This window comes from Nyctereutes procyonoides, unplaced genomic scaffold (genome assembly GCF_905146905.1).
Source record: "Nyctereutes procyonoides isolate TBG_1078 unplaced genomic scaffold, NYPRO_anot_genome, whole genome shotgun sequence".
Classification (NCBI taxonomy): domain Eukaryota; kingdom Metazoa; phylum Chordata; class Mammalia; order Carnivora; family Canidae; genus Nyctereutes; species Nyctereutes procyonoides.
The window spans coordinates 20003176-20136202 of NW_026575142.1; the positions used below are offsets into that span (position 1 = coordinate 20003176).

General features: G+C 35.2%; 2 protein-coding genes across 7 annotated transcripts; one reads left to right on the forward strand and one right to left on the reverse strand.

The window, feature by feature from the left end:
- Positions 1-38219: 38219 nt before the first annotated feature.
- Positions 38220-116324, forward strand: LOC129498960 (sodium channel protein type 1 subunit alpha). 6 transcript variants are annotated; one of them, XM_055308593.1, is made up of 26 exons: positions 38220-38483; positions 49501-49619; positions 51570-51659; positions 53276-53404; positions 55571-55662; positions 56557-56826; positions 58636-58699; positions 59207-59348; positions 60014-60220; positions 61925-62209; positions 63172-63552; positions 64803-64935; positions 66168-66406; positions 67912-68085; positions 69102-69458; positions 71420-71902; positions 88720-88840; positions 90537-90691; positions 92409-92582; positions 95147-95269; positions 102264-102545; positions 104981-105034; positions 106738-106875; positions 109016-109120; positions 110644-110914; positions 113080-116324. In XM_055308593.1, exons 1-26 carry the CDS (start codon positions 38220-38222, stop codon positions 114255-114257), a joined length of 6030 nt encoding a protein of 2009 aa, XP_055164568.1. In that variant the 3' UTR covers positions 114258-116324. The 6 variants fall into 6 exon arrangements, with proteins under 6 accessions (XP_055164568.1, XP_055164570.1, XP_055164572.1 ...); XM_055308595.1 differs by having other exon boundaries at positions 63172-63519; XM_055308597.1 differs by having other exon boundaries at positions 63172-63468.
- Positions 70027-70269, reverse strand: LOC129498962 (protein CEBPZOS-like). The gene has a single exon (XM_055308599.1). It carries the CDS (start codon positions 70267-70269, stop codon positions 70027-70029), a length of 243 nt encoding a protein of 80 aa, XP_055164574.1.
- Positions 116325-133027: the final 16703 nt, after the last annotated feature.

A 133027-nucleotide genomic window follows, 5' to 3' on the forward strand; every position in this document is an offset into this window, starting at 1 on the left:
TGATGTTATATATATGAAACCATCACCTAAGCCAAGGTCTTTCCAATTTCTTTCTTTCTTTCTGTTCTATTTATGGTTTTAGCATTTACATTTATGTCTGTGATTCATTCTGAGTCAATCTTTGTAAATAACGTGAAGCAGGGATCCAACTTCATTCATTTGCATGTTGATAGCCAGTTGTCCCAGCACCAGTTCCTTACCAAACTTAAACTTGTCTGAACACCTGATACATAGTAGACCAGGGTCCAAGGCATGGATTTTGAAGCAAAGAAAGCTTTACTATCAGAAGGGCAAATCAATGAAAAGACAGATCATTCCCAATGTTGCCTTGCCCCGTTGAGCCTAGGGACAGTTCTCTATGTTGGGGGAGGAAGATAAACACTCGTGGGGAGGGTGAGGCATATCTTGAAACCTTGAGGTAAGGGAAGGCTTGAAGCAATCTGGAGGTAAGCATTCTTCCAGACACTGAGGAGCCATTTGGGACCTGGTACGATCGGGTATGTCGGATTTTAAGACAACTGCTACCCTCCGGCACCCAGTGCGTTTCCACAATCAGTGGATAAACAGAGAATAGGGGTAAAAAGACAAAGTTAATGACTGATCATACAGGAGGCGAGGAGGTACACAAAACATGATTAAGTAGAGGTCAAAACAGAATGTAGAGTTAAGTTAATAATGCAACTAATATAACTGTAGTTGTCTTTATGCTTTCAAAACGGACCCAGGAACAAAGTCTTTGGCCTCAGATTGTTGGAAAGACTAATGTTTCCCCATGTCATGTTAATCCTGTTGGCCTGGTTGTATTTTCCATGCATCTGTGTTTTTAGCATCAGTTAGTACACACACACCAGGTAGTACAACCATAGTGCTATGGTTGCCTTTCTTTTTTTAAGAAGTGAGCAGTAAGACTCTCCCTTTTTGAGAATCTGTATAACTAAGATAATTGTTACACATACCTGTAACTGCTAAGCACTTTTTAAACCTAACTTCATGTCAAAATTTTTCTTATAGTTGAAAACATATATATTTGTGTCTCTCCTGGAAATATAATGAGGTAATGAGTAATGATGAGCTAATGTTTTTGCAGAAAGATGATTAGTAATTTCTAAGAAACATCCCTACTGTATTGCACATGCCCTCCCAAACTTACACAAACACTATCCATGTTCTTTATAATATGTTTCTAGTCTGCTTTTGTTTCATGAACACCACTGGGAGAAAATCATTGCATTTAAAATAGAGGAGTACCATCCAAATAGGGTTGCTTGTTGCATTGGTTTGCCAGGGCTGCCATAATAAAATGCCACAGACCAAACAAGAGAAGTTTATTTCTCTTAGTTCTAGAGGCCGGGAGTCCAAGGTCAAGGTGTTCTCAGGTTTGATTTTTCCTGAGTCTCTCTTACTGACTTGCCGATGGCAAACTTCTATGTCCCCACACAGTTTTTAATTTGTGTGTATGGTTCCCTAACATCTTTTTTTGTGTCCAAGTTTCCTCTTCTTATGAGGACACCAGTCAAATTGTAATAGAGATCCCCCTCACAACCTCATCTCAACTTAATCACCTCTTTAAAGACCCTGTCTCCAGACACAGTCACATTCTGATGTTCTAGGGGTTACTTTGACATATGAATTTTGAGGGGGACAATCCAGCCTATACCAGTTGTCGTTGGTATACTAATGACTGCTAAGATAATGAACAAAGAAGATAGAAACTGATAAGCTATTTCTTGTTATTGATAAAATTATTGTTATATTAATGGTGAGTTTTCATTATTCTTAACTTTCTCCCACTGCATAATGAGGGGTTGTCTGTATATGTGTTAATAGTCCAATAAAGGCAATTAATCTGGCTTCTATATAAAGGGGCATGATGAATAACAAAGTGGGCAGAAGCAAAAAAAGCAGTGACATTGATTACACTTGCGTGCCTGTAATGTCATGTTTGTATTCATAATCTATGAGTTTACTTAGCTAAGACTCTTACTTGTTTCAATTAGAGAAGTGACACAAAAGGATATAAAAGTTAGGAATCCATGAAGAATTTATAAATAATTAATTTCTAAGTGCTTCAATATGCAACTGAAACTGAGATTAATTTAAGTATAAAAGTAATTTCTTAGAAAATTAGTATAGTTCATGCAGTTGAAGAATAGTTGAAATCTAGACTGGAAATGACAAGAATTAGGAAGGTAATGACAGTCAGCTAGCCCTTACTTTGGACTTTCTGGTGGTTTCTGGTGGATTTTCTGGAGGTTTCTGGTGGTTTCTGGTGGACTTTCTGGTGGTTTCTACAAGTTACTGTTATCTCCTAGGATGAACTCATTCAACTACTTAAAGCTTTTTTTTTTCTTTTTCTTCTCTCTCTCTCTCTCTCTTTACTTTGGTTTGAAAATTAAAACTCCAAGAAGTGAGCATTTTTTGGGTCAAGTTTGGATTATAAATCTGATCCCTAGTTATGGTGAACTGAACCCTTCCACTGACAGTACTACCAAGCTATTCCCTGTTTAGGAAGAATAATTTCACCCAAACAAAATTTTTCAAAAATTGAAAACAATCTATATATACAATGTTAGAAAAATGATTAAATAAACCATGGTCCTTACAAATAATGAGATTTTATAGAGCCATTAAACATAATGTTTCAGGAATGTTTACTTCTCTGCACAATTACCCAGGGTATAATGGGTACATAAAAAGTACCATACAAACATATATATCTGGTATGATCTCAGTAATGAAAAACAAAAAGGGAGTATTTTTTCTTAGGAAAAGAAAAACTGGAAAGAATGTAACAGTTATTTCCAGTTTATAGAGATTATGATTTTTACTTTCTTTATAAATTTTCCTTTAAAAAATAGAATAGTATATCTTATTTTTCTTATAACAAAAGAAGTACTTGCTCATTACATAAAGCAAGAAGGAAAGTATAGAAGAATAAAGATGATAAAATGACCTCTACTCTATATAAGCAAAGTTATTACTATTAATAATTTATTTTGGGATCCCCTGGTGGCTCAGTGGTTTAGTGCCTGCCTCCAGCCCAGGGCGTGGTCCTGCAGTCCCAGGATCGAGTCCTGCATTGGGCTCCCTGCATGGAGCCTGCTTCTCCCTCTGCCTGTGTCTGCCTCACTCTCTCTCTGTCTCTCATGAATAAATAAATAAATAAAAAATCTTAAAAAAAATTATTTTATATGCCAAAGTATTTTTTGTACAAGTTCTCCAAAATAAGCATGTGTTATTTTAAAACTCAGAATAAAATTTAGCATTCAGGGGCGCCTGGCTGGTTCAGTCCATTGAGCATGAGACTCTTGATCTTGGGGTTGAGTGTGAGCCCTACATTGGGTAATGAGATTACTTAAATATAATAATATTTTTTAAAACATTAGCTAATACATTACTTTTCAAATGGATTTGGGTAAATCTATTTTGTATAAAGATCCTTATTGTATCTGTATCAAAATAGTAAATTCAATATAAAGTCATTAAAGAAGCAGTTGAATGTTTGAATATTTTATCAGCCCATGAATTCTCTATGATAAAATTAGTATTCTGTAAATTTTATAACCATAGATGAGCTTTGGAAAGGGAGCTAAAGTTAGCTTTAAATGTCATAGGAATATTGTTTAAAAATTGTGTAATTTGATCTAACCTCTCCCTTTAGAATTCAGCAGCATTTTAGGAAAGTCCTCTTATATTTGTGACACACCTATTGTTTGCAATAGATTGTTTTAGTAAAAATTGACCTCAGGCTGAGAACATTAAAAGCAGACCAAAAACCCCTATTAAATACTTTTGCAGTTTATACATGATTTTTAAAAAAGCTTTTATTATTTATTTGAGAGAGAGAAAGAACAAATGGGAAGGGGGGGGCAGGGTGAGGAGGAGGGGTAGAGGGAGATGGAGAAGCAGACTCCTCACTGAGCAGGGAACCCAAGGTAGCCACTCAACTAACTGAGCCACCCAGGTCCCCCTATACATAAATTTTTAAACTACTTTGAATAAAACCCATCAAATTGGCAAAATCAGTTTATAGGATTAACACATAGAGTAGTAAGAGTATGTTAACAACATATACTATTAAGCCAGAGGGCAGGGTGGAGCAATAAGGATCATTATTAGTATATGTGGCATTTGGAGATGTGGAATTATTTGTGTGGAGAGTATATAGTAGGACAAGTCTGTGTGGAGGAACAGATGGCTAATTGCAAGTCTTAGATGACAATATCTAGATTATTTTTAAGCAAATACTAATAATTTTAAAATTGAAGAGAAGTATCGAATACAGAAAAGAAACCAGAGTTCGGGATTTCTGATCCTATAGTCATAGAGGAGAAAAAACTAGGAGAATTATGTCACATGAAATATTTCAGCCTAAGAAATTCAGTGGATTTGAAAATCCTGGAAAGAGTTACTTTGAGACTTGACAAATGCTACCAGGCAGCAGTTTTCCTATTATCCTGGAATGTGATATGCCATTTAAAAAGGCCAGTGGTATTTTGGGCTATGTATGTCAGTGTGTTGGTACAAAACCAAAGAGGCAACAGACTGGTTTCAGGTCTAGAATGCCATAATTTCAGTGGGCCTTGGCGGTTCGGGTTTCCAGTGATTTGAGGAGTCTGAAAGATTGCACACCAATATTTAAGGCATTTAGAGGTTTATAGATCAACCTGTTTGAATGAAGGCAAGACTGACTTTTGAAGACATTCCAAGAAAGGATGTTTGAACATAATTAGGAGCTTAAATAGACATCAGTAAGCAAAGAAAAAAGAAAACACGAGGGTGGACTTCATAAAACTCCCTATGGAATAAGAAAGACTGGAATCTCAGCTCATTCTCCTCTGGGGCCAAACTCTATCTTATACTCCTTTACCCTCTCTCTCTTTTTTTTTTTTTTCTTTTTGTTTTTAGGCATTTTGCTGAGATCAAGAGTCGGACACTTAACTGATTTGGCCATGCTGGAACCTCTGTTTTTGTACTTCATTTCTAACACTCCTTCCATTCAGTGGTTATCTAAAAATATTTCCACAATCATATTCTCAATATGTTCATAGTCTTTGATGCATACAGAATGTAATACAAAGAAATTTAAAAATTACTAACATGATTTCAACAGTTATTTTCAAAATGTGTCCCACAGTCTGCTCTGAGTTCCCTTGAAGCCTTTTAGGGAGTCCATAGTTGAAAACTACTTTCATAATCATACGAAATAAGTTTTCCTTTTTTCAGTATATTGACATTTGCCCTTATGGTACAAGAATGATTAAAACTCCTAGTCTTGGGAGCCTGGGTGACTCAGTAGTTGAGCATCTATCTTTGGCTCGGGACGTGATCCTGGAGTTCCGGGATCAAGTCCCACATTAGGCTCCTGCGATGAGTCTGCTTCTCCCTCTGCCTATGTCTCTGCCTTCTCTGTGTCTCTCATGAATAAATAAATAAAATCTTTAAAAAAAAAAAAGATTCAAAAAAAAAAAAAGAACAAAAAAAAAAAAACCTCCTAACCTTAAACTTATTAAGACAGAGGCACCAAACTGGACTAGTAGTCATTTGTATTTTTCACTGCCATTCACTCCCTGTAAAAACAGGTAAATTAATTAATTAATTTAATTAAAAGCCAGTTATAATATTCTGTGTGCTGAATGGGAAATATGCATAAAGAGTATGTGCCACATTCCAAAGTATGATGATGGGGGATCCTTTGGTAGCTCAGCGGTTTAGCGCCTGCCTTCAGCCCAGGGCATGATCCTGGAGTCCTGGGATCGAGTTCCGCATCAGGCTCCCTGGATGGAGCCTGCTTCCCCCTCTGCCTATGTCTCTGTGTCTCTCATAAATAAATAAATAAAATCTTAAGGAAAAAAAAACAAAGTATGATGATGGTTGACTCAAAAGAAAGCACTGTGTGGTTGTTTGAGTTACAAACTGAACTGGCTACTTTTCCATGGAAGATCATTTTTACTTGAAAGAATGACTGACGGACAAATTGTGGTCATTCAGACTTGGCTGTTTGGCAATTTTTTGAAAATGAAACAAACCTGTCATTTCAAGAAAAATAGCTGAGAATATTTGTTACCAAGGACAGCATTGGAGCTTTCAAAAGAAAGTTAGAATTTTTTGAAAACTTTCTCTGAACTCAGCAGCTTCTCAAAACTTAAAGGATTTTCTGGTACAATTAGTAGTGCTGTTAACAGACGGCTAATGAAATGTTTCAACATCTCAGAGATCTGCATCAATCAACCGATACATTTACAAATGAACAATATATAATGGCACAAAATCATACATGGATAATGGATCCATTCAAAGTGTAAGATAGACCAATGGTAATGGTTTCAGATTCCAATTGTCTGGTTTCTGTAGACTTATCAAAGAAGACTGTTCACAATTAAGAGAAAAGGCTATTAAAACTTTCAAACTACAAATCTCGTGTGAGGCCAGATTTTCTTCATCCAAATGTGGACTATAATAGATTGAATGCAGAAGCCGATTTAAGAATCTAGACATTAAGCCAGACATTAAAGAAATTCACAAATTTATAAAATAGCACCACTCTCAGATTTTTTCTTTTAGAACTATGATTATTTTCACTTAAAATATTATTTTTAACAGGTGATTGGTTTGTTGTTATTTATAAATTAATATTTTATGATTTCTCTATTTTAACTTCTAATATCTTAAATATTAGATAAGATATCTAACATCTTAAAAAACTTCACCCATACAAACAAAAGCTTTTGGGGATCTTCAATAATATTAACAATATAGAGGGTCCTGAGACCAAAACTTTATATGACAAGGATAATTTGATAATTCATCAGATTCAATGGTACATTTATGTCTGTTACATGGTAGACATGGACTTGTTCAGATTATTATAATGCAGGTTAACTCAGTCCCTGGAAGTTATGCTGATAGAGAAAATATTTGTCACATTATACCAGTAAGTTTTCCATTACTATGATATGAGCTGCACACATCATCAGTTTAGTTCAATAAGTTCTAGTAAAAATAAACAAAAAATCTTGCAGAGTAAATCAGAGATCATAAAAGATAAATGTTCTAACACTTTTTATTTTTTATTGTTTTTTTAGGGAGAGAGGGCACAAGTGAGTGAGGGGGAGGGGCAGAGGGAGAGAGACCATCTCAGGCAGAATCCCTGCTGGGCGCAGAGCCCAACGTGGTGCTCCATCTCAGTAGCCTAAGATCATAACCTGAGCCAAAATTAAGAGTCAGTGGCTTAACTGAGGGAAACACCCAGGCACCTTACAATGTTCTTACACTCTTGTTTGGACTTTCATCATCCTTCAACTAAACCAATGGAAGAATGTTCTGTTGGTCATCTCCCCTACTTGGAGTCAGCCCTCCACACAGTCACCAGTGACCTTTATAACAAGCACAGTAATTCACTACTTTTTGAGACTCTAAGTGATGTCCTGGGGTAAAAACCAAATTTCTTTAGGACGGCTGGCTTCTGTGAGCTGTCTAGGTTTCTCTCTTCCCCATGGCCCATCTACCCTACCATTAGTCTTGCAGAACTAATTGCATTTCTGTGATTATCTACAGCTGTTTCTGTCTCCAAGTCTTTGCTACTGCTTCTTTTTCTGCCTAAAAAGCCATCAGTGCTTCCTCTGGCGAGAAGGCTTCATTTCCTTGTGCTGCGGCTATGCTGGGGTATGCTTCAATCACAGCACCAGTGGTACTTTTAGTGTGCTTATTTCTCGGCCTCCCTCTCCTGTCTTGTACCTTCTTTGCGACACTGGCCGACCCAGTGTCTACTGTGACTAAATATTACTACCCCTGGCTACTTCAGTTTGGAGCACATAGGTACCCAACAGATAAACATCTGCTTATGAAAATGAAACAAAACCAAAAAGAATTTTTGGCTAAGGTCTAATACCTGACAGTTCTATACTTTAATATGCTTCTTTACAATACCACTTTTATAAAACTATACAGAAGAATTATATAGTAATTTTAATAATTCTTTTATTTCTTACGCAAATTCCAAACTCCTATTATAGAGCCAATATATATTACAATTAACACTGTTTTTTCAAAGTAATTCTTAATGTTTTTTTCTTATTATCTTTAGCATCATGAATTGATTTAATATTTGATTACTTCCCTTATTGTCATTTTATGACATATGTTGTTTTCATACTTGAATCTAACTTATATAATTATCCAATTATGATTATCTATAGTTGTAGAATGTATAAATAGTTACTATAGATAAACTTAGAATATTTAGAAAAGTGTAATGGAGAAACTAATATTTGCAATCTTATTACCTTTTATGTAATTTTTTCCCACAATAATAATAGGATGTTTTTAATATTTTCCTCTAAATAATTTTTAGTTTTGTTTACAGTATAGGTTTCCTATACTGTTTTCAGTTTAGTGTCATGTGTTATATCTTAAACATTTTTTTCATGCCATCACAAATAATCCAATAATATAATTTTAATGGCTCCATATATTCCATCATTGAGCCTTACATTTATTTAATTATTCCTACAGTCTATTGTTCCATATTATATCTATGATTAGCATAGGTGCTGACTGCACAGTCTGATAGACAGTGAGTGGAAATATTGACCAATAACATTGATTTAGCATTATAATAATAGTCACAGTTAATAGACCCTGAAGTAGAATGGTCAGAAAGGTGGTCAGAGCAAGAAATAACTTTTTCCATCGCTCATTTTTTTTTTCATTTACTATTCATTCACTTAACAAGTATATATTGAGAACCTACTTTGTATAAGACTAGTGTTAAATGTTATGTATAAGAATGCCAAGATACCACACCTAAGTATTAGATTCTAAATAAAAAAATATAAGCTGGGTATATAAATTATTCTTAGAAAGATGGAATGCATTACTCTTTGAATCTCTGAACATATTTTATACCATCTTTAAGCTTCAATACTACAGAACTTAGGAAAATCAATGTTCTTCTTTACATGTATTAGTCTCTTCATATAAATGGAGTACTGTGCCTTGATCAATAATAATAGGATTCAAAATTCCAGGCAGCCTGGGTGGCTCAGCAGTTTAGCGCCGCCTTCATCCCATGGTGTGATCCTGGAGACCCAGGATCGAGTCCCATGTTGGGCTCCCTGCTTGGAGCCTACTTCTCCCTCTGCCTGTGTCTCTGCCTCTCTCTCTCTGTGTCTCTCATGAATAAATAAATGAAATATTTTTTTAAAAAGGATTCAAAATTCCAAATTAAATTTAGAACAAAGATTTTTTTTTGTTATAATGCCTAACATAACATCAAAGAATTAATAGATATTCTGTAAGGAGTAACAATTCTTTTTTATATAAAGATTTTATTTATTTATTCATCAGAGACGCACAGAGAGAGAGAGAAGCAGAGACACAGGCAGAGGGAGAAGCAGGCTCCATGCAGGGAGTCCAATGTGGGACTTGATCCTGGGACCCCAGGATCACACCCTGGGCTGAAGGCAGGTGCTCAACCGCTGAGCCACCCAGGTGTCCCAAGGAGTAATAATTCTTGATTTTAGGAAAAAAGAAAATTAGGTAAAGAGATACATTTATGTCCTTTACTATAAAATGTTTTCTGTATTTTAGTTTTGACTATTGTTGAATTTTGAATTATTATGCTTTTGCCTCTCTCACTCTTGGGAGACGGCATTGTTTTTCCAGTTATTTTATTGATTAATTCAGCAGCGATTTACCGTATGCCATTTATGAGAAAAGAACTTTGTACGGTTTAGTGATGAATGCCAAGGTGGTGGCTGTCCTCAGGTGCTTATGGACTAAGACAGAAAATGAGACATATTCACAAGTAGGGTTAAGGTGGGTAGAAGTCAGCAAGTAATGTAAGAGTTGCAGTTAAATGCTTATGGGAATTCAAAGATGACTTGCTCTTTGTTTTGGAGAACTGCCAGTGAATGAAGAAGTTAAGTCTATATGACAGCAAATTTGCCTCCACATTGGCTTATAAAAATAGTTAAAGGGATCAACAAAGAGTAGGCAGTAAGTATATGATGGATAAAAATAAATGAAACATGGGTAGCTAATAAGAAGTATAGCCTGTGGCAAAAATAATTATGAATAATTATATTCACTGTATAAGACATGCCAGCCACCAATTTATTGACACTCAGCTTCAGGTTCACCCTTTGGTATCTAGTTAGCCATAGTATGTGGGGCTCTATTAAGCATTTGTCCTTTACAGGAAGTTTTGTCACTGATGCTACACTTGAGCAGTAGAAGGCACTGAAGGGGCATTGCAAGAGGAGGGGGCTTCTGTTCCTGGTTCTAAATGTTACATGTTTTTTTTTTTAAGATTTTATTTATTTATTCATGAGAAACACACAGAGGCAGAGACACAGGCAGAGGGAGTGTTGGCATGGCTAACACCAAGCATGAATATAACTGAAAATGTTGGCAATAGAAGTGAAATCAAAGTTACAATGCCTAACATAATGCCTTCAGGGAGCCTGATGCGGAACTGGATCCCAGAACCCTGGGATCACTACCTGAGCAGAAAGTAGACACTCAACCACTGAGCCACCCAGGTGCCCCTAAATGTTACATGTTGATTTTACTTGCTTCTAATTCATGGTCCAGTAGAAGGTGTGTGGTGTGTGTGTGTGTGGCGACATCTGATGATATTCATCCCAACCACATACCCAGTTCAGGCAGCCCGTTGGTGACTTCATGGCCTTCCCAACAGAAACACCACAGGCTGCTGGATTGAGGCCCAGAGTGGTGTACCATTCCTCCTGAAGGCCCATTCACCAGTGCCGAAGGGCTGTTCCTGCTTGCCCCACAACTCTGGCCCAGCTCTGGCCTGGGCACCCCAGCAAACGACACGGCCCCGCAGAAACAGGGCTTCAAACACAGAACCTTCCCATGTGTATCCTCCTTTGAGTGCTCTACTTCAGCCCTGATGACACTATTTAGGCCTTTCTTAGATCTTTATAGTGAGTCTTCTGTCATGACTTAAAAACTCTTCATATTAAACTTCCTGTGCTTAGTATGTGGGTTCTGTCTCCTGATTGGATCCCATCCTGGTATCTCTTGCTACAAGTTCTCTTGCTCCATTAAAATTATTAATTTTCAAGTTCCTTACTTTGTAGTGGTAAAGGCTTAAATTTCATGTCACTTATCCCTGAAAAAAAAAAAACTGGACAGGTATGACATTATCATCTCACTTGGCTTCATGGAAGATGGCTTTTTCACTCAGGAATGCTAAATATGGTCTAGCACTCCCATTCAGAAATAAAAATTGGGCATTCACTGACAAAAATGAAATCTCATTAATCCTATTTACAATTAAAATGCTTAATTTCATATTGATTGAGTTATCCACATAACAGATGTATAGGGATTATTTTGATCAAAGTTAGCCACATGAGATAGATTTAAACTATTTTCATATAGTCATATGTATGATAATTATTTCAATGTAAAGGGTTTCCATAAAATATAAGTATGTATATGGAAGTTATAATAGGTATGATGAGGTCTGTAGTCCACAAAATCACTTGTTAATTGTAACTTTGATTTCACTTCTATTGCCAACATTTTCAGTTATATTCATGCTTGGTGTTAGCCATGCCAACAACTAAATTAAGTCCCTCATTTTAATACTTTGATAAAAGGGGAGGACCCTGGATAAAGCAGGGTTTTTTTTAAGCAGTTTTAAAACTTTTGTGATTTAAATTTTTTTAACTCATAATGGCAATTTTACCTCAAAGATTTCTAAAACAACCAAAATCGGTAACAGCCAGGCTGTAAGTTTATTGACTCAGGGATCTTTTAAAAGTGAAAATATTTACCAGGAATACCCACTGGATTGGAGCAAGGTACACTAAGCAAATGTGTACAAAATATTAAATGAAGGAAAGTTCACATTCTTTTCGCTCTAGCAAAAATCCTAAAAAAAGTAAGATCTAAGATGTAAGACATTCCCCTTAGGATGGAACTGAGGTTCTTTGAAACATATCAGAAATAAACTGAGAAATTATCTCATTTTCTTTTAGAAGTGCTCTCCCACAGATAAAGTATTTTCTGTTATTTTTATTCCCTGAGGAAGTACTTTCTCAGGACCAGATATTAATTGTTTCCTTTCTCACCAGCAGCTTTGCACTTTCTTCTAAACAGCAGGCTGGCAAGACAAAGTGGCCAATTCGCTTCAAAGATGAAGAAACTTTTCCATTAAGGGTTGTTGACCAAGAAGTATCACTTGAAGATCCCATCCAAAAAAAATACACCTTATTTTAGCTTTAAGAAGGATTATTCTAAGGGTGCCCAATGGAACCTTAGGGGTGATCTTACCTTGCCCTTCTTCTCATGAAACTCTCATGTCCTATCAAGTTCAGCACCACCTTTTATAGATGAAAACAAATTAAGAGAAGTGAAATGTTATATCTCTGCTCACTCAAGTAAGGATCTGCATTTTGAACAGTTTCTTCTTCTATATTAATCTCCCAATTCCTCTGTTCTCTCCACATCTATTTTCTCACAGATCTTGATCCTCTGCTTTGTTTTCTCCAGCACATAAGATGTTTTTCTTCTTAATCAAAATGGTCCTTCTCCCTCAAGCTTCAGTAACATCTTGTCCTTCTGTTCAGTCAAGCTTCTTGAAAGAAGACTCAATCAGTATCTCCATTCCTCATTGCCCATTTACTTTTTAAACCACTATAATTTTTCTTTTCATTTTTAGCCCTCTAGAATGTCCTTATGTTCATAAGATCATGAGGAACAATCCTGTTGGTAATGCAATGGACTCTTCTGTTCTTCCCATCCTAGACTATTCTGTAACATTAGACAGAGGTGATCATTGTCTCTTTCTTACTTTCTCTTCCTGATTTCCTCTTTGGAAAATGGGGATTATTTCTGCAAAGATTAACAGCTGAGCCGTAAGAATTAATACATTCCTTTTTGACCAATGTCAAGTTTCACCATTGTCTTAAGAAAGTTATGACAAATATGTGTCTCTGTTCTTCCTTCTCAATTCTTTTCTCTACTATCCACAAATACCACCAATAAAATTAACTGACTAAATTGAGTTTGATATCAAATCATTCACTCATTTCCTTCACTCAGCAGGTATTTATAAACAGAGTGCCAGGCACCCTGCCATGAGCAGAGAGATATTTCCAGCAAATCTGATATAGTGGAATAACATGGAGCTATAGTCAGATGACTCAGTATTCATATCCCAGCTCTTACTGAATACTCTGTGACTTTGATTAGGGTTTATTTCTTCCAATTTTTGTTTTCTTGTCTGTAAAATAGTGACAAAATACATATTTGCCATACAAATTGTAAAGTCTAAAGTTCATGTTCATCAAGTACATAGCACAATGCTTGGCACTGTGTAGATGTGTTTAAGCATTATTAGCATTCTATTTTGTACTTTTTTCTAAGTGATCAAAAGACCATATTAATTAAGTGGGTCCTACATGCCCTCAGACCCTTTCCTTTGTCTCCTGGAAAATTTCCTTTCATTTTATAAAATCCATTTCAATTATCACCTACTTAGGAAGCTTCTCTTAGCAACATTTCTACTCCTTCCCCCATCCCAAAAGAATTGATCATGGCCTCTTCTGTGCTTCTTCTGTGTCTCATTGATAATTTAGTGCTACGTATACACAGTGTAACAAATGTGTCTCTCCTAATATACTATAAGTTCCTCCTGAACAGAAGCCATGTCTTTCATATGTATATCCCAAATCTGAAATCAGGCTTAGAGCCAGTTAGGCAACCCAGGAATGATTTATTCTTAAACAGATGAAGCCATGCTTTCAGATACAAAAGTCTTTCATTATATGTAAAATAGAGAACATCAAATTTACTGAAGTTTTATTTGATAAGTGTTATTTTCTCTATACCTGGCATATCTGAATAACAATGTGGTACAATGTAATTATTACGTGATCCAAATAATCCTGCCAAATAATCCAAATAATATATTTAGCAAACAAAATTGTTTCTTTAATTCAGTGTCTTCTGAATGCTGGCATATATGTTTTGCATTATGAATAAGTGTTTTAAATACTTTCCTATCATATTAAAATGTTCGAGTTTTGGTTTTAAATTATAAAGATGGGATCCCTGGGTGGCTCAACAGTTTAGTGCCTGCCTTTGGCCCAGGGCGCGATCCTGGAGACCAGGGATCGAGTCCCACATCGGGCTCCCTGCATGGGGCCTGCTTCTCCCTCTGCCTGTGTTTCTGCCTCTCTCTCTCTCTCTCTCTCTCTCTCTTTCTCTGTGTGTGTGTCTCTCTCATGAATAAATAAATAAAATCTTAAAAAAAAAAAACACAAAGATATGCCCAAGATGTGCCTTCAGTTTTAGAGTGAGGTTATTCCTTTTTTAAATGTATTGATTCAGATAAATACAGTAAGATTATTTTATTATCTGCTGTACTTTTTAAAATTTAAGTATTTCATTATTTATGTTATTGTTTTAAATATCAGACAATAGTTTCTTAGCCTTGAATAACTATGGCAAATTAAGGATTGGCCAGCGAGATTGATGTTTCAGCACATAGTCATTCTCATTTTGGATATTAATATAATTCTTTTTTGTTATTTTATGGAATGTTGCATTATAAAGCTTTTATTTTATTTTTTTTAAACTCCATCTTTTTTTTAATTTTTTATTTATTTATGATAGTCACACAGAGAGAGAGAGGCAGAGACACAGGCAGAGGGAGAAGCAGGCTCCATGCACCGGGAGCCCGACGTGGGATTCGATCCCGGGTCTCCAGGATTGCGCCCTGGGCCAAAGGCAGGCACTAAACTGCTGCGCCACCCAGGGATCCCTATAAAGCTTTTAAAATGGCAGTATCTTACAATGTAGAAATAGAAAAGATGTTTGGCTGGCAATTAGTTTTAATATTCAAGGATATAAATTTACTTACTGGCTTTTATAATTAGTGAAGACAATAAAATAAGATTTATCTTTCATGTAACTTTAATGAGAAAGAGCCTTACAAATCACACATTCATACTGCTGATTTAAAGGGTAGAATGTTTTACTTATAAAATGTAGCTTTCATCATTAATCACCAACTTTTATATCAGAATTATGAAGGACCACCACAAGCAAGAAATTGAACTTTCAGTATCTGTTGCTGGTAAGAATGAATATTGACTGTTAAAAAGCCTTCTATGAGAGAATTTGGATTTTATTACATATTCCCATGAACATGTGTAAAATATGCATTCAACATAAATCTGAAGCTGGAGCTGGCATTACAAATTCTTAGAATCTTAAAATAACTCTGAAACTTCTTTCTTGCAATCATTGGTCTATATTATATTGTTGCTAGGGTAATTTCAAGTTATTCCAGATGGTTAACACTGATTCCATGATATCCTGGAGAAATATATTAACTACACCCTATTGAAATCAATCTCAAAACTATTACTGTTTAATGACTTTTCACTGATCTTGATGTTGAAATTGAGAATAAAAATTTAAGTGGCATGGAGTAAACAATATTAATAGCTCTGAGGGACATAGGAATAGGAACTTGAAACTTTTAGAAACTGGTTCATTAAGGCAAGAGAAACTCTAGTGTTAAGTTTAACCATATGTAATATGTTTTGAATCAAGAAAAAACTGTACAGGGGCATTTGGGTGGCTCAGTGGTTGAACCTCTACCTTTAGCTCAGGTTGTGATCACAGCATCCTGGGATCGAGTCCTGTGTCAGGCTCCCCAGGGGAAGCCTGCTTCTTCCTCTGCCTATGTCTCTGCTTCTCTCACGAAAAATAAATAAAATATCAAAAAAAAAAAATAGAGAGAGAGAGAGAGAGAGAAACTATACAAACAACAAGATGGTAGGGAAACTAATTTGTCACATGTTGGTAGAATCAACAAGGCCCTTGTGTTTGAAAGGAGGTCAATTGTGTTTGTTTCTGATTAATAACAGGAAGAATAGGAGGATCATAGGATAATTTTATAAGTAAAGATCAATTTTTAAAAAGATCAAGTTTATTGTTTCAATCCTTTTTAAAAAATATTAAATTGATTTATACAAAGAACTAGGCTAAATAGAGATATTCTATTACTGAAAAACTTTACACAGTACTTTGTACTAAGAGAAATATATGCAAAAGTCAGGCATTATCTTTATGCTATTCTTATTACCATTCTTCTATTACAGTGTCTAAGCAGATAAGTCGAAATGGGCAGAAATTGGAAAGGAGCAAATGAATAATGCAAGTAGTCATATACTGTCCATGATACGGAAGTGAAACTTTTTTCAGTTTAGTAGAGAGAAAACTAAAGGGAGACAAGATAGCTGCCTGCAAACATATGCAGGTTTGTCATAAGGGGAGTATGTGACTGAATTTTTTGTCTCTTCTAGACAAAACATTAGAAATGGGCATAAATTGAAGCAAGGGAGAGTTTTGTTTATTTTCTACTTCTGAAAATGATTTAATGACTTAGAAAATCAAATACAATATAAATCCAAATAATAAAGACCAAAAAGCTAAAAAAAAAAAAAAAGTAGTAAAGTAGATGTTAAAAGCTGAAAAGTAATAGTGATTTTTGTTTGATCTTCAGTTTAGCTTGTGCTTCTAACAGCAAAAGGGGCAGGGTAAGGGACATGGTGACTTCCATGGTTAGACCTTGTTCCTTGCTCAGGAAAGTTAATAATTAAAGGGGAGCACCTGCAAATCTCTTACAACCCTATGTCCTCTAGCATGTAACAGCATTGCTATGTGATTTAATAGTTTCTTCAGCGACTGATTGATTGAGTGATTGGTATTTAGTGATCCTTTTTTGTTGAATTCTGTTCTACCTATGCCTAGCAACGGTGTGCCTATGCCAACTGAATAGAAATTTCTGGTATTTTTATCATATCCAACTTATTTTCTGCATTTGGCCTTACTTTGAAACATCTAAAACACTAGGTATTTTTATGCGAGGATCTTTTGAATTTCGAAGTGCCACATTCTGAATGTTATTCCTTATTTCTGCCAAAAGATTATATAATAATGTATAAAACTGTGACTTTATGTGGAAAATAAATTTGGCTCAATTTAATATTCTGGGCACAAACTTAGTGTCAGCTGCACTAAAACTTGTTCTTTCTGGTAGATGTTCTATAAGATCTGAGTTGATCATTTAAGAGGACACTTTCAAACACTCACCTCATTAAGTGGCTCAGGGATTTCACTGGCAGGTAGCCCATCTGTCTGTATACAATTCTCCAAATCAGTCTTTTTCCAAGTGTCTTTTATTTTTTAATGTATAAGGTGTAATAATGATGGCTGACTTTTTTTCTGGTCATAATTTTTATCCATCTTTTACAACATACAGCTCTGACATCCCAACTAGGAACTTGTCCAAAGGCTTGAGATTATGCTAAGAACCTTTTGAGGAAGATCTTGGCCTGGAAGGATTCTTTCAGTCTACCTTTATGGGATGGCTTAATTGCTCAGGGACGTAATTAGTCAGGACAATAAATGTAATAAAATATCAGCTGCTGAATTTCTGGTTTTGAAAGAAGAACACTGAACTGTGAAACAGTAGACCCAGATCCAGATCTCAACCTTCCTACAGACTATCTGACTGAGGCTGGTCACATCATCATCTGTGACACTCAACTTTACCATCCTTCCATGTCCTTCTCTGTAAGAAAGGCAGTTAAAATAGAGGGTTAAGAATTTTTTAGGGGCACCTGGGTGGCTCAGTAGTTGAGCATCTGCCTTTGGCTCAGGTCATGATCCTGGGGTCCTGGGATAGAGTCCTGTATAAGGGTCCCCACAGGAAGCCTGCTTCTCCCTCTGCCTGTGTCTGTGTCTCTCTCTGTGTGTCTCTCATGCATAGATAAATAAAAAAATCTTTTAAAAAGTAATATTTTATGTGCAAACTCTGTATACATGTCAGGCAACATTTGTTTTCAATGATTAAAACCACATTTAAGTTAACATACGTAAAATGGATTACTTATTGAAAACCCATTGAGCAAAGCATAGCTAAGGCAATGAAGAGCCTAAACTGCAATTGAAGAGTCAGGAACCCAATCAAAATAGCCTAGTCTTTGGTTGCATACTTACATCTTCTTTCTGTTCATCTCTTTTTTTGCTGTGTCGGCTGGTATTCCCTGCTTGGTCCTGGCCAGACATTGCTTCCCAGCCTCAACTCTAGATCACTCACTTCAGGTTCCCATAACATTCTGACTCACTCAAGTCAATCTTAGTCCAATTTAAACATTCTCCAAAAAGAGAATCCTGTTGGCTCACTTACACTTATGCAGTAGCTTCCCTGGGATCAGTGTCCTCATTTAACCTCCCTGGCTTTGGCCGTGGGAAAGGGTTAGGAAAGTCAGGTGGTACAAAAATGATGGAATTGAAGCTGAGGGAGGTCAAGAAACTATCTTCATGTCACAATTCTACTAAGGATTCGAACCAAAATGTGAACCAAAATATATTCTCATTGTAAATCCAGTGATCTCAACATGAAACTTTTATGGCTAAGAATGGAAATCTCCAGGTCAGAAATGACGACCCCTTCCAACATTTAGATTGTATCATGGATTCATCTCTAACTAACAAACCAATACTTGCATGAATTAACTCAATAGCTTAGGTGCCAAAAACTTGCTTTTGATATTTGTAAAAAATGCCTTACGTAGTCTGTTTTTCTACACCAGTGTTTCTCAACACTTGCCCATCGATAAAGTATAAGCTCTACATCCTCATCACCTGGACAAGTGAGTTAAATACAGGTGCTGGGCCCAACTTCAGACCTCTGAAACAAATTCCGAGGTGAGGTCTTGAACTGTATGTTTTCTAAATGCTCCCCAGATGATTTTGTAAGTGCAATGGTTTGCATCCTCAAAGTTCAGTGTCTATTAGAACAATAAGCAATGTGCCATGCTATTTTAGTTTTCCACATACCCTCACTTAATTAAAATGTTGTATTACATTCTTGTATTTCATAGAAAGGGGAATTTTTATCTGAATAAAACTGAAAATTTTCATTGTGGTCTCTGTCGGTGTTCACTTAGTTTAGTGATAAAATGCATGTTGGCATAAGGTGGAGAGCAGTGGTGTTGCACTTCTTATGACCTGTGCACTGAGCAGAAGGCCTAGGGCAAGCCACTGATTGATTACAAGTTAATTCATGTATTCATGTATTCATTCATTCATTCATTCATTCAAAAAACTCAGTGTTGCACATATCTTGGTTCTCTAATATCTCAGAATGAATGTGCCTATATTTCTAGGGGAGTTGGAGAAAAACATAGGACCCAGGAGATTTAGTTCATTTAGTTCTTGATTATTTGCATGATTTGCTTTTTTCTTCAATGCTGAAGTTGTCTTTTCTGTCAATAGTGGAGGGGGTCCTGACTTTCCTATGCAGCCAGCAGAATTTATCAGCTTACGAAAAAGTCTAAAGTGCTGAGTAATGCCTGCCAATGTAACAGGCCGATCTGTCCCTTCCCTACAGTGCAGTGAATGCCCTTTAGCAGTGCTACATAATCCTTTATAACTCTGTTTCTAAAACTCCAGAGGAGTCTCGTACTAAATAAAGCATTCAGTAAGTTATCAGTATTTTCCTTATTCAAATCAGTAACATCTCAGTCCATCTTGTGAGGGAGGATCTTCCACTTTGGTTACAGGGTAGAAAAAAAATTTTTTTTAAGTGCTATGTCTCTAGTTTCTGAACACTGCTAAACAATTTCCTGAGGTAAATATCTTTCCTTGTAGCCAGTGTTTAAAGGAATTAAGTCAGATTAGTTGATTAGTTATGTGATTTTCTAAAAGGAGGAGGAGGAGGAGAAGAGGAAGAGGAGGAAGAGGAAAGAAAAGAAAATCTTTTTTTTCATCTCAGCTGACAGCAACCAGTGCTGCTCCAGAAAGAAGTGATTTGATTTCCAGCTTCTCTGCAGCATCTCTGTACTGCATTAGGACGCTGCTGCAAAGCTGTGCATTGTATAACTTTCCCCATCAGGCAGTCAGCTGTTTAGCTCTCTTTCCCATAAAAGTCATTGTTCAAGAGAGGGCAAAAAATAAGAATACAATGCAGGTTAGTTCATATGTTCCTGACATGTTTCATGCAGATTGTGGTACAGTCAAACGCTAGTAACCAAAAGAGAACTTGTGATTGTAGCTTAAACTAATTTTGGGAAATTGTGTTTTTTAAAACAAGGAAATCTTAGGAAAAGGAAATTTAAGCATAGATTATTTAGTTAGGAGTAACAAATAGCAATATGAATAGATATACTCTATATAATATTAGATTTATGATGATAGCTACTGTTCTTTTCTGGGCAGAGTATTATGTGGGAGAAACAATATTGTCTAGAGGCCAACTCATAATATAAAATATTAAATTTTGAAATGTAGAATATGTTTAGGGGATTTTGCTTTAAAATATGAATTTTGATTAATAATTATTCAATTAACCAAAAGTTTCAGAGGGCCTATTAAGTAGTTACTCTCCTGGGTGTTACCAGAGGTAAAGGGGTTTGTAGCTGAGGTAAATATTTAACATATTAGTTAGTTACATTTTACCAGAAAATATCTGTCTGGTGCCCAATGAGTGGTAAAGACAACAGAAGCCAGGACTGTGGTGACCTGGGAAGGTGTTAGGGCCTGTAGGTTCCAGGAGAGCTAAATATTGCCAGATTCTTACTCATCCTTTCCTTTTGCTTGGAATACACTGCATCACCTCTCAGGCTGTAGGCAGTATATAATTGCTTTATCTCTTAGAGGTTTGTGACTCACATAAATGTTTAAGAGCATTTTTTCTCCTTGTTCTTATGGCTATTCATGTTCAGTGGTTTCTTCCTTACTGATCTGAATTGCCTTCTCTTTCTTTCATTCTTGAGTTTGTACCTATATAACCTACTGAGTCAAGAGGAAAGTGAAAAAATCAACAAAAGGGAGACAAGCCACTGATATGGAAAGATGTACTAGCCAAACCTTTGAGCATACTTCAAACTCTTTATAATAGAAAAAAACCTGACCATAGAGTATGAGAGGAAGCACATATTATCTATGCCATGAGTTTGCTTTTCAGAACCTCCTATGTGAGATTTTTGTTAAAAATAGAAGCCAATATTATTCATTTAACCACCACAATTTACACTTAGGGAAGCCATAATGAAGTTAGTAAACTTGATCTGTCTTGCTGTTTTATTTTTAGTGCCATCTCTCCATTGATGAAAATCTGCTTGTCAGTATTTTAACATTTAACTGTTATCCACTTGAGAAAAATAAAGACCCCTACGGATTCCCCTCCAGTTAAGGACTGTCTTCAAGAACGATACTAGGAGTGAGATCTCACTGGGACTACTATGTTAATCTCTGCCCCCATTGTATCCTTTCTCCTTGGCAATTGATTGTTTTATCAGAAAATCCCCACTAAAATTCGTTTATCCACAAGTATCCTCCCACTGAAATTAACAGTTCCCACCTAACCCCACAGTATACCTCTTCCCACCAGAAAAGAATTCCCAGGCCCTCCATCTGATGGAATGACTCACTTTGATATGGAAAAATGAGTTAAACACTGAGAAAGAAGTAGCCTATAAAGTTAATTCATGCTGATGTATGAACAATTCATACTTACCAGAGATATTTGTCTTTCAAAAGGGAATACTTGTTAACTGAACTGAAAATGTTACCTAATTGAATTTTAGGCAATATGAAAATAATTTTTATCAGGGAAACCTTTCTTCAAATTTAGGGTTGCTAAGCTTAGCAAACAGAAATACATTATGCCCAGTTAAGTGTGAATTTCAGATAAACAATGAATAATGTTTTGTATAAGTATGCCCAAAATATTGTATGTGATATGCTTATACTAAAAAAAGAGAATCTGTTGTTTATCTGAGCTTCAAATTTAACTGGATGTCATGTATTTTTTTTTTCCTTTGGCAACCCTACTGAGATTTCTTAAATTATCATGGTGATTACTAGTATCTTCTATGGCCTAAGATGGCCCTGGCTCTCCCTACCTCCAATCAGTTTAGGAGTTGGCCTTTGAACACAATTATGTTTCCTCCATCTAGCACTCCACCCGGCAAAGAGCAGTAGGTATTGGTATAAATCCAGCACTTTTCTAGGCCAACTTCATAACATTTGGTTGGCAATAATGCCCTGTCTGCCCAGGAGCTTTGGAACTTTACTAGAGGTGGGAATGGAGTAACAGGCAAGAAATACTTGAGAATTTAAGCACAAGGAAAAACAATTTAAGTATAAGCCTTAGTGGAACATAATAATAGTGTTCAAATTATTTCTAAGGATTTATTTAACAAAACATATATTTAAATGACTTCATCTGCCACCTGCCATTGAAGATAATGAAAAGGAATTTTTTCTCAGTATTTAAGGAATGTTAGAAAACATTTTGAGATGGAGGAACAGAAATGTTTCCAAAAAGCATGCCTGTTTTTTTGTTTTTAAGAATTTTTGTTTTAACAATCTTGTTCTGGTTCTTCATCACTGACACCTGACTAAAAGGCGATGACAACTGCAAAAAATGGTTAAGTGGAAAAAATGCAGGATGGGCATTGAACTTTATGTTTTCTTGTCTCATGTGTTTATTAAATTCAGTGTGATGTACCAAAAACATCTTTAAATTATACAAGCATTAAAATGTGTACTTAGATTGGAGAAAAATCACTCTGGCCTGATAATTTCATATGAGATGGTGAATATGGATGACACAATGGTTGACTAGTTATTAAAATATGGTTTACTGATAATTCAGAAGAATTATCAGTTCACTGCACGCACTATGCACATACCCACACACAGACTTGACTTTGGGTTGAAGAAAGATGTCGTTTTCAATGCTTCAATGTTCATTTCCTTCCTCTCTGGGACTAAAAAAATGAGTCCACTCAGGTCAGAAATATCCAATTCTCCAAGTGCCCTAAAGTCTATTTCATAAGGCAGCCTGTAGAAGGAATTTGCTTACATTCCAGGATTTCCAATATTGTTTTTTTCCCTTTACCATCTTATATCCTTCACAGCCCTGCCCAGGACCTTGTACATGGTATGCATTCTGTAAATATTTGAGGTAAACAAAACTGATTGCATGTATCACATGTCACAAACCAGACAGGAATAGACCTGGCTAGGGCTCTGCTATGACAGACGTGCTGGACATCTGGTAATGTCCCTTCTCTACAAATTTGTGATAATCACCAGCTGATGGACACTCAATCTATATAAAGCTATAACAATAACTAGAGGGTCACTTTAACCTAGACCAGTGTTCCACAGATGGTATATAGTGAGAATGACTAAAGTCACACTACAGATAAAGAGCCACTAACATAAGTATTATATATAATAAGTTAAGCGATTTTCTTGGACGGATGATAAATAATGTATACAGAAAATCCAATATGGTGAGTTTTTGAATCAGGAAGTTATCTTTTTCATCTTTCAAGATCTATTTTCTGTGAGTTCTTGCAGCTTATCTTGTACCAATATGGTTCTTCTTTGAACAAGAGTTCATAGCAATAATTGCAGATAATATTATTACTTTGTAATTTTGTTCAGTGTTCAGATTTTTATCAACTGAATTCCTGCAGCTCTGATAACTTCTGGTCCTAATTTCTCCTAACTCAGGGAGATTACCTTTGTCTTCAGGACATTTTGAACAGTGTAAGTGTCCAGCACCAGGTACTCATGCATCAGGGTGGTAAATTTGTGTGCCACACTCTCCCCTGTTCCACTATATCTGTCTCTCATTCTTTCCCAGGTAGTTCTATCCTTCATCTATCCAGTTGCCCCTGGGTCTGTGCTATATCTCTCCATGCATCAACTGTGCCCTCAGCAGTTTTGGTTTGTGATGAGGTGGTCTCATGTTAATTCCCTTGAACAGGAAGAGTAACTTCAAGTTGAATTTATGGTAAAAACAACCCCCCTGAGCAGAATTCCACACTCCAGGACATTTTCTGTATGACACCATTTAAACACCCTTCTGGCTACAGCAGCTCAAGGACTGCTCGTGAACTATTTCACACCCTGAGTTGTTCAGGCAACACACATATAAGTGGAGGGGGAAAGCCATAAACACAAAACAAAAAACAAAAAGACCCTACGAGTTTTTAAGGATGCTAACACCTAGACATTCAGTGAAGGTCTTACCAACGTCTAATCCTGCATGCCATGAGACCTGAAAGGGTTTACATACTGGTTGAAAATATTGCATTATTTCCCTGAAATTGGCAAAAAGGGAGCATGACAGTCCCTCCCCCAACATCTTGTGTTAAATGCTAGTGCTGACTTCTTTTTCCCTCAACAGGAATTGTACCAAGGAAGCCTGATTTTTTTCTCTCCCATTATTGTCCCACAGCAAAGGACAAATGCTGACTCTAGCACTATTTCCCTGGCTGCTACTTACAGCTACATAACTCCCACCTTCACCACACCATGGGCACAAATGACTTGCATTGCCTGAGAGAGCGCAGCAAGAATAATGGCATTCATTCTCTCTGTATCCTTGTGAGATTTATATTAAATTACTTTTAAACAGTGGTTTTTGAAAAATGTTGAATGAACTGCTGACATTTCTAAACAGAGAGGAAGGGTGAGAAGTGTGAGGAAGATGAGCAACAGAAGTGAGATGAGCAGCTGAGGAAAAGGAAAGAAATGGAGCATCAAGGAGAGTTGGAAGAGAAAAGAAATGAGCAAGGGGCAAGGGAAGGGAAGCAGATGAACAGACTGGCCACTGCAGGTTTAAAACCTGCCCTGTATAAGCTGAGCTAAGGCAGTGCCCCCCTCATTCCTGGCTGCACAGGTATGGGAGGCTTTCAGTGCTTTCACCTCACACTCGGTGTCTCCAAATCTACAACCACAGACACAGCCCGATGAGAACTTTACTCTCTCTCTATCCTCCCAAACCTCTGGACCATTCACCCACCAACATAAGAGTACTTACTTTCAAACATAAAATACTTTTTTGCTAAGAGATTTTACATTGAATAATTGATTTATAATTAAGGCTATTACTGAATTCTTAATATAAACTAATTAGAGTTAGAGGTGTGCCAGCAAGTATCCTTAAGTTATCCTGAGTAGGGTGATCAAGAGGAGATCTTGACTTGCACAAGGTTTATAATGTGGGCTAATCCACCGTCCTACTTTTTATCTTTTAAGGGGAAAAAAAAACATTCTAAAGATATGTTCTTCGTGACCAAACTACAGGCAGAAACTCATAAACAAAAGCAGGTCTGAATCTCATTCAAAAGTTGTGTTTGAGAGATACTATGTTTCTGTATCATTTGTTAAATCAGTTTAGCAATCTGGTCATGGATTAGTGGATTTTGCTGACAGATTAGTTAGCTTTGCTCTGTTAACTCAACCCCAAAGCTTCAGTGATTTACAAACTTGTTAGTGGTTCCTGCCTGGCTCTGGCAACTCTATCTATGGGTCTTCCTCTTCTAGGACCCAGGCTGAGGGAGCAGACTCTCTTTGAGAAATGTCCTTCTCCAGAATGAGGGAAAAGAATAAGACTGGGTGGAACCACAACATTTGCCTGGTGAGCTTCTGTGTAGTTGAAAACTCTGTCTTTCCATCTTCCATTGGCCAAAGCAAGTCACCTGGTCAAAGGGACAATGGGAATTATGTTCCCTGGAAGTATGTTCCAGGAACATCACCTACCTGGAAGGGCTGCAAGTCACAAGGCAGTTGGTGATGATGTATCATCTCCTTAGGGGAAGCAAACAATTGTGCATCTCCCACAGTTGAATCCCACTGAAGCGCTCATTTCACCCCTTCAGGTTCATTGCACCTGCTGCAGTGGGCGATGTTCAACATAAAGAGGAGTTTTTTGCAGGACTAAGATTCTCCCTGTCAAGGATCTCCCCGGCCAGCTGTCCCTTCTGAGATTTTATCACCTGCCTAAGGCACTGCCAACCCCTTCCCTGTCAAGAGACTCTAACTACTCACAGAGGCAGCTCTCTCCCCCATCTCCCTGCTCTGGGATTTCTAACCTCATGTCTGCAATGCGCGTAAGGGTTTTCCCAGAGGGAAGAAAGCATGGACTTCATGCAGCTTCTGTTTATTCCTCTACTAAAATTCATGAGGTAATAAAGACTTTAGCATTCCATTTTCTTGAAATGATAAAAAAATACATATAAGCAGAGCACACACAAATTTATATTTCAGTAAATGTTGCCACCCTGTAATGAGTTATCTAAAGGCTAAGTCTCTCAGTGAAAGTCTAGGATACAAATATGCCAGCACTTACTAACATCATTACAACCTTTTATTCAGGAATACACGAAGTGATACATCCTGTACTGGGTGGTAGTTGAGTGGTTTCTGGAATTCAGGGAATGAATTAATGGTATAGTTAAAGGCATGGAAATAGCAATTGCCCATAAGACTGAACCCAGTGAACTATTTTGCCTAATAGAATTTACCACAGGACAAAGGAAAATAGAATTATAGGCAGGATGGAATCTATCAGAGCTAAATTTGAGTAGGGAAGTTCTCTGTAGAGCAAAAATACAGGTGTTTGGGGTACAACAGTATATGTATGATCAAGCACATTTTGGGAACTGATTTGAATGAGTCAATGTATTTTTTTTTCAATTCTTTAAATACTGTCTTAAACATATTGCCAAATTAGTATATATTCAAAGTTAATTCCAACTGATAGGATTGGACATTAGGTCCTATTTTGTTTTCCTAACATTTAATTCAGTAATTATACAGTGAGGCAAAAATGCCTAATAATTGCACAATTTTATTAATTGAAAAAGTAATACATTATATATTTCTTGATTCTAAACATCCCTAGAATATAGTGTTTTATTTTAGTTCAACATATATACTTTTAAAGTCCACTCTTTGTGCTAATTTTGCATTAGCATCTGAAGTAAATATAGACCATCTATTTATCAGAGTAATAAATGATGTCGGTTTGACCAAAGTAGTTTATTGATATTGGATCGACCAGGGCAATAGTGGATTGAATGATTTGTGGAGCTCGTGGTTTATTATTCAAATGCCCTGAGAAATACTCTTGAAATACACAATGTGGATGTCAATGTATGTTACATATATGACCTTATTTTAAATGTGATCTGCATATAGCATGAAAATTTAAGGATGGATTACAAATATTTTAAAGATTGTAAATTTTTTAAAGATTCCATTTATTTATTCATAAGAGACAAGAGAGGGGGGATCCCTGGGTGGTGCAGCGGTTTGGCGCCTGCCTTTGGCCCAGGGCGCGATCCTGGAGACCCGGGGTCGAATCCCACATCGGACTCCCTGCATGGAGCCTGCTTCTCCCTCTGCCTGTGTCTCTGCCTCTCTGTCTCTCTCTGTGTGACTATCATGAATAAATAAGTAAAATCTTAAAAAAAAGAGAGAGAGAGAGAGACAAAGAGAGGGAGAGAGAGAGAGAGGAAAAGACATAGGAAGAGGGAGAAGCAGGATCCATGCAGGGAGTCTGATGAGGGACTTGATCCCAGGACCCCGGATTCAAGCCCTGGCTGAAGTCAGATGCTCAACCGCTGAGCCACCCAGGTGTCCCAAGAATGTAAATGTTTTAAAGATGTGGATGAAATAGGCAATTTCATTTGTTAATCTCAATTATAATTGTAAAAATGCGTATTGTAAAAACTCATGAAGACTTTTTAATACATGTACCAAACCAAATTATTCCTAGAAAAGAAATTTGTAAAACAGTATTTCCTAGGCTTGTGAAATTCTACATAAAAAGCAGTTTCTTTCTTGGGTGTTAAAAAAAAGACTTATGTGAGATCACAACTGTAAGAATAACATTTTACCTAGTTATTTTTATTATTATTGGCAGCAACATTCTTTTATAAAATAGGTGGCAGATACACCACAAAACCAACTGAAGCACTTCATGAATTGTCATGCCCAGATGGTTTATGTGCCCAGAATAGTAATGGGACTGTACAGAAGCTGACAGTCATTTTGGCAGGAGTCCGTCTGGTTTCTCCTCAGTATGAAAATCAAATCACTTTAAAAACAGAATTGCAGATATATGAATTTTCCCCACCTCAAATTATATAGTATAAGGTGAACAAGATACATAAATGTCGTATATTTATAACTTTGTTGTAATGAACCCTTTGGAGAAATTGAAGTGGGGCAGATGAATTATAGAAAGTGATCTGCTCAGTAGACAACTAGAAATAGCCAGGTTTAGCAAAGCATTAAAAAGTTACTTAAGAGTGGAGGATGAGCTAGATGGATGATGGGGATTGAGGGGAGCATTTGTTATGATGAGCACTGGGTTTTGTATGTAAGTGATAAATCACTGAATTCTACTTTAAAACTAATATTGCACTGTATGTTAACTAAAATTTAAATTAAAAAATAAATAAAATAAAATGAAAAACATTGTTGAAGTAAAATATAAATTGACTGTGGAAATATAGTTTGTCAGGTTTTACACCTGCATGATATAGTGATATAGTTTCTAAATTTAAACATTACAATAACCATTTGCTTTGATGTCTCCTGTTTTTAAGATTTTCTAAGATAGTCTCCATAACTGCCAAAATATTTTATTTACTGGATTTGTTTCGGGTGTCTCTGAGGAATATAATTCAAGTGAATATTAGTTTAAGGTGGCTACTAATATTATATTCGCATATACTTTACTGAAGTTTAAGATCACGTAAGTACTTGAAAATTATTTTGTACTATGAGAATGGACAGGCACTGGTTTGGGAGTCAGGAAATAAAAATTCTGATTCCAATTCTGCCATTATTAAGCTGTGTGACCCTGGACATATCACATATTTATTTTGGAAGTAGAAAGCACAAAAATTCTCAAAAAAGAAATATCAATTTTGCTTTGATTCAGTTTGTTTTCTATTAAGTGAGAGGGATGAATTAGATGATCCCTAACTCTTCTTTAAATGTTTGCTATTTCTTGATTTTATGGTGACTTCTCTTTGATTCTCTTAAAATACCTTACTTAACCTTTCAGAAGTTCAGAGGTTGAGGCAAACTAAGTCATCTCTGCCTAAAAGCCTTTCTTGTAGTCTCCAGTGACTTGTTCTCATCAGCATCAAAATACTATTATAGTAAGGATTACATATATTCTTCTGTCTGTAAAGAGAAACTTAAAAGCTACACCCGAGAAAACATAAAGCTGTATGTTTGGTTCACTCATCAATTGGTCAATTGATTTTCCCCCCTGTAAATTTTTTCAGGGCCAGATAAGGCATAAAAATAGTAGTAATTAATTTAATAACTCATAATGGTAGCAGTAGAACCTTGGAGGAAAAGATAAGGATTGTCTCACCATGTTGGTGGCAGGAGGGGCAGGCAGGCAAGAGGGGGGATTGCTTTTAGGCTTTAAATACAACATGGAATTTAAGGACACCATGGAAGCAAAAATATCTCATCAGAAGTTAGCAGTTATGCTATTTCTTCACCTAAACCCACGATTAAATTAAAATGCAAAGTTGTGGGTATTAGTAGTCTCTTAAGGGGAACATTAAATAGCATCTGTCTTTCTCACTCACATTCAGAACCAAGAGAAAAATTAAACAGAGGACTAAGAAAGGAATAAAAATTTCACCTTCATACTTCGTAGAAGTTTGTTTGGAGGATGTAGCTTTGTGTGAAAGTCCCAAAAAGCCCGCAAATCAAATTCCAGAGTTAGGCAGACCTACACACCCAGGCTCAAGTTGTCATCGACAGAGGTGCTTTCGAAAAAGAAGTTACATAGTCCTTAACTTATAAAAGGCCAGACTTCTTCACAGACAAAGCATTTATAAGATTACCTTCATGCTTAAGGCTATTTGTGTGAAATGCTGCGATGAAGATGAAATGTTTCAATTTGAGCTATTGTAGACATTTCCATTTGGATGGAAAAATTCAGATGCCCAAAGAAGTCTGAGTAAGAGACCTCATGGGTAAAGGTTACTTTAAATGGAGCTTTTTTTTACAAAGATGATCAAAACCATATTGTTCACCAGTCTAGGCCACCTCAGTGTAAAAATCTTTTGGCTGTGATACACAATTGCTCAAGTCCTGTATGTAATACATACTTAATCTTCTACAGAAAAGAGAAATACAAAATGTCTAGAAGCAAAAACTTCATCCAGTAATAGAATGTTTATTGTAATAATTATGTAAGGAATTCAGGAAATCTTAGAAGTGATACAGAATATTCTCATTACTAACTTTTGGATCTTACAAAGCTCTCCAAGAATGTGTAATGTTGCTAAAATGTAATTCTAATGGCACTGATTTTGCTTCCCTTTTTTATATCAGTTTGATATCATCAGAATGTATCATTTATTATTTCTACATTCTGATAAATTTTCCCTTTTTATTAGTCTTTCATACATATTAATTAATATTGGGCTATTACTTTATTTCTTTCCAGTCACAAATTCTATATTTTTTATGACCTTTTGTCCACAGCCTCTGGCTTCCATTTCTTTTCTTTCCTTTTTTTTTTTTTTTTTTTTTTTTTTGCTTATCTTCTATAGAACTTCATATCTGATTGTTTTTTACTATTGTTTTGCTTGTCTTCCTGAAGAACAATTCTTCTTCCATTTTTTCCCCAAAGATTTTATTTATTTATTTGTTTGTGTGTGAGAGAGAGAGCTCACCTGCATGCACACACAAGGGGGTTGAGGGTCAGAGGGAGAGGGAGAGACAGACTTCCCGCTGGGATCCTGACCTGAGCTGAAAGCAGACACGTAACTGACTGAGCCACCTAGGTGCCCCTTCCATTTTTCTATTGTCCATTATACTACTTATTCCCAACATTTTAAAAAAGATTTTATTTATTTTTTTTGACACAGAGAGAGAATACAAGCAAAGGGAGCAACAGGCAGAGAGAGAGGGAGATGCAGGGCTCCATCCCTGAACCCTGAGATCATGATCCTACCCAAAGGTAGACACTTAACCAACTGAGCCACCTAGCCACCCCAACATTTTTTGTCTTTTTCACATTTGCTTTCTGTTAACATATCTTTCCTGTTATTTTTTGTTCCTAATTATGGTTACTTATTTTTTTTAGTTCTTTTTTAATTTGATCTAAATATCCCTATTCTTCTTGAAAATACATATGTGTCTTTGAAGTTTTTTCACTAAGAAAGTGAACATGTCATCTTGCCTCTTTTATAAGTTAGCAAGGGCTCCTCTGTCAACCCAAAGACATATAAATGCTGTTTCTCTTCTAAAGAAAAAGTGTAAGCCAAAACCATCGATTCTGTGAGGTTCCCTCTTCCATTATCAAATGAGCTATAGTCTCATAAACTTAGGACCATTTATTCAATTATACATTTTTGCACTGAAGAGTGAAGTTTCAAGTGTAAATGAAAATCTAATGATTCACTTTTATATTTTCTAGCAAAGTATGTACAAATTCCAAATATAATTTAGAACTTTTTTCTATAGTGTTACGGACAAAATATTTATATTGAATTGTATCTGATAGTTTCTAAATATTCCATAAATAAACTTATGGGATAGGTTATAATCTAAAAAAAAATTTTAAGATTTTATTTATTTATTCATGAGAGACACAAAGAGAGAGAGGCAGAGACACAGGCAGAGAGAGAAGCAGGTTCCCTGTGGGGAGCCCGATATGGGACTCGATCCCAGGACTCTGGGATCACACCCTGAGCCAAAGGCAGATACTCAATCACTGAGCCACCCAGGCATCCCAATTAAAATTTTTTTATTCATATAATTAATATAAGGTTTATTTTTAATAGATATTTGAATATAAGGTCTTCTAGAGTTGCAAAAACCCTTACATTAATCTCAGTGTGATGTCACTATAATATCCATGAAATTGCTCATATATAAATGTAATTCTAGTATCTGAACTAATTTATAGTTATTTGTAATACAGTTAAAGTGATCATATTTGTCAATGTAAAATGCTTTTCTTCTGTCTTCCCGGTTGTTTACTTCTCCAGTTGAAACTCACAGCCAATAATCAGGAAGATTTGCCTGGAGGACTTTTCTCAAATGGACTATTTCTGAAAAATAGGAAGACTTTTAGTAACTTTCTGTTCATTTACACAACTTCATGGGCAATGATCTCCAACATAGGACAGCAATTGGCCACAATGATTATATATATTTATAATATACCTACATACAAGATCTAAACATATACATAATAAGGAATTTCCAAAAGAAAGCAGTGAAATGAAAAGGATAAAACCAAATGGGATGGGCAAAGACATACCAGATAGCAAACAAGAAGAAAGTAGGAGTTATGTTATTATTTTGTGAAGGCTATACTTAATTTATTAACTTAGAAAAACTTCATATCTTTATTACATTGTATTTCCATCCAAGAAAAGGATATCATCTTTCCATTTATAATGTTTTAGATTTATTCAAAGATTGAAAAAATTTCTTACATTGTATTTATGAACTATTCACTAATTGCAACTTCCCCTTTTAAATAGACTATTTTTTAGGTTCACATAAACTGAGCAAGAAGTTCAAGGTTCCCCTATATGCCCAGCCCCCATTTAAGTACAGTTCAATACGACAGTATCATTTTGTTATAGCTGGTGAATCTACATCGACACATTATTATCACCCCAAGTACAAAGTTTAGATTATTGTTCACTTGATGTTGAACATCCTATGGGTTTGGACAAATATATGGTTACTTGTATCTACCATTATGGTACCATCCAGAAAAGTTTCACTGCCATAAAAATTCTCTGTGCTTCGCATATTCATTGTTTTTTCCCCACTAACCCCCGCAACCACTGATCTTTTTACTGTCTCCATAATTTTCCTTTCCCAGAATGTCATATAATTGGAATCATACAGTATAAAGCTTTTTCTGATCGACTCTTCCACTTACTATTATGCATTTAAGTTTCCTCCATGTCATTTTGTGGCTGGATAGCTCATTTCTTTTTAGTGCTAAATAGTATTCCATTGTCAGGATATACCACCATTTATTGATCCATTTACATTTTCAGGACATCTTGATTGCTTCTACATTTTGGCAATTTTTATTAATAAAGCTGCTATAAACAATTGTGTGCAGGGTTTTGTGTAGACATAGGATTTCAGCCCATTTGGGTAAATACCAAGGAGAGCAATTGCTGGATTGTATGCTAAGAGTATGTTTCATTTTAAAAAGTTGCCAAACTATCTTCCAAAGTGGCTGTACCTTTTAGCTGTCCAGATGGCAGGGGATGAGAGTTCCTGTTACTCCACAGTCCTGTCAGCATTTTGTGTTATCAGTGTTTTAGTATCAGTATTTGGCCATTCTGATATGTGGGTAGTGATTTCTCTTTGTTTTAATATGCATTTTTCTGATGACATATGATATGGAACATCTTTTCATATGCTTATGTTCCATCTGTGTATCTTCTTTGGTGAGGTATCCATTAAAGTCTTTGATAATTTTTTTCAATCAAGCTGATTGTTTTCTTATTTAGACTTTTAAGAGTTCTTTGTGTGTGTTTTTTTCTTTTGAACTAAAATAAAATGTGTTTACATTTTTTTCTGGGGAAGTTCAATTAAAAAGAAGTTCTAAACACACCTGGGAAGGTGTCAAAGCTGGAGAATCTATGAAATAATGTTACTCCTTAGTTGCAGCCTGATTGTAGCAACAGGAAGAACATCAAACACGGGAACACAATGTAACCCTTCAGTTTTGAAATGTTGCTAAATCTTCTGGTGCTTCAGAAATGATTGCCCTTGCCCTAAAAAATTTAAAATCATCTCTGTCATATGGGAGTGTCTTTGAATATTTTGGATAGCAGTCCTTTATCAGTTTTATCTTCTGCTATTTTCTGCCAGTCTGTGGCTTGTCCTGTCATTCTCTTGAAATTGTAGTCAACAGAGCAGTTTTTATTTTAATGAAATCCACTTTATCAATTATTTTTTCTCATGGATCATGCTTGTTGTGTTTTTATCTAAAAAGGCATTCCCAAACCAAAGGTCATCTAAGTTTCCTTCTATGTTCTCTTCTAGGAGTCATAGTTTTGCATTTTATGTTTAGCTCTGTGATCCATTTAGAGTTACTTTCTGTGGGGAGTGTAAGGTCTGTGTCTGGATTCATATTTTTGCATGTTGATGTCCAATTCCAGCCAGCACCATCCATTGGAAAAGACTATCTTTGCTACATAACGTTGCCTTTGCTCCTTTGTCAAAGATCCCTTGACTTAATTTATACGGGCTTATTTCAGAATCTCTATTCTGTTCTGTTGACCTGTTTGTCAATACTGTCACCAATACCACGCTACTTGGTCTCTGTAGCTTTATAGTAAGCCTTGAAGTCAAGTCAGTCATTCAAGTTTTTCTTCTTCAGTATTGTGTTGACTATTCTGGGTCTTTTGCTTCTTTATATAAACTTGAGAATCAAGTTGCCAGTATCCACAAAATAATTTGCTGGAATTTTGATTGAGATTGCATTGATCAATAGATCAGTTGACCACCGGAAATCAAGTTGAGAAAAACTAACATCTTGAAATTATTGAGTTTTCTTATCCATGAGCAGAGAATATCTCCATTATTTAGCTCATTTTTATTTCTTTTATTAGTTTTGTAGTTTTCCTCATATACACCTTGTACACATAACCTGTCAGGTTCATGCCTAAAAATTGCATTTTCAGGGTATGCTAATGTAAATGGTTTGTGTTTTTAATTTCAAATTTCCCACTTGTTCATTGATGATGTATAGGAAAGCAATTTACTTTTGTACATTGATCTTGTATCCTGCAACCTTGCTGTACCTGCTTATTAGTTCCAGGAGGTTGGTAGGTATGTTGGTCGGTTTTTAATTAATTCTTTTGGGTTTTCTACATGGAAAATTTGTTATGTGCAAAGAAAGACACTTTTATTTCTTCCTTCTTAATCTGTATATCTTTTATTTCCTATTTTTGTCTTATTGCAATAGTTAAAACTTCCAGCACAGTGTGAAAAGGAGTGGTGAGAAGGGCTATCCTTGTTTTGTTTCTAATCATAGTGAGAAAGCTTCTAGTTTCTTCTATTGTATTTTTAAGTGCATAACGTTCCTATAAAGAAAATCCTTTGAGTTTTTTCTCTTTTAAACCCGGATACTTAATTCTCTCACTACTTCTAGGAATTTTCCAGATGTTTCTGTTAAGTTCTCTAGGTATACAATTACAGAATATGCAAATAAGTACAATTCTACTTCCTTGTCCTTATTATTATAAGTACAATTATTTCTCACGTCTAATTCGATTGGCTTGTACTTTCAGAAAATTATTAAATAATAGTGTTGATTTTTTTTCTTGACTTTAATGAAAATACCTCTAGAATAACTTCATAAGATTTGCTACTGACTTTGGGGTTCATACAAATGAATAGATATATTTATAGTTAGCTTATGTAGTAGTCAATGTTCATTGGAATAACTAAGGAAAAAAAGAATCTACCTTATTCCATATAGACAACAAATTCCAAATAGATAAAAGAGTTATATGTATAAAATTAAAGCATAAAAATGCTAGAAATGCAAGAAGAAAACATGATCTATCATATATCCCTCCACTCCCCCAGGGACATGGTTGCTTTCCTCAGCATGACACAAAATCTGGGAGTCAAAGAAGAGCTACAGTTAAATCATCATGTTAACATTCAAAAATATTTTTAAAAGTGTCTTAACCTATAGCACAAAAACACCAGAAACTCAGAAAAAATATACCCTTTTAAAAGGCCCAAAATTAAATTGTTGATGCCATATCTAAAAAAATTGATATAGATTAGCAAGGAAAAAATGGAAACATGGACTGTTATTTAAATAGGAAGCCACAATAAATAAATAAATAAATAAATAGGAAGCCACAGAAAAGAAAATTTTAAAACTCTTAACCATATAGAAAAAAGTTCAGCTTTTCTGCACTATGCAAATTAAAACTATAATATGATCCCATTTTTGTCCCAATCAGATTAGAAATATTGAATATATAATAACATATTATGTGGTGAAGATATAGATGAACAGGCACAGCATTATATTGCTGTCAGGAAAACCAATAGTTCATAGCAAGTAATTTTGCAATAATATTAAAATTAACGATTCACCTTTTACACAGCGAAGTCTATTTTTAGAAACTGATACCATAAATATGTCCACATATATGTGAAAGTATGTGGATGAAATATATTTGTTGCATCTTTATTTATAAAAGCAAAAGTTTGGAAACAACCTGAATACTCATAGCTGGACAATTGGTTCAATAAATTATAGTACATACAAACAATGGAAAACCATGTAGCCGATGAAAAAGTTGAATCTATAAAAATTGATAAGGAATGAACTCTAATATATTTTTAAGTGAAAAATGAAGAGTTTGTATACTAAGATACTGTGTGTAGTGTTTTTAAATAGAAAATGTGTGAGTATGCACACGCTCATGTGCTTACTGTTTACCTGTTACATACCTGGAAAAATATATGGAAACCCATAACATTGGTTACCTCTGGGAACAGAACTGAGTTCTGAAGAACAGGTGGCAGGGAGGGTTTACACTGTAAAGTAAAAACATCCATGTCATAATACTTCCTTTATGAGAAAACGCACCATAGTTGTTATCCCTAAACTTTTACTTCCAAATAAATAACTGCCAGTGTTTTCCTGATGCCTTATGGGACAGATAGAGTTTTGGGGTAAAATATCCCTTTTCCATTCATTTAAATTTACTGATTTAATTTTTCTATTCTTGTAGGCTGATGGAAAGTAGATTGTATGAAAGTTAGTTCACTTACTAGACAGAGGGTACAGATTTAGTCTTGAACATCCCACTTGTTTCTGGCCATCCACTGAAAAATACGGTCATAAACCTGACAGCGGTGGTAACGTCCTTCAGTGAAATTTGAGGTCCCTCTAGGACTCTTCACAAAACAGTTATGGCTGCAGTTTTATTATTGCAGTTTACATACACCAAAGCTGCAATTAACTGCATCATAGCTTGTTGACCTTAATGAGTTAACACAGTTTCCAAATAAAACTCATGGCTGAGCAGGAGACTCGGCTCTGGGAAGTCTTGGCTCCATAGTATCTGTGAAATTTGAGCTCATATTAAATATACCTTAAAACTATGCATCTGGGATTTGGCTCCTGGCATCAGGTCAGATCTGACTCTGCTGTATGGAGTTGAGAGTTTTGCCTCAGGTCCTTGTAATATGTTAAGCACTATAGGACTATAGACTCAGCAAGAATAGCATTATTGCTTGGGTGAAGAAAAACACTTCCGTTCTTGTTGAGCTTATGGCACCCTGGCTTCTTTCCGATTATTTTTTCCCAAAATAGAAGAATTCTGCTGTCTTTTCCCATCTGAAGCCCAATCTAGGAATTTCTTTCCAGCCTACTCTTTTTCTCATTCCTAGTCACATGAATGGCATTTGTCCAACACTGAACCATCTCTGTGTGTGTTCAAGTAAGCCAACCCTGCCATGGCTAATGATGTGAGCAGGTCACAGATCCAGTTGTCTCAATCTCAGATTAGCTCAAAACTCAGGTCTGTGACTCCATCAGTACTGATTATTTGATTGGTTATTAAGGCTGGCTGCAGCAAACTGTTTTGATCTGCTTGGCCAGGAGCCACTTGTCAGGACCTAAGGGTTGGATTTTTATATCCCCTCAGAGTCAACTCCCTTTCCACTTGATCCTGTTGATAAGCTATCCATTGCCTCTATGGGGATCCATCCTCATCTGGGTGGCTTACAGAGTGAACAGTCCATTAGAGACATGATGGTATTTAGCCTAATGTGCTTTAATTAAGGCTATAGTTGAATCGCTTTCTTAAGTCATGGCACAGTTCCTGTATTGGCAAAGCAAAAGAATGAATAAACATGGGACACTTAACCAAACCTGAGATAGAAAACATATCTGTTAAGCCCAAGCCAGTGAAGCAGAAAGTAGAATGGTGGTTGCCAGGGGAGGGGGAATAGAGAGTTGACATTCAAAGGGTATAAAGCTTTAGTTATGCAAGATGAATAAGTACTAGACATCTGCTGTACATCTTTGTGCTGGTAGCTGGTGATACTGTCATGCACACTTAAACACCAGGTAGACCTGGTGTTAAATGGTCTTACTACCAAAAAATTTAACAATTACATTTCACTTAATTGGAAACAAAAATCCAATCCTCTAGTTTATATTTCATGACCAGAGTTTATAGGTATTAAAATCTTCTCTTAATCTCCTTAGAATATCTGCATCCTTCTTTTTTTTTAGGACTTTCATATGCAGAGTAAATGGTAATTAAAATGTGCAGGATGACAAGATGGAGCAAACAGTGCTTGTACCACCAGGACCTGACAGCTTCAACTTCTTCACCAGAGAATCTCTTGCGGCTATTGAAAGACGCATTGCAGAAGAAAAGGCTAAGAATCCCAAACCAGACAAGAAAGATGATGACGAAAATGGCCCAAAGCCAAATAGTGACTTGGAAGCTGGAAAGAACCTTCCTTTTATTTATGGAGACATCCCTCCAGAGATGGTGTCAGAGCCGCTGGAGGACCTGGACCCATACTATATCAATAAAAAAGTGAGTGTTTTTATCAGGCATATTTTACTGCTAATTGCCTACTGCATACCTTGGACTATTATAGTACCAACACATGCCAAATTAGCAGAAAGTCCTTCTGTTTAAAAAATAAAACACATTTGTATGTGTTTTATGTAAATGTGTTTTATGTATATGCATGCATGTGAAATAAATTGATATCCTAACAGATGGAGCTGTCCCAAATGCACCATAATGGATACCTAAAAATAAATATATGTTGTAGGCAGGCAGCTAATTTAACAAATTAAAAAGTTCTCCCCAGAGATTGTATTAACTATAAAATTTGATGTGGCTTTTGCACTTGAAAATCCTGAAAGTATCACAATGATAAAGACTTCGAAAATGTCAATATTAATTTCTCATGGAACAAAATTTGATGCCACAAAGGGTTTCAATTTCTATATAATGTTATATATAATAAATCAATTTTCTGCAGAAATTTTTTTTCTGCTTGGAAAAGAACATTCCTATACAAACTATAGTTTTAAAAGTTATTCAGAGCAAATTATAATGTACTTTTTCTTTCCATTTGGATCCATGTACCTTTGGGAAGTATCATGTTTAACAGTAACATTCATTAAAACTCAGTATATCAATCAACTGAATTATGAAACAAATAACTGAATTGCTGTACGACAAATGTTAAATCAAAATTTAAATAGTGAAAGCTATTCAACCATTTTCTCAATACTATTAATACATAAAATTTTACTTAAAATGTTTTTATTTCAAAAAATTATTCAATTTCTTGATGGAAGTATATTGATATTGGTAAGAATTAACAAAAACATAGTATTCTGAAGAACTTATGAAATAATATTTAAATGCCTGCATTTTCTGTATCCATGCTTGAAATGAATACCTTATGATAAGCACCCAGTCTTTCATAATAACCATGATTTCACCAAACCAAGAAGGAAAAGCAAAAAAGTATCATATTGGTATTACATTATATTTATGACTAGTTAACTTCCAACATTTTATTGTCTTTTTCACCTTTGAACTCTTGGTAGAAGGGTAGGGCAAAAAGATTGTAACTAAGCAAATAAATTTATTTAGTTGGACATGAGCCTTAAAATATCCCCAAAACTTTTAGGGACCCTCTTGGTTGCTGGCACAGTTCTGTATCAAGTTAGTCCTTATTAGATATATAAGTTTGGTGATTTTAATATGTGGATTTGAGACAGTTTCACAAATTACTTCTTATTGACTACTGTAGTTTCAGAGGTAAAAATCTCACTATGCTCAGATTTTTTTTTAATTTTTAGGGATATAACCAATTTCAGTACTTACTTTCCCTTTTTAAAAACTGGTCTGCCTGTTATACAGTATAGAAAGAGTTTTTAAAGTCACTTTCTATAGATTTTATTATCTTTTATTTAACTTTGCTTTTTAACATAGTATTGTTAAATCTTAGCAGGTAAGAGTTTATCCACTTTATAACTACCATTTAAATTATAAATTGCACATTATGGTTAAGTTAATCCTTTGAAAATTAATTTAATATAATATCCAGAAAGCTAAAACCCAAATTAAGCCAATGATGAAGGGCTTATTTGCATAAGGAAAGTAACAATGCAGAGAATTCAATTATACAACATTTTAACTTATTTAAAATTGCTTCATTATTAAAGGACTCTGATGTGTTTCTAGGCAGAAATTCATTCACACCATAGAATTTGTTCCTTTATTTTTTTCAGCCATTGGACAGCCTGTTTAAAAGTGCTATTATCATGGATTAGTGAGCTCCATCCTCAGCAGGACTTTTGCTGCCCCCCAATATCCATGCCCCACCTTTCTGGTAGGAATCATAATCTAAAAATAATTAAAGCTACCCAGAGACTACCCCTTTATCAACAGGGCTGAAATCTAGCCTCACAGCTCATACTCCATGTCCTTATTTATAAAACAGTAAGTGATTATTTTGAGAAAGACCAAACTAATACATGTTGACAAGGGCAATTCTTTATGTGAAAACCAGATTATCCAATCAATCTTTGCTTTAAATTAAAGAGTTTTCTTTCCTTTTTAAAAAATATTTTATTTATTTATTCATGAGAGACACACAGACAGAGATAGAGACATAGTCAGAGGGAGAAGTAGGCTCCCTGTGGGGAGCCTGATGTAGGACTTGATCCCAGGACCCCAGGATCACAACTGGAGCGGAAGGCAGATGCTCAACCACTGAGCCACCCAGGTGCCCCAATTTGAGAGTTTTCAAACTGATACAAGTTGTGTTGAGGGAGTATCCCCCCAAAAGAACACCCCTTGATTGGCTTGTATGTAACAAAGGATACAAAGGCAGATAGAAAAGAAAATTATGCAAATCTTTTCAAATAGTTAAAAGAAAAGGTGTTAAAACTGAGGATAAAAGACCAACTGTGAAGGAATGACTAGCCAGCCAGATTCTTGTGCTGAAGTAACCCTTAAAACTTTGTTAGGCTCACATTCAGACTTGCCTCTAACCCTCATCTATCTTTATCTTCAAATGCACATTGTGTGAGGAAGGAAAAACATTTTGGCATTTTGGAACAAATCACATTGTCCAAGCAGGACGACCCGATAAAAGAAATATTGTTATCAGGAAGTTTTCCCCAAGGTAAGGCACATGCATTGGCTCACCACTGAGCTGACATCAATCAAGCAAGTCTTCGAATGTAAGCCATCCAACAACAATGCAAATGAAGCTCTGCAGTACTGTAATCCTTAGAAACTAACCCTGCATGCTTAGGGCACATGACTAAGCTATGTGTTTAAAATTTCCTTCTTTTGCATTTTCATGGGAAGACGTTCTATGGTTGCCATTACACTGTTTTCTAGTCTTAAATTTTCTCTCCATAATTGGATTATCTCAATATTGAGGAATAGCCTTAAATTCTAAGTTAGTTTGCTCTGATTAAAGTTGGAATGCTTAGAAAATTAATAGCCTTTTTAAAATAATGACTATTTCTTTTGATATTTGATAACCAGTTTTATTTTCTGACTTGGATATCTGAGATCATCAAGGCAATCTTCATTAAAATGGTGGATTACACACACATGGGAATCCTAGCATAGACAAAGCGTCTAATGGTGGAAATGTCCCTGGAGAAAATGCTTCTTAGGATGAAATTTCCCACTATCCCTGATATTGGGGTTGTGGATTTTATTGCCTGAGTGAGTTGGAATATGCAAATATCAGGAGGCCAGTGACTTACTTCCCAAAGGTTTAACTCAAGTACGATAATTCATGTGCCATTTATAGCTATACACAAAGTCTCTAGTTTCTTTCTTATTAATGTGTAGAATAAACAAAGCAAGCCACTATAAAAATGGTTGCAGAATCTGTTCTTTATGTTATAAAGTATAGTGGTATCCATATGGGAAATTTATATGTAAGGAATAGAAACACACAAACCACACTAAAGCCCTCTGTGATCTTCTAAAAAGACAATGTCAGTGAGCTTTTGGAAATGTCATTGCTGATGGTGTATTTTCAGATGGCATATGCCCACATATTTTTATCTTCTTTGCCCTAGTTTAAAATGTGCAAGTTATATAATGTTCAAGAGTTCTACTAAAATTGTTAAAGTAGTTTAATCCATGGTGGTCAGTAATATGGTAGTAACAACTGAAGAGATCGTAGCAACCATCTCATGAACATTCCTGATGCATGGAAGCATTTCTAGACCCTCAGAAGTTTTAAGCCTTCAGCAGTCCACAATAAGAACTAAAAAATAAAATAACAGTGCTATCAGAATATAGTCACAGAATTTTCCCTATCATGTTAGCTCTGGTCCAGTGGTCTTCAAAACACAATTCCAGGTTGGGTTCCTTTTGTTTGTTTATTTGTATTAGCTATGTGGCAAGGCACATTAGTTTGTGAACACTTTTTAAGCTTTTTTTCCCTTATTTTTTTCCACTTTTTTTTTTCATAGTTTGGCTTCATTTTGTACCATTTGGCTATACATTCAAATTCTTCACCTACTCTTTATTACAGAAAACTTCTTTCTTTTCATGTTCTTCTTAAAATTACAGATGACTCATTAGTACCATGGAAGAAAATATCCTTTGTGACAGTGTCCTAGAAATAGAATGAAGTATTTTAGATCTGTAGTGAAAATGGATGTTTGTTAATTATGGAATATAGAAATGTATCCATTTAAAAATGTATTCTTTCTTTGATCGTCTCATGGGCCATTTATGAACAACTTATTCTCCCTTTTTATCAACTCTTCTAAAAAAAGATGCATACTGCCTCTTTATTGGAGCTGCTTGAAGAGTCATATATGAATTTGTGATTCAAATTCATGCCTGGTCTGTTACTGCTGCAGGAATTTAAAATGGCTATATTGAGTAGAGAGAGCTGTTTGCTTTGTTTTTAATTGGGATTAAGGGGTTTTTCTTGCAAAAAGAATTTAACAGAAAATAAGAAAAGTAGATGGTAAACAAAAGCTTATGATCCCATAAATTATATTATGAACAGTCGCCAATTTATAACTTTTTTTGGCATATCATTAGCACCTCTAGAGCTAGCAGTCCCCCAGGCTCTCCCTTATACCTAAAGCACTATAGTTGACTTCCAAATCTTTCTCCACCTCATCCATTATTTCTTCCTTATGCCCCTATCTTCATCACTTTCCCATCTCTGGCTCAGAAACAGTCCCAAATGAAGGTGATGGTAGTAAAATCATGGTTAGCATTTATTAAGCACCTGCTATGTTAGGAAGAAACCCTTTGATTGAGACAAAAATCCAACAGAAACAAGTTCTTGAAAACAAACAAGCTAACTAATTAATAAATAAATGTATGTGTGAGGTGAATCTCATTTAACTATCAAAGGATCTAGCAGCTAAAAGAACAGCAACAGGACACAGTCATTTTCCATTTGAGCTCTACTTTCTCCTGTGCTGGCTATATTCAGACTGGCTCTTCCCACAAGATGGCAGAAATGGCTACTGGCAGCATCACGCTAACATCTTATACAGCCCAGTAACCCCAAGAAAAAGCTCATGTTTTCTCCAAAAGCTCTAGCAGAAGTCCTAGAATTTGTTCTAATCAGTTCCCTTGACTTCCTCTGAATTAATTTCTGTAGCCTTGGGTATGTGATGGTCTCCTTGTCCAGATTAGTGCCACACATTGACCTATGTTGCCAAGGGTGGGTCTGCTCCACCCAAGCCACATGGACAGACAATGGAGCAGAGGTGTTCTCTAAAATGAAGACATGGAGTCAGCTGAAGAAAGTATGCAAGGTAGGGAAAAATTATAATCGTACTCAATATGCTACATGTCAGAATATTTACAGTTTTTATTTAATCCTCATGTCCTTCCAAGATAACTCTTGTCTTTATTCTAAAATAAGGAAACTGAGGTGAAGTAATTTGCCTAAGATCACAAAACTATTAAGTAATGGATACTAGATTTAAAACAGATCTGTCAGTTTCTATGGCCCATTGCCATGCTACTTTGGGTTTGTAGTCTTTGCACTGATAATGCCAGTGGAAAAGAAAAGCCAATAATAGAATTTAAATAAGCCTATTGCTGCTTTTCCTGCCCCTCTACTCATACCACCTTGTAAGCTGTACCCTTCACCTCCTAGATGGGCAATATTTCCCAAGCCTGCCTTATTGCTTCCTTATTTCTGCTCAATCAGGAGCATGCCCTGTCTTTGTAAAAACTAAAATCTTTAAGACTCAGTAGACTTGGATCAACTTCTAAAATAATTAGATAAGGGCAGCCCAGGTGGCTCAGCGGTTTAGCGCTGCCTTCAGCCCAGGGTGTGATCCTGGAGACCCAGGATGGAGTCCCATGTCGGGCTCCCTACATGGAGCCTGCTTCTCCCTCTGCCTGTGTCTCTGCCACTCTTTCTCTCTGTGTGTCTCATGAATAAATAAATAAAATCTTTAAAAAAATAGATAATTATATTTCCCACCAGATTGTTATAGGGTGATAAACATTTTTTCTTCAAAGAGGACCAATTCAGGAAACTTAAATTATGTGCCTCTGCAAAGAAATGCATTTAATTTGGGTCTGCAGGGTAGAAAGGAGAGGAGAGAAAAGTTTTCCAGAGAAAGGGAACAGCCCATAAGTGGACATGCAATAGAGCTGGACTATAATAAGTAGGAAGAAAAGAAGATGTGGTTGGGAAGGTGGGCCAGGGCTAGGTAAGGGTGCTTTGAAGTGCATACTGAAGAATTTGAAGTTTAAGGGCAAAATGAATTCTCAGTAGGATTTGAGTACAGGAGTGACATGGTCCACTTTATATTTTTATTTTTTTATTTTTTTTTCACTTTATATTTTCAAAGATCAAGTTGGGAGTGTTTATGGAAGCTTAGTCTAGATTTTTGTCAATGAAAACAGAGAATGATAGATGGGATCTAAATATATTTTGGAGGTGCGCAAGAATCAGACAAGAGCAGACTTATGGCATTGTTTTCTGAATATGAAGTTTGGGAGGAAACGTTGAGCAGCAAAGTTCCAATGTGAAAATTGATCCTGCTTTCAAATATGCAAGTTTTGATATGTGTACGTATTTGAGAACCAGACAAACACACACTTTTCACCTTTTAAGTCTTGTATTTTTGTGGCACTTTAGAATTCATTAAGGGCATTCACATCTTCTCTATTCAGATGTAAGAATCAACAGGGAATAATTTGCTCAAAGTTCTGACACAGCAAGTCTGCAATAAAACTGGGCCACTAATTAGTCCTCTCCAGTCAATGAAAACTTGAGCATATAATAATGTACCACACCCACGATATAGGCTGAAGATACAGGCTGGGACATATTTGACCCTCAGATTTTACTCGCACCTGCAGTTAGAGTTTCTCTTCTCTGAGGTGGAGGCAGAGGCAGAGGCAGCTATAACTCTGGCTGATAGACCCCAGCTGGGCCTCCCGTGGGAGGGCACTGGCCCTACCCCCACTATTACACCCAGCTAAAGCCTAGGGACCAGCAACTTTACAGACTCTTCCTTGGATACGAATTCTTCTCTTTTGGATGAGCTTAAAACAGTTTTTTTTTTTTTTTAACTGACTGTTAGGTATTGAGCCCACACATATATTTGCTTTGAATCATGCACTATTGTTTATTTTGAATTAGTTTCCAAGATCTATAAATTGAGAGATTACACGCACACAGACACACATATAATCATGCATATTTCGGATTTCTCTTATAATATCAGATCTGCCATTACTGGTTTGCATACCAAAAATTGATATGGACCTCCTGCCATCTAGCCTCTGTGGGCATTTTGGCTTGTGATCCCTGGATTAAAGATTACATGTGTAATTAGGTAAAGGCCAGATACTAAAGCTTGGGTGGGCCACAGGCAGGCAAGTGCTACAGGTTATTCTTTAGACTGCTTATCCCAAGCCTAAAGGGAAAAAATAGAATAAGACTAGGAGAGAAAAAAATTTTTAAATAATACATGCTCCCTTCAGTTAGGTGGTAAACATGTGAGAATGCTTTCCATTCCCCCAGTGAGCCAGAAAAAAAGGAAAATCTTGGCCTGATCCACAGATTATCACAAAATAGTCAGAGTAAGACCATTTAGAATGCCCCCCCGGGGGGGGAGTATTAGACGCTGTGGAGTTGGCAGGGATGAGGAATGTTCCCAGAGATAAGCACCAACAGGAATCTCTTGACTTTCTATGAAGTTCTTTACACCCAAAACTTCTGAAATATCTCTCCTCCTGCCACATGGCTCCCATTCTATCCCTCTCTTCTAGAATCTCTTCCCAAACCACCAACTTAGAACTGGGAAAAGGTTGACTCCTCTTCTGATGGAAGACTGAGCCAGGGAATTTCCCTAGGTCACATGCCAGGGCAACATCAGGGGAAAGGTTTACCTTACAGCCCAACTTGGAATTCTTTTGCCATTTGCAGAGTCACATTTTCTTTTACATGGTAATGAAGTTTCATAGTACCATTAATATAGAATTCCTTTTCATTGATCGTCACATAGGCTCAATTTTGAGTGGCATGTAACTATATATATATGTATATGTGTATATGTATATATATATATGTATATATTTTTTCAATGGAAAAATATATTCGATGTTTCAAAGAATTGATTTCCAAATATATATTTGGAGCATAGTGTAGGTACAAGTTGAAAATCGCTTGTTTTAAATTTTGAGGCTGAAGCATAAATTTCATCAACCCGTATTCTATATTTTCTGTTGTTTATGACCATTGCTAACCTTCCTCTATTACTTTTGGCAGTGCATTTACCTTCAAAGCAGGCAAATGCAGTAAATTTAATTTTGGTATTTTTTTTTGATAAATACAAAATCGGGGCTTGCATTGAAATGCTTTATTGTAAGGAATATGGCCCCTAGATGGAAGGAAAAGTTAAGATTCCTTTAGTAGTGGACATCTTTAGAAAAAGAGACTGGAAAACTATGGCTTGTTAGATTTAATGTCCACCTTGGGAAAAAAATTACTAAAAAATCGCTTTCTAAAAACTCCGAGACAAAAATCACTTGATACTAACAAGCACAGATTCATAAATAGCAGTTTCTACCAAACTTTCATAACATAATTGTTTCCTTATTGACCATGCAGCTAGGTCAAGAGGAAGAATTTTAATGCTCGTGTACAACATAATCATTGACAATTTGGGCAATTTTAAATATTGCTCATTAAGAAACACAGGTTCACAGCCCCGCTATTGAAGAATCACCTGAGTATTTTATGAAAAATACACAATACTAGGCATCAGAATCTCTACTGAATTGGAATCATAACAACTTTATGAGCTAAGAATGTGTATTCCCATTTTTCCAAAGAGACAAATGAGTCACATGAAAATGAAGTAACTTGTCTAGGATCTCACCGCTAGAAGGCTACATTTGAGCCAGACATCTGACTCCAGAGTCTGCACTCTTAATAACTACATTAGTTAAAACAAATCCTACTTATATTTTCCTAATGTTGCTCTCCAGATTGTCAGACTGTTGAGTAGCAGGAGTGTTTGCCTGTTTTTCTTGGTTTGCCTTTAAAATCAGAATTGATTTTTACCTGGCTGAAGAGAGTCTGAACTAGCAGTACACTGCATGGTTTACCTCTTGACCTGTGTTGCCAAATGCAATAGACGTTAGCCAAATGTGGCTACAGTACTTTAAATGTGGTGAGTCCAGACTTTGAAGACTTAGAACTGGTATGAAAAAAAAGCAAAATCTCTCAATAATTTTTAATATTGATTTCATGAAATGATAATATAATGGATATATTAGGCTAAAGAAACTATTAAAATTAATTTCATTTGCTTCTTTACTTTTAAAAACTATGACTCAGGATATTTAAAATCACATATGGGCTCAGGTTTGTAATTCTCTTAATATTTCTATTGGACAGCTCTGATCTAGGTAAACATTCCCTTATCCTTCTAAGTTTTCTTCCATTAGCTGTTATAGTTGAACATTTACTAGTATACAGACTTCTTGGGGTCATGTCTATCTTTGTTTTCACTATAAACCAAAGCACAGAGATTTGCACATATTGTGCTACATAGTTAATATACATCTTTTGCATTGATATTTAATTCAATTAATATTTGAACCTAAACTAGTTCCATGATACTTTCCATGTGTTTGACATGATCATACATATTAGCAGCTTATCATATAGGGACTCAATAAATGTTACTTGAGTTTAATAACTACATATGAAGAGGTGACGAATCTGACCACCATCTAATGTATGAAGAGTTGTACTCATACAAATGTATCCTTAAAGTGATGTTTCATATATAGAATCTCATTTCTGATTCAGTGAAAATGCTATTTTGAAATTTGTTCTGAGGCACATAATTATTCATGTAATTATTTAATTATGTTGAAATGAATCCATGAGTTTTCTGCACCCTTGGGCTGTGAAGAGAAGTCTATTTCAAGCTCAATGCTATTTATCAGCCTTTCTCCTCAACCATCAATTTTGAACTTCTTCATTGGTATTGAAGTAACTTTGTACAGTAAACATTATCCTGAGGAGTTGTGGTAATGAAATTTTTATTTAACTAATTAGATTTAAAAGATGCTAAGGTACTTCATTATATAATAAACCATCCAACACATTCTTTTAAAAAGGCAATGTTAAAGAATACATTTAGAATTGGTTAAGATGGTAAATTTTATGTTATGTGATTATTAGTAAATGCTTTAAGAAACACAGAATCAGAATCTTTTGTTATATGAAATTTATGTCATTGTATGTTGCTACTTTATTTTTTTGGCTGCACACTGCTAATTGCTCTGAAATATATCTAATTTTTAGAATGTGATTCCATTTACATTCATGGAACCTAGGTTTTTGGGGGGCTTTGGGGTTTTCCTCTGTGCTAAAAAATCACTACATGAGATGAGCAGTCAATTGGGATTAGAATTCAATGTGTCAGCTAACTCAGAAATCCCAATACAGAATTCAGAATTTAGCACTCCTGGTCAACAGATACTCTCCAGGGAGCTTGGCTTCCAAAAATCAATTGTTGGATTATGTCCATCTAACTCAAGAGTGGTTTTGATGGTGGCTGTTTTTATTTCCTATTACCCGTAGAGTGATATTTATTTTAAAGAATAAGTGGTTAAAAAATAATTTCAAAAAAAAAAAGAATTAGTTCTATTGAATGATTTTGCATTCTACAGACTAATTTTCAAGATGTTTGAATTGGGAAAGCTTGGAATCACTATCAAAGGAATGTAGTGTCTTAAGAGTTTTAGAATGAAATGAAATACACACCAATTTAAGACTTTCATTTAACTCAGATGCTTAAAATATTAAGAAAATAAATACATTCTCTTGGCCAAATACCTTATGTATGATAAAATTGCAGGTAAGTACCAGGTAAAAGGTAAGTGACACCATTGGATGTCCAGTGACAGTCTGGCTGCATGGTGCACAGTAAGAATTGCAACATTGGAATGATTCATTATGACACATAACAGAAGTAGGCAAAAAAGTTAAATGGTTTATACTTTTATACTTCTATGTTGTGTTCCTATCTTACAGACTTTTATAGTATTGAATAAAGGGAAGGCCATCTTCCGGTTCAGTGCCACCTCTGCCCTGTACATTTTAACTCCCTTCAATCCTCTTAGGAAAATAGCTATTAAGATTTTGGTACATTCATATCCTTTTCAAGTGATCGATACTAACTATTTGTGTGTGATCTATAAGTGTTTTGTAGCTAAATATAAAGTTTGCTTGGGAAATGTCCATATTCTATGGCATTTATCAATATATCTTTCAAACATATATTATATGTCACTCTTTAACATTTGGTATATATCTTCCTAAAAATACTTGTATGTATTGAGTCTTAGAAAACTAGTGAAAGGTGGCCATATTTATCCTTACCATCTTTGTACAAAGTTTGTGATTATCTGGAACTTGCAGTGAATAATGTTATAATAACAAAGAAATCTATTTCCAGAGCCAAGTGTAGACTTATCTATTATATAAAGCATTTTAATGGACCTTAGTATAAACCTTTAAGTATATTTTCTGTGGGAGAATGTCAAGGGGCATTGGCCAATACTTAGTGAATTCTTGAACTTTTCTAATGAAACACCTGAGGAAATACTGGAATATTGGCTGAATTTCAAATTTAAGTCATTGAATTATGACTGTGTCATGTAAAACTGATTGCTTAGTAAAGACTCTGGAAATTAATGAAAGAAGCTGAGATTATATTTCTGAATAGTCTTTAGGGATTTGACTTTGCAATTTTCATTGCTGTTAAAAACGGACTCTAAATTCATCTATTCATATTCATTGGCAGAAATACTTTATTTCTGGTTATGTCTCATTTGATAGCTTTGGTGATAAACACATACTATCTGATTTTTTTTAAAAGATTCTAAAACTGAAAAGGCCATTCTATTTTTAACCTGCTAGCAAGAGAATCCTTAGTGGTCTAAATATGATGCTATTAATATTAAAAGATTTGAAACATAAGAATTATATGTTCAAGGTTTTTACATTTACAGAGGTTACCTTATCCTAGTTTGTACTCCAAGTGCCATCATGTGGTCATTTGATGAAAACTTCCTTTTGCACTTATGGAAAATTTTTGTTTTGGCAGTAAATCGTAGTGGAAAGAATGTTGGCTATGAGGGCAGGAAACTTATGTTCTACTCCTCAGCCAAGTTATCTAATTTCTCTAGAGCTTAGGTCTTATTTCTCTAATTCCTGAAAGATAGTGATTAGGCTAGGTGTTTTTCAAGGTCCCTTTCAGCTCCCTAATAGTTCTGTCTTCGTCATTTGTTTGAGCTAACACTTGGATCCTGTCTACTAACATTTAGGCCTCTGCCAAGTACCTTCCACATTTTTAACTCATGTCATCTGCACCTAGAACTGACCAGGTCTAGACTTGATCAGCTACATTATAAGAAAGTCAGTGGAGACCTAAGATTCTGTGGTCAGAGTGGCTGAGTGACTTGCCCAAGATCACTTTTATGTTGAATTTTAATTATAATTCATATCACATTAAATCCTGGCCTTCTGGAATTTTCATTTTTACCCATATTTAGTACTGCTGCACTTGTACAAACTCAAAGTAAAGCAATCAGACACTTAGCACCATGCTATACTATGACTACCAATTTTTAAAATTTATCATATTTACATTATTATTTAATTCATCAAATTTCTATGTATTTAAGAAATTAAAATATTGCATATATGTGCCTTCCTTTAAGATTTGCTCTTTTAGTCACTTGAATTAGTTCAAATTCAAATTGGTTCAGATCGGTTATCTCTCTTCAAAAGCTGTACTACTCCTGATTGCACAGTTTTCTCACTGAAGTTCTCTGGGAAGTAAGTATACCGATTCAATAATAGTATCAAAGCAACATTTTATACTTACATAAAGCTTCCTCATACATTATCTCAATCTACACAACTCCTCTGTGAGGGCGATATTATTGCCCATATTTGACAGATGACAAAACATAATTGCCCACAATGTATTAGACAGTGTCCTGGATAAACTATAGTTTGAGCTTTCAATGCTGGTTTTATATAATATAATACATGGATTTAGATTTTCTTTTGTGTGTTCCTTAACAAGTACCTACATTATTCAGCATGCTAATTATGTGCACTATTTTGACAAACTGTGTGTTTATGACAATGAGTAACCCTCCTGACTGGACAAAGAATGTAGAGTAAGTTCAACTTATATTTAAACCACCTACTATGTGAGCGTGTGTTTGTGTGTGTGTGTGTGTATGTTTGTGTGTAGATGAAAGCATATACATGTAGAGACATATAGACATGTATATCTATATATTTAGGATTTTGAAACAATACCCCACGTACTTTCCAAACAACACTGAAGAGTATTTTTAGTAAAACCATTTCTGAGCACAAGTACAAGCAGGAAGACAAATGACATTGGCCTTCAGGCCTGCTGGTATTGGATTTAATATCGGTCCCTCACTTATATTTGATGGTTATCAGAATCCCATCATCCTTGGACATTCACCATTTTTCCTTTAGGATCTACAGTGGCCAAAGCAAATGTAATGAAAATAATTTCAGAAAAGAACCAATATGATAGACCTTGATTCGAATTAAATTCTAGATGAATTCAGTGAATTAAGAACTCATAAGGGAATGTTACACGTGCCATAAGAAGACAATGTTGATCCTCTTCAGAGTTTTCATTTCCATCAGGCACATCCATTTTATGTCAGGCTTATATTAGTTTCAAGCATTGTCATCAAAAACTTTACTGAAAAAAAATCCCCAAATTTGGAATTTTACAACTTGAAAATTCAATAAACTTCAGGCTAAACTAACTGGAGTGAAAGTTACGTTTGTGTTTTTGGAAACCTGAAGCATCACTAACTGCACTGGTGTCTCTGCTCCGGGCTACCTCAGAGGGCAGAGAGGCTGGAGTTGTGTTAAGTGCTGCTGAGGCTGCTCACCTGCCCAGGTTGTAAACACTCTTGCTCTGTGGCTGCTGACCCTGAAAACAACCACCACAGAGTATTCCCAAGAGCCCTATCCCTCACTGGACACTTCCAAGTTGGAACCAATCAGTAAGAAACAGAGATCCTACAGGAAATAATACGATTTGCATACAAAGAATTCCTAAAGTACTGAAGTTAACCTGTGAGGCCCAGACGTCTTCAGTCCCCCTGGTTTCTGTGATTTTATTCTCTAACTTGTGAGTAGAAGGTCAAAACTTTGGAATCATCTAAATTTCTGAATTAGACTAACATTTTATTCCAAATTAAATTTTCAATTAACTCTTATGACCCTGGAGTTATCCTGTTTTGATGTTAATAAAATCCTTTATCCAAGTTAGTTAACTGTCTTATCTTATAGAAAGGGAAAAACACGAGACTTGCTAACTTGTCAATGTTCTTTCATTCATAAAACATGATTGAAATTAATTTTTTAGTTTCTAAGGGAAAATCATTTTATGCTTCTGCAATATTATTAGTTGGCCACTCTATCATGTGAGTGAACTGGGTAATTTTCAGGAGGTTCTATTCATTTATGTCAATCCCAAGGCATTTCAGACAGTAGCTCCATAGACTTTATACAGCATGTATTTCTCACTCTGCCCTTAGGACACTTTAAAAACCAACTCTTTATATGTTAGGGAGTGGATTTAAATTTAGGGGTATGTTTTATTTGCATGAAAATAACATCAGCCTGCTTAGGTTTCTTTTTTAATATTCATCTACTGCAATGACAGAATGATAAGAAATTGATATGCTATAAAAGGAAATTATATCTTTATCAATTCTTTTTGGATACTTGCCTCCAGGTACACCTTCACAGGAATATATACTTTTGAATCACTTATAAAAATTATTGCAAGGGGCTTCTGTTTAGAAGACTTTACTTTCCTTCGAGACCCATGGAACTGGCTCGACTTCACTGTCATTACATTCGCGTAAGTGCAAGATACTTGAAACTGCAAGATAGAATGTGGTTTGACTTTCTCTGAGTGCCTATGTTTTTAAAGACTAAGCTTGCTTTAACTGAAAAGATATTTTGATGTGATTTATATATTTAAGCTCCTGATTTTATTTAGGACAACAGAAGTCAAAGTGCTTTACTTTGGCATACAGTTTCTGCAGGGGGAGTGAAGTTACAACCTCCGCGTGTAACAAACATGAAAGCAAATTTCATACATGCCACTTGTTCAACACACACACAACCTCCTCCCACACTCACACAATATGAAAGCACAGGTATATTCATAATACATCTGTGAAAATCACTTTTAAAAATTATAGCCACACACACAAAAATTATAGTCACAGACAGCTCTGCTGACTACACAAATTTTCATTGACCTTACCTGTATTATGTATTATGTCTTCTTTTTTAAAAAGATTTTATTTATTTATTCATTGATTCATTCATTGATTCATTTGAGAGAGAGTGAGAGACAGCAAGCAGAGGAAGGGGGAGGGACAAGTAGACTCCACACCCAGTGCAGAGCCCAATGCAGGGGTTGGTCTCACAACTCTGGAAATCACAACCTGAACTGAAATTGAGATTCAGATGCTTAACTGACTGAGCCACCCAGGCAATCCTCTGTCTTCTTTTATTGGTTGGTACAATAATAGTCTATAAACATCAAAACATTCTTACAGATCAAACTAATAGTAAAAAATAAGGTACTTAACATATTATGTATTTAATATAGTAAATTATTATTTTATCAGCAAATTGATTTTTAAGACTTACAAGCAGACACATTCTCTGTATTTTTCTCTTTTTTTTAAGATTTTTATTTATTTATTTATGATAGACATAGAGAGAGACAGAGACACAGGCAGAGGGAGAAGCAGGCTCCATGCAGGAAGCCTGACGTGGGACTCCATCCCGGGTCTCCAGGATCACACCCTGGGCTGAAGGCCGCGCTGAACCACTGAGCCACCCAGGAATCTCCTGTCTTTTTCTATTCCTCACCTGGTCCTATTTATTTCTGCCTCTTTTTTTTTTTCCCTTTCATGATTTTCTTCATATCGTTCTTTACCCTCAACATAAACCTTCTTATCTTCATCTCCCATCCAGGTACACTCAATAGTAATACGGACAGTTTCTCCAACCATCTCCTTTTTTTCTAGTGGTAAACTTCCCCGAGGAAGAAGACTCAGAAAAGTAACCAAAGGTCATTGGGGAGTAGGTGAAATTAGTATAGAGGAAGGTGACCTGTGTCCACTTGCCCTCATTGTTCCTTCAGGAGCTGATTTTCTTGGCCTCTTGTAGGCATCATGGGGAAGATAGGAGGAGAAATAGGGCTGACATACATACTCAAGGCTCTAAATGCTGCCTGTCTGGTCTTAATTACATAGCTAGTCAAGATAAGTCAATTCTTCACCAGTCCTTCTCAGCACAATTCAAAAGAAAGCATATTGGGACAATTGTTTTTTGCTAATAAAGTAGCGGTAATAGCAAGGGCACCATTGAGCACTCAAAAAAATCTTGTTCTTACATTGCCTAACTTTTACTTAGGAGTTGCACCAGAAAAAACTTTCATGTACAGATAGTCAGTAAGGCAATCTGCCCTTTCCTACCTAAATTTCTCTTGGATGATTACATACCCCCCCCCTTTTTTCTAACTGAAACCCTGAAACTATAGCCAAGATTTATTTTCTATGTATTTAATTCTCCTTAGTTACACATGATGTTGATTGTATTTCTTGCCTAAATAGCAACAGGATTATATACTTTATGAAGTTTACATCTATGAACAGCCTTAATTATGTAGGCTAAGTGAACCATAGTGATAAACTCTAATTTCTAAATTGCTACTTAGAATATTATCATTTAGAATCACCAGGAAGGTCTTTATAAAAGGTCCAAGCAAATAATATAAATCCTGCTTAAATCTTGAATAACTCTGATTTAATTCTACAGGTATGTAACAGAATTTGTAAGCCTAGGCAATTTTTCAGCTCTTCGAACTTTCAGAGTCTTGAGAGCTTTGAAAACTATTTCTGTAATTCCAGGTAAGGAGTGATTGGTGTGAAGCATAATGGTCCTTATACCTACAGCTCTTTCTTTGTATCCTGTTATTGTGTTGTGTGTGAACTCCCTATTACAGATACGTGACAGAGTTTGTGGACCTGGGCAATGTCTCAGCGCTAAGAACATTCAGAGTTCTCCGAGCACTGAAAACAATTTCAGTCATCCCAGGTGAGAGCTAGGTTAAAAACCAGGGCTGACCCATCATGTTTCTTCAGTGACAGGCTTCTTTACTTGATACTCAGCATTGCTGAAAATCAGGAATCATAAGAAAATAATCAAAATCATAATCAAAATTGAGTGCTTTAGAGACAAAAATTCTTATTTGGACATAAGCTTTTATGCTTTTCCACTTTTCATCAGCCTAGGAGTTTAACAGTGTTTTGCAGGAGATACTGAAAAGTACAGCGTGTGTGTTTTGTACTTAGAGATGGCATATTTTGTTTTCTTTTTCTCCATGTCAGTTGTACCAAGGATTTGGTCCCTACTGAATGTACCAATTTATAATTTCTTGCTCATTGTAGGTATTGATGATGATGAATATACAATGTAAATTCTAATATTGCTTTAAAGAAAAGGAAATAAGATAATGGAGAAAAGCATGAGTCTGAATGGAGGATTTATTGTCTTAAAGTGTAGTTATATGCCAAACCACCTCCAGAGTTATAGCAAAACATTTCCTACTTATAAATAGGCATTTAAAAATATGTATCAGGTAATTTGCTATAAAACTGACAACTGACCCCAGTGAAAGTATAGGATGAGTTTCATTAGCTAAAAGTAGAGATACAAGAGCCTTTTCGTAACACAGATTTCATGAAGACCATGAACTTTCCATTATTTTCTCTCAACATAATGGGATATGAACTTCATTTCATTGCTTGGATCATTATGTTTCCAAAGCTTATCTCCTCAGCACTTTAGCCTACATAAAGTGTTGCTTATCCACTAGCATTACAGTTATTTTCAGACTTATGCATGGAATCTTTGTTTTCAAGAAAATTGTGGAGACTTTGTTATTTTTGACCTTCTAAGACTTCATAGACATCACCTTCTTTCTTTAAGGCCTGAAGACCATTGTGGGGGCCCTGATCCAGTCAGTGAAGAAGCTCTCTGATGTCATGATTCTGACTGTGTTCTGTCTGAGTGTGTTTGCACTGATCGGGCTGCAGCTATTCATGGGCAACCTGCGGAATAAATGTGTACAATGGCCTCCCACCAATGCTTCTCTAGAGGAACATAGTATAGAGAGGAATATAACTGTGAATTATAATGGCACGCTTGTCAACGAAACTCTCATTGAGTTTGACTGGAAATCATATATTCAAGATTCAAGTAAGAATTTTTGTTACATAAATTTATTTTTTCATTGATCTGTCTTCCACCAACACATGAAAAATTCTCTTAAAATGATTGTGTAATAGGTTCTGATCTTTTAATCATCTAATCAATGGTTTGCATATACACTTAATTATTTTATTGATAACTGTTTTAATTTTGACTTCTAAATGCCATTTTCTGTTGTATCATTATATGGGAGGCTGAAGAATTCGGCTGCAAAGAAAGTAAGTAAAATTTTCTCTTTTATTTAGTTTTAGTATTTGCCAGTAGCAATGTTTCAGAAGCAGAGACAGAACATAATTCATGGAGAAATGGAATGTCTTTTTTAAAGAAAAATATTAAATATATAAAACTTAGTCTTTAGATGAGCTTCTATCGTTATTATTTTAAGGTGATGAGTAACACTGAGGAAAAAAAATCAAAGAAAAAACCTTAGTGACTGTTGTATGGAACAAGTAGGATTAGTCATAAAAAATTACTGGTAGTTGGATAATTCTTAAAGGCATGATAAGCATAATAAAAAACCTAATCAGTGTCTCTTTTTATAGTTGGAGATCTAGAAAATGCCTTGGATGACACAGATGAACTCTTTCATGACATTAGTGATATGCCAACAAATATTTTGCAAATGGTTGGAAATCTCTAGATTAAGAAAATTATGTGTTAAAGCAATACATAAAATGTCCCTTATTCACTTCGTATGATGCCACTAAGGCTATTGCTGTCACCAACTCCCTGAAATCTGTTATATTTTTTCTCTTCATCTAAAATTAAAGGTCTATGAGGATGTCTGTTTGGTTTTATTCTCTCATGTGAAAATGTGCTGGACTCCATTTCTCTTATTGTCAAAGTAAAAGAAATAATAAATATCTGAGGCATTGTTCATCTCTATCAATTTGTACTTATTTTGCCTAATAGTACTTTATTTGTTGAATGGAGTATTCAATAATACTCCGATTGTTGAAAAGATTATTTAAAAATTTTTTTAATTTATATTTTAAAAAGGTTTTATTTGAGAAAGAGAGGCAGACAGAAATAGCGACTGGGATAGCACAAGTAGAAAGGAGAGGGAGAATCCATCCCTGCTGAGCAGGGAGCCCGATATGGGGCTTGATCCCAGGATCCTGGTATCATAACCTGAGCAGAAGGCAGACACTTAACTAACTGAGCCATCCAAGTACCCAAAAAGATTAATTTAAATCAAATGCAAATATAAGTAAAATGGTTTATCTTTGAAAGTAATAGAAAATTAAATTTATTAAAATTAAAGGTTAAACATTATGACTGAAAGTTATAATTTCTTCAGATTAAGTTTCTAGATCATTGACTTTAATGAAATATTCTGGAAGTTGGTAGAATGGAAATTATAATTAACTATTAAACATTTATAAGTAGTTTAGCATACAGAAGAAAGAAAAAATACAATCCTTTTATTTTCAAATACTTGGCTGTTTTGAAAAAAAAGGAATCTCTATCATGCTTATCTATTTTTACAGAATGAAATTTTTATTTTTCACAAGGGTGATGGAAAAAACACTGATACCTTTTAAATTTTTCTGCTAGCACCTGGATTTTTGTTAATTTTACATTCATAAAAAGCAAATGCTTTCTCCTATTAAGTATCCAGTCCCTTTAATATAATATCTAGTATTTAGAGGGGCAGGTGGCAAATACGTCTGTCTTTGAGTGAATTATAATATATTTTCAATTACTCTATGAATCCTAAAAGTTGGGCCTGATCTTGCTTTCATTTTGCAACATAATGCAAATGCCCATCATATGACTTTCTTTTTTTTTAACCAGGATATCATTATTTTCTGGAGGGTATTTTGGATGCACTCCTATGTGGAAATAGCTCTGATGCAGGGTAAGCCAATAATTTGTGTGTGCTTGTGAATGCGTATACTTTATTAATACTTATTTGCTATAATTAAGGTTACTCCTAAGGTGAGGGATTATTTTAACATTAGGCAAGCTTTTATGTTTCATAAAACAAGGAATAATACTTTGGCTTTAATGGTTTGTCTCTTAGAATAGTATATGTGAGCTGGAAGACAGGTCTAGAAGCTTCATAGTGGGGAAAATAAACTAGAGTATGCTAAAATGCTATTTATCAACAGAAAATAATTTTGTTAGATATTAGTAAAATGCTAGGCAATATTTTAATGATGACATCAAGAGGCTAGTAAACTTATGTTAAGTCTAAAGTTGGGAAATGTATGTTACTCACTTATCATGCTTCTGTCCCTTGAAATAACTTCTATGTCTTGAAATTGCCAGTTTTCCTGGGTAGACAATGCTTTAAGTATATCACGCTATCAGAATAAAAGGATAGCAGAACTTCTTGTAATACTTTCTTTTGCCCCACTTATAGTCAATGTCCAGAAGGATATATGTGTGTGAAAGCTGGTAGAAATCCTAATTATGGCTACACAAGCTTTGATACCTTCAGTTGGGCTTTTTTGTCTCTGTTTCGACTGATGACTCAGGACTTCTGGGAAAATCTTTATCAGCTGGTGAGAACCTGAAGATATACATACCTCATTTACCTAGAAGCATATAAGAAAAGCATCTTAGTTATAAAATCCAAATCACAGCATAATATAGTAGAAGGAACAGAACTCGAAATTAGGAGATTGGAGTTCCTTTATCATATTGATTATAGCACATATTCAGCATATTGATGACAGGAATAACAATTTTCTCTCATTTCTCTTTGGCTCAAAACCAATTTCCCACTCTTTCCAGACACAGGTCCTCTAAATAGGAGGTACATCTTCCCCTCAGCCCCATCTGCCCCCTCAAGTATTATTCCTCAGGTGGCAGGTGGTGAAAATCAATAAGCAGATAGAAAGATAACTTTGATGTCTTTCTTGACGTTTATCACAGGCTCAGCTCTTTGATGAAATCTCAACAGTGCTTAATTTGATTCTGATTTATTTATTTACTTACTTACTTATTTACTTATTATTTATCCGAGAATTTCCTCCTAGAGATCAGAATGTGACTGCATGAGTTAGGGGGAAAGGAAGAGGAGGTTACAATCAAGGAGGTAGAAGGGGGTGTAACCATCATAATTATTATTTATGTCAGAGTCCTACATGACATATAAGTAAGTTGAAAGTTGAAGCTCCTAGTGAGTGAAATGATATTGAAAAAATAATTTTAATGTTCTTTTCAGACATTACGTGCTGCAGGAAAAACATACATGATATTTTTTGTGCTGGTCATTTTCTTGGGCTCATTCTATCTGATAAATTTGATCCTGGCTGTGGTGGCCATGGCCTACGAGGAACAGAATCAGGCCACCTTGGAAGAAGCAGAACAGAAAGAGGCTGAATTTCAGCAGATGCTCGAACAGCTTAAAAAGCAACAGGAGGCAGCTCAGGTAAATTTTCCAAATCAAATATGTCTGTCTCATGATACAATTCTTTTTTATTGTTTTGATTGTTACAAAAATACTGGAGAAAAAGTGAGAGATGGATAATTGTTTGACTCCACTTAGGCTGGTAGTTGGCAGATTAGTAATGGTTTCTACATATTGGTTATCTGGAGATCATTTAGTTTAATTTTTCTAAGATGTCTGTAGTATTGGTCACAATGGAAATCTCTCATACCTTTTTAATGTTTTAAGTTTTTTTATGACTAAAGGAAAAATGTGATTTTGAATCTTCTCAAGTGAAAAACATACTGAATGAGTACACTGGCACTGGGAGAAATCCCTAAGAAGTCATCTTTTCTTAGAAAAAAAGTATTGGTTATTATATAAAAAGATGTTCATCTGACTCTTTAAAGATAGTCTATTATTTTCTTTAACCAAAGATATACTGGCTTTTTTTTTAAAAAAAAGATTCTATTTATTTATTCATGAGAGACAGAGACACACACACACACACACACAGAGAGAGAGAGAGAGAGAGAGAGAGAGAGAGAGAGAGAGGCAGAGGGAGAAGCAGGCTCCATGCAGGGATCCTGATGTGGGACTTAATCCCGGGACTCCAGGATCACGCCCTGGACCAAAGGCAGGTGCTAAACCAATGAGCCACCCAGGGATCTCCTATACTGGCTTTTAATATGGTTGCTTACTTGTCTTTCTTATATAGTAAATAAGGGATGAAATAATACAGTGTTCTATGACAAAGCAGTATTCAATAGGCATATGAAAGTCACCAATTTTATGAAGACCAGGTGGCCTATGGATTGCTTGTTCTTATAGTGAGGTATTGATACTCTCAGTGTGATAAAATGCCTGTTCTATCACTTCCATCTTCATTCATGCTTTCTGTTTATCATACAACTCAGTGCATTTACTTTAGAATAAAGATGTTTGGGAAATACTGATTTATTTGCAAGAGTCCCTGTATTGAGGATACTCTGAGAACAGTGGTAATAATCAAAAAGTGCCAACTGAGTACCAGTACAAGCTATGATCAAAAGCGTCGTTTTCATTCCACGCCCATACATCCAGCAAGAACTAGTGGTGAGCCAAAGAAGCTGGGGATGGTGTTTGGAGAATGGAATGTCTTGTCTTGCTTAGTAGAAACTGTGACTGCCCATTCTCCAGTCTTTTGGATTATGGAGGGGCAAGAAAGGGATTTTATCACCTTTCTGTAAATTCGATTGATAATATTTTGACAGCCCAATTTTAATAACTGGGAAGAGGACCTCAGCTTTTTATTTCATTCCTCCTACCTTGGAATATGACCTCAATTAAGTCATTAGCTTTTCTTCCATGCTTCAGTTTCTTTTTCAGAGAAAAGAAAACAGTGCTAATTAAATACCAATTTTTAGAGTAAATCAAATCCCAAAAAGAAATAAAACTTTATGTTCTTGTTGATGCCTGATTGGTCCTTTTGAATATGTGGCCTTTATAGTGTAATATAAACACAATAGATGTTAGCACAGATAAAACCACATTAACCCCAAAAGTCTTCATTAGCTAGAAAGGGGGGAAAATCCCACTTACACTTGCAGAGCTTCTTCTTGGACAAACAGCTTGAGTCAGCTAACTATATTTTTTAAATGTCGTGCAAATACTTGAGCTTTAAAGTCTCCTCTCATGCCATACTAAAACCATTTCTCCTTAATGTAGCAGGCAGCAGCTGTAACTGCCTCAGAGCATTCCAGAGAACCTAGTGCCGCCGGGGGGCTCTCCGACAGCTCATCTGAAGCATCCAAGTTGAGTTCCAAGAGTGCTAAGGAAAGAAGAAACCGGAGAAAGAAAAGAAAACAGAAAGAGCAGTCAGGTGGGGAAGAGAAAGATGAGGATGAATTCCATAAATCTGAATCTGAAGACAGCATCAGGAGGAAAGGGTTTCGCTTCTCCATAGAAGGGAACAGATTGACCTATGAAAAGAGGTACTCCTCCCCGCACCAGGTACGGCACGACTGGGTTAGATGGCGCATGGGTGAAAATCAGAACACTCTAGAGAGGGGAAGAATGAAATCAGATTTACGAATTGTCATCAAATGAACTGACTGCTATGTTTATTATATTTAAACCTATCTTTTCTTCACATAGCTAGGAGAAAATTTTACTCCATGTGTATGTAAGTCTGCGGCTTTGTGTAATTGGGGTAACGCTGGGGTGAAAGTCAGAAGACCTGGATTCCCATCCTGATCCTATCTGCTGATACCTTTTGAAACTAATGACATTTATTCTTTTTGCTCCCCACCCTTTTTAATGAAAACAAAAACAAACCAAAAAAGTGGATACAAGACTGGCTGATCAGTAATTTTTTTGGTTTATTTTATGCTGTTCCCTTCCCCCCACCCCCGCCAACTTCTTTATAAACCAGCGTTTGTGCTTCTGAAAATAATCAGGTGTGATGTATATGATCAAAAAGCGCATTACTCTGAATTTCAGAAGTCTGTGCCTCTTAAATGATACAGGGATGATAATTAATATAAAGTGACTTTAGAAAGATGACCTAAAACGATTTATGAAGTGTTGGACTTCCTTGAAAGGAAAGAACAGTGAGAACAAACGTGTCCTTGTGAAGTCATGCTGCCAATGTTTATTGAATGTTCATGGTGTCCACAGTATGTACAAAGGATGTTTCCTTTTGAATTTGAAAGACGGTGGTTGGAGGTGTTGTTTTTTTTTTCAGTATCTTTAAGTTGTGATCTATATCTCCCCATTCATAATCTCAAGGACTAGAAATCTCTGAGAAAGCCAATTCAATTTGAGCACATAAAATAAGAATGTTAATCAAAAGGAATGAATCACGTTCTGTTATGAATACTGAAATCTCCTTCAACTTAATCTTGTAAAATTAAAAGCACGTTTCAAAAGGCTATACTAATATAATTGTACTTCTTTTTGGTTTCCGACTTTAGTCTTTGTTGAGCATCCGTGGCTCCCTATTTTCTCCAAGGCGAAATAGCAGAACAAGCCTTTTCAGCTTTAGAGGGCGAGCAAAGGATGTGGGATCAGAGAATGACTTTGCGGATGATGAGCACAGTACGTTTGAGGATAACGAGAGCCGGAGAGACTCCTTGTTTGTGCCACGACGACACGGAGAGCGACGCAACAGTAACCTGAGTCAGACCAGTAGGTCTTCCCGGATGCTGGCAGTGTTTCCAGCGAATGGGAAGATGCACAGCACTGTGGATTGCAATGGTGTGGTTTCCTTGGTTGGTGGACCTTCAGTTCCTACATCGCCTGTTGGACAGCTTCTGCCAGAGGTGATAATAGATAAGCCAGCTACTGATGACAATGTAAGGAAGTTTTAAATAGTTCAGGCATGGCTGGCCCATTATTGCTGCACCAGCCAGTGTTTCTACAGAATGGAACCCTTTGAGAATGATTCCTGGTTGGTCAAGCTGTGAATGCACCTGCATCTTGTAATACCTTTAATAGACTAACCAACTAAAACCGAAGGCCTCAACACTTTTGCATAACACCGAAAGCATTTACTTATTAAACATGCTAAGGATAAAGTAGACACAATAATGAATCACTGCCTCCAGTTGGAGGATTTGCTATATACCCATGCTGAGCTTAGTTAGCAAGATATCCTCTAAAGCTTTGGTATAAAAGTAAATGAATGATTCCTCTGTTTAAGTATAAAGGGTGTATAATAAATCTTTCCAACATCTCCTTCACTATCTGTGCCTTATTTTAGAAGATTTTCAAGAACACTGTGCCTAAATAGATAGCTTCATTGTTATCTTAAAATTTCTAGTATTCACATCTGTCTTTGTAAAAAAGAATGCTGATATAAGTCTTCTCAAAATTAATCTAAATGACAAGACAGAAATAAATCGTTAATACAGACAGATAAAGGAATTGTCTGTACAAACGAATGTTACGTGTTTGTGAACGAATACGAGGATGAGGAATTTCTGAACACATGCTGCCTCTTATTAGACTGATAACTCACTTGGGAATATATCAGCATGATGAGGCATGACTAAGTCAGAATTAGATGACTTATTGCTTTGGTACCCTGGATGAAACTGTTGTCCATGCAGCATGTGTGTGTTTTTTAACATACAGTTTGTGTTGTCAATGACCATCTGTGTCTTGTGTATAGGAAATGAGATGGCGGCTACATGTGTTGTAATCACTTGTACTTCTTGAAAAATAAATGGCAACCTTCTCAAAAGAAAATGCCTGATCATTTACATGACTTCTCAGGTTGTTTGTTTGCACTATTAGCTCAGAAATAAGGTGAACTGTTAAATATGTCTCTCAAGAGATTTATTAACTATATCAAAATTATATCATGTCTCGTAAAATTATGAAATTAGAGAGTTAAAAACCTCAGTTTTTGCTGTATGACTAAATGGTTGACAGTTTGGATATTCCAGGTTAATGATACAATAAGTCAGCAATATCTGCCATCACCAACTAAATACGAAAGTGCATGATGCATGTGTTTCATGAAATTCACTGTGTCACATTTGGTTCTTTGCTTATCGCATTGCTCAAGTAATCATTTAATACATTAGCATTTTCTTTATAGGGAACAACCACCGAAACTGAGATGAGGAAGAGAAGGTCAAGTTCTTTCCATGTTTCCATGGACTTTCTAGAAGATCCTTCCCAAAGGCAAAGAGCAATGAGCATAGCCAGCATTTTAACAAATACAGTAGAAGGTTTGTTACACATCCTATTTTCATTCAGTTATTTTCACTAAACTTCTGTTGTCTCACTTGAAACAAATATCCCTGTTTGTAAATTGGAAACAGTACATTTTAAAAGGACTATAATAGATCTCATTTGAGAGTTATTATTTGTTATACCTACTTATATATTCTAGGAGCTTTAAAAAAAGTTACTTAAGGGCAGCCCCAGTGGCTCAGAGGTTTAGTGCCGCCTTTGGCCCAGGTCTCCAGGATCGAGTCCCACGTCAGGCTCCCTGCATGGAGCTGCTTCTCCCTCTGCCTGTGTCTCTGCCTCTCTCTGTCTCTTTCATGTGTCTCTCATGAATAAATAAATAAAATCTTTAAAAAAATAAAATAAATAAAACTGTAAATGTTTCAATTCCACTACTTAGTTTCCTACATACAATAAAATAAAGCAATTTATTTAAAAAAAAGTTACTTAAGCACAATAATATTGGAAATATAAAGAATATTTTCCTGTGTGTGGCAATTCCTTGAAAATGCAGAATAAAGCATTTCCATTAGGAGTTTCTAATCTCATTAGTCATAGTGACCCTCTGTTCTGTCCTATTTAGCTTAGGACTTCAACATCATCCTAAATACTCTCAAGATTGGAGGGGAGGAGTGGGTCATTTCAAAGATGATTTTTGGCTCATATTGATCCCTACCCTGTCTCTTACAACTTTAGGTTGACAGTTTAGCCAGAAATCAATACAGGATTACACATAGTATCTACATATTTGCATCTCGTGTTCCTATTGAAACTTCATTTAAAAGACCTTTCACTTCAGGCCAAGTGCTGAGCCGTATTGTCAATGCATATGAGGAAAATACTATTCTTTGCTAATTCTGCTCTATGTGTGTGTCTGAAGAAATGTCTTCAGGTGTCTAAAGAATAAATTCTATAGGGATCCCTGGGTGGCGCAGCGGTTTGGCGCCTGCCTTTGGCCCAGGGCGCGATCCTGGAGGCCCGGGATCAAGTCCCACATCGGGCTCCCGGTGCATGGAGCCTGCTTCTCCTTCTGCCTTTCTCTCTCTCTCTCTCTCTGTGACTATCATAAAAAAAAAAAAGAATAAATTCTATAGTTTTTTTTAAGTACAAAAGAGGTTGATCCTGTAGCAAATAAAAGTGTGTTGATTACTGAAAAATAAGTCTAATGGATCTGAAATAAATATATGTGTGTACAAAATATATCTTCTGGTGGTTTTTTTTTTTAATCTAGAACTTGAAGAATCCAGACAGAAATGCCCACCCTGTTGGTATAAATTTTCCAACATATTCTTAATCTGGGACTGTTCACCATACTGGTTAAAAGTGAAACATATTGTCAACCTGGTTGTAATGGACCCATTTGTTGACCTGGCCATCACCATCTGTATTGTCTTAAATACCCTTTTCATGGCCATGGAGCACTATCCAATGACGGAACATTTCAATAATGTGCTTACAGTAGGAAACTTGGTAAGCATATTGGAAGGTAAATGTGTTCAATCTTCGAATTTTCTGTTTGAGAAACTGTTTCCATTTAATAGCTTAAAGCAGTCTTTCTACCACCCTTCCTACCTCCTGGCTCCCAAAAGATGAGAACTATCTCTAGCTGGCTGCACTGCACTTTTTGCCAACAATAATAGCCCTTAATGTCAAAGCAAGAACTGAGAAAGAGGGCAATAGGCATAGGCCTCTACTACTATTTGAAAAGTCAATATTGGGATTTATAATTTTTTCAAGATGCAGAAGAAATTTAAGGACACACTTTTTGAAATGATATTATCATAGTTTCCCTAGCTGGAGAAAGAAAAAAAAAAGTATATCTTTTTATTTTGCTTAGTCATAATCATTACAATAAAAAATTTAACAACTCAAAAATATCTTCAGCTTTTCCACTTCCAGGATCTAGGTAGGACATGCATTGTTTTATCTATCTATTTTATATCGAAACCATCAAATATCGAAAACTTCTAGTACATTTTGTGTGTCATATGATTAGTAAGGCCATTTTTGGTAAAGGTTGTCACTTAAATCCCTCTCTTCTATGCTTAAAAAAAAAGAATTATTAAAGTGTTTGTCGGTTGACTTAATCTAGGAATATTAGCTTTTATTTGCTGACAGGGACTTTATGTATTTTTCATAATATTTGTTTTGAGGTTTAAGATTTCTGATGGAGGGATCCCTGGGTGGCGCAGCGGTTTAGCGCCTGCCTTTGGCCCAGGGCACGATCCTGGAGACCCGGGATCGAATCCCATGTCGGGCTCCCAGTGCATGGAGCCTGCTTCTCCCTCTGCCTGTGTCTCTGCCTTTCTCTCTCTCACTGTGTGCCTATCATAAATAAATAAATAAATAAATAAATAAATAAATAAATAAATAAATAAATAAATAAATAATAAAAAAAAAGATTTCTGATGGAAAAGGCAAAACATATAAAACATCCTGTATTGTAGTATTCATATTTTTAAAGCTCTGGTATTAATACAATGGAAATAAATTTATTTTTTCCACATGCTTAATAAATTGATAAGATTTTAGGAAAATGGGTATATACTTATTTATAATAAATAAAAGTGTTCATGGGCAAGATGTGATCAGTACCTGTGCTGTATAAAGTCTGGAGGGACAGGCTGTTTGATGTGATGGAATCTAAAAATAGACTTGCATTCAAATCCTAGTTTTGCCATTTTCCAGATATATGATACCAGGCAAGTCACTGCACCCATGTAAAGACCTGTTTCCTCATTGGCAAAGTAATATTTGTATTACCTGCAGTAGCCACTTCATAAACTTCTGTGGCAATATAATGAAATAAAGTATACACGAGCTTTTTTATAAACTATAAATTACTACACAAATGTATCTAGTCTTAGAATCATTATGAGGCAGTTAGCGTAAACATTTTGTTCTAAGGTCAAATACTATGTCATTCTACTTTATCATCATCTGATGGAATTAACGTCACTTTGTTTTGATCTTAGGTTTTCACTGGAATCTTTACAGCAGAAATGTTCCTGAAAATTATTGCCATGGATCCTTACTATTATTTCCAAGAAGGCTGGAATATCTTTGATGGTTTTATTGTGACACTTAGCCTGGTTGAACTTGGCCTCGCCAATGTGGAAGGATTATCAGTTCTCCGTTCATTCCGACTGGTAAAAAGCAAAACAAAACAACAACAAAAACAAAATCTGAAAAAAAAAAAAATCTGTCCAACCATCAGGGCTCTTACATAGTATTGTCATAGGTTTTACTACACAACTATTAACATTTTAAATTTTTGTGTCACAAAAAAAAATTGTGTCACATTTGCATTGTCAAAACTATCCCTAAATGGAAAAAAATTATCTCCACTTATTTAGATAAACCTTTATTTAAAAAAGCATGGTCATGTACAGTTTAATATATTCCTCAATTGCCATTGTGACTGACTAGAGAGGACCACTTCTAGAGATTTCTGGATCTAAGAAAATATTTTTAATGAAAATATGTTACATTTTAATAGTAATTAAAAATATAAACAACCCTTCGTATGGTGGATGGTGGTCAGACACTAAATTGGGCATGCAAACTATTCCTAATTTGACCTCTGGAAAATATGCTCGTTTCCTAAATCAGAGGAGAAAAATCTGTAGGATTATTTACCATGCCTGTTGATTTACATATATGTCCTTGCAAATCAGGGAAATAATTACAGGTATGGGAAATCTCCAAATTTTTAAACACAGGCATCTAGCTATGTCAGTGCTCCAAAGAAGCATTAATGTATAATAAACACTTTTCTCTGCTTTTAGCTTATATGATGTCATTTTGCATGCTATTGACAAATGAATATCTTTTCAACAGTGATTATTGTGATTCAGATGTTAATATAAGTGTTAGGTCTGGTATGCCTTAGAACCACATTCACAGAAAAATTAAGGACAGTGGGACCCCAAGTAATCTTCAAAAAATTCACACTTAGGGAAAATGATCTACATGGTTAAAATACGGAAGAATTAGATTCTTCCTAGGGTTCCAAAAATTAGCTATGAGCCTGAGAGTGTTCAAGGGCAAGGCAGATGTTGTAAGAGATTCAACATTAATCCATCATTTCTTGGTAAACCTCAGTATATGTAATGCTCTTAAAGATCATAATAATATATATTATTATTACTTTTTTATTTTCCAGCTCCGAGTTTTCAAGTTGGCAAAATCTTGGCCAACATTGAATATGCTGATAAAGATCATTGGCAACTCAGTGGGGGCTCTGGGTAACCTCACCTTGGTGTTGGCCATCATTGTCTTCATTTTTGCTGTGGTCGGCATGCAGCTCTTTGGTAAGAGCTACAAAGATTGTGTCTGCAAGATCTCTACCAGCTGTGAGCTCCCACGCTGGCACATGAATGACTTCTTCCACTCCTTTCTAATTGTCTTCCGCGTGCTGTGTGGGGAGTGGATAGAAACCATGTGGGACTGCATGGAGGTCGCTGGTCAAGCCATGTGCCTTACTGTCTTCATGATGGTCATGGTGATTGGAAACTTGGTGGTATGTATCATTTAAGATATGTGTTCCAGAAATAGATAAAAGGTGTAATAGAATGGTGACCATCTTGTTAAAAACAAAAAAAATACAATTAATAATTGATAAAGTCTCTAGCCTTGCATATGCATACAGTCTTACTCTGACAGCACTACAATATAGCAGTGACCCTACAGTTTTTATATTCAAATCCACTTTGTCAATCATTTCATCACATTTATTATATGAATTTTAATAGAGTAGAACATTGAAGACAGGCCTAGAGGATATGCTGGGAACATTTTACAATTTCAGAAAAAAAGGGAGGGAGAAGTATGAAAAATAACTTTATTTTTTCCCCTTTCTTATCTTAGTCTTTTGTTAAAAGTAATCTTTAACAATAAATGCCAAAGGAAAACAAACAAAAGTAAGTGGATTTGTACAGTGGATGGGAAATGACTGTAAGCCATGGCAGGCCAGAAGCTCCTGTTTTGTTCTGTGGGGCCAGGAGTCTACCATGTGGTGTGCTCATCTTTCTTCTCCCCCGCAAAGGTCTCAAACAGCTTAGATGGGAGGCTGAACGCGATGACTGGTCCTAATTTTTGCTATTCAGCCATCTTTCTTGATCTTGCTCTCTGACTCCATACATTCCAGACTGTTCAATGGATTTGTAATAAACTTTCAAGATGAAGGAAAATTTCTTCCTCATTGTCTGCCTGAAATCTTGGCTTGTGTTCATCCTATTAAACAAAAAATACGCTTCAAAAATGCCCAAGAGTTCAACTACTAAAACTCCTTTAAAGATCTTCTTTGCCAGTGGTTCCATAGTGTGAGCCATCCTGAGGTGCTCGAAAAATAACTTTAAAGGAAACTTAATCTTACCTGCCAGTATAGGACAAAAGATGGTGTCCTTAAGTATTCATAGTGATTTTACCATTTCCTTGCCTCTTCAGGGCATATAGCATTCAATCATTCTGTATCATATGGCAGGTGCATTAGCCAACCTAGGTTAATCAATTCTCTAATGGTTCTAGTCAAAATAAAGATGGGCTAATGATGCCTGTGATTACCCACATGGAGTAACTGATCAATTCTTCTAAGTTTGAAACATTAATGACTCTTTACAGTATAGAAAAATTTAATATATTCTAAAAGATATATATATATATAGTCAGTCTTATGAAAATATTAAAGATTATTTAAAAATAGTTCTCCAGGGATGCCTGGGTGGTTGAGCTGTTGAGCATCTGCCTTCGGCTCAGAGCATGATCCTGGAGTCCTGGAATCGAGTCCCACGTCAGGCTCCCTGCATGGAACCTGCTTCTCCCTCTGCCTGTGCCTCTCTCTCTCTCTCTCTCTCTGTCTCTCATGAATAATAAAATCTTTAAAAAACAAAAAACAGTTCTCCTAATTAATCAATAGTGGAGTATGAGAAATATAATAGGTCAAGAAAATGTCAGTGTTAAGATTCTCATTCTGGATCATAATGATTATTTTTTAAATTAATATCTAACTCAATATCTGCTTATCAAAAAGAAACTAGAATTTATTTAAGTGTGTAAGTGTAAACACTAATGATTTTTAAGGTTAGAACTCTTATACATATTTCAATCTGTTTTCTTATAATCATACAATTTTAAACATAGCTGAACTCAACTTTTTCATTCTATAAGTGGGAGAATGTGAGGCCAACAAAAATCATGTCTTTGCCCAGGGATGCAGAGTATAGTAACTACTGAGCCAGATCACAAATTGAGATTACCCAACTTCTAATTACTATGCTATGGTGTTTCTTTCTTATCTAGCTGTTAGAACTTACAGTTTCCTCTACATTTCGAAGAATAAGTAATCTCATTCTGCTATTCTTTACATTGGGGTAAAATTATAATCATGTCTGTTGTTTTGTTTTTGTTTTTGTTTTTGTTTTGTTTTGTTTTTAGTATACGTGCTGCTGAAGCGAGCACAATCATGTCTGTTTTATTTTTAAGGTCCTGAACCTCTTTCTGGCCTTGCTACTGAGCTCATTTAGTGCAGACAATCTTGCAGCCACAGATGATGATAATGAAATGAACAATCTCCAAATAGCTGTGGACAGGATGCACAAGGGAGTAGCTTACGTGAAGAGAAAAATATATGAATTCATTCAACAATCCTTTGTTAGGAAACAAAAGATTTTAGATGAAATTAAACCACTTGATGATCTAAACAATAAGAAAGACAGTTGTATGTCCAATCATACAACAGAAATTGGAAAAGATCTTGACTATCTTAAAGACGTGAATGGAACCACAAGTGGAATAGGAACCGGCAGCAGTGTTGAAAAATACATTATTGATGAAAGCGATTACATGTCATTCATAAACAATCCCAGTCTTACTGTGACTGTACCAATCGCTGTAGGAGAGTCTGACTTTGAAAACTTAAACACAGAGGACTTCAGTAGTGAATCAGATCTGGAAGAAAGCAAAGAGGTAAGATTTTATAGATGTTGGTAGGTATAAATTTATATGTATATACAGTTATTATTGCCTATCTATAAATATATACATGTATATTACTGCCTTGGGTAAATCAGATTTGTGTAATGAGATGGGGTAAGAAAGAGTGCAGAGATATAATGGTCGGAAGACCCTCATCACATTTTATATGTCCACAGATAATGGATTTGGGGGGAAATGATCGATTATTTTTGTAAAACATTGTATAATTTTTTCAGGATTTTAATTTGAGTATTATTTCCATTCAAATTCTGTTTATTAAAGGTTTGAGTTTTACTAAAGAACCAATGGAAGCTGATTTTTTTAAGTGATCTTTATTTTTACAAAGTTGGGTCTAAGGTATTGTTAAAATAAATTTGGCAATATTTTTGTCTAGTCTGATTTTTTTTGTCTTGAATCTCCAGATTTGCATCTGATAGTTTGATGAAGACTAATAGTTACCACAGGCTCTGATGAATTAAAAAAGAAACTTTTTAAACAAAGAAACTTTTAATACAAAGACCATCCATTACAAATACTTTTCTGCAAAAATTTTACGTGATTTAAATTGTTTTCGTCTGTATTGTTCAGGGCTAACAGAAAGACTGATCTTTTATTAAAGAGTGATTATCCACTGAACCACTAGAGGCAGTTCTATTTCTTCATATTCTTTATTTTATATCTTGGATTATCATTGTATTAATCGAAAATTTAAATGTTAGGATAGTAGAAACTTTAGAGACAATCTAATGCAGTTTTTATGAGTCATGACCCAGTAGGAGTTGATAACCCAATTTATTGTACCAGTAATTTTTTAAGTTGTGATTAAACAGAATCACGTTGCATAATGTAGGGAATACTGAATGACGCTTGGGCTGCCTGTGCTGAACTCAGATGCGCTGCTTTTCTAATCAGAATACAAGGACTAGGTCCATGGGTGGGGGTGGGGGGGAGCACCTGAGATGCCAAATTCTTAAATGTGAGAAACACTGTTTCAGCTCTTTAAAAGTAGTGATCATGAGAACTTCTGGACCCTAGACAGAATGGATGGCTTCTTTTTGGGTTCCCCAAAATAGAAGGCAGAGTATAGGTAATAAACAACTCATCTTCTAGGCTCATATTTCTCACCAAGTATCATAACATTTTGTTCCAACTTATATGCATAATGTCTCTCCTTTTCTATTGTGACATGCTTGAATATGTTTGGTACAAAGTAGCCACCCAGATTAAATTTTTCCATCTCATTTAACTCTGTTTAATAGAACCATTTTGAAGGATTCTCATTATCACACTTGCTCTGATGAGAGCACACTTGAAAATAGTTTTATTTATGATTCAGACTCTTGGATTTTTCTCTTGATTCAATCTAATATTGTGTTAGATCTTGTTTTTTTTTTCTTTATTAGACATTTCCCTTGTCAATTTGTGTTGGGCTTCTAGGATAGTAATTATCTCTCATCTTTTTTCACAAGAATTGCTATTGAAATGCAGTTGTATCTCAATCAGGTGAATTTTTATATTAAATACTGAAACCTCTATTCATCCTCATTACATTTCAGTTTCTTTCATTCATTTTAAATTGGCTTTCTATAAATATTCTTTTATGAATTGTCATATTGTCACAAATTTTCTGGCACTTTAGTTCGCCATTTATTTCATCCCTCTTGGTCAGAAATAAACCCATATAAAATTGTTTCTCCTCATTGCTTCCTTAGTCTTATATTCTAATCTCTTCAAAACAAGGCACAATTTAGAAGATGCTCTTTTTAGTGGAATTAAACTGATGGCAGATGCCTCAAAAAGGAAGATTCTTTATTCTAAGTTAGGGATGCAGCCTATAGTATATTTAAAGTAATCTCATCATTTTGGTTCTTTCTGTTCTAGCCTTTATTCTTTTGCCTTCCTTCATTTATTCAGCAGTTACCATGTACCAGAGATTGTACTAGATAATGGATGATACAAATTAGCCATAGTTTTACATATATGTATGGTAATTATCACATGTGATAATTATTATATATGTGTATATATGTTGAGTTTGGGGGAGTCAAAAGTTATATGCTGATTTTTGACTGCACAGGGAGTGAGCACCCTTAACCTCTGTATTGTTCAAGAAACAACTGTACATATATTTGGATTTTAGAAAGATGACTCTTAACCTTTAACTATGAATTTCTATGTTGAGACATACTTTATTGATTCACAATGTTACCTGCCATGGGCTCTATTAGACCTGTTCCATTTGAATATGTTAATGTTTCTGTTCCTAGACTTCAGTAATGAGCCTTATCTATAATGGATCATTATTGAAATTATATTAATGCCTTGGGTTAAAGTTATAAATGGCCATTGTTTATTATCCATTTTCTAAGCATTTGTTTTTAGACATGTAAGCTCACAATTATAATGTTGTTCGGAATAGATTATTCTCTGGAGCCAGACAATGTGCTATACGATTCCATTTTAGCTACATACCACATGGCCTTACCTGACTATCCAGTCCTCAATTCTCATCTCAAAAATAGGTATAATATTATCTATTTCATACTTTCTGTGGAGTATTAAATGAGACAATAAACGTGGAGTTAGCATAGTTCCTGACAAATGATATTCAATAAATTGTCATTATTATTATTATTACTAATAGCACTTTCAAAACTCTATTCCCAGTGTCTTGTAAGAATTACTAATAACATATTCCATTGTTAGTCCTTTTGTGTTGCTTGCTTTCTGCAGTAAATTGCTTTACATGTTTATCCGGGAAAGTGATGGATTTTGTATTTTCTGTTTAATTTTTAAATTGCCTCATTAAATTCTTGATAATGGTAGACTCCTTAAAAAAAATAAGTGGGAAACTTTTTTTCCTAAAGATCATTCCAGTCAGAGATAATAAATATAGAAAAATCTAGAGACGTGACACAACAGGATGTGTTTAGACACCATTATAGTTTGGTGTTTCTGGGAGGTGAATCCTCAGGAGTTGTACAAGGAGCAGACTCCCTCAGTTTCCAGGACATGAAGACCAGACTGCAAATGAAGAGACATATAAAATGTATACCTGTATTTGTTTTGCCTCTCCAATAAGGTGCATACTTATGCATCACTGTCCTGCATTCCAGGACAAATTTGTGGGCTATCTTTCTATACTTGTCCCATGCTTGTCCCTAGATGCAGAAAAGGCATAGCATGGGTCACATTCATCACTTCTGTAAGTCCCAGCAGACCTCAACCCACAAAATACATTCAAATAACCTAAGGAATTGCTTTTAAAACCTCAAAGTTTCTTGACTCACTCAGCAGTCAAGAATAATGGATCAACTAGAAATACGGGTTTCCACTGAAAATTAATAATAAAGAACAGTGACTTAGACTTTGAAGATTTTGAAGAACTTTAAAAACCAGGCAAAATTGCTGAGACTATGCAGAAAGCAATATAAAATCATATCTCTCCCCGATTAAAAAAATAAGTTTCTTTGGTTATGGATTGTATTTTATATAATTTTAGTCTTCTGAGGCACCCACTGCAAGGCTGGGCACAAATCTGTGCTCAATAACTTTTCAAGTTTTGGTTGACTTGTTTGGATAACTAGACTAAACGTCTAGTGGCCTTAACTGTACTGCAAGCAAATCATTAGCTTTACGTTATCCTGTTTCCTAATTTGTAAAAGGAAGACAACTGTCCTCTGGTGCTTATGGGAATATTATGAGATCTAAAAGCTATTTGGAAGTTACAAGTGCTCAAAAACATAAGGTGATAACAGCACAATTACTACTATAATTCTGTCTGCATCAATACTTTTGAAATGAATTGAGTTATTAAACTTACACCTTTTTGGAATAAAAACAAGACATTACTAAACTAGTTAGGGAAAAACTCGTTGTTTTTGCAATGAGTCAGCCCTAGAATGAGTGAAATTGCCATTTGGATCTTTGTAATTCAGGTCATGCTAATAACAGATATCATTTGTTGAGAGCTTACCATGGGAAAACACTGTTTGAGGGTTTTACACGTATCATCTCACGCAATCTTCATCCCAAGAGATAGATATTATTCCAATATTACAGATAAGGACATTGAATGCAGAGTTTAAATAGCTTGCCACTGTCACACAAACGGTAGGCACTGATCCTGGACTCGAATCCAGGCATTTGGCGACACAGTCTGTGTTTTTAACTATTACACTAAACCTCCTTAACATTGTCTGATAAAATATTTTCTCTGCCAGTACTTTAAAAGTAATGATATTGCTTATTGAACAACTAAGAATAGGTGTCCATTGTAGAGTTGGTCATAACTCCCAATACTTCTTCAGTGGGCTTAGGGTAATGGCATACACACTGGTGTCTGAGTCCTCTGTCTCAGTCCTGGAGGGTCCTTTTCCTTCTGCACTGGCCTGCATGTTACACCCATCTGCTTCCGCCTCCCACACTGATCTACAGAGGTCTAATTCCAATTATAGAGTATTTGTTCTCTTAGACTATGGTTATCCCAAGCTGTGTTTTAGGAAGATACGCTTCTAGGGCAGCCCTGGTGGCGCAACGGTTTAGTGCCGCCTGCAGCCCGGGGCGTGATCCTGGAGACCCTGGAGACCCTGGATCGAGTCCCACGTCGGGCTCCCTGCATGGAGCCTGCTTCTCCCTCTGCCTGTGTCTCTGCCTCTCATTCTCTCTCTGTGTCTCTATGAATAAATAAATAAAATCTTTAAAAATATATTTAAAAAAAAAGATACGCTTCTAAATTTAATGCCACCTGAAAGAATCTTTCGAACCATTTGGAAGCACTTTTGTAGTTGCCTCATTAGCTTATGAAGTCTTTGAGAATAGGTGAAACACTAACCAGGTCTTACTCACCTTAAGGCCACAGTGAGTACAAAATGTTTATTAAATGAATAAATAAATGGGTAATGAACATTTACTTCCAGACCCTCATTGGCCCTCTCAATCAGAACATCTATGTTAAAGTAATAGTTATTTGATGCTTTGTGGATTTTCTTTCATTTAGTACTTTTACCTTTACTATATTTGAGTTAAAGAACATATGACAATTCCCAACCAAAGCATATACTGCTTATCAGACTGAATTTATACTACCACAGAAAGACCTCCAGTGAATGCCTTACATGGGCAATGCTCAGTTTTTTAAATGTGGGGATTAGTCCATTTCATTTGCCACAGTATAGCCCACATTCACCATCATGCCTAGCATAGAGTAGGTGCCCAGTAAATACATGTTAAATAAAGAAATAAGTGTTGGAAGTCTCTGGTCAATCTTGAATCAAAATAGATATATACCAAGATTTTTGCAAATATCCCAATTCAAGAACATCGTGATAACATAATTTTCCCCCTAGAAAAGCATCACACAACATATCTGAGGACATCAAAGATCTCTGGGAGATAAATGTGTGTGCCCCCAGCTGTTCTTTCTGTTCAGTCTCTTCACAAATCCTCGTGGTCTCTGATGCAGCAGCTATTGTCTCCATCCCGTATTACACTTTCTCCTTCAGAAGCCCTTACCACAAACTTATATAAATGGAGAAGATTCCTGTCCTAAAATAAAACAAAATCATGTAAATTTTAAATGTTCCTTTGATCTAATCTCTTCCTTAAGTTTCTGTCCTTGAATTCATTGCCAATCTTCCTTAAAAGATAGATTAGATTATATTCACTGCCTTCCCGTTTTCCACTGCTCGGTCACCTTCAAACATTTCCTTTCTGGTTTCTTCCTCTACATTTCTCTCTGTCAAAAATTATTGATGTTCTCATATTTGCCAAGTTCAGTGACCCTATATCACTTGTCTGCAATATTTCCTAATTCTTTAAGCTCTGCATTCCCTGGCTTCCAAAAATCCATGCGACTTTCCTCCCAATCACATAAGCTCTCAAATAGCTTATGAGAAGCCCGGATTCATTCTCAACTTCTCTAATCATAAGGCCCTCATCAAATTTACTGCCAAGTCCTGTCGATTTTTTTCCCCTAAATCTATCCCCAACCTTGGCCTCCCACTTCCTGTCCTATTATTTCATCTGTATCACTACAATTACCATCTGAAACACATTTTCATGAGAGGAAAAAAGGCAGTCTTGAACATATCATGAGCAATTAGACAGTCTTAATCAGACTCTTTTCATCAGTCTAATTCCCCATGACTCAGCTCAGTTCTAGTCACATAGTTCCATGAAGTTTGTGTCTTTGGACTCCCTCATTTCTTGTTAGAAGTTATCTTCTCCTCACCACTCTGAAAAATTTAACAAAACAAAATGACCTTTGAATCAACATGCAAGACTCTGTCCATGTATTCACTCAATAAAGATATATTGCTGCTTTGTTGCTCACTATATCAAACAACTCATAATTCTGGAAAGCCCTCTGAATTTCCCCCAAGTAGAATAACTCTATTATCTGTTGTGTATCTGTCTATCCTACTTCCCAAACTTGTGAGCAACTCGAGAACAAGAACTGTGGTCATCTGTACCTTTGTACTTCTAGTAACTTGCATAGTACCTGGCACAAATGAGGTGTTGGATCGGTGTTAATTAGCATTATGTAAGTTAATTACATGTTTCATGAATACCTACATTTTTATCAGTTATTCCTTCTGAAAGTATACAGATGAATAAATCAAGCAAGACTATTCCTAAGTAAAACTATGTAAGCAGTTTGCTTTTGGATGCAGCTTCTTCTCTGGGGAGGGAGCAGGAAGGAGAGACGGAGGAGAAAAGAAAACACTCAGAATTTTCATATAATTGCCTGACAGATGTTCAGGAACAGATGTAGAGTCCCATATGAACATTGGTTGGATGTGTTCCTTCCAGCTCTTTCCTATTTCCTTGTCCTGAGCTATAGTGTGTCAGGGCCATGGTCTTTAAGGAGATGGCAACTAAAAAAAAAAAAAAAAAAAAAAAAAGAGATGGCAACTATTCTATGTGAAGAGTGCTACCATCTAACCAGTGGATACCCAAACTTCCTCTTCCTTATATCTAAATGATTACCAGGTGCCACCAACTCTATGCATCTTTGTCTACTCTGCATCCCCACCAGCACACACAACATCAGACCTCCATCATCTCTCAGACTTAACTGCTGCAACAAATGTTCCCTCTCACTAGTCTAGTCTGCTTATAATAAGTAGTTTTTCTAAAAGGCAAATCTGGTCATAGCTCCCCTTTCTTTCTAACCTTTCAGGAGTTGCCCCTTGCTTAGAGTTTATACTACATGCCTAAGAGTCCCTGCAAAAAATGACCAAAAAAATGGATCTTTCCAGCCTCACATAGTAGTACTCTCCACCTCTCTGCATCCAAGTACATTGATGTTTTGTTTCCTAAAACTTCCCATGCTTTGTCAGGTTCTTATCCTTATACCTGTTCTTTCCATCTTGCATACTCTTACGTTATCCTCTTCACCTGCCCCACCGCCACCCAACTCATCCTTCTGGTGTCAAATGTTACTTTCTTCTACCCTGCCCTTCTTAGACTTAGAGGTGCTCTCAAGATACCCTAAACTAACCCAATCACACACAGTGTGTGGCAGTCATTTGCTTATCTGTATCTTCCTTCTGATTGTAAACACAGGAGGGCAGGTACGAGGTCTATGATATTCACTGTTTCATTTTTCAGGTCCTGATCTTGTTGTTGTATATGGACTGATATTTTTGGTATTTGAAAAGGTCAAATATTTGCAGTTATACAAATTACACACTATATAATACTGTTATGAAATTTATAACCATTTATTGGGTAAGCACATGCCAGGCATTTTCCATGTGTTATCTTGTTTGATCCTTACAACAATCATGTTACATAAGGATCATTTTACAAATTAGAAACTAAAGCTTAAGGAGGTGGAGATAATTCCAAAAAGTCCATAAAACCACTAATTATGATTGAAACTCAAGCTTGTGTGACTTTAAACTCTTATCCTTTTCATTATAGTTGTTACATGGTTCCTCCAGCCAGTAGACACTTGTTAAGTATTTGTTAAATATGTTATAATTTATCATGAAAAATTAATGTCAAAAGAACTCTAGAGCAAGCAAAATGACTTTAACAAGGAAAATACTCATTTGATTTACAACCTTGATTTTTAGCTTGGGAATTATAAATGCAATTTTGCAGATTTTTTTTGCTGTTTTTAATTTATTTGCATTATAATAATTTTTATTGGTCCAATATATGATTAGATATTCTATTTCTGTTCTTTTATATCTAATACTCAATACAAAATTCATATTTGACGTATTTTAAAGCAGAATTTAGAATATATTAGAGCTATATTCCTTTCCTCCACCTTCCCTTCTACCTTGGTGAAGTGTCTAATACTGGATTTCACAATTGATAAGAACAAATTAATATTTAGTAAATATGAATAATGCACTGAAACTTCCCTTTCAACCCACAGCTAGAAGTCATCTGGGTATTAGGGATGATGTGGGAATTAATGAGTTAATATTTGACTTTTCCAGCTGCTCTATAGAAATGTTAAATTTCTATACAGTGTATTTTTCTTTGATATTATATTGTTGCTTTGTTGAGAGTCTTTAATAGGGGTCATTTAAATTTTTAATATGCTAGTGTACACAAAAAATATTTACTAATGCATAGTGTACACAATGAAATATTAATACTAATATTTTTATGTAGAGCATCTCATTTCTGTATGATTTAAGATGATATATATGTACATATGTATTTGTGTGTGTGTATATATATATATATATATAAAACAATATAAAATGTCCACTTTTAAAGTAATACATGCCTAGCTTTAAAAATAAGTGTTTTGGAGGTGCCTGGATGGCTCAGTCATTTAAGCATCTAACTCTTGATTTCGCTCAAGTCATGATTTCAGAGCTCTGAGATCGAGTTCTGGTCAGGCTCTGCGCTCAGCTCAGAATCTGCTTCAGATTTTTTCTCACCCTCTGCCCCTCCCCCCACTCATACTGCCTCTCTTTCTCTCTAAAATGAATAAATAAATCTTTAAAAATAAGTACTTCTTCAAAAATAAATATATATATATACATATATACAAACACATGTATTCTGTATCCTCTTGACCCTAAATGTCAAGTTTATATTTTAATACTTATCACTTATTATAAATTGAACTCCTATTAAACCCTTTAAGTAAGCTTCCTGTAACAAACCAAGTCTAAAATAAAAGCGTAAACATCCTAATCAAGTCAGAGAACAAGAAAAACCATTTAAACATTTACTCTTAAAAAATATCGTGGAGTATTTTATTTGCTGTGCTTTGTTTTGCTTCGCCCTCAAGGTCAAAATCATTTGCTATAGTAGAGAACATTTTTAAAAAGCAAGAAATGTTGCATAAATCCACTGAGAAGGAAAAATGCTCTTACCATCAGTGTGTAGTTATTAAGTGGTTATTGAATGCCCTGGTGTACAGGCAAAGTGGATGCTTTAGATATGCTGTGGTCCCTGCACTCTTTCAGCTCACTTATTAAGTCAGCCTGCCAAAAATACACTATAGGTCAGGGTAAAATTTAGAGAGTCATGTGTGAACATACACATATTTGCAAATGAACTAGCTCATTGTTAAATTAAAATTTGATTAATGGCTTAATAAACATGAAAATTGGATTTTTAAAATAGTCTATTGCTCTCAAAAACTGCGAACTAGATGCTTTATTATTTGGATGGTGAATTTCAAAATAAGATTAAATTTGAATTTAAAAACAAAAAAGGAAAAATCAATTGGCCTTATTGGTTTTTAAATAAGTAAAAGTACTTGTTTGAGAATGTTCTAGTTTGGCTGTTATCCATTTTTTTAAGTATTTTATTAGAGATGTATTCTTGCCACACATCTAAAACTTTTTCCTTCCCTCTTTGAGTAATTGTATTATTACTTCAATGAAAGAAAGAACTCAGAGACACATCATCTTTGATTTTTAACAATGAAAAATATAACACTATATTGATAAGAATATATAAAAATGGTTGTGAGAGTTTTATATTTACATTCTTTTAGAATGTGATAAAACAAAGAAAAATTAAATAGGGACATTGATCACTTGATAATATAAGTAATAAAAGTAAATGTCATGAATTATACATCTTAAAATGTATACATGTATACATGTAGAGAATTCTTATTTATGTATATATTTACATAAATTAAAAATATACTAGACAGCTCAGTAAAACTCAATAAATTTGTAGTAAAAGAGTTATTGGGTTATTATCTAATCACAATACAATTAAACTAGAAGTTAATAGTAAAATGACAGAAAAAATTCTAGCCATTTGAAAATTAAGAAATCCCCTCCTAAACAAATATTGGATTAAGGACCAAATAAAATATATAAATAGCTATTTGGAAAATAACATTTTCTGTCAGAATCTGTGGAATAGGACCAAGCAGTCATTGAGAGTCTCAATATTGACAAGAATGATCAAGAAAGAATGAGGGGCACCTGGGTGGCTCAGTCAGTTAAGCTTCTGACTTCTGCTCCTGTCGTGACCTCAGGGTCCTGCAAGGGAGCCCCATGCCCAAACCTGGTCTGAGCCCCACATGGGGTTCCATCCTCAGCTCTCCACCTCATGCTGTCTTTCACTCAAATAAATAAATAAAATCTTAAAAAAAAGAATTAATGAAAGAACATGATGAAAATACTTAGTTTGATAAATTGGAAATTAAACAAAATCAAGAGACTATAAGTAGAGAAATTAATGAATTATCAACGTGGCAGATGATATTAAGATAGCAGGTGATTCTTAGAAAAGAAATGAACTTTACTCATAGCCAGTAAAGTTGGTGGATCCTGAGCTTTGGATGATAACTGCATTCCCAGCCAACACCCTACCTTCATCCCAGTGAGACCCTAGTACAGAATGTGACTATGTAGTGCCAGACTTCTGACCTACAGAAACTCAAATAATAAATTGGTATTGTTTTAAGCTGCTAAATTTGTGCAATTTGATGTACAGCAGTAGAGAACTAATATTTGGCAAATATTATATATTAAGGAAACTCAAATGACTTTCTGTTTATAAAATGCAATCGCAGTTTGGTAAGAACATAAACAGGGGCACCTGGGTGGTTCAGTGGTTGAGCATCTGCCTTTGACTCAGGTCATGATCCTGGGGTCCTGGGATTGAGTCCGCATCGGGCTCTCCAGGGAGCCTGCTTCTCCCTCTGCCCCCTCTCTGTGTGTTATGAATAAATAAATAAAACATTTAAAAAAAGAAGAAGAAGACAACACTCCAGTAGAGAAATGGGCAAAAGTCAGGGACAATTGACAGAAGAAAAAACATAATTGAAATGAAGCTTAAGAATTGTTAACCTTAATTTTAATAAATTAAATTAACCATAAAGTACTTTGTACTTTTCACTTTGGCCACTAAAGAAAAAAAAAAGGCAGTGAAGGAATAGGAAAAAACCCAGATAAATAATGCATTATGCTGATAAAGGGTTTCTATGAGACAGAGACTTAACACAAATTTCAGAATATAGCATCCTCAAACAAATGTTTAGGGATTAATTGAATATTGCACATAGAGCTAGTAGAGAAATTAACTTAAAACCCCAGTTATATGGGAGTGGTTTCTCTGTTTCCAAGGTAGGAGTAGCTATTACTCTTGCTTGTCCCATCATTGGCCAAAGATGATCATGGGATGTTTCTAGATATAGATTTTTCTAGATACAGATTTTTCTAGATATAGATCATGGGATTTTTCTAAAAATCATGGGATTTTTCCAGCAATTATACCCACCTGAGCTCTTATTGCCTTATTTCTTCCGGTTCAGGTTTGTCCCTACATTGGTTTCTTATCATTTTCAATATCAGTATCTCTCTTATATCATTTCAAATCCTAAAAGACTGTGAGTTGTAGAACATTACAACAAGAACATGGGAACATGGGAGATCATCCCTTCATTTTACATATAAGAGACTAGCCCAAATAATTATGTGGACAAAACCATACAGAAAGTGAGAGGTTGAACCAGGGCAGATTTCTTCCCATAATTATTAATGGTTTTCTTTCCACTGTGATGGCTGGGGCCAGGAGAGGGTGAAAGATAGGGTTGTCAGTGACTCACAGATAATGAATCCTTAAAAAGTAGTTAAACGCCAGAGAAATGATGGAGAGTCTTTGTAGATTTTAGGAGGAAGGTGATTTGTGTTAAAACATCACACCAGCTTTTGGTGGCAAATGGATTGAAGAAAGGTTCAAATGGAGGCCATAGGCTTTTAAAAATTCTTGGAATAATCAGTTGAGAAATGCTGAGAGTGACAGATGTGGCTTGACTGTAAACTAGCCTAAATCTGCCTACTTCATCTGTGGATAAACTTACAACATGATAATAGTTCACACGTATTTTCTGCATGCATACAAACACATAAAACAACTATGAATAATTGGTACAGTGTGGTATGTGGTAATGAAATATGCGCAGAAGCAACAAGTTCAATTAAAAAAGAGTTTTAAAGTTAGAAGTTTTGAACCCTAGCTTATTGACCTATTAACTGTTTACGTTTGCCAGGTCAGATTTGCCAATTGTGCCATCTAGGTCCACTTTTCAAACCTGAATGTGAAGTTCTCTAGGGTCAATTTTAATTTTTTTTTCAATTTTAATTTTAATCCTTATAAGCTTCTAGTAAAAAACTTGAGAATAATTTATAAAAATCCTTGTTGCCGCCCATGAATGGCCTGGGCACACTTCAGCTCAGTCATTTCTGCATCTGTTTTATTTTGTTTGTTTTTCTTTTCTCTCCCACACTAATACTCATTTGTTTACATCACGTGTAAACTCCTGGAAAAAGCAGTGACATTTCTTTCTGGTTATGGTAGTTTTTTGTTGTTTTTTAAATAGAAATGAGCAAAATTTACATTTTTTTGTTTTAGATAATACTTAAATATTAAGAAAGCCAAAATTTTAAAATTCAAAATGTGTTGGTTAGGTTTTTCTAAACATTATATTTATATAATGATTCTGATTTTACCGTTCCAAGAACAGTTGCCCAGGAGGAAGGAAAGGCAGCCTGTCATAGTCTCTGGGGCTTGTGCTGTCTTCTCAGACTGGGTGCCCCACAGCAGAGCAAAGAATTGAAATGAAGAAGCCAGGGTCCCTTCCCCTTCTCTGTCCCCTGCTCCATTTTGTTTTTATTTGAAGCATTTTTGAAAAGCAAATGAAAAATTAGATTTGAATATAAAAAGCTAGATGACTACCCAGTCCAGAACTGGGTTTCATTGGAGAAGCCCTGGCACAGACAGGATGTGAATTGCACCTCATCTACAGGAACACTGTGACAGAAGTCAAAGTCGCACATAAATGTCACTAAATGTCACTTGGGACCTCTGAGCAAAAGCATAGCTAGCATCAACTCTGTAAAATGAGGGGATTTAACCAGACAGTCTGTCACAGGGCATCTGGTCCAGAAGGCTCGCTCGGGAGCTCCACCCATCAGGGCAGGGGGCACTCGCCCTCTCTACTAAGGCAGATGCACGAAGGGCCACCTATCACACTATGGCATGGTTAGGGTAGTTAATCTAGAGTAGACTAACTGGCCTGCACCCACCTGTCTGTAGTTTGATCTTGCTAACATTCACTTATCACTGTATCTGATGTTGTCCTGACTTGAAAGTGGGGGCAAGTTTCCCTGACTAGTATGAGAATCAGGGTCTACCCTGCTGCGATATGGCTTACCAGGCTTTCTTTGCAATGTGTTGATTTTGGAAGTTATTTAAGCCAAATATGGAGAGTAACTTTTAAAATCTAATTTGTAATCATGTCCCACTCCTGAGAGGTGTGCAAATTTCTCCTAGATCCCAGACATTATAAACTGCCTCATTTCGAAAAATGATAGGTACCTACATCAAATGTTGCTTGAGGCCTCTTGTTGTTTTTTTTTTTTTTTTAAGATTTTATTTATTTATTCGTGAGAGACACAGAGAGGCAGAGACACAGGCAGAGGGAGAAGCAGGCTCCATGAAGGGAGCCTGATGTGGGACTCAATCCCGGGACCCTGGGATCACACACTGGGCCGAAGGCAAACGCTCGACTGCTGAACTAACTGCTGAACTACCCAGGCGTCCCGAGGCCTCTTGTTCTAACAGGTGTTCCATTGTTGGCAGTTCTGCACCGCCTCTTTGGCCTGAGCCATACCTATAATTTCAACTGTGATTTCCAGTTTAGGTTGTTTTCAAAAAGGATAGAGATTTTAAGAACCTTATAAAACCTGAATTTAGCATCCTTCCAGAAATGCATGTCCCCATTCCCCTCCTTTTTTTTTTTTAGTAATTCATGCCTGATTTTATAACAAGTTTTTGTGTGTGTGTATGTATATGTGTGGGGGGATTTACCTTTATTAAATTTATACAATGATTTCAACTTAGTTTTTATGGACACAACAAGACTAACTTTCTTTTCATTCATTTTATCAAATTATGTAAGAGTAAATTACATAATTCCAATAATTTAAAGTGGCGCAATGATTTGAAAACAAATATAACTTATTCTTGATAAGCAAACAGCTCACCTGGTGAAAGCAGCAATGCACAGGTGTGACAGTGTAGCTAATTACCTGATCAACTTTAGCACACCAAGCACATCGGTCATTGTGTCAAACAGACAAAATGCCAACCATTGTTAATGTGGTAAGTCAATTAGAATAGAGGTAGGTTAGATAAAGCAATATGTGCCCAAAAGATTGTGCAGATAAAGTGGTGAAGGGGGTTTAGATGAGGCAGTGATTATTATTCTGACACGATAATGGGCAAAAATAACCACTATGAGCAACAGCCAGAGAACATTAGGAAGTTCACCTTGGCTAAAGCACAACTTCTGTGAAGGACAGATTTGGGAAATTTGGTTGGAGTGCTAAGTTGGAGACAAAAAGCTTCATCTGGCAAGAATATATAAAACAGAGGTATTCATTCACCAAGTATTTATTGGGCATCTAGCATAGAATAGGCTTTGTGGCCCACAAAGTTCCAGAATTAGGTGAGGCTAGAATGAGGGCAATAATTATTAAGTATAGCTCTCCAAAGAAGTGACAAGAATGAACAGAAAGCCCACAGGAATTTGGAAGATGAGACTGAGAGAAGGGTTATTACAAAGGTAAAATTTAACAAGTTTGACTTTCAATTACGTTCAATATTAGAAAAGCATTAAGAATAAAGGAGAGTTTGAGTCTGTTTGCTCGAAGAATGATATTGCAAATAACCAGCCTCAAACATGGTTAAAGGAGTAGGTTAGGATAGAAAAAAAAGTCATGACTTTAATTGAGAGCATTTGAGTTTGAGTAACATTAGGCATGCTTCTACTTTCTTACAGTATTTCAGGCTGACTGTAGAATATACTTATATTGCTTGAGAAGTGTTTGCAAATTAATTTGTAAGCATGTATAGGATCACTTGTCTATACCTAGTAACTGGTAACATATTACAAAATTGGGTTGTAAAACAAGAATAGCTGATTTTAAAGAATATTCTTAAGAATAAAGTTTGATATATTGGCAATAGCACTCTTATCTATAGAAAATCTGAACTAGTTAGACCTGGAGTAACTCTGCATTAAAAAAAAAGAGCTAGCAATTTATTTTATCATCATCCGGGCAAGACACATCAGAGGAGGATATTCAGGGAGGCAATGAGGAGGCATCTGATAAAAATTAATTTCATATCATTTGATTCACATCTTTTTACCTTAATACAGTTGCTGATTGGAAATTTGAAATCTAGATGACTAATAATGGCATTTACTAATGGGTATGAAGTTTGATATGGAGGCTGATATTTGGCACCATATGTGAAGAACTGTGATATGCAAAAGGTGGATTTGTCCAAATTTTAAAAAGACTTTTCAATATTACTTTAAAAAATTTCCCTGTAACCGGGTGTTCCATGTAAATGATGAGTCACTGAATTCTGCTCCTGAAACCACTAATACCCTAGATACTAACTCACTAAAATGTAAATAAAAACTCAAAACAAACAAAAACAACCAAAATGTCCCTGTGAGTTGAAGTAATACTGTATAACAAAGGGTTTTATTACTGCTTGTGCTTAACTTATTATTGTGACATTTGCTTTATAACAAGTATATAATTAGTTTGGCAAAATTACTGTAAACAGAAATTAAATGGAACTCATGTCTACAGCTACCAAAGAGCTGGCTTGCTGTAGCTGATGAAATAATTTCCATGAAGATACTGAATATTTGTATTATATAAAATGGCGTAGTTTGTGGTGTGTATAAGTGTTTTTGTTTTTCACTTCAAATTGTAGATTCTCTTCACCTGTTAGGCTAATCTTGCCATTTTTTTCAATGAATTGTTTTCAGTTTTAAATTGATGGGAAAATTATAAGTGTGTCAGTACCCTCAGAAACAGTGTGATTGCACAGAAGACAGAGCATGGAGTTTGGGCTCAGGAGTAATTCTCTCAAATCTTGCTTTGCTCATTTACTAGTTATATGATGTAAGACAAATTCTTAACCTGTCTAGGCCTTAGTTCCCTTATCTACAAAATGAGAACAATTAATTTTCCTCCCCCCTCACCTTCTCTCTGGGCCTTCTCTAAGTGGTTTGCTTAGTACGTGTTCCTGATGGCCATCTGTAACTTCATAACATAACAATTTGATTTCACACTAACATTGTGAATAATGGCAAGGAGACAACAGACAATTTTCTTATTTCCTTTTCTTATTCAACCTGTCCTTTGCTCTAAACTTAAAATCTCTTCACTTCAAGGAGAATCCAAACAATCAATTCATAGTACTAATCCTTTCTTTCTAGACTATTCGTTACTGAAATTAAAGTGACTGACTTTTTATGTCCACCTCATGCACAGAAACTCAATGAAAGCAGTAGCTCCTCTGAAGGCAGCACTGTAGACATTGGTGCACCTGCAGAAGAACAGCCTATAGTGGAACCGGAGGAAACCCTTGAACCTGAGGCCTGTTTCACTGAAGGTAAAGGCAGTGACCCTCACGTTGATCTTCCATTTATAGAGTGCAGGGTTTTTTTAACTGTTGATCACCCAAGATGGACCATTCATAATAAAATAGAATCCTTAGTAGACCTATTTCAATTACCTCCAATATGCTCTTTTTAAATCTATTGTTATTTTTGGTTAAATCTGCCCATTATGTGTAAAAGGTCATGAATGTGGAGATAAATATTTTAATGTAATCAAAACTAGTAATTCATATTTTTTAGAAATGAAATGGTGATCTCAATAATTGTTAAATAAAAGAATTGTAAATTAAATTAAACACTAGTCAAAATTCTCATATACAGAATTTGCCTTAAAAATAACTTTCAGACTACTAAAGTTAAATGACTTGTAAATGCCAAACTGTATTTTTAAACAAATACCATCATTTTTCAAGGCTTAGTAGATGAAGTGAGAAATAAGCACAGACCCATACCCGATACATAAATAGTATCTAGCTAAGGCTGGTATAATATGGACAATAGTTTTAAGAGCCTTGTTTTCTCCATGACTAGCATTTCCCATGGTGTCATTTACTTGGAAATTTGAGTTTTGAAGATATGAATATATTTGCATATTCTCTGTTTAGTGACCTCTTCTCCACAGGCCTGATATATATTGTCTCACTCTATTTCCTAATAGAAATTCCACACATCATTCAAAGTCCTTCTCAAACCTACTTTCATCTGACCATGGTGGAAAAGAGCTTACTATTCTTCTCAACAGCTATTAATAAATATACCCATTTAATTCAACTGATAACTTTTTGTTTATTACTTTATGATAACTCTTCTCTTTCTGTTTTGAACTATTGTATGTATCTTTACTGTCTTTCTTCTTCCCTCTCTTCCTTCCTTCCCTTCCTCCCTTTTCTTCTAGCATACATGACTTTTTCTTTTTTCTCTTTTCTTTTTGTTTTTTTTTGGGTTTGTTTTGTTTTTGTTTTTGCCTTGAGATAGGTTTCCTGGGTTTATATCTTTTCTCGAAAACAAGAATGTAAGGTTCTTGGTGGCAAGGTCCAGGTCCCATACTTTTTTTCTTTGTGCCTTAAAAAAAATGTATTTGTATCCTCCATGGTGTTTGCAAAGGTAGTCACAGATATCTGTGGATTTAATTCTTATGTTTGAGTGAGTAAAAGCAGTATAAGGAAAGCAATGAGAAATCTAAGCAGGGCCAACCAATCACATCTTAGTGGACTAAATTAATTTTGAAAATTATGTGAGCTCTTCTAGAAACACCCAAAAAAATAAAACAGTAACAAACCCAGTTGGGGGATATCTACATTATTATTCTATAATCTCTTCAAAAGGGAAGTTTTCTATTTGTCACTAATATTCGTTTGGAACTCCTCTACTAGTGTCACTTCAACAGAGTGCAATAGGATGACATAGGAAAAGACAAAGCTACTTTACATTTGTTTGTACTTTTCAAAGTTCTTTCTTGGATAATATGACCTGGGGCAGAAAAACCAGGAAACTGTTTAAGGAGGCTGAATAATTTTCACAACCTCACACAGCTAATGAATGTGCTTTTATTACTCCAGCTTAGAGAGTTACCCTAGCAAGATGGAGATGATAATTGTAGTAAAAAGATCAATCAGGGACATGCTAAAGAATATTACTGAGGCAACAGAAGTTACTTCATCTACTCCTCTTTGAACATTATACTTGCAGGCTGTGTACAAAGATTTAAATGTTGTCAAATCAGTGTAGAAGAAGGGAGAGGAAAACAATGGTGGAACCTGAGAAGAACATGTTTCCGAATAGTTGAACATAACTGGTTTGAGACCTTCATTGTTTTCATGATTCTCCTTAGTAGTGGTGCACTGGTAAGTGAATATTAAGTAAAAGTGGTACAATATTAAGTTTAAGATAATCTAATACTGATGACTTTTTAATTCTTTCTATTGCACTTTCTATCTTTAATTCTTTCTATTACCCAATGCATTCTTTCCCAAGCCCTCATCCTACATCCATTTTCATTTTCATGGTATCAGCCATAACCTCTGTTTGATAAACCTCATTTATCTCTACTAAGACTCCTTCCTTAAATATATGTACATCTCTGTATCCAACCATCCCTCCATCCATCCATCTACCCACTTAGCACCTTTCCACCCACCCACCTACTCTTCTACCTGTCTCCAACACATTTTTCATTACCTACCCCCATATCCCATCTTCCAGATTATAGATTTAATGTTTTAACTACACACTTCTGGATTTATTTCTACTATGTATACATTACAATTTCTAATAAACTCTTAATTTTTGCTTACTTGTAAGTAACCTATGGAAATTTGTCCCTCCAGCTTATTCATTATAACCAAAGAATACAAATATTCAATTACTCATATTTTAACAAGAAAGTAAGCATGACAACTCAATGTAGTTAACAGAAGTCCTGTGATGGACTTCTGAGTTCTGACAAATACTGTGTCTGAATGGTATTATCATTTGTTTATGGACAGCCAATAAGTCCTTAGGGACCACTTCTCTGTCCCTTTTAAATTGTGTCCACTATTTTTATGCTACTCAGGAAACAATGAATATTGGTAACAAAAAATATTGGGCAGTATGCCTAAGTGATTCATTTAAAGATCACTTTTTCTTTATATGAAGATGGCTTTTATAGCAAATTAATTTATATGTATATGAAAATCACTTATAAAAATATAAAGCATAACATAGGTAACATTTTAGAAAAACACTGACACAAATAGAATACTTAAGCCATAGGGTAGATAGATGAGAGATAAAATGAGCTTGTCTGATTGATACACAATCACTTAAGTTTATAACTTAGATTTATAATTGGAACATAAGTCTTTATTTTCCTGCATATTTTCTAATGACATAAATTTTCTCTGCATGCCTCTTTATACAAGAGATAATCTGCCCCTGAAACAAATGTGAGACTCAGATGTTAAGTATAAAGAAAAGTTCATATTAGAAGAACAGTATCACAATCTAAATGAAAAGTATTTTCATCCTATCATCATTGTCATAGCATAGCTCTGCTGAGAAATCTAAACTCAACAAAATGAAGGGGAGAGAAGGGACAAATGAACCCCACTCTGTAATAAAATTGGGCAATGTGATAATCGATTACAATTTCTGCTTTATGAAAAACATAAACCTTCACTTTTTATTTCTTCAATCTTCCTATTATGGCAAAAAATCAACAGGACGAAGCAAAAGAAATGAAACAAAAGAAATAAATAACTTCAAGTTGGGGTAGCACCATCTGGATATAACATCAAGAACTGTTACCTAAACAAGTCAAATTAATGAGAATTATGCCTTTACCTCTTTCTTCTGGCTATAATATCAATGGAGAGTTTAACTTTCCCCTGGTTCATTAAAAGATCTTTGAGAGGAAAAAAATCTTAAAAACAGCAATGTTTACTACCCCTCTGCCCTCCTAGTCCAATGGAATGTCATATGTATACATATAAAATCTGGGGAAAAAATATATGATCAGAAAAATAGCTTAGACTGTATAATAGTTTCAGAAAGCTTAAAATATATAACTTTTCTCTACAGGCATTTGAAGACATATATATTGATCAGAGAAAGACAATTAAGACAATGTTGGAATATGCTGACAAGGTTTTCACTTACATTTTCATTCTGGAAATGCTTCTAAAATGGGTGGCATATGGCTATCAAACATATTTCACCAATGCCTGGTGTTGGCTAGACTTCTTAATTGTTGATGTAAGTATCCTTCCTATCTTTGCCTCATATTCACAGTAATTTGTCTTATCTGTATTCATTCTAGAAAAGTGAATCTCTGACCAGTATGCTGAGTTGACAGGAAATGCTACTTAATAGACGCTAAACTAATTCACTGAATGATAGTGTTGTAGTAAACCCTGGTTTAGTCCTGGTTTAGCACAGGGGGTGGGGAGGTTATCTAGGATAAAAAACAGAGAACACAGCAGTTTGTAGAGAAAGTGGTGAAATAGGGTATGTTGCTTAAATCCCTTATATTGTGAGTCAGACAGACACGCGTTCACATCCCAATCCCATGACCGATTGGTTGTGTGCCAGTGAGTGAATTACCTGGCTCTTGAATCTGTAAAAAGATATTAGTACACACGGTATTGAAGGCTCTCAGTAAACAGTGATAATGGTAGGAGCTACTGTCATTTTTAAAAAATTCTCTTTGATCTACTCAAAGTTTTAAAGGGTGAGTTTAAAGAGTAGATTACCGAGATTATTATCCTTTAGAGGCAGTGAAGTGTACCGAGTGTAGGGAAAAACTCTGCTTGGTGCAGCTGCAGGAGTTTCCCGAGATGTAGACTCCATTTGCAGCAAGCCCATAATAGGTCAGACAGCCCTTACCAGAAGTTACATGTCCAATAAAAATTAATAATATTTCATCTACCACAAACCAGGTGGCTGCCTTCGAGATTTCTTAAACAAAATATTTCATGCTATCAATTTACTGTAATTTCAGCTGTAAGAAAGTGTGTCCAAAATATCAGAGATTTCATAGGCAAGTTTTATCTCCAAAAGATAATAGAGCAAGACCACACAGGTTTATTGTGGAATGTATTTCTAGAGCTCAGAGTCATGCATGTTATATTTCCTGAATTCTGAATAAAGGCAAAGCCAAAGCTATTTGAAAAGCTTAATGATGTTACTATGAAATGGTCAATTGAGAAAAACCTCAAAAGTGTAATAGCTTCATCATTACAAAAGAAAAAATTTCCGACATTGAGGTTTCATTATAAGTTATATTTCAAAAAAAAAGTTATATTTCAACTCCTCATAATTTTTCACACTACATTTTAAATCTAAATATAATCAAACCCTTTTGAAATCATGAGCTTTGCTTTTCTCTACTATGCTTATTCATCTCTAAAGTTTTAATGAAAAAATGATGATTTTATTATTGTTATAAGTTGAGTTTTTTAATTATTAGATTATAAACACTTTATTTTAATTATTTTTATTGCAGTATAATTAGCACGCAATGTCACATTAGTTTCAGGTATGCAACAAAGTAAATTAATAGTCTGAAATATATTAAGAAAATAATTCTATATAGATCTTGTTATTTTGCAATAATCATTTTTTTCAATGTTCTATTTTAATTATTTCATAAGGATCATTGTATCTTTTTTAAAAAACAAAAAAATTATAGCACATTGCAAGTAATATAAAAAGTATATTTAAACATAAGGCAACTTAATATACTTAAAAATAGAAAATTTTGCAAAAATAGTATCCAGTATATATGAAACTGTCCAATATTAGTTCTTTTTCAAACCAAAGAAATTGTAGCTCTGGATATGGAGTTTTGGTACGTTCTTTATTTAGATACTTAGACACCTAACATTTTTGTTTCTTAGTTCTCTCTTATTTCATAAAAATTAAGTAAATTCATTGATTTATTTTCATGGCAAATACTTATTGATTATCCATTTTCAGCCAGATAGTATGACAGAAGCTGTAAGTTAGTACAGAAAAATTTGGGATGCCTGAGTGGCTCAGCGGTTGAGCGTCTGCCTTTGGCTCAGGGCGTGATCCTAGGTCCGGGGATCGAGTCCCACATTGGGCTCCCTGCGAGGAGCCTGCTTCTCCCTCTGCCTATGTCTCTGTTTCTCTCTGTGTGTCTCTCGTGAATAAATAAATAAAAATCTTAAAACAAAAAAAAAGAAAGAAAAATTTGAGTAATTTTCATGATGGAATTATTTATTAGGATACATTGTTTACATCTGAATAAACTAGAGAAAACACAGAGGTAAGCAAGAAAAAAACGCACCTTCAAAAATCGCCTATGAAATCAATGTGCCAAGTTATTAATTTTTGAGAGTACCAACTATAATTAGTTGAACATACAATGCAGGACTAAGATTTCTTGCTTTCTCTGGTATAATAGCAGCTTTTGTATTTTATCTACTGGTCATCCAAAGTTCTAAATTCACTTAATAAAATAAAGAAGGATAACCAATTCCCTTTTCTTATACCTGAATTTCTTCCTTTTTTAAAAAATTAATTTTTATCTAGTTTTTCTATCTAATTGCTCTACTGATAAATTAGTTTAACAATTAATAAATTACATAGCATTTAAGGTTTTTATTCTACTACCTTTAACATCCTGAAAACTACTTTTTTTGCATCAAGCTGAAAATACTTCCTTAAATTTTAAAAGCTTTACTGAAAATATACAACCATTTTTCTTCTGAGTAATTATAAGCAAAAATCATATTTATTATATTATATAGTAAATTGTATGATGATTTTATTTATTTACTTATTTATTGGTGCAGGTTTCATTGGTCAGTTTAACAGCAAACGCCTTGGGTTACTCAGAACTTGGTGCCATCAAATCTCTCAGGACACTAAGAGCTCTGAGACCTCTAAGAGCCTTATCGCGATTTGAAGGGATGAGGGTAAGGAAAATGAAAGAACCTGAAGCATTACATATAGTAAAAATTAAATTCATTAAATTAAACTTTATAAGAGGAAAACCCATGCATGCAAAAGGAATGGCAAATCCTTGCAAAGTTGCTACTTTATCATTTTATCTGTTGCATATTTACTTCTGTGTGATATGCAAGAGAATTTAGGCCTCCCTTGAAATGATATAATATCATTTATCTGCTGTGCTTATTAAAATGACTTTATTTCCTAATCCACCTTGGGAGTTTCCTTACAAACCTGTATTAAAAAAAACAAAAACAAAAACAAAAACCAGATGCACCACTAAAGTACTATGTGTAATGATAGGATAATAATCCACTGAAGTGAAGTCTACATTATATGCTTCTCATTGTGATGACCTAAATTGTACTTAATGAGTTTTATTGAAAATAATGTGACTCACACATTACCTAAGAGGAAAGGAAAACAATTTTTAAATGTCAAAATTTTGTCTGTATAATGCCAAAGTTTGCATTATTTGAATATGCTCAAAGGTAGCTATTAAATATTGACTGAATTTTAAACTTTTTTTTAAAGTTATGTTTAATATAGCCTCAATTTATAACTGCATTAATCTTTTTAATTTATGTAAATAGTAGTATTAACTTAAAGATTATGTGGAAATCCACACAATTTTTCATGACAATAAAGTAAAGCATTTATAATATAATGAACAGAAAATGTAATTTTGACTCATTACCATAGATAATTCATAAATTAAGCATAACTCAAATTTCACTTGAGTCACAGAAAATTTTATACTCTTCCTTTCAAGGAAATATTCAGCTATCCCTATGATTCATTACAGATTATAAATGTTGCCATTACTGAGTTATTATTTTCCATGCCTTTTAAAATGCATGAAGCATTGATATATAAGATGTATAACATTAAAAAATTAGCTCCTTTTTAAAAAAAAAAATCAAAATTTCTTTTACCAAAGCAAAGCTGCTGAATTAAGTGTGATTCCAATAGAAAAACATTGCTTTTTTAAAAAAATATGCCTAAAGTTTAATTGCTTATAGAAACTAAGCTGTATTGAAGACTTCCAATTACATCTTGTAGGTTGTTCATAGCCTTACGTGTTCCTTTAAAATAAGATTTATTGTAAATGTCACTTTAAGAACATGAGACTTGTCTTTAGTTTCCCTAACATATATAGAAAATTTTTTCCTCACTAGAAACAATTTAACACAATATAATGCAGTCTTATTTTATTTCTCACAGAGATCTTCACATTTTTACTAAAATGTTAAAGGAAATTCTCTCCAGGGTATGTAAAAATTAAGTTTATTTTCCAATTAAAATGTTACTTTCTTTTGTTTCAGACAGGCAGTTTCAGTTTTTGAGAAAAATATTATTTTTATACATTCTACTTGAAAACATATTACCTGAATCAAAGTAATACCTTTTAAACATCTTCTGAAATCTGAACGATGCTAAGTATTTAAAGCTGTTATAAACGTTTCAAATTTAACCTTTTGAAAATGTATTAAATCCACAATTGAGATGGCCAGATATCCCCATGCTTAACACTTTATTTCCATAATGACGTTGGTCTTGTGGGTCTACCTTTGATTTTTACAGAAATAACCTTATCTGTTATTATTGATCAGTAATGCTTTTTATATTATAAAGAGAGATTAACTTTTGCAACTGAGAATTTTAAAAACATAAACTCTTTATTGATGCTAATAGGAGGTGAACTCATCTTTAAATTATAGGATTTATGAATATGGTTTCTTGCCTCATAGTGACAGCATATATACAACCATAAAATGGCTGATCATTTCAAGAGGTGTTTGGCATTGTAGAGACAAAATAACCTAATTATTGACTCTATTTTTGTATTTTTTAGTGTTTGGAATTTTTTACTTTCTTAAAAATGTAAACATAGATGATGGTGAGGTTAGAGATAATAATGATGACTATCATTGGGAAGTGATATTTGAATATATTCAGAAACTCTCATTTTATTCTTCTCCCTAGCAGCATTAAAATCACAATAGCTGTGTCAGAGTGTAAATCTAGCACTCATTCTATTTTTGTTGATTTGTCACTTATTCAAGCATGTGCTTTTATGCAACATAACCAAATAAAGCATGTTATGTAGTGCCTGATAAGAAGTTAGAAAGTGATAAGTTATCATCCCATTGCACTTTATGTTTTGCATGTTCTATGCACATTTCTGGCTGACAGCTTTTAAACATTTATTGTATTTCAAATTTCCAGTCCAAATTTTTCAACCTGTAAAATTGAACTGAGTGAATTTATGTTGTAAATATCTAGAGTAACATAAAATTTGTACTTAAATTTGTATTTTTATTTTCCTAATCTAGGAAATCTTAGATACCTTCTTTTTCAAAAGAACTCAAGTCCTGATTGATAGGGAGACAGAGACCATCATATACAAAAAGTAACACCAAATGTTCTGTAATATCAGATTTCTAACTAATAACAAACTATATATTTCTATTTTATATAGGATAATCTTGCTCCAACTTGGATGGGGTGGAGCGCTGGTTCCTCCCCTCAGCCCTTTATTATGGGTACTGTATTACCCCTTTTGCTACCTTTCATCCTTTCACTGTGACTTTGTGTAGTGGGGTGAGGGAGGGATTGGGAAGGGTACTATCGCACCACAGTAGAGAAAATACACTATATTCTAATCCCCTATTTTCAACTGTCTTAAGTTTTCTTTTGAGAAAAATACCTTTGTGAACTTACCCTCTGTGGGTCTGAACACCAACTGTTGATATCTTCATTAAGCTTCACGGAATATGATTTAGTTATGTGTTTATGGAGTTGTCCATTTACGGGGAGATTATCTGATTGGTGAGGGTGGGCGACCTGGTTTAAAATGAATGCGTGAAAACGTTAACTTTTTGATTGATGATGCTGTTTGAGGCATTAAACCCTTGGCATTTTTTACACTGGTCTGGGTCCTGAAAACAGCCATCCAGACACCAGCAGTCAGTTCCCTGCCTTGTTGATATATGTGAGCAGAAACTAGGGTTCACTATCCCAGATTTCATAAGACTCATAATGATTACGTGACCATATTCATTTTTACGTGAAAATTTATAAGGGTTATTTTCAAAATATAATGAGAAAACAATGTATTAAGAGTTGAGTTAGCACATGTGCTTTGTGTTTTAAATTGGGAAAAGTAAGTACAAAGAGATCTATATATTTGAATTATACAAACTAGAATACCTGCCCTGAAATAAAACAGAAACATCTTACCATATGTATTAAATAGAATTTAATCCATAAACTCACTTCTTAGAGTAAGTCACTCCCAAATAACTTTTTAGGATCTTAGAAGATACCACAATGAAAACATAAATAAAAATGAATCTATATTTTGTTTATTCTTAAAGTTTGAAACTAATGTACAAGAAGGAGAGTTTTTATTTTTGAAAGAGATAAAGTTGGAGATTTTATTTGGATAATTGATGTATCATATCTTTCCAAGATAATTATCTTAATTAAGCCCCACAACACAAATGTAGTCAGTAGGTTCTTTAAAAAATTCCATTATTCTTTTTTTGTATTTAAAAATGTGTGATTTTTTTTGCCTACTTTTGATTTTTATTCATATAGGTTTTATATTTAGATTAATGAAGCATTAGAATCCATGAGTAGTAGTATTTGAAATTCAGAGATAATTTGTTCAGACAAGACATTTCTACATGTATCAAAATTCCTAACATTAATTTGCATACTTAACTGTCAATCCTTCATTTTGTGTTGATTTAATAAAAATGCAGATAGTGAACCAGATACAGAAAGTTTTTATAAGAATGGATTGTACTAGAATAGAGAAATTCTATTGATGATGTTTTGCAAAACATTTGTGAGAAGATGCAATCTCTGATATTAATTTATTAAGATCGTTCCTTCCTTAGACATCTTCTTTTATGCATCCTACAACCTCAATCTGTTCTTTCCAATTAATTCAGGCCATTTCTGCCCAGTGTCTTCACCTCATGGGAAACAATTACTGCAGTTCCCTAGAGCCTGGAAAGAATTAATACACCTCCCTCTGTGCTGAACCAAGAAATGCCTTGAGGCTCTTGGGAAAAGACAATCCTTGCTCTGAACTTTATTGCTTAATGAAATTTTAAATATGATGGACCTTTGTATAGCAGATTTCCCAATACTGTGCCTAATGTTTTAGTTCTTTTATCTTCATATCTTCATAAAAATAAACCTTTTCTCTGGACCGAAAGTATGCCAACATTGCAAATTATTTTCTGAAAGACACTGCTTCAGAGTACTTGCTTGCGTCACGAATTACATAGAGCTCATTTTAATACAAAACTAATCCCCAGTTTCAAAGTAGCTCTCAGACTTACTGGCTAACCCCCAATTTTTTGTTATACCCAGCTCTTTATTCTCATCTCGTGTCCAAAGTAACATTAAATAGTATGTTTTCATCAATAAATGCTAAGCTAATCTTTACTCCACTCATTCATTCCACCATTTTTCCCCTATATTCAAAGTACTCTACTATATTCCCATAGTCAAAGCACTGAAGACCTTGGAGAATGCACAAATATATTTTTGCATCTTAAGTTAAAAAAAGAAAAAGCCTCTTGTCTGTCAAAATTACAGGAATGCAGTTAACTCTAAGAGCAATGTGGGAACCAGGTTAGTAGGAGCAACTCTATGGAGAATGAGTGATGTAGAATGGAAAGAGCAAGCCCTAGATGCTACTTCTAGTCTACTTTCTGAATTTAATCTATCTTAGCCTCATTTTTTTCATTGCCAACAGAGAACATCATTCTAAATTATCTCTATGGTCCTGGCCAGCCCTGGAATTCTGATTCTTAAATTCAAAAGAGGAAACGCTCATCTTTGTTTTGGAGGCTAACGTGGAGGGCGAAGTGAGGCTTCATGAAAAGAAGTGCTACGTGAACTAGACCTTGTAGAAGAAAGAATGTTCCAGAAAGGGGGATACTGGGCAAGGGATTTCAAAGGCATCTCAGTTGTCTGGTAATTGTATTAGTTGGGTTGGCATGAGGGTAGTTGGCTAGGGAAGTTTAAACTAGAAATGTAGATTGTGAATTGATTTGAATACTGAGGCAAGGAAAATATTTGATAATCAGTGGAGATCCATTAAGTAATTTTAAAGTGAGACTTGGGGATGATGAATTTGTATCACATAGAAAGGAGAAAATTAGAAGACTCTGACAATAGTGCCACTATGAATTAATGGAGGCCAGATTTAGGATGAAGGTGAAAATGGGAAAGAAATGACAGAGATGAGGAAGGATTTGAAAAAAGAAGTATCGGACCTACAGACTGACATGAAAAGAACTTCAGGAAATAGGTATAGGTCACCATACTCTAAACTGACTGTTGTAGGTAAAATGCATTTTAACATATACTCTGTGTATACACAATAAAAATAAGTTTGTTTTTTAATCTGGATGGTAGGCAAAATATTCAGAAAAGGAGGGAGATAACTAACTTGATTCTACCTATCAAATTTTGAATACAAGATAAATCTAAGTGTATCCACACATTTAAAATGAGGTATAAAATAGGATTTATTTGATCAATTGTATTACTGCAGACAGGCAAATGACATAAGATAAGATCCATGTTTCAGTCTGGTAAGCTGCCTAGGCCTTATCACCTGGATCTCCCTGGGTGACTCCAACAACCTAAATGTTTACGCTCATTTTCCTACCTTTGCCAGTAGTGGTTTTACTATTTCCTTTGGCCTACTTAGCACATTGTTTTGGAATCCCAAAAGTCCTAGAGTTCTTTGCAAACTTTAAACATAGCTCAGAAGCAGAAGGAATTGGCTCATGTATTTGTTTTTTCAGACATGTAATCAAAAAACTTTGTTCTAAAAATGCACTGGCATCAAATGGCGGATAGAAAATACTTTGATGCTTATTGTTTACATTGGACCAGAATGACAAGAATAATAGAAGTACATAGGTAGCATTAATGTAGCTATCAATGTTCAAGTCTGAGGCATCCTCTGCCACTTACGAGCATCTGAGGTCCTGTCTTTATCTCCCCTCTTAGCTACTCCTATACAGCTCCAATGGGCACTGTCGAGCAGGGAGCAAGGACACCTATCCCTATAGTGTTGCCAAATATGAAAACTCAGATGTTTTCATCTGGGATCCAGAAATTAAGATAAGAGGGGAAAAAAACATGCTCCCATAGAAAAAGAATAGATAATTACTTAGCACAGAATTTGATGTTAATCACATCAGATTTGGGAACTATGTATGACATCCCCCTTTTCTTATTTTCCTAAGAAACTAATTTCTATTATGTTTCATTTAAAATAAGTTTATTGAATTAAACTCAGTAAATGAAACAACTGACATGACTGGAGCTTGAAATAAACGATGTGATGATCTAATGAAATACATAATGCTAAATGGTCTTGCTTCTTATGCAAAAATTATTAGTCATAGCAATGCATGAATAATTAAGGACAAAACTTATAGTAGGCATTTAATAATATTTTTATATTTATACATCTGAACTTTTTTTTTATTAAAGTATGTTGGTCAAGCCAACTTCTGTCCAAATATTTTAGTTTCATTATTTAATATATTGCCTTTTTAAAAATTAATCTTCTGTATTAGGATTTCCTATTTCTCTTTTTTCTAATAAACAACAAATATTCTAATATCATCTGGCAGCAAATTCCTCTGATTTTGCCTTTCCTTTAACTTTTTGGTACTTCTTCCTCTCTTTTCTTAAACTTTTTTTGTTTCTTTGTTATATTGTCTATATTTGTTTCCCTAAATATATTGCTTAAGAAAGAATGGATTTCATTTTAAGTTTTTTTTTTTACTTTAAAGTGTCCTAGAATAGTCTTGATACTTTTTTTAAAAATGGAAATACTAAAGATTACTAGGGAATGTCTTTTCCTTTTTAACAAATAAGAATTCTGACTTTTCTTTTTTTCCATTTGTGTATTAGGTGGTTGTGAATGCCCTTTTAGGAGCAATTCCATCCATCATGAATGTGCTTCTGGTTTGTCTTATATTCTGGCTAATTTTCAGCATCATGGGCGTAAATTTGTTTGCTGGCAAATTCTACCACTGTATTAACACCACAACTGGTGACATGTTTGACATCACCGAAGTGAATAATCATTCTGATTGCCTAAAACTAATAGAAAGAAATGAGACTGCCCGATGGAAAAATGTGAAAGTAAACTTTGATAATGTAGGATTTGGGTATCTCTCTTTGCTTCAAGTTGTAAGTGAACACTCTTTTCTCTGAAATTTGTTTATTGTTTGGAATAATAACAAAGTAATGACAAACACCTGAGTTACTAAGAAGAGAGTTAGTTATTAAGAAGAAAGTTTATTACAGACTTTTTTTTCTAATTTTGATTTATTAGTAAGAGCCTATGAGCCCAGATGGGTGGCTACCAGTCAGTGGAAATTCAGTGCAGACATAGTTGATAGTGACCAGTTATTTCAGTTCTTCCCAAAGGTTTTATTCTCCTCCTGCCCATATTGCTCTCTTCCCATATGAACAAGTTGATTAGCCATTAAGTTTGCTGGTATTTTTTTCTATTGCTACTGGAAAGCTTTGTTCGCTGATGGATCACCCTCCCCAAACATACACACTTAACACACCTGATTGGACTGTAACTAATTGGTGGCAGTTTACTGCTACTGAGTTGTAGGATTTGGATTGAAGATCAGGGAGTGAATGATATTTAGGTATTAGGGTTGGATCCTTACAGTGAAATGGAAATAATACAGGGTAGTGCCTGAACTCAGAAATGAAATACTAGCAGCCATGGTCTTGTCAAATGACTTTTCAGTGCAATTAAGTCTATTTTATCTAAGTAAAATAGGAATTTTATCTATTCCTGCCTTTTACTAATGGTTTTTAAGCCTAATTTACACAAAAGAAAAACAGTTCACAATTTATAAAAACACAAAAGAGAAGATGGTGGCCCTTGAAGGATGTATATTTGATGCTATTTTGCAACAGCTACATCACAACACAGCAGTGGCTAAAAACAGAATCCAGATTGTTTGAAAAACACAGAAAGATCCTGCTCTTTTTTGGCCACTAAAAACTGAGCTTAAAAAAAAAAAAGAAGTCTATAAAAGTTCTTTCCTTGTGTTTCTACAGAGGCTTTAGAGCAGAAATCCATTTCTGTTCACCAGGATTGTTTTCAGTTCAACCAGGAGACTAACCAAGCAAACAAACCTGCATTGGTCAAAACCCTCTAACATCTCTTTCAGAGGTGTCTGTACTATGAGTCCTTGACAAGTTCTTCCCACCTTCTTGTTGGAAATTCCTATTTCTCTTTTGGATGTTTCTGACTTACTCTGAATGTTTAAGCAATTAAAATAGGGATTTAAAAAATCTGGCAAGTATGAATTATTTAAATATTATAGTGGACACATGATGACACTCTTGAGAATTTATCCTAACCCTTAATTAATAACCGCACTTGTAAATATCACTAAAGTGTATCACTTCCTCCATAAAATGGAGAAAAGAAAAAATTTTTTCAAGAAATGCCTTAAAATGCTAAATAACTTGAAAATGTAGGATAATGATCGTGCATGGAGCCATTATATAAATTCTACCACTAAAGAAACTCGAAGTACTTCTTTATAGTTGGCTTTCTACAAAATCACCTCTGTTGATGAGTAACTCATCTAAATGGTTCTTCAAATCACTTCCTTTCTTCATATGCCTAGTGTGTAATTGACTTGTTCTATCATTCACCTCAGCCATTGACATTCAACATTCCCCTCTCTGATGTACAAACAGCTTCTATTTTCTAGCTAAGAATTATTACTTTCTCTTTACTGCCATCACACTCACCCTTTCTCGGCTTTCTTCCCATGACATCCACCACTTCACAAGTGTTAGTGTTATGAAAACAAAGATGTGTTGGGATACAGCTGCTGAAAGATTTGCTAGACTTGCTCACTAGCTAAGAACAATCATCTCAGACTTCCAGGGTTTAAAGTTTATGTCCTCTGACAAATAACAAATTACTATAAGCTTTTAGACTTGGGATCTGTCTTGAATATGGAACACCAAGTATCTACTGTTTTATTTTCCACTTTTACTCATATTAACTCAGTTTTATCAAAAACTACAGAGAAAAAAAAATAGAATAAAAGACCATTTCTGGATGCCATGCTTCAAAATTCTTAGAAGAACAGTTGCAGCTCTGACTTTATGTAATCACTCTGATCCTCAGAGTGTTACAATCAAGAGAAATGTTAAACTTATTGTAACTGTCATCACCTAGCAGATAGATTTCAGCAGATGATTGTGGATCTAAATTGTCAATTGTTTTTGCAGCTATATATATTATCAAGTGTGTTGGCATTTGTAAAGCTTTCTAAAAGTATTCCACCAAATTTCGATAGCACTTCAAATTTGCATTATTCCATTAACTCTAAGGAATTGAAAAGTATTTGTGAGTTGGTTATCAAGCAGAAGGATATATAAAATAACCATTTTGTTTATTGTGATTTTAGAAATGAAAAGCCTTACCTAAGATATGATATTTGTCCAAAATCTATGTAAAATTTGTTTTGAAATACCTTTCAAAAATGTTCTTTTAAAAAAAGTAGATAAGTAAGAATATTTATTAAACAGCAGGTCTGAATTATTCCAAAGTAAAGCTTGCATGTCCTTTTTAATAGGCCACATTTAAGGGATGGATGGATATAATGTATGCAGCAGTTGATTCCAGAAATGTAAGTATTTCTTGTATCCTGCCTTTTCATAGTATTGGTTAAGTACTAAAATTAACTCAACAGAGCATAGCAGCAAAATGGGATGATTCTATGATGACTATTTTTAAAAAGGGAAAAACATGACTCAAATTAATATTCAATGATAGCTGTGCTTATCAGAAAGATCTTAATAAAATAAATTAAAACATGATTTTGACAGTTAAAGTAACATATTCCTATATTTAAAAACTGATGGATATTTTACTTTCTTTTTATCTACTAATTTTATAATCATCAGCAATAGTTTTGGTATGTAAGAGCAAATGTGAAAAAATACATGATTGCTATCAGTAGATGAAATTTATAGTTACTCTCCGTAAGTAGACAGTGTGAAAAGTTAGAGATGCTGTCCAGGCAGCCTTAGATTTCTATAATAATCCCTGTCAAATTCATTCATTTGTATGATTTTAGTATCCGTAAATTTACTGGAGCCTTTACCAATGATGTTATCACTTCAGTGGTCAACATTTCCTTTAAGTTTGTATCATCAAAGGCAAGACCTATTTTATTTGGTTTCTCCTACAATAGCCTCTTTCAGGCTTTAAGAAGAGAACTCAAATCCATGCTTATTCCAACCCTACTCTTCAAAACTTCGTAAAATTCTATGTTCTGTCAGTCTTCATCTTTCTGTTCTTTTTTAAAAATATTTTATTTATTTATTTATTCATGAGAGACACACACAGAGAGAGAAGCAGGCTCCATACAGGGAGCCTGACGTGGGACACGATCCTGGGTCTCCAGGATCAGGCCCTGGGCTAAAGGGGGGGCTAAACTGCTGAGCCACCCAGGCTGCCCCATCTTTCTGTTCTGAAGTCCAATCTGTTTTGTCTATTATCATGAAAAATAACTTCTGTCTCTGTAATTTTTAAACTGACCCAGTAAAGCTCACCTACCTTTCTTGATGTGCACTTTCCATAAGTTGCTCTAGTTTTATGTTGACTTTCTTCTGATATCTTCCAGAGTTGTGTTATTTCATTTGTTACCACAATTTTGTGTGTCTGGCTGTTTTTAATTCTGTAATCTTTAGAAGGACATGAATTTATTAGGGACCTATCTACTGTGACTCATTTACCCTTTACTATGTGATATGTGGTAGCTCACTGATAACTTACTGTAAGTACAATCTAAAGACTAAATTATCACTTGAAAATTCATGAGAAGGATATTTGGTTATATTTACCCAATCTAAAAACTTCAATGGCTATTGTAATGTTAAAGGTATGATGCTGAACATCTAAATGAATAATTCAATTCTTGTTTGCCAAATAAATTCATGCATACACAAATGGTTGTGTCTAAGCATAGTTTATGCATATTTTCTGGAATAACATTTTTCACTAATAATTTGTAAATTATTAAAATTAAGAACTTAAAAAAATTTACCAAATTTAACACTCTACTATCCTTATAGCAAGATATTACTTGTATTTATAGTAATAAAAATAGATTCTAAAGTGTTATAACAACCATATTTTTTTACATGAAAACATGTCTAAAGGCTAATTTCAGAGACTTATTAGAGGTAGGTGATTCAGAGGGAAAAAGAAAAGTACTGCTAAGTATTACTAGGCATTTTCTTTTCTATCTATTCTCATGAAAAAGTACCCATGATTTCTGGCAACAAAATGTATTATGATATTTTACGAACTCTTCTCCTTTGGTAGGTTGAACTCCAGCCTAAGTATGAGGAAAGTCTATACATGTATCTTTACTTTGTTATTTTCATCATCTTTGGGTCCTTCTTCACCTTGAACCTGTTTATTGGTGTTATCATAGATAATTTCAACCAGCAAAAAAAGAAGATAAGTATTTCTAATATTTTCTCTCCCACTAAGATAATAAAATTATTGGGAGTATTTTTTCCACTAAATGAGTACTTTGATTCAGAAGCCAAATGGGCATATATATTAAATTACATTTTGCATTCTTCTCCTCTGCCATCCACTGTCCATCTTTTTCAGGGTATTGGAAGTCAAGAACAACTGTGCTCTGTATTCCTGTACATAGCTTCACAAACCTCTCTTCTCTTTTTCTTTTCTTTTCTTTTCTTTTTTTCTCTTTTCTTTTCTTTCTTTTCTTTTCTTTTCTTTTCTTTTCTTTTCTTTTCTTTCTTTTCTTTTCTTTTTAAGCCAGGGGCCACATTTTCAATCCTTTGGAAGAAAATAATTAGGAAAAAAAAATGGAAAAGAACCCAAGCATATGCCCCTTTCCAAGGTCAATTTGTTGTTTTTATCCCTATAAATCCCCTCCTTAAAATATACTTTATAGTGAAAACCCTTAGAATGTTTGCAATAAATTAAGCATAAGATGTAAACTCCTACTGTGTTTTTCCTTCATTGGTTCCTCGTATAATTTCCACTTCCTTCTCCCTGATATTTAATCATAAACTATTAGCTCCAGTGTTGAGTCGAACAGCTCTTTATTTTATTACCATTTATAAAGCCCATTTTATCATCCTAATTATATATGCACATTCTAGAATATATGAAAAGTAAAGAAACATCATTACTTGGAAATAATCACTATTCACATTTTATGCTTTTCTCTTCATACTTTTTCTACTTATGTTTTTGGTATCAAAATTATTTTATCTATGTTTATAAATTCTCAGGGCACCTGAGTGGCTCAGTCATTTGGGCCTCTGACTCTTGATTTGAGCTCAGATCTTGATCTCAGGGTCATGAGTTCAAGCCCAGCGTTGGGCTTGGTGTTGGGCCCATGCTGGGTTTGGAGCCTACTTTAAAAAAAAGAAAAAAAAATGAGGTCTTACATATAATTATAAATTCTCTTTTTGAATTAACATAAATATTTTTCCATTCTGTAAAGTCTTTGTATATACATTATCATAATATACTTAACCATTTCCCAACAAATTGATTATTTATGTTGTTTCTAATTATAATGCTTTAAATAGTGCCTTGTCAAAAGTCTTCATGTAAATAAAAAAAAGTAATTATTTTCCTAAGACTAATTTCTAAAGTATTTTTCTTCCTCCAAATAATATGCCTGCTCATACTCCTAAAACAGTGTATGGATGTTCCCAGGTCACTGCTGTTTCACTGGCATCAAACATTCTAATTTTTAATACTTCATATTTGATAAATGAAAATTGTTTTTAATTTTAATTTTTAGGTCTTTTATTACTAGAGGTATAAACATGTTTTTGAGTGCTTTTTCTCATTTATATTTCTTCTTTTGTTTATATTCCTTCACCTTTTTTATTCAGTATATTTTCTTTTTTTTTATTCAGTGTATTTTCTTATTATGAGTGCTTCCATTGTATGAGATGCCTATAGAACATTCTTTTCTTCATCCCCTTTTATTGTTAATATTCTATGGTCAATGTAAGGCTTTTATTTCACTTATTAGCCTGAGTTTCAATACTCTGTACCTCCTGGCCTATCAGATTCTTGCCATACTAATGATCTCTGATGTATCCCATAACTCTTCTACCAAATTAGCCAATTTCCTTTTTCTCCTTTTGTTCCAATTCTTGGCAAAGTGAAAGTGGCTTTTTGTGAGTAACTTTAACCCATCTTACAATATACATACTATAATGCATTGCTACATTGGAATAAGAAAATCATTGTCTTTAATTTCTGAAAAGCAGTATATAGCATTAGAAACTGAGTATTTCCTGTCTCAGTGAATAGAATTTTACCACTCTTTAAGTATATGATGTTGGATAAAATACTTAGCCTCTCGGTTTCTGGGTTTTTTTCTAATGGAAAATAATAAAGTCGGTTTTGTATAATGAGAGAATTAAATAATATTTGTAGTACCTAAAAAATACATTTCTTGTTTTTCAAATTCAAAGTCCTAGGCGTAATTATATTATCCATTTTCTTTTTTAATTATCCTTTACCTCTTTTAAGTTTAACATTGAAAAATTATGTGCAAAGGGACATAATTTTAACCAGTTTTTCTTTTTCTTTTCTATACTTTGGAGGTCAAGACATCTTCATGACAGAAGAACAGAAGAAATACTATAATGCCATGAAAAAATTAGGATCGAAAAAGCCACAAAAGCCTATACCACGACCAGGAGTAAGAAATACCAAATGATAAGGGAAAAATAAAATTAAAAAAATTGCATGGGTTTTCTCACAGGAGAGATAGCAGCTGACATTTCCAGCAGCAAAGATTTCTTCCACATTTAGAGCTTCATTAATTTATACCTTTTATAGTAATGGTAAAAAAAAATTTTTTTAAAGGGAAAGACCACCAAAATAAAGAAAACCGAAAATGCACCCTATTTTCAGGGGATTTCTAACTACACAACTAGACTCCAAACTAAAAGGCAGAGACACATAAGTAGGTGATATGCACAAGAAAAAGTTGGTCATACAATTCAAGAGTAGTTGCCAAGTAAACGTAAAGAGATGGGGTTAAAATACATGCAATTTTCTACTAGATTAACAGACTGACAAAATGTTGAGTGAAGTAACATCTTACTTCCACTTTATTTTCCATTAGAGGTACTGAATGTAGAACAAAAGAATTCTAGTATCTACTGTTTGTATATATGGCTGTGAAGATAGAAGTTACTAATGTCTTCAGAGTCAGGGTCAATAAATACAATTCATGTTGATAAATAACAATTCTTATGTTTCCATGATGAACTGACCAAACAACTCCTGTGAAATGGAGAAGGCTTATCCCATACTATATTGATTTTTGTCATGATGATCTATGAAGTTAAAATAATTCATGGAGTCCATTAGGGAGCAAAATACTAGTTAACATTCATATTGCGCTAGCCAAGAGTTGCCTTCTTGAAAATGATGAGAAATACATACTGTTCTCTGTTAAACCTTAACACTGGAAGTAGAAATGGGTCAACTATGTGTTGAAAAAATGTAAGATAGAAGATATCCTCAGAGTTCCTGAGCAGCCTTGGAAAATGAGCCAGACAATGGCCTGCAGTGACTAAAAGTGGCAGAAATGGGGAGCAAAACCACAGATCAGTGATAGAGACATTAATTTTTTACATCAAAGCATAAGGAATATCATTCTGGTCTGATTATTCCTGTGTAGCCTCAGCATTCTGTGCCAAGCAGCAAGGACTATTCAAAGAACATCAATATTGCCACACATAGGCTTTAAATACATAATGTTATAGATATGTTCTTGAAGTTCCAAGCTCCCTTTAAGAAGTCTTTGAGAGTAAGACAAATGGAATGTAATAGACACTATGTTTTGAAATGGCTGCATGGTCCAACTGATCATGGGATATTCTGGTAAAACAAAATTAAGCAGGTTTTCTAACTTCTCATAATCTTAATATGTTAATATGCATTTTGTGCCTCTGAGTGAAGTATACAGCATGCAATGTTTCTTTTCAGAAATCCCCTTTGGACAGAGATTGCTATTCTGTGGAATACATATTGATAAATAGAAATTTCAATAACTAAATTTTAAAAATTAATGTGTAAGCCATCTTTTACAAAATTCAGGGTCAGTGGTTACTATGCATAGTATTAGAGAGTTAATGTAGAAAATGCTTATGTAGATGCCAACATGTATAGGAAAACTCCTCTGTTGCTAAAACCATTTCTGTTTCCCTACAGAACAAATTTCAAGGAATGGTCTTTGACTTTGTAACCAGACAAGTTTTTGACATAAGCATCATGATTCTCATCTGTCTCAACATGGTCACAATGATGGTAGAAACAGATGACCAGAGTGAATATGTGACTAACATTTTGTCACGCATCAACCTGGTGTTCATTGTGTTGTTCACTGGAGAGTGTGTGCTGAAGCTCATCTCCCTCCGCCATTATTATTTTACCATAGGCTGGAATATTTTTGATTTTGTGGTTGTCATTCTCTCCATTGTAGGTAAGTATTTAAAATCTCTTAAGTTCTGTTCAGGAAAAGTAAAAGTTGGAACATTCAAGTTTAAATTAGAAGTCATCCCACTACTCACAAATAGCCACTCTGAAATCTTTTTTTTTTTTTTTTTTTTTTGTATTTCATCCCTGTGTGTTTGTCTTCTTACAAAATGAGGCTCCTGATATATGTAGAGTATTGTATCCTAACCATTTTTTAGCCATTTTAGATTATGGTGAATCTAAGGGTAAATTCTCATTCATTTGAACTAGGCATGTGCTACTAACCAAGATAAAAATATTTGTGACATGTCAAGATTGAGTAATCTGCATAACATCTAAATGGCTCTGTTGAGAAGAGAACTAGAAATTCATTGTGATACTCGGGAGAGACACTACATCAGAGATATAGACACAGAGCCATTAGCATGTAGATAGGAGTGGAAGCTAGTGGCAAGATAAAGAAAGGAATAAAGTGAAAAGAAAATAAAGTACAATATGTTACCAAATACAGATGGTAGTATTTTAAGGGTATCAGGTAGAGATTTTACAGATAACCTTGAAATGGGGTTATAGTAATGATACACAAAAAGATGTGAGGTGGTGTGGGGCATCATTTTAACAGTTATACACTTCAAAGTCTGGAATATACAACACATCGCATGAGCAATAGCTCATCTCATTAAAGATACAACTCTAGCTCCAGGGAAGTGAAGAAGTCTATCTGTGGGCTGAAATTATTCATTCTTTCTTAAACCAGATAATATGATTAGGTCAACATTTTACCATTCAATATGGGGCACCTCTGCTGGGTAGCTTTTCATGCCATCACTCCCTCTGAAGAAGTTGGTCTTATCTCTAACCCATAGGTTGCAAGTAGCCTTCAATTTCTACACTGATCTATGGTGTAATCAGTTGTGGCAAGAGTACTAAGGTTGTATTCACCTCTCTTCTCTTTCACTCTATTTTCCTCTTTCTCTCCCTCTCTCACACACCCACACATAGTGAGACTAACTCTCCCTTTATTGAATGAGACCATGTAACTGGGAACACTTAGTTTCCTGAACTCTTCAGTCCAATCTTTATTTCATTATTTAAAAGGCAAATGGAGAAGAAGTCTTGCAAAAAAGGAAAAAAAAAAAAAACAGACTGAGAGACCAACATTAGACACAGGAGACCAGACCAGAAAGAGCTTCAGCCTGGATCCTTTGAGAAATGTACTAGAGCATATATCTCTGGATATATATATATATATATATATATATATATATATATATATATATATGTCTATATAATATATAAGAATGTTATAGTGGAAGTATAGGCAAGCATCAAGTTCATGGAAGAGGAAAATAGTATTAAAAATTGCAGATACTTTTAGATGGATAAGGACTCAACAGACAATTTCAGAAAAAAAAATTCTGTTCATATAAATGTGTACTGGTACCCTTGGCCACTGCTGTTCAGACAGACTTGATAATTTTTTACTTATTTTTTTTAGATCTAGTCTTGGGATTTTATATAAGCTAAAGATAGTTTTCAGACATCCCGCAAGACAAAAAGTACTATAATATTGTTATTGACTATTGTCTGAGCTTGGAGTGCCATAACAAATTATCACAGACTGGGTGGTTTAAATAACTAAAATTTACTTTCTCACAGTTCTAGAGGCTAGATGTCCAAGATCAAACCCAGCATAGTGGGTTTCTGGTGAGAGCTCTCTTCATGGCTGGTATATGGCTACCTTCTCTCTGTGTCATATGGCAGAGAAAGAGGAAGTTCTCCAGTGTTTCTTCTCATAAGGGAATTAATCCTATCATGAGAGCCTCACCCTTATGACCTCATCTAAACCTAATTATCTCCTCAAAACCCTATCTCAAAATACAGGCACTGGAGAGTTAGAGCTTTAACATATGAATGGGGGGGTGGGCAGGGAGGAGGAAGGGACACAATTTAGTCTATAACAAATATTGAGTTGAATTTAATACTGAATGTCAAAATTAAGGTTTACTTATATATATTATATACAGTCACATGTAATCTATGTATGTCAAAGTTAAGATTATGTAACTAAATTTCAGGCTCTAAACTTTACTTTGGAGATTTAACAGGAGTGTAATGATTATTTTAATGGATAACTTCTTCAATGGTTGGTATTCTCATTTTTTATCACAGGCATGTTTCTCGCTGAGCTGATAGAAAAATACTTTGTGTCCCCCACCCTGTTCCGAGTGATCCGGCTCGCCAGGATCGGTCGAATCTTGCGTCTGATCAAAGGGGCCAAGGGGATCCGCACACTGCTCTTTGCTCTGATGATGTCCCTCCCTGCCTTGTTTAACATCGGCCTCCTGCTCTTCCTGGTCATGTTCATCTACGCCATCTTTGGAATGTCCAACTTTGCCTATGTCAAGAGGGAAGTTGGAATTGATGACATGTTCAACTTTGAGACCTTTGGCAACAGCATGATCTGCTTGTTCCAAATTACCACCTCGGCTGGCTGGGATGGATTGCTAGCACCTATTCTCAACAGTAAACCACCCGATTGTGATCCTAATAAAGTTAATCCTGGAAGCTCAGTTAAGGGAGACTGTGGGAACCCCTCTGTGGGGATTTTCTTTTTTGTCAGTTACATCATCATCTCCTTTCTGGTTGTGGTGAACATGTACATCGCTGTCATCCTGGAGAACTTCAGTGTTGCTACTGAGGAGAGTGCAGAGCCCCTGAGCGAGGATGACTTTGAGATGTTCTATGAGGTTTGGGAGAAGTTTGATCCTGATGCCACCCAGTTCATGGAATTTGAAAAACTGTCTCAGTTTGCAGCTGCTCTTGAACCCCCACTCAATTTGCCACAACCGAACAAACTCCAGCTCATTGCCATGGACCTGCCCATGGTCAGTGGGGACCGGATCCACTGTCTTGACATCTTATTTGCTTTTACAAAGCGGGTCCTGGGAGAGAGCGGGGAGATGGATGCCCTCCGAATACAGATGGAGGAGCGATTCATGGCTTCCAACCCATCAAAGGTCTCTTATCAGCCAATAACTACGACTTTAAAACGGAAACAAGAGGAGGTGTCTGCTGTGATCATTCAGCGTGCTTACAGGCGCCACCTTTTGAAGCGAACTGTAAAACAAGCTTCGTTTACGTATAATAAAAATAAAATCAAAGGTGGGGCTAATCTTCTTGTAAAAGAAGACATGATAATTGACAGAATCAATGAAAACTCGATTACGGAAAAAACCGAACTGACCATGTCCACCGCAGCTTGTCCACCTTCCTACGATCGGGTAACAAAGCCAATTGTGGAAAAACATGAGCAAGAAGGCAAAGATGAAAAAGCCAAAGGGAAATAAAGTGCAAATAAATAGGCATGTTGAGGTGACACATTGTTTACAGCCTGTGAAGGTGATGTATTTTTGTCCACAGGACTCCTTTCGGAGGTCAATGCCAAACTGACTGTTTTTACACAAATCTACTTAAGGTCAGTGCCTACAATAAGACAGTGACCCCTTGTCAGAAAACTGTGACTCTGGGTAAAGGGGAGACGACCTCGACAGGAGGTTACTGTTCTCACTACCAGCTGACACTGCTGAAGACAAGAGATCAAATGGCTACTCGGACTGGAGGGACCAGTTCAAAGGGGTGCAAACCTATAATTTGGGGGTTAACATGAAACACTTTAGTGTAGTAATTGTATCCACTCTTTGCATCTCAACTGCCACATTTGTCACATTTTTACGAAATCTGTTAGGGGATTCATCTTTTTTTTAATCCATGTGTTGTTTATTATACGTGACTATTTTTGTAAATGGGGTTTCTGTCGTGAAATAGACAAAGGGCCTCTTCAACGGGTATGCCCCCAGGGGTGAGCGCAATCACGTGGCCTCCCATCTGCACAAAGGTGTGGTTTGCATGAGGGCATGCTGCACTTAGAGATCATGCATGAAAAAAAAAAGTCACAAGGAATACAATGAGTTCTTAAATTCCATCCATGTTTCTGGGAGGGGTAATTGGGTGATAATTGGAGGTGCTTTGCAGATCTTGTTTTTGTCAAATCCAGCTCCCCGACCAAGTAGATCATTTCTGGGGGGGTTGGCCATTAAACCTTAGCAGGTGCAAACTTCATTCAACTGTCTGGAGTCATAAATGTTGTGTTTCTGTTTATTGTATTTAAAAACAAACAACAACTGAGAAATGAGCATCGCTTCTCCTCTGAAGACTGAATTGACCAAAAGAACCCTTTATAAATTTCTGCTTAATCCTGCACTTTGGTTGGCCATCTTCAGCTCAGCAAGGTTGACAACCGTATATGTTAATGAAATGCTATTTATTATGTAAATAGTCATTTTACCCTGTGGTGCACGTTTGGGCAAACAAATAATGACCTAAGCACAGTATTTATTGCATCAAATACGTACCACAAGAAATGTAGAGTGCAAGCTTTACACAGGTAATATAATGTATTCTGTACCATTAGAGATAGTTTGGATGCTCTCAATGCATGTCTATATTACCATGCTGCTGTATCTGGTTTCTCCCATTGCTCAGAATCTCATTTATGGGAAACCATATGTCAGTGGTAAAGTCAAGGAAATTGTTCAACAGATCTCATTTCTTTAAGTCATTAAGCAATAGTTTGCAGCACTTTAACAGCTTTTTGGTTATTTTTAAATTTTAAGTGGATAACATATGGTGTATAGCCAGACTGTACAGACATGTTTAAAAAACAAACAAACAACAAACACTGCTTAACCTGTTAAAAATGTGTTTAGAATTTTATAAGCAAATATAAATACTGTAAAAAGTCATTTTATTTTATTTTTCAGCATTATGTACATAAATATGAAGAGGGAATTATCTTCGGGTTGATATCACGATCACTTTTCTTACTTTCTGTCCATAGTACTTTTTCATGGAAGACATTTGCTAACTAAGAAATGAAAACAAGACTGGGTAGTTGTAGATTTCTGCTTTTTTTTTAAATTACATCTGCTAATTCTAGGTTATCTCATAATTTTAAGGGGCAAAATAGTTTCACAAGTCACTTCCAGACTATGCTCTGCAATTGGCAAAGGGCATAAAATTTTACTTACATTTTTGGTAGTGCCTGCACAAGCTGATTGAAGATAATGCTTATTTTTCATTTTTGTCGTTTTTCTTTCTAACTTGTTTTTATTTTCATTTCTTTGCAGTCATGTTGCTCTAGATTGCTGTAAATACAAAGCGAGTTTCGCAGGGTTTTTTTTTCTTTTTTCCCACAAGAACAGAGTAGTGAACTCACATAGACAATTACATCAGGATATTTTGTGTTTCTTACAGAAGCAAACCATAGGCTCTTCTTTTTCTTAAAATTACTTAGATAACCTGTATCCGTGAACTGCATGCTGGAAAATGCTATTACCCTAAATGATGCTAACCAACATTAAAAATGTGCAAAACTAATAAAGATTACATTTTTTATTTTATTGTTTGCCCCGTTACTTTTTGTTAAGAGCATTTTGTGAGAAGATGAAGATGCTTTATTCGACAAATGAGTGGAGAAGGGGAAGTATACGGCTATACCTGGCTATGGCTATACCTGAGCTGACAGTAGAAAACGTGGGGTAGAAATGGAACTAGGAGGAACGACCTCCCAGGGGCTACAAGCAGTAGGGGGTGAGCTCTGCTACCAGATACTGATACCAGAGCCTAAGCTGGTGGGTCTCGGTGGAAAAGAGGTATGGGAGTCAGAGCAATGGTGGATGGCCGTTGGAGATACAAAAAGCCCTTACATCTGTATTTAGAAAATTAAAAATTGCCTTGCGGATATTTTGTTTGTTCCTCTAAAACCACTCTCCATACTTCTCCATCCTGCTCTGTGGCTGGGTGATTTTATGCATTGCATCAGTGGGCTCTCTTATCCCCTGGCTTCCACCTGGGAAGTGCCAACAGGGAAGCATCATCAAAGAAAGCATCAGTGGGAGAGAGTGAACTTATTCCCCAGATCCTTCTTTGCTGAATTGCTCTCAGTTGGCAGTGGCGCATTCAGCAACATAAAGCTATACTTTTGGACAGACAGTCCATTCCACAGCAAGAGCTACTTGGGGGTGTCGTCATCACTCCCCTACTGGTTCCCTTAGACCTGTGGCTGGTCTTCCCTGTTTCTTGTAGCTTTCCCCTCATCTTGCTGACACCCTTTCAAACGGCCTCTTCATCTGTTTGTTTCATTTGTCTCCTGTCTGGATCAGACAGTAATTAAATAGCTTACAGAAGGGGACAAATGGCAGAGTTGATTTAAGTCACCTTGGAAATTCAATCTAACTGGCTATGGTAGATAAAGGAATAAGAACTGAGGGGATTACAATAAAGAATTCTATTCCTAGAAATCACAGAAATGTTACCAGAGTGGTCCCAACAGTAAGAGCAACAGCCTAAAAAACATCTAAATTGACGAGGAAAGAGAAGTCTTCCCTGGTCATCAAGGTAGTACAATCTCAGTTGCAATGCTTAAAGGGGGAACACAGGTCGATGGAGAAAGGAACAGTCATTTACAATGCTTCTCCTGTCCTTCCACACTTGCTGACTTGTCTCGTCATCGTATCACGACAGTTAGTTCTGATTTATTTAGTAGCTAAAAATAATTTCCTGTTTCCAACCAACACAGTAAGGATTATAGGAGAATCTCTTTTCCTATAGAGTTAGTTCCTATTGAGTTATTTTTTTTGTTTCCTATTGAGATTTTTTTTTTATACTTCATATCCACACCACAATTAGTGGTATTTTTCCAAATACATAAAGAACTGGTGAAATATAATTGTAAATTACAAAATTCCTTTTGGTATTACTTTATGTAATATTTGTTGTGCCAAAAAGTAATACAATGCTTAAGGAATAATAAGTCATATCAGTGGAACAAAAATAACAGCTTGAAGGGGGTTCCCACTGGCCAAAACTGGGGGGAATTTGAGAATCAAAATAAATATCAAAAGTAGTAGATTAAAACCCATTAAATAAAAATAAGAATCCACAAATATATACTGATATAAATAAATGGAAAAAAGTAAAACCCTTACAGGTGAAAGTTAACTAACAAGGATAGGAGAAATACTGGAATTAGAAAGTCACCATTTGGCAACTGTGATAATGACAACTTATTCATGCAAGAATAACGCATGCAAACTCATGAATGAAAGTTTGATGGGGAATAAGAAAATTATGTTGTCTCAAAGTATCTCTTTTTTATTAGTTAAAAAAATTAAGAAGAATTTACAATGGAGAAACCTTGCAGATACTGCCTTCAAAGACATCAACTATAGGGCCAACTACACTGAAAAAGATACATTATTTCTTAGTATTCACAAATTAGGAATTTAACCATAAGGAAAATCAAACTGAGGACATTCTGTAAAATAACTGAATTGAACTCTTCAAAATGTTTAGGTCATGAAAAACAAAGAAAGGTCAGGAACTGCCTGAGATGGAAGAGCTATGAAAACTAAACACAATCTGTGATTCTGTGTTGGATATTAGACTGGGAAAATAACATTGATTAAAGATATTGTTGGGAAAACTAAGTTTGAATATGGACTGCTGTTTAATTAGTAGTATGCAAGCTGAGTTTTCTCATTAAGTCTAATGTAGCTATTACATAATTATAAGTAATGTCCTTCTTGGATAAATGCACACTAAGCTATTTAGGGGTGAATGAGATGATGTCTGCAATTCACTATCAAAAGAAAATGTGTTCAAAGGAAAATGAATTATGTGTATATATACATATATATAATATAATATACATGTATATTTTTGGGAAGGGTGTTTTTTGTTCCGATTGAGTTATTGAAGTGTCTATGTATGTGTGTTCACTCTGTCATTTGTTTTTTGCGTCCTAGAATTGACTATTTCTACCCTCAAAATTAGATATACTATCTCTAACTACTTCAAAGAATGCTATGTTTTAGCTACAATTCTTTTTCCTATAAGTCATCTTTCTCAAGTCATTTAAATGATTATATTTCTTGCCCTTTATGATAATCCTTACATTGTCAAAAAAAGAAGACTTTAAAAGAAATATGTGACCTAATGGTTAAGACATCTGTATTTGAAATTAGACCTAAATTGGAGCTTTATGATCTAAACTCTGGATTTTATCCATACCATAAAAGAAGGTGGCTTATTGGCTATCTGAGCTGGGGCCCAGACATTATAGGTATAAACTAATAACCCAAACACAGTTCCACAGACCATCACCCCCATGACAAGGTTTTCATATGCCTATAGTTAAGCCAAGAAATTAAATGTCATAAATATTTATAAAGCTTAATGTATTCTATTTAATAATTTCATTGCAAAAGTGTATCTTTTATATTATTTTCAAAGACTAAAATCATTTTTATGTTAAAATGTTTTTCTTAGAAATTATGGTGAGCCTGGGTGGCTCTGTTGGTTGGTCTCTGACTCTTGATTTTGGTTCAGGTCATGATCTCAGGGTCATAGGCTGGAGCCCTGCTGCAGGCATTGCGCTAAGCATTCTCTCTCTCTCTCTCTCTCTGTCTCTCCTTCTGCCCCTCCCTCTGCTTACTCACACAAGTGCTCCCTCTCTTAAATAAATAGATAGATGATAGATAGATAGATAGATAGATAGATAGATAGATGATGATAGATAGATGATAGATAGATAAAATCTTTAAAAAAAGAAATTATGATGAGAATAAATAGTAGTGGGTTGTTTTAATATTTTCTTTGGCCAGATTAAAAATCGGCAACTTTGTGGTGGTCCTCGCATTTGTATTTTACTGGTACATGAATTCAAAAGTCTAGGAACCATTGGGGTAGACAAATACTACTCAACCTCATAAATTTGTATATTCGTATGTGTGCACCAGAAAGTTAGATGAGAACTATATAAACTGTTTTAAAGACAGCAAATATGTCCTGTAATTGCCTGTTCTACTGGAATTTCATATTATTATAAGAAAATAAATGTTTCTCAATCATTACAAATTTATTAAAATGTTTATAATAAAAAAAATTATTGCTTCAATCAGGTGCAGCTGATAGTACCTCTTGGTACATGGGAATACTCTTCGAAGTTATCAATGAACATTGATTCAATCAGTGTGGCAGTATAGGCCCTGGAGGAGAAAAATATTTCAAACAATCGAGTGTTGCTAGAGAAGTTGCATCACCAAGAAATGCTTACCATCACAGCTGAGTAATCTGCAATGCCAACTGTGTTGCTCAAGTGCTTTCTCATCCCCTCAGAAAACTCCTCATATATTTGCAGATAGCTCCGCCTCTTACTGACCAAGAAACGCAAGGACATTGTCATGAACTTCCTCAAATTCTTTCCTCTCCAGTGAAAAATATCCCTTCCTTCCCATCTCGTCTCTTCCATTTCCTTTTCCTGTCTCCCCTTTTCCTGTCTCCCCTTCCATTTCCTTCTCTGCTCCTTGTCTTTGTTTTCCTTCCTTTCTCCTTCCTCTCTCTCCCTGCCTATTCCTTCATCTGTCCAGAAATAATTTCTCCCAATTCACTTTTACAGGCTCTGATACCATGCTCCATAAGCTATTTACTTTCTTTTGTATCTTTATTCTCTCTTCTTGACTGATCCTTTCTGTCTGGCTTTGCGCTTTCAAAATTGGTTCTTCCAATCTTGAAAACTAATTTTGCTCAACTTTGATGCTTTATGCACTGTCCCATTATCTCATTCTTTTTTAAAAATTACCTTCTGAAATCAGTATTCTCTACTGACTACCTTCACTCTTGGCTAAAATTACATAAAATATAGATCCCAGTGATGTTGATGAGAAAACTTGACTGTGAATATTCTTGTTGGGGGCACCTGGCTGGCTCAGTTAGTAGAGCATGTGATTCTTGATCTCAGAGTTGTAAATTTGAACCTCATGTTGGATACAGAGATTACTTTTAAGAAAATCTTGTTGACATAAGCACATTGAATTTTCAAAGTGCTATACTGGCTTTTATCAATAAAGTTATGAGGAAAAGATGAAAAACCTTACAAAAGGTAGTTATAGGCACAAAGAACATCACCCACATGGAGCAAAGCTGTACAGGCTCTGTTTCTGGTTATCATGAACTACATCTTCTCTATTTAATGTTTACTTAGAAGGGAAATGTATTCACAGAGCTATTCAACTGTTAACTGCATTTTGTTTGTTTTGTTTCCCAGGAATATAACCTTTATAAGGCATGGAGACCAAAAAGTTATTTTGTATTTTCCAAGTTTTTATTTAAATTCCAGTTAGTTTACATACAGAATAATAGTAGTTTCAGGTGTAGAATTTATTTTTATTTTTTTTAATTTTTATTTATTTATGATAGTCACACACACAGAGAGAGAGAGGCAGAGACACAGGCAGAGGGAGAAGCAGGCTCCATGCACCGGGAGCCCGACGTGGAATTCGATCCCGGGTCTCCAGGATCGCGCCCTGGGCCAAAGGCAGGCGCCAAACCGCTGCGCCACCCAGGGATCCCCTCAGGTGTAGAATTTAGAGATTCAACACTTATACACAATATCTGGTGCTCATCACAAGTGCCCTCCTTAATTTCTATCACCTATTTAACCCACCTCTCTACCTACCCCCCACCACCACCTCCATTCTGGTAACCTTTAGTTGGTTCTCTATAGTTAAGAGTCTGTTTCTTGGTTTTCCTCTTTTCCCCCACTATATTCATTATTTAGTTTCTTAAATTCCACATATGAGTGAAATTATATGGTATTTGTCTTTCTCTGACTTACTTCGCTTAGCATATACTCTCTAGCTCCATTCATATCATTATAAATGGCAAGATATCATTCTTTTTATGGCTGAATAATATTCTGTGTGTGTGTGTGTATCTCACACCTTAATCCATTCATCAGTTGATGGACATTTGGGCACTTTTCATACTTTGGTTATTATTGATAATGTTGCTATAAACATTGGAGTGCATGTATCCTTTTAAATTAATATTTTTGTAACTTTTGAGCTAATACCTACTCCTGCAATTTCTAGGGTATAAGGCAGTTCTATTTTTAACTTTTTGAGGAACCTCCACATTGTCTTCCAGAGTGGCTGCACCCGTTTGCATTCCCAACAACAATGTAAGAGGGTTCCCCTTTCTCTACTTCCTTGCTAACACCTGTTTCCTGTGTTGTTAATTTTAGCCATTCTGACAGGTGTGTGGTAATACCTCACCGTAGTTTTGATTTGTATTTATTTCTCTGATGACGAGTAATGTGGAGCATCTTTACAGGGTTTGTTGGCCATCTGGATGTCTTCTTTGGAAGAATGTCTATTCATGTCTTCTGCCCATTTTTAACAGGATTATATGTTTTTTTCAGTGTTGAGTTTTCTAAGTTCTTTATAAATTTTGGATACTAAAAAAAAAATTGGATACTAATCCTTTATCAGATATGTCATTTGCAAATATCGTCTTAAAGTAAATTTATAGGAAGTTATATTTTAAGTGTAAATTTTTCATAGAAAATATATTATCATATAAAATTTAATTTGCTCATTAAGAATTTAATGAATTCACTATCCTGTACTAAAGTTACCAAAATGTGCATTTGTGTGTACATGTGCATATTTTTGGAAAACATTAAGATACAGGTTTTATCTTTCTTCATCAAGCGTTTGATATAAATTGTGACTCTAACAGATTCAAATGCCATATTAATGCTGAAACTTATTCTTCCATAGCTCTTCTTTCTCTCTTTAATGCTCTCAAAAAAGGGTACTATTCCCGCCAACCTACAATTACCCAAACCCCATGATCTTTATTCAATCTTTATTATATTTGACAGATTATTAGAATTTGATGTTGATCATCATCAATACCTTCTTTATTAAATCGCATCTTCCTTTGCCTTCCATAAAACTAACTATTCTAGGTTTCTTCCTATATTTTAGATTCTTTGCCTTTACCACTTATTAACTTTTTCTCTCCTTTTGGATTTATACAATACCATCAGCTTTTTTTTTTTGCTGAGCTGATCCTGCAATTTCAACTTTCTGTTGGTCTTTTAGATTTGCATATTCAACTATCACCTTCCACTTAATATGACCAAACTGATTTGACTACATTCTATTCCTCTCAGCTGGCTCAGTTAGTAGACAAAACTAGCCAGAAGTCGACCTGCTTCCCCAATATCTGTTATTTTGTGGGTTATCCTTCTAGTTCAAGAAAAGATGTAAGTACACATTACATAGTATACAGAGGGATTGATGATCCTCTATAGGATGATGTAGGAACAATTACAGCAGTAAATTCTGGCCTGAGTTTGAAGAATAAGAGGGGCAGGGCAGGCTGAAGAGCAGAAATATTATAGAATAGGGGTCAAAAGCATAGATTCTGGAGCCAGAGTGCCTGGACTCAAATATCAGCTATATTGCTTATTAGCTGAACAACCTTGAAAAGCTTCTTAACCCTTCGTTGCCTCAGTTTTGTCATCTTTAAAATGGTAATAATAATTTTATGAGGATTAAATGAGTTAATACAAATTAAGCATTTAGATCAACAGTTCCAAGCATATAGTAATTACTATACACATATATGCCCTGATGCTGATGACCAAGACACATAGAAACAGGACAACATGTTCAGAGCATTCACAATAAAATGAAAAGTACGTATTGACAGTGACTGAGAGACAGGCAGAGGCCAGATAATAAAGGGCCCTAAGTGCATGTCCAAAGTACAGTGATAAAGAATCATTAAGACATTTTATACAATAAGCAAAGGTAGAAGTGAAGATGCTAGAGAAGATTTTGACTTTAAGGAAAAGGAAACAGCAGATACATAATTTAAAAAGCTACTGGGAGAACCAGGCAAGCAATGATGAGACATGATTAGCCTTAAGTACCTTCCTCATCTCCCTTTCTCCCCACTGAAACCAAACCCAAACTTTGGGATTCATTGACACCTCCTTTGCATCTTATTACTGCAAGATAATTTTCTCTCCTAGGAACTTCCAAGGGATTCTGATGGGTATTTCCAAATCCAAGAAGTTTTGAGAATGAAGGAAGAGACTATTAATAATTATGCAAAAGCAGGAGGCAAACCAGGACACGAGAGCACCTCATATAGCACTTAAACTGCCAGGATGCAGTGGTCTGGAATGTGGTAGCTTCCTCTGACCACCCTCCCTCTCTACTTCTGCCACAAGAACTCACACACCAGATAGTGTCTGATAGGCAGAGACTGGCTATAAATGCCTTTTATCCTCTATAGAGCTTTGCACACAGAATGTTTTCAGTAGGTATTTAAGCAAATGAACAAATTAATTAATTTTTAGCGCTGATCAAAATAGTTCTATTTTTAAGTTATTTACCCCTCTAAGATATTTTCCTCTTTATTTATATAATATCAGAGGGCTCTTATTATATACAAGATATATAAAGCAATAAAACATCTCAAGAGTTACAAATGAATATCAGCCTTAGTATATTTTAGTAATATTGGATATATATATAATAAATATTTAAATGGATGAGTATTACATCTATCCATAAGAGCACATACACTACCTATTACCTATAAAGAAAAAGACATAGATATAGGTATAGATATGTATATACATAAATATTTCCAAGGTAAAAGAGTTCATAAATTGATTTTTAACTCTTTAGAACTTAAGGATTATATAATACCCCATTCTTTGCTATGGTGGAACTATTGAGCTTGCCATTTTAAATTTATTCCTTTAAAAGGAATTAGGGCTACTGGACCTTGTCTTCTTTTCAACATCACTTGGCCTGATTCTTACCTGCATTATTAATGCTCATCTTTCATCAAAGATGGTGAAGAAATGTCTTGTTCAGCAGTATTTCTTGCAGTCATAGAAAACACAAATTTCTAAAGGCAAATAGACTGTACCTTTGATCAACCTCAATTGTAAGTGCAGCCATTTGCCTGACCTTAGGGAAAAGTCTATGGAGTTATGCTAACTGATAACCTAAAATAGATGCAACGCTAGAGCAAACTATAGATAGCAACTATAAGATTGTGATCTTATAAATATATAAGGAAATGGATAACAGGATTTATGGAGAATGGTGAAAGTACCTGGAAATATTTTCTTCATTGATAAGGAGAGTGTGGAAGGACTTCATTCAAATATAGCAGAAGTTGTCCTATTTGCCGTATGTTCTGATTTGCTAAAATAAAACTCAATGTACAATTAATTGCATGAAATTTAGTACACTATCCAGGTATGTCTTACAACTATAAGATACTCTCTCTTCCACCCCAAAACCTAGGTATTTCCATGGCATTCTCCCTGAACTAGGCCTTAAGAGTCCAAATCAATCCAAGGATAACTTCAATATGGTGGCTCCAAGTCTCTGAGTCTATTACATAGCCTCTCTTACCTTTCAACAATCTTAGGGCAGTTTTCTTTTTTCTTTTCTTTTCTTTTCTTTTTTTCTTTTCTTTTCTTTTCTTTTTTTCTTTTCTTTTCTTTTCTTTCTTTTTTCTTTTTTCTTTCTTTTCTTTTTTCTTTCTTTCTTTCTCTTTCTTCTTTCTTTCTTTCTTTCTTTCTTTCTTTCTTTCTTTCTTTCTTTATTTCTTTTCTTTCCTTCTTTCCTTATCTAATCCTAACAACTTACCAGGGCAATAGCTAAACTACAGTTTTAAGCCTCACCTCAAATTATGTCAGAATCTCTAGAAAAGGACTCAAAAATGTCTATTGAGTTACACTGTTAGAATGAGGTAGAGTAAGCTCCCCCAGGAGAGTTTTATGATCAGCAAGTCAGTGAAAAGTTCTCTTAGGGGTAGGCAACCTGGTAAGTTTCAGGGCTTCAGGAACTCATCATTAGTTGATAATAGTACTAAACCAATAAAATGCTTAAAGGTCAGAATGTGCTGGCATCACCAAGGACCACCCCAGAGTTAAGAGTTTGATTTCATATGATATTTTTGGGTGCCCAAAGACTTCCCAGCAATCTAGGCTGAATAAGCAGAACAAAATGGTTATCTTTAGCTCATGTGATAAATTCTAACATCAAGAACACGATTAGCTCATACAGATCTTTGTAAAAATTAGGAAAGATTTCCCTTTCTCCTCTGGGGAAAAGAGCTGTGCACTGGGATAAAGAATTTGGTAACTGGGACATGGTATCTTGGTGCAGGATAGACTGAGCCGCTGGTGGTCATTTAATGACACAGACTACAATACCAAGAGAGATCACATAGGAAATATTAACTTCTAGTCCAATGACCATTCTAATATTTTAGGGCTATGGAACACTTTTTTCCACCCAGATAGCATTTTATGATAAATATGAGAATATAAAACTTATAATAGGGATTGGGACCAGTACGTATTTGTCTTTGCAAACTTTATTGAAGAGTGATGTAGCTTTATTTGTCTGTTTGTTTTTTAAGATTTTATTTATTTATTCGAGAGAGATTGCTTTTGGTTGGGCTATAAAAATAAAGCATGCCTAAAAAAATAAATAAATAAAAATTAAAAAAAATAAAGCATGCCTTTTATTTCAGAAAAATAACTAAAACAGCACAGAAAGGTATAAAATCATATTTTCCCACTCTCTTCTTTAAATAGTTCTTGAATAATGGTCCAGGCATTATTGTATGCATATTGTTGTACACATATCATGTTGTATACATATGTTGTTCTGCAACTTGCCCTTTTAATTAATGTATCTTGAGTATATTTCCATTTGGCACATATAATCCTACCTCATTCTTGGGACATCTCGGTGGCTCAGTCAGTTAAGTATCCAACTCTTGGTTTTGACTCAGGTCATGATCTCAGGATGGTGAAATGGAGCCCCACATCAAGCTCTGTGCTCAGTGGGGAATCTGCTTAGGATTCTCTTTTTCAAGAAATGTGTGGGAGATATCAGAAAGGGACACAGAACATAAAGACTTCTAACTCTGGGAAATGAACTAGGGGTGGTGGAAGGGGAGGAGGGCGGGGGGTGGGGGTGAATGGGTGACGGGCACGGAGGGGGACACTTGACGGGATGAGCACTGGGTGTTATTCTGTATGTTGGTAAATTGAACACCAATAAAAATTAATTTATATATAAAAAAAAAGGATTCTCTTTTTCCTTCTCCCTTTGCCCCTCCCCCCAAATCACACATGTGCTCTCTCTCTCTCAAATGAATAAATCTTTTTAAAACAATTTTTTAAAATCTACCTCATTCTTTTTAAATGGTGCATAGCATTCCAGTCTATAGATTTAATTAATGGGTCATTTCCTGATGTACATTTAGATTTTTTTCCAATTTTGCTTTGCAGCTGACAAGGCTATAATGAATATCTTTGTTCTGGTATTTTTGTGAAATCTGTAAGTATTTCTGTTGGATAGATTTCTGAAACTGGGTTTTCTAGATCAAAGATACATTTTCCACATTTATATTAGACAGTTGGATTTAGGTATAGGTACTTCTCCTTGAAGCAGGAGCCAGCAAAGGATACTCTTTAATTTTTCATCGCCCAACATCTCTTCCAGGACAAACAGTTCTACAACCAAAACACCTCTAAGAGCCTGAACCACAGCCATCTTAACATAGTATCAAATAGTGCCAGCACTGTACTTTTTAAAAAGTTGAATAAATTAACAACCTACCAACTTGGATAGATATTGCAAACTGAAAACTTTTCTCACAATATCTTGAAATTTAGGATTAAAAACATAAAGCCAATGATACAATTTTTTTGCAGTGAACCCAACACAAAGCAGCATGCTAACAATGTCATTTCAGATAATAGGAGCCACATATCATCACATTATTATTCAAAGAAAATGCTTATTTGAGAATGAAAATGAGGAGTTATGGCAAATGCTATTAGCCTATATAATGCTATTTAACTCCTACATATCCTATGAATGATAAAGAATGTAATTTATATTAAATACCTATGAACAATAATACTTAAGCTATCTCATTCAGCAATAGTTTTTCTTTTAAAATATTGAAAAGTACCGCTACATTTATTTCTGAAATAGAAATTATCTCTATTTTTCATTACAATAGCAAAACACGATTATTGTAACAAAATCAAGCCTATAAAATTTACGCAGTAGAAAATGAGAAGCCCAACGACAAATAGTGCTAAAATTTGATTTATATTTTTTTATAGCTTATCACTACATGTGACATTAGATCCAAACATTTGCTTAACCTTTTAAACTTCCTACGCTACTATTTGTTGCTCTTCCAGAAGACTAGAAATACTGTTCTAATAAAAGCTGTAACACTTTGAACTCATCATTTAACTTTCCTGAACACTAGAATCTCATTTACAAAATGCAGGGTTTAAAAAGACATGAATTTTCAAGGTCTATTCTAATTTCAAAACATTACTTTTCTGAGAGCAAAACCAATTTTGGCAGCATAAAACAATAAACTACCATAATTAACATGGTAAATCAAGTAAACCCTAAATTAGTTTTCTAGGCTTTTAAGACAATATACAAAGGAGTTTTCGTGAGAAGGGATAGCTGCTATCTACACATTGATTTTGGTATAATATCTAGGGGAAAAAAAGATACAAACATTATAGAGAGACCACCAGTTCTTTGGAACCCATGAAAAATCATATTCTTTTTGCTCTGAAAGTCTTATTTTATGAGGGGGCTCATGTCCAAGTCTCCAATGCAACTCTGAAATAGAACCTCACCCTGGATTATCCTGCCAAATCTAGTCTCCTTGATATTATTTGAATTATAATTTGGAAATAAATTATCGGGTTTTAAGGTATATTTGGGTACGCATCTTGAGAGCATCTTCTAAACCATTATCTTGGAGATCAAGTTCTGTTTAGACCTAAGCTAATTTAGTCACAGAAGCCATGAAGATTTTTGGTCTTAAACTTCATTCCATCCATTGCACTATACAGAACTATGAACTTCAACTATATAGAAACTATGACTTTCTAAAGTGCTCTTATTAACTATTGGAATACCACGCAAAATTCGTATGCTAGACTAAGGCCAGTTGTTAGTATAGCATCTAGATTGTTCTCTGTGTCCATTAGAATACCCTAATGATGAAACAAGTTTGGTCAATAAGTAGTCTTAATGTTATATTCTCGCTACAATTTTCGCTAAAGCAGTGGGTTTCAAAGCATGGTCCCCAGACCAGCAGCAACAGCACTATGTGAGAATGTGTTAGAAATTCCTATTTTTGAACCCCCTCTCCCCACAAATTGAACTAGAACCTTTTCAGGTGGCAATCTAGCAATCTGTGTTTTAAGGAGCCCGCCAGGTAATTTTGATGTATGCTCAAGTTTGAGAACACTGCTTGTCTTATGCATGGGGCAACAATGTCCCCCAGTGGCCAAAAACCCATACACTATTTAAATACACATATATTTTAAATAATTACCAAAGACAACTTTCACTATTTTTAGTGGGCTTGAAATTCAGTCCCAAAATTCATATGTGCAAAAAAATTTCTATTTCTTTTTCTTCTTCTTTCTTTTCTTCTTTTAAATCTAATAAAATTCAAAGCTTAGCATCGGTCTATTGGATAGCCAGGAAATTAATTCCACTCAGTAGGAACATCCTCCTCTCCCAGGACTCAATTAGAATCCAAGAGGTTCATATGGTGCTCAAAAAAGGGGAGACGTTTCTTGACCCCACAGTTCATGACAGCTTCTGATGACTTCCTTATTGTCCAAACTAAAGTGGGTCCCTGTGGTTGGTATTACAGATTCAGCTTTACTGGGTCCACCATGCAACCATGTATCTGAAGTTCTGAAGTTTCGCCTCCCTCTGGGTACACTGTCACAGATGGGCGGGGGTGGGGTGGGTAGTGGTGGGGGTGGATACCTGAAATTACAGGACTCTATTGACTTTTGTCTCTGTCTCTGTTTCTGGAAAGTCCTCCCTCTTTTGCCTTAATGGCACTGCTCTGGCCCCTTCTATCTGCCAAGAAACCCAGCTCTTTTGTGAAAGGTCTTTTATTTTAGAAAAGATCTCAAATTCTTCTGAAGTGCTGTAAAATAGAATTTCCTGAGACAATGAAATTGTCCTCTGTGCGTGCTGGCCACAACACACGTGGCTACTGAGCATCTGAAATGTGTCTAGAGCAACTGATGAATTTAATTTTCATCTTAACTATGTAAATTTAAATAGCCTCATGTGGCAAGTGGCTGTTTCACTGGGCAGCACGTTTCTAAAGACTTTTGCTTCCACCCTGATACAAAATACTAAGGGCCTAGTCATGTACATAAATTGAAGAGAATGGAAAATCCAGAGAGCAATAAAATAGCATCTCAGAAAAGTTCTCCGGTGATGAGTATAGGAATGTTCATTATATTGTTCAATTTTTCACGTTTGAAAATCCTCAAAATAAAGATTTGGGGAAAAATATATTGCCACAAATTAGAGCTCAGTTGTAAATGGATTTATGAGCAGGGATCCTGCGGTGTGAGCTCCAGCTGTTTTAATTCAGCTAATTCAGATAAGTGGTAAGGCCGATGAGGAGGAGTCTATGAATGAGAAGCCAGGAGTAAGATGTGAAAAGGGAAAAACCTGGATACTCTGAGGAGAGGAAAAAAAAAATCTCATAAGCTGTGAGAGGGAAACATAAGCCCTGCTTCCAGGCATCACTCTGGCAAAGGTGCTGTTCCTGAGGAAGATGGACTCAGGTGCCTTCAGGGTGGAAGGCATGCCATGTGTCTCAGGGTGAGGTGACACTCTAATGAGCTCCTGAAGTTGGAGAAATAAGAAGTATTAAGGGCAAGCACACTAGAATGACAAACTGAAGAGGCAATCTAGTGGAGCAGAGGTATCATACAGTGGCTGTTAACATCAGATGCTGAAATGGATGCAGGGAAGAGAGAGACCAATGGGAAAGGCAGAGAAAGGAAGGCCAGTAAGACAAATCTTATCCAACATACTCAAAGACAATCGCATTAGAGCACAGCATCCTTCATGACCTCATGTGTACTGGGCATGAAGCCACTGTTCACTCATTCATTTTTGCAAACTCAACATTATACATTAGAATGTATTGCCTCTAAGGAATGTTGATGACCACATGGAAACACTGCCACAAACAAAGTTATCAAGAATCATACACCTACAAAGCCAAAGCATGATTTTTCTCAACTTTAGGATAAAAAGTAGAACAGACCGCTGGTTATCCAGAAATAACACTGTCTAGGAAGACGGCAGTGTGAATTTGATGTTGGGTGAGATTTTTCAGATATGAACTTGGACCCACATTGGGTAAATTCCAGGCTGAGGGGGGAGTTATCACTATTCTTTGTTCTTATTTTATCAACCAGATAAAGATTCTTGAAAGGAGTAGAAAGAAGACAGATGGCATCTCGTGAAGATGTTCTGTATATCGTGGTTGTAAACATTTAAATAATTTATTATTTCTATTTCAAAATTCCAGACTCTTCTGAAAAATATTTTTCTGTATCTTCCCCCTCCTACTTTTGCATAGATATACTTTTGTCAAGATATAATCAAGAAAACCAAGAAAAAAAATAACTCTCTTGGTAAATCTCCATCATGGTATTTGAGTAAAAACAGTCACCACATCTGATAGATGAGCAAGAGGCAAATTTTTCTGTTATTAGGAATTCTTAGCCATCAGATAGCTGAGCTGTGTGGGTATTTTTAAAGAAAAAGTATCAATGGTTGAAAAGAAGTCAATTGTAGGAATTGAGGAGAACTCTCTGGACTATAACAAGTGATGTTAATTTCACTTTGTTCTTAATACATTAATCCCTAAAATTGTGATTTAGTCTCTTGTTTAACTGCACTTCCTAAAACAGCTATTAAGGAGATGACTACTTATAATTTACTTATAATTTATTCATTTCCTATTGTGACTACCCATTCATTGTCTGTTCACCTTTACTAGACTTTAAAGTATAGGAAGAGAGGAACAAGAATTACTGTCTTCTCCCTAACTTAAATGAATAAAATTGCAGAATTTTATTTTATTTTATTATGATTTTATTTATTTATTTGACAGAGCAAGAGAGGGAGAGAGAGAGAGAGAGAGGGAGAGAGCACAAGTAGGGGGAGCAGCAGAGGGACAGGGAAAAGCAGACTTCCCACTCAGCAGGGAGCCCCCAAAACGGGCCTTCATCCCAGGATCCTGAGATCATGACCTGAGCTGAAGGCAGATACTTAACCAACTGAGCCACCCAGGAGCCTCAAATTGTAGAATTTTAAATGGATGAGTTACAAAAATCATATATTTTTTGCATTAGCAGATACCATGCTTCATACATGATTCAAAAGTATGATACTTTTGCCCTGTGTTATTTGGAAAAGAAAAGAGCACTAGACAGCGTATGAAAGGTTGGATCCTAATCTCAGCGAGGCAAGGTGGTTGCCCCATAGTCAAACAGCTCATCAGCTAAGGAGTTTTCCTGTAAATGTGCTACAGTCTTTCACACGGGACTTTTCAATATTTCAACGACCTTACTATAATCTCATTTTGTCTAAATATTCATAAAGCAAATATTTTTATCCTATTTCCAATTACTCATTACAGATGTATCAACTAAAGCAGAGAAAGGTTAAAAACTTGCCCAGAGATGAAAAGTTATTAAGGGTCAGAGCCATAACTCAGATTCCTGCCTTCGGTTAACCTCTAACTTTTCTATAATGTCCCCTCTGAGACTGAACTGTGTGCTGGTTTATTTGGATTTCATACATTTTTAACCTCTTCATCTCCTGTTTCAACTTTATAGTAATAGCCTTGAGAAGAAAAGAAAGGCAAACACTTCATCTTGTCCATTCCTCATAACTGCTCTGAAGGCTACATTGGAAGTAGAAAACTGTGAGATTTGGGATGGATTATTTCATCTCTTTGGACCTCATTCTACTCCTTTGAAAAATAAAGAAGTTGGACAATAGTCTCTAAAGTTCTTTTTTTTAAAAAAAATATTTTATTTATTCATGAGAGGCACAGACATAGGCAGAGGGAGAAGTATATTCCCTCTGGGGAGCCTGATGTGTGATTTGATCCCAGGACCCTGAGATCATGACCTGAGCCAAAGGCAGACGCTCAACCACTGAGCCATCCAGGCGTCCCTCTAAAGTTCTTACCAGATTCCACGTTCCATATCTCTGCTTTATTTTTTTCTTTACTTTTGTCTTCACCAGAACTACTTGTTTACCCTAAATGTTTT

Excerpts from the sequence above, each read along its gene's own strand:
- LOC129498960 (XM_055308593.1), top strand. The coding sequence starts at position 38,220 with ATGGAGCAAACAGTGCTTGTACCACCAGGACCTGACAGCTTCAACTTC. Across the intron at positions 49,620-51,569 it reads ATTAAGATTTTGGTACATTC|ATTATTCAGCATGCTAATTA; the intron begins ATATCCTTTTCA and ends ACAAGTACCTAC. Across the intron at positions 102,546-104,980 it reads ATCTCTCTTTGCTTCAAGTT|GCCACATTTAAGGGATGGAT; the intron begins GTAAGTGAACAC and ends CCTTTTTAATAG.
- LOC129498962 (XM_055308599.1), bottom strand. The coding sequence starts at position 70,269 with ATGGCTCACACTATGGAACCACTGGCAAAGAAGATCTTTAAAGGAGTT.